The 144179-nt window shown below is 44.3% G+C and overlaps 1 protein-coding gene and 1 long non-coding RNA gene across 4 annotated transcripts; both read right to left on the bottom strand.

Moving 5' to 3' along the window:
- Nucleotides 1-30442: 30442 nt before the first annotated feature.
- Nucleotides 30443-51225, bottom strand: aplnra (apelin receptor a). Of its 2 annotated transcripts, XR_011883677.1 has the most exons (7): nucleotides 50177-51225; nucleotides 49292-49395; nucleotides 41198-41867; nucleotides 40066-40286; nucleotides 36434-36570; nucleotides 31414-31663; nucleotides 30443-30957 (listed from the first exon to the last, which is right to left on the bottom strand). XR_011883677.1 is itself a non-coding variant. In XM_072247593.1 (2 exons), exons 1-2 carry the CDS (start codon nucleotides 51172-51174, stop codon nucleotides 49365-49367), a joined length of 1029 nt encoding a protein of 342 aa, XP_072103694.1. In that variant the 5' UTR covers nucleotides 51175-51225; the 3' UTR covers nucleotides 47243-49364. The 2 variants fall into 2 exon arrangements, 1 of the variants encoding a protein (XP_072103694.1); XM_072247593.1 differs by lacking the exons at nucleotides 30443-30957; nucleotides 31414-31663; nucleotides 36434-36570; nucleotides 40066-40286; nucleotides 41198-41867 and having other exon boundaries at nucleotides 47243-49395.
- A 4964-nt stretch (nucleotides 51226-56189) lies between these two features.
- On the bottom strand, nucleotides 56190-133045 carry LOC140190761 (uncharacterized). Of its 2 annotated transcripts, XR_011883678.1 has the most exons (5): nucleotides 132889-133045; nucleotides 89192-89343; nucleotides 86527-86717; nucleotides 58762-59000; nucleotides 56190-58561 (listed from the first exon to the last, which is right to left on the bottom strand). It is a non-coding gene; the product is annotated as an uncharacterized lncRNA (long non-coding RNA). The 2 variants fall into 2 exon arrangements; XR_011883679.1 differs by lacking the exons at nucleotides 89192-89343; nucleotides 132889-133045 and adding an exon at nucleotides 132175-132356.
- Nucleotides 133046-144179: the final 11134 nt, after the last annotated feature.

Below are 144179 nucleotides of genomic sequence, written 5' to 3'. Positions count from 1 at the left end.
ATGAATCTAAAGAACATGTTTAAAAGTCATCTCAGTTTCAATGAATTCTCAGCTAAACTCAAGCAAGCCCCGCTGTAGTCTATCAATCCTGCTCCCAATTCAAAGTTCATCATGGAACTTGGGTCTGTGGACGGATTCTCTTTGTGGACTTCAGTTCAGAATGCGCTTCGCTTACATTTATTGTTAGCATGACTTGTTTTTTTTCTCTGAACATTGGGTGCTTGACAGCCTTTTTTTAAAAAATGGGTTATTTTGGGTTTCTTTGTTTTGTGGTTGCCTGTAAAAAGATGAAACTCAAAGTTGTATAACGTATACATATTTTGATAATAAGTATACTGAGACCTTTGAAATCTCAACTTTCATACTGTGTGCAGTCTTCCTTGAGCTCCTCCTGCTTCCTTCCAGTAAGAAATGTGGGGAACCCATGGCTTTCTTTATCAGTCAGATAAAGATCTCCAGTCAGCTTCCTCTACCGCCCACCCACTCTACTAACCCCAGCCCATCCAGTCAGACTTGTAAGATTCCAGCTGCGGTGCCAGACTTGTGTCTTTTTCTAATTTCATCTCCCCTTTTATCCTCCCCAAGAGCCTTGCCCACAAACCCCATCTTTATGTAGTTTTGTTCCTATTCCGGCTAAACCTTTCCGACTTCCTATTCTGACCTCCAGGTGAACTAACTTTGTTCATGGACCCGATCCTTTCAAATCTTCCATTATCAATCCACTCCCCAAAGGACCCAACCCTTCACTCTTTCCTCCACTCTCCTAGACCAACATAGGGAGGCTCCCCTGGATGGATGGATGGATGGATAGACAGATAGACTTTATTAATCCCGAGGGAAATTTGGTTTCGTTACAGCCGCACCAACCAAGAATAGAGAGTAAATATAGCAATACAAAAAAAAAACCTAACAATCAAACTCCAAAACGCAAACTATGCCAGATGGAGAATTAGTCCAGGACCAGTCTATTGGCTCAGGGTGTCTGACCCTGCACGGAAGGAGCTGCGCGTTCGATGGCCACAGGCAGGAACGACCTCCCGTGCCGCCAGTGTTGTATCACGGTGGAATGTAGCCGAGGTCCAACAGTAAGAAGTTCAGTGTCCAGTCTGCAAACACGTTCCTCGATCGTAATATACTCCGGATTACACCGTCCTTTGTTAACCAGATCAGTAAGCACGAAACTCCTTTACGCTTACCGCTCTCGGTGCACTGCCGGTCAGCCGGAACGGTATTACCCACCGAACTCATGTTCTCCAAAAGTCTCTGTTGTCTCGACCCGGTCCTCTTTCCCCGGCTTTGTGATTTCCCCCTCTGTGTGTTTTCCTCCGGATTTCAGCAGGGGTGTCCACCGCTCTGCTCGCTAAGCCGGCCGGTATTTGCTGGTCCGTGAAATACACAATGTGACCTTGCTTCTGTCCCGCGTGTCGGGATGTATCCATTTCCAGCGCTAAAGAAAACCTAAATAAAAAAAACTCATCTTACCAAGCGTTCCTTGTCTTTTTCCCCCAGTCATTTTTCTACCCTGCTCTTTTCCCAGAGTCAGGAATAACACGCTCCCAGAAGAAAAGTAAGAAGCACAGGATTTAGACGAGGGCGTGGTTATAATGTAATTAATTAATTTAGAGATAAAGCACAGTACCTACTAATGAGGCAATTTGCACCCCTGTGACCAATAAACCTACCAATCCATACGTTTTAGGAATGTGGAAGAAAACCAGAGTGTATTGAATGTCACGAACCCCGTGGTGGGTTGAAAAGGACCAGCAGAAATGGAACACACCTGGAGTCTGGTTTACTATAAATTGAGACTATATTTATTACTACTACGAATTAATACCATTAAACCGGATAATACGATACAGGTTATAAACTATTACATATATATATATCCGTAAATGTGTGTGTGGATACAAAAAGTAATAGTCCAGGAGGTAGATATCAGTCTTACGGTGTCAGGTAAGTTTTAGCAGTTCAGTTCACTTTGTGATGCGTCGAGTTGAATTGATGGAGAGAGAGAAAGTGTTAATTGAGTTGATGTTCAAGTTGGCAGCTTTAGTTGTTCTTACTTCCGAAGTCTTCAGAGTCACTTGGTGTGACCCCCACACAGACACAGATGGACAGAGCCCCTACTAGGAAACGGTCTACTAACCCACGGCATAGGTTCACCACCAGCAGACCCCCACAGGCAAGCTCTTACCCGCACTAGTAATCACGGGTCGAAATTAATCGGTCCGTCGCCCCCACCCTCATGGTGGTCTTAAACTCCACCAGTGGTTTCTCGGGTAGCTTCCCCAGTTCTCCCGTGTCGTGTCTCCTCTGCCGTTATCAGACCGAAGGATGAACTTTTTATAATCCATCCAAAATTCCAGCGTCCGTTAGCTCAACCGCTCTGAGCTGTTACCATGGTGACCTCCCAGCTCGCACCGCCCTCTCTCTCTCTTTTAATTGCCTCCTTGTTCATTAGACTGCTGAACTTCCTAGCAGTTTCTCACCTGCGTGACATGAGTGCCTGTATCACAGCCTGGTATGAAATGAAGAGTCCTGGAAGGTGAGCCCATACGTTGTGGGAACAATTCAATGATGGAGCAAGTGAAGTCATCTCCTTTGGTTCACGACCCAGGTTAATTAAACCCAGGGATGTGATGTTGCAAAGCTCCATCTGCATTGACTGAATTTTTTAAAAAAGAGACCCCGGAAAAAAAAAAGCTGTGCGAGAACGAGGCGTGGACAAGCGAGAGAAGCACAGCAGACTATCAGAAACTAACTAACGATATCTTGGGTGTATAAGATGATGAGAGGCATTGATCGCGTGGATAGTCAAAGGCTTTTTCCCAGGTTTGAAATGACTAACACGAGAGGGCACAGTTTTAAGGTGCTTGGAAATGGATACAGAGGAGAAGTCGGGGGTGAGTTTTTTTTTACGCAGAGAGTGGTGTGTGGAATGGGCTGCCGGCCACCCTAGGTAATTTCTGAAGTAAGTACATGTTCAGCACAGCATTGTGGGCCGAAGGGCCTGTATTGTGCTGTAGGTTTTCTATGTTTTGATATAAACTGTTCAAAGTGGAAATAGTAGTGATTATCTCTACCCTACTTACTTGAAAACCCCTGGAGGAGAGAGGATATTGATAAAAGGTTTGTTGAAGCTACGGCTATAACAAGCATGTTATTTATTATAAATTGCATGTTGCACATTTAGATTGAGACATAACGAGAAGATTCTTACTCCTCATGTATATAAGTATGTAAGAAATAAAGTCAATTCAATAATATTGGCAGAGACATGTGTCTAAGATCTCTTCTGTGTAAACCGGAATTAGTTCTGTTACATCATACCAAAGCATTTGGTCAGGTTTTTTTTGTGTCAGTATTGTGAATTGACTTTCCGTGGATGACCCACTATTTCATCCAATGAACCAAGAAACAGGAAACAATATCCGAGATCGAAGAACCAGCGTGGGAACGAATTGTTTCACGACGTAGAGGATTTAATACCTTTGGATGGATAAGTTTTGTTTCTCATTTGAAGGATCAGAATTTGATTTTCCGCAAGAACCGATTATCTTTGCAAAGACTTTGATAAGTTATTGAATGAAATTTACTTTGTTTAAAAGTTGTGACGTTGGAGAATTTGTCATGAAAGGAGTTGAGTTGTATATGATCTTGGATATTTTTTTGGGGTTGAATTTGAATCTGTAGACATACTGACCTGGAGCTGAAGCTGAAGTTAACCATAATAGTTAAGAATAGTAATTCAATTAGTTTTCTAACTAACTAGGGACAAATAGAAAGGTAATTGATAGTCTGTAAACCTTTAAATAGAGAATAACACTAGATCTAATTAGTTTGAGAAATTGGAGTAACAAAGGTTATTCTAATGAATATCACTGATTCTAACTGAACAGGAATTTGGCTTTTGTTGATATCTAAGATTTGGAATTTAAACAGAATTTTGAATTGTTCTTGCACATGTAAATATTTTGTATGTATTGTTTTTCTTATATAAAAAACACCAGAGGTTTGTGGTCTCGATTCAGTGCCTCCTTCCGATACCTAGAACCTCCTGATGGCCTGTTAGCACCTAGTGAAAATGGATTTTCTCAGAGAGAGCGGTGACCAGTCACACGTGATAGGACCAGTACCACATTGGTGTTACACAGTGCATTAGATAACCAGTAACACACTGATTAACATACAAAGCACTAAAGGAATCCAAGTCACTTGTTCAATTCAGGCCTAGGTCAAAGAAAATAAAAGTCATAGATGAAAAGGGTGTCAAAATCCCAAAGGCTGTTTTAGTCTGTGACATAACAGGAACAGAAAAAGACGAGGAAGTATGAGACTTTCCAGAAGAATATGGCTCAGTTGCCAGAGTTATTCCTCTAACTGACCCCGTTGCAGAATTTCCCAAGTCCCTCATAGCAGAGTACAATTTTGACTCTGCGGTACAAGATCTCCAGCCCTTGCCACCGTACACTCAACAGGCAAACGGTGACCAAAGTGTTTCCTAATATGTAGTTACTTTAGCTCAGAAAGTTGGAAAAGACACCACTCAAATTTGCCTAGGTGAGTTGAAAACCTTAGCGTAGTGCAGTGGGAAAGATTATAATGAAATCTTGAGAGAGATGTTAACCCAGATGAGTGAAACCCTTACTATCAAGAGTAGGGAAACAGTCACCGTTCAAACTGCTGAAGATGTACGTGACAAGACGACAACTCTTCCATTCAGAGCCGACTCCTCTGATACTAATCAGCCAGAAGCAGCTCGATGCAGAATAACTCAGTCCCTGTAATACAGACTAATGGAGTTGCAGTAAATCCATCCCTCTTTCCCAGTGATCTAAACCCTCCAGGTATTCAGAGTCGTAGAACAATATACATTGTGCACAGTAATGACTTGATGGCTCATGGCAATCCACCAGTAAGGCTCCGAAATTTATCTGGTAAATTTTGTTTGTTCAGAGTAGAGAGAATGCCAGGCAGGATGTTGGAATGCTCCTCTTGCAGGATGTGGAAAGTCAGGGAGACCTCTGGTGTCCCTGACAACAACACCTGCAAGAAGTTCATCCAGCTGCAGCTCCTAACAAACCGCGTTAGGGAACTGGAGCAGGAGCTGGATGACCTCCAGATCATTCGGGAGGATGGGGAGATTATAGATAGTAGCTTCAGGGAGGTAGTTAGGCCAAAGAAGCAGCCCACAGGTAATTGGGTTACTGTCAGGCGAGGGAAAAGGAAAGGGCAGGCAGAGCAGGGTTCCCCATGGCCATTCCCCTCATCAAGTATACCGCATTGGATACTGTTGGGGTGGGGGGTGGAGATGACTTACTTGGGACAAGCTGCGGCAGCTGGATCTCTGGCACTGAGTCTGGTTCTGCAGTGCAGAAGGGAGGGTGGAAGAAGAGGAGAGCGGTAGTGATAGGGGACTCGATAGTTAGAGGTACAGACAGGAAGTTCTGTGGTTGTGACAGAGACTCCCAGATGGTTTGTTGCCTCCTGGGTGCCAGGGTCAGGGATGTCTCTGATCGCGTGCACAGCATTCTGAAGTGGGAGGGTGATCAGCCGGATGTCATGGTACACATCGGTACCAATGATGTAGGAAGAAAGAGTGAGGAGGTCCTGAAGAGGGAGTTTAGAGAGCTTGGTAGGAAGTTAAAAAGCAGAACCTCTAGGATGGTAACCTCAGGATTGTTACCTGTGTGATGTGCCAGTGAGGATAAGAATAGGATGCTCTGGCGGATGAACACGTGGCTGGGGAACTGGTGTAGGGGACAGGGTTTCAGAATTCAGGATCATTGGGACCTCTTCTAGGGCAGGTGGGACAAGAGAGACGGGTTACACCTGAACTACAAGGGGACCAATATCCTTGCAGGGAGGTTTGTTAGTGCTATTGGGGAGGGTTTAAACTAGATTTGCAGGGGAATGGGAACCAGAGTGCCAGAGCAGATAGTGGAGCGGAGGTGAAAATAAATGATGTTAAAAGTTCATGCAAAGTCACAAATAGAAGGGTTGTGTGTGATGGTAATAATCTTCTGAGGTGTGTCTATTTCAATGCAAGGAGTATTGTGGGGAAGGCTAGCAAGCTGAGGGCGTGGATTGACACATGGAATTATGACATTATAGCCATTAGTGAAACTTGGCTACAGGAGGGGCAGGACTGACAGCTTAATATTCCAGGGTTCCGATGTTTCAGACATGATAGAGGCAGAGGAATGAAGGGTGGGGGGTGGCATTGCTAGTCAGGGAAAATGTTACAACAGTGCTCAAGCACGACAGATTAAAGAGTTTGTCTGCTGAAGCCATATGGGCGGAGCTGAGAAACAGGACAGGTATGACCACATTAATGGGGTTGTATTATAGACCACCCAATAGTCAGTGAGAATTGGAGGTGACGGAAGTGTGTGTAGGGCAACACTTTGGTTCCAGTGATCATAACACCATTAGTTTTAACTTGATCATGGACAAGGATAGATCTGGTCCTAGGGTTGAGGTTCTTAACTGGAAGAAGGCCAGATTTGAAGAAATGAGGAAGGATCTAAAAAGCGTGGATTGAGACAGGTTGTTCTCTGGTAAGGATGTGATCGGTAGGTGGGAAGCCTTCAAAGGAGAAATTTTGAGGGTGCAGAGTTTGTATGTTCCTGTCAGGATTAAAGGCAAAGTGAATAAGAATAAGGAACTTTGGTTCTCAAGGGATATTGGAATTCTGATAAAGAAGAAGAGAGAGATGTATGACATGTATAGGAAACAGGGAGCAAATAAGTTGCTTGAGGAGTATAAAAAGTGCAAAAAAAACTTCAGAAAGAAATCAGGAGGGCTAAAAGAAGACATGAGGTTGCTTTGGCAGTCAAGGTGAAGAATAATTTAAAGAGCTTCTACAAGTATATTAAGAGCAAAAGGATAGTAAGGGATAAAATTGGTCCTCTTGAAGATTAGAGTGATCGGCTATGTATGGAACCAAAAGAAATGGGGGAGATCTTAAATGGGTTTTTTGCAACACACATCAAAGTTGCTGGTGAACGCAGCAGGCCAGGCAGCATCTCTAGGAAGAGGTGCAGTCGACGTTTCAGGCCGAGACCCTTCGTCAGGACTAACTGAAGGAAGAGTGAGTAAGGGATTTGAAAGTTGGAGGGGGAGGGGGAGATCCAAAATGATAGGAGAAGACAGGAGGGGGAGGGATGGAGCCAAGAGCTGGACAGGTGATAGGCAAAAGGGATACGAGAGGGTTTTTTGCATCTGTATTTACTAAGGAAACTGGCATGGAGTCTATGGAAATAAGGCAAACAAGCAGTGAGGTCATGGAACCAATACAGATTGAAAAAGAGGAGGTGCTTGCTGTCTTGAGGCAAATCAGAGTAGATAAATCCCCAGGACCTGACAGGGTATTCCCTCGGATCTTGAAGGAGACTAGTGTTGAAATTGCAGGGTTTCTACAGGTGAGGTGCCGGAGGATTGGAGAGTGGCTCATGTTGTTCCATTATTTAAAAAAGGATCAAAAAGTAATCCGGGAAATTATAGGCCAGTAAGTTTGATGTCGGTAGTAGGTAAATTATTGGCAGGAGTACTAAGAGATAAGATCTACAAGTATTTGGATAGACAGGGACTTATTAGGGAGAGTCAACATGGCTTTGTGCGTGGTAGGTCATGTTTAACCAATCTATTAGAGTTTTTCGAGGAGGTTACCAGGAAAGTGGATGAAGGGAAGGCAGTGCATGTTGTCTGCATGGACTTCAGTAAGGCCTTTGACAAGATCCCACATGGGAGGTTAGTTAGGAAGATTCAGTCGCTAGGTATACTTGGAGAGGTAGTAAATTGAGTTAGACATTGGCTCAATGGAAGAAGCCAAAGAGTGGTAGTAGAGAATTGCTTCTCTGAGTGGAGGCCTGTGACTAGTGGTGTGCCACAGGGATCAGTGCTGGGTCCATTGTTATTTGTCATCTATATCAATGATCTGGATGATAATGTGGTAAATTGGATCAGCAAATTTGCTGAAGATACAAAAATTGGAGGTATAGTGGACAGTGAGGAAGGTTTTCAAAGCTGGCAGAGGGATTTGGACCAGCTGGAAAAATGGGCTGAAAAATAGCAGTTGGAGTTTAATACAGACAAGTGTGAGGTATTGCACTTTGGAAGGACAAACCAAGGTAGAACATACAGGGTTAATGGTAAGGCACTGAGGAGTGCAGTGGAACAGAGGGATCTGGAAATACAGATACAAAATTCCCTAAAAGTGGCATCACAGGTAAATAGGGCCGTAAAGAGAGCTTTTGGTACATTGGCCTTTATAAATCAAAGTATTGAGTATAAGAGTTGGAATGTTATGATGAGGTTGTATAAGGCATTGGTGAGGCTGAATTTGGAGTACTGTGTGCAGTTTTGGTCACCAACTTACAGGAAGGATATTACGAAGGTTGAAAGAGTGCAGAGAAGGTTTACAAGGATGTTGCCGGGACTTGAGAAACTGAGTTACATAGTCATAGTCATAGTCATAGTCATACTTTTTTGATCCCGGGGGAACAGAGAAAGGTTGAATAGGTTAGGACTTTATTCCCTGGAGCGTAGAAAAATGAGGGGAGATTTGATAGAGGTATATAAAATTATGATGGGTATAGATAGAGTGAATGCAAGCAGGCTTTTTCCACTGAGGCTAGGGGAGAGAAAAAAAAAACAGAGGACATGGGTTAAGGGTGAGGGGGGAAAAGTTTAAAGGGAACATTCGGGGGGGGGGCTTCTTCACACACAGAGTGGCGGGAGTGTGGAGTGAGCTTCCAGGTGAAATGGTAAATGCGGGTAAATGGTAAATGCACTTTTAACATTTAAGAAAAACTTGGACAGGTATATGGATGAGAGGTGTATGGAGGGATATGGTCCAGGTGCAGGTCAGTGGGACTAGGCAGAAAAATGGTTCGGCACAGCCAAGAAGGGCCAAAAGGCCTGTTTCTGTGCTGTAATGTTCTATGGTTCTATGGTAGAACCCCTCGTTCCATCTAATAAGGCGGATTATGAGACGGCATGTTAGTGTTGAACTGCTCTTGCAAGACCCAAGTGAATCTGATCTTCATAGAACATGGAAAATATATGAAAGTGTTCTCCAGCTTCTGACATCATCATCGTCTCCCATCTAGCCACTGCTGAATCCATTTTACTACTTCCATATTAATGCCTAACAATTGAACCTTCCTAACTAACCTTCCGTGTAGAACCTTGTCAAAGGCTATACTGAAGTCCATATAGACAACATCCACCGCTTTACCCTCGTCAACTTTCTTAGTAACCTCATCAAAAAATTCAATAAGATTTGTCAAACATGACCTTCCATGCACAAATCCATGTTGACTGTTCCTAATCAGACCCTGTCTATCCAGATAATTATATATACCATCTCTAAGAATACTTTCCATCAATTTATCCACCACTGACTTCAAGCTCACAGGCCGACAATTGCCAGGTTTACCCTTAGAACCCTTTTTAAACAATGGAACCATATGAGCAATACACCAATCCTCCGGCACCATCCCCGTTTCTAATGACATTTGAAATATTTCTTTCAGAGCCCCTGCTATTTCCACACTAACTTCCCTTAAGATCCTAGGGAATATCTTGTCCGGACCCAGAGACTTATCCACTTTTATATTCCTTAAAAGCGCCAGTACTTCCTCTTCTTTAATTGTCATACTTTCCATAACTACCCTTCTTGTTTCCTTTACCTTACACAATTCAATATCCTTCTCCTTAGTGAATACCGAAGAAAAGAAATTGTTCAAAATCTCCCCCATCTCTTTTGGCTCCACACATAGCCCTCCACTCTGATTCTCCAAGGGACCAATTTTATCCCTCACTATCCTTTTGCTATTAATATTACTGTAGAAACCCTTTGGATTTATTTTCACCTTACTTGCCAAAGCAGCCTCGTATTTTCTTTTAGCTTTTCTAATTTCTTTCTTAAGATCCTTTTTACATTCTTTATATTCCTCGAGCACCTCATTAACTCCAAGCTGCCTATATTTATTGATCCCTCTCTTTTTCCGAACCAAGTTTCCATTATCTCTTGAAAACCATGGCTGTCTCAAACTTTTAACCTTTCCTTTCAACCTAACAGGAACGTAAAGATTCTGAACCCTCAAAATTTCACCTTTAAATGACCTCCATTTCACTGTTACATCCTTGCCATAGAACAAATTGTCCCAATCCACTCCTTTTACATCCTTTCAAAGTTAGCCTTTCTCCAATCAAAACTCTCAATCCTAGGTCCAGTCCTATCCTTCCCCATAATTACACTGAAACTAATGGTGCTGTATATGGTTATATCAAGTCCATAAGCCCTGGAGATTCACCCGCTAATGACATACAACTCCTAGATTCTGCTTTTGCCAGCATGGAAGATGGCGATGAATTATTTGCCAAATTCAGGAACACCGTACAGACCACAGGTGAAAAACCATCCGACTACCTACAACGGCTACAGGTAGCATTGACACTGACTGCAAAGTGGCTGAAGTTAAGGGTAACAAGCAACTCTTAAAGCAGTTTTGTAGGGGATGTTGGGACCGCTCCCCTATGTTAGAGCAGCAACTGGAACAGGAAAACAAAACCCTCCATCGTTTACCGAGCTAGTCACATTTCTACCAGAACCGCACACATGAAACAGCATTTAGGAACAGTCAAACAACGTGCCGTTATACAGTCTCAGACCTCAGGTGCCTGTAAAGAAGATGTAGCACAGCCAACTACAATTACTTCTCAACTTACTAAACAAATCGCTGAGCTTCAAAGTCAACTAGCTACACCAACCACAAAACAGCAGAAGGTAAAAGCGAGCTCTAAGGTAGCAAGTGATAAGCCATTAAAAGGAAAGGCTGACACAAAAGATAAAGAAGAGTCCACTGACAAAACAAAACCTTGGTACTGTTTTAAATGTGGCAAAGATGGGCTCATAGCCAACTCTTGCTGGTATGAACCCAACCCTGCATCAGCGGCAGAAAAGAGAAGACAGTTTGAAAAGAGACGGAGTGAGAGGGAGTCGCGTTATGGTACTCTTAAACCTCATTTTTAAACTAAAGTAGCTACTGATGCTGGACAACCGGGGGCTGATGTTGACAAAGCATATCCCAAAATCCCCAAGAATTTGCTTGGTGAAACAAAGTTCCCAGAAAGAGCGAAAACACATCTTGAAGTTTACTGTAAGTCACCTGGTGAACTCAGGTGTTGTGGTTGAAGTTAGCGCTGACGTTGGGCAAGCTGTATATGAGAGTCGTCCTGTCCAACAGACAGACCCTGCCACAGATGTCGCCATTGCATATGTTCAATCTTTAAGGATGCATTCGAATGCTATACCTGACAGTTACGTGTAAGGAGCTCACTGTGGGGGATTACCAGCCATTTCTCATCGCTGATGCTGAGGTTACAGATTCCCAGTTAGCAGATCCTTGTGTTAGGGAAGTCATCAAGCAGAAACATCCGCTTCCGTGAGAAACGCAATCCCTAAACAACCCTATCTTCTCGGAGAATGGGACCGTCTATAGCTAAAAGATAGAATTCTTTACAGGAAAATAATTAACCACAGGTAAAACAATATACCAGCTTATTTTACCTGAAAAGTTCCAATCTGATGACTTTGGTCACATGGATATTGACTGTACCCTGGATTTAGTCAGCAGCCGATTCTATTGATCCAAGATGGCTGCTGAGGAGGATCACAAGATTAAAACATGCGGTCGATGCGTAAGAAGAAAGACCTTGCCTGAGAAAGCTGCTGCTAGTGCATACTGTGACTACTTGATCCTTGCAGCATGTATGTATGGACTTTCTGGATGTGTTAGTAATGACTGATCATTTCGCTACGCCTAACCAAAAAGCCAGGATGGTTGTGAAGTGCCAGTGGGAGCATTTCATCCCGCATTATAGTTATCCCGAGCGCCTACACAGCGATAGAGGGCCCGACTTCGAATCCCATTTGATTAAAGGATTGGGTGAGATAGCTGGAATTCAAAAAGTCAGAACTACGCCATATCATCCCAGAAGAAACCCTGTTGAACAGTTTAACAGGACCCTCCTAAAGGAGGAGGGGAGGAGAAGATGGCGCGTGACGCAGTGCGCGCGGCCGCTCCGAAATGATACCGTATTTGTTAAGTAGGTTCTGTGCACAATCCTGATTTGATGGAGACAGACATGAGAAGCACGGAGGAACACCTGGAGAAAATTCTGAAATGCCTGCTTCGCTGCCGCTGCTACTGTGCGATCGAGAATCTCCGGAGGGGAAGGCCCCAAATCCTCGGCTTTGCCTATCGCCTGTTGCCGGGGCCCGGGTCGAAGTGCTCGGCAGAGATGGTGCTCAGTGTCAGAGGGCTGGTTGGAGGCTCGAAGTTTTCGGACAGACTCGGAGTCGGACTGTGGTCGGGTTTTTCTAGGATGCTGCATCGGCAAGTTTGCGGCGCTGGAGGCTCACGGCAGGGAGAGTTTTTTTTTCTTCCTTCTCCCGTCTGCGTGAAATGATGGGACTTTTGAGAGACTTTGAGACTTTTTTTTTTACCATGCCCATGGTCTGTTCTTAATCAAATTACAGTATTGCTTTGCACTGTTGTAACTATATGCTATAATTATGTGGTTTTTGTCAGTTTTTTTAGTCTTGGTTTGTCTTCTGTTTCTGTGATATCATTCTGGAGGAACATTGTATCATTTCTTAATGCATGCATTACTAAATGACAATAAAAGAGGACTGCATGTCCTCATAATCTAATCTAATGACGTGTTGGGAACCCTGGAGACCCTGGCGAGAATTTGTGAAACCCCTAGTCCATGCTTATAATTGTACTAGGAATGAGAGGACTGACTTTAGTTGGTATGAACTGATGTTCGGATGCTAAACCAGACTTCCTGTTGACTTAGCTTTCAGACTACCCTTGAAAGACAAAACATGGTACATCACGCTCTCAGTATGTACGAAATTTGAAATCTCATCTTGAAGAAAGCTTCAAGATAGCCATGGGGAGCTCACAGAAAATGGCAGACCGAAACAAGACCAGGTATGACAAACATATGACAGCTTCAGAGTTCAAAGGAGGAGACGAGTGCTCGTAAGGAATCCACGCCTATGAAGTGAAAACAAACTTACCGATAAATGGGAAGAAATAGTCTCTGTAGTGGCGAGCCAAGCTGGTGTTCTGCTGGTCTGCAAGCTACGTCCTGAGAATCAGTCTGGGCCAATAAGAACATTACTAAGGGATCTATTCCTCCCTTGTGGATTTCTTCCTTATCAAGATGAACAACTTTCGTCCGTCCCTGTTCCCAAGTACACAACTGGCAGGAGTACTAAGAATGAAATGTCGGTTGAAGAGGAAGAAACTCCAATTGACTCTGAAGAGGACGAGGATGAGGTTTATTACCTCAGACCAAAACTTGACATTGTAGAAGAACCTTCTAAGGGTCAAGAAACCCGTGGACAGTCACACAAAGGAATAGTGGGCTCCAAAGCAGCCATTTACAACCACTCCAGTTGCAGACCCAGTGCTGGAACCCCAAAGAAATGCAAGTTACTCCCCTGAGGTAGAGGAATCTACAGTAGAAAGTAACTGACCTGCCAGTGCTGAAGAAAACCCTGTGGAAGAAACAACAAATGGAGAAATGCATAATCAGTGTATCCCACCTGACAACAGAAGCCTGGAAATGTACTCAATCGCAAGTGAGTCTGAGCTTCGACAAGAAAAAGGGACATGATGAAGTGTTGACTAGAAGAGACAGGACAAATGAGAATTCTCACAAAGTGAAGCCGGAACTCAGGAGGTCTTCTAGACACAGAAAAACCTAGAAGTCTAGCATATCCCGAGCTAGGAAACCTTATAGTGACAATAGCTCAGTCCCTTTTCCAGGCTCTGAGCTCAGTATCGTAGAGACTCTTCCAGATTTCGCAAATGAAGAACACCCCAAGCCCATTACTGTGGAACCTGTGGCCATATGCAAAGGGACTTGAATAAATTGAAAGGGAGACTGTGTAATCTGGGGTTAATTAAACCCAAAGATGTAATATTAGAAAGCTCCACCTGTGGAGAGATGAAAACAAAGTTTACTGAATTTATAAAAAAGAGCTTGGAGAGAAAAAACTACGCGAGAACAAGGCGTGGATGACGCATGTGTGGACAAGCCAGAGAAACGCAGCTAACTGTTAGAAACTAACTAAAGATATAAACTGCTAAAAGTGGAATTAGTAGTGAGTATCTTTACCCTACTTACTTGGAAACCTCAGGGCAAAACCCCTGGAGGAGAGACAATATTGATTAAAGGTTTATTGAAGTTATGTCTATAACAAGCAGCAGCTATAGCGAGACAATATCGGCAGAGACAAGGGTCCAAGATCTCTTCTGTGTCACCAGGAATTAGATTGTTAAATCATACCAACGGATTTGGTCAAGTTTTTTTTTGTATAAGTTTTGTGAATCGTCTTTCTGTAGATGACCCACTATTTCATCCAATGAACCAAAAACAAAGATGGTGAACCACACGACTGAAGAACCATCATGAGAACGAATTGTTTCAAGATGTAGGGGATTTAATACCATTGGGTGGTTAAGTTTATTTCTCATTTGAAGGATCTGAATTTGATTTTCCGCCAGAACTGATTATTTTTGCAAAGACTTTAATGGTTATTGAATGAGATTTACTTTGTTTAAAAGTTGTGATGTAGGAGAATTTGTCGTGAAAGGATTTGAGTTGTATATATGGCCTTATAGCCTTATATATATTTTTTGGGGTTAAATTTAAACTTGTAGACCTACTGATCCTGAAATGAAGCTGAAGTTAACCGTAATACTCAAGAATAGGAATTCAATTAGTGTTCTAGCTAACTAGGGATAAATAGAAAGGCAATTGTTGGTCTGTAAACCTTTAAATAGGGAATAACACTAGATCTAATTAGGGAAATTGGAGTAACAAAGGTCATTCTAATAAAACTCCCTGATTCTAACTGAAAAGGAGCCTGGTTTTTGTTTGATATCTGACATTTGGAATCTAAGCAGAATGTTGGAATTTTGAATTGTTCTTACTCATGTAAGTATTTTGTATATATTGCTATTTTTTATAAACAAACTTGCCTCCAGATGTGTGTTTTCTATTCACTGCTTCCCTTTGATTCCAAGAGTTTCTGATCTAGTGCACTACTACGCAATTTGATTTTCTCATAAAGACCGCACCGACCAGTCACACGTGATAAAGACAAGCGCTACACAGATGTTACACTGATGGTTGAGGGCTAGTAACTGTTTCCTGAACCTGGTGGTGTGAGTCCTGAGGCTCCTGTACCCTCTTCCTGATGACAGCAGTGAGAAGAGATTTGACCAGTGGGCATACCTGATGATGGATGCTACTTTCCTGAATGGGAAATCCTATAAGAGGTAGTGGGTAATGCCCTCCCCACCATTCAGCACATCTACACAGAGTGCTGTCGCAGGAAAGCAGCTATCATGGAAAGCACTATCATGGATCCCCACCACACAGGTCATGCTCTCTTCTCGCTGCTGCCATCAGGAAGGAGGTACAGGAGCCTCAGGGCTCACACCACCAGGTTCAGGAACAGTTATTACCCCTCAACCATCAGGCTCTTGAACCAAAGGGGATAACTTCACTCAACTTTTCTTGCCCCATCATTGAAATGTACTCACAACCTATGGACTCACTTTCAAGGACTCTTCATCTCATGTTCTCGATATTAATTCTTAGTTATTTATTATTATTTCTTCCTTTTTATATTTGCACAGTGTTGTCTTTTGTACGCTAGCTGAACACCCAAGTTGGTGCAGTCTTTGATTGATTCTGTTATAGTTGTTATTCTATAGATTTATTGAGTACGCCCACAAGAAAATTAATCTCAGGGTTGTGGATGGAGACATATTTGTTCTTTGATAATAAAATTACTTTGAACATCTCAAGAGAGCTTAGGAGTTCGATGACGCCTAACGGCAACTCTTTTGCTTGCATCTTCAGAAACAGCTCTATTTCCATCTTTAATATCTCTATCTTGCCCTGATCTGGAGTTACACGCTGACTTCGGTTCTTTGTGGGAATGGGACCCGTTTTCGGGGTCTCGCCACTGGCTGCTATTCGACATGCCAAGGATGCAGCCCAGAAGACTAGCACACCTTCAGGGTTCCATGATTTTGTGGCTCTGGATGTGGGTTGACTCGAGGTTGGTGTCACCGCAGGAATCCGGTGTGTCATGGGAGATGGAAGATCGAAAGCAGCAAGCTGGCTGCTGGCTATATGCCCAGAGACCCCAGCTCTTTGGGCACAGAGCTCGGAAGGAGCAACACATCAGACTTTTAACATCATAAATCGGCGAGTTGTTTGTTATGTCTCACCTCTCGCTGTGAAATAGGGACACTTCTTTTTCCCTTATTAGAGAGAGAGAGCCTGTGGTATGTTGACTTCCGGGTGAATGAGTAGTCTTTGGGGTACTGCAAGTCTGTGTCTTTACTGATGCTTTGCTGCATGCTTGAGTGCTCGGTGGGGGGCACCGATGCTTTTTTGCTGGTGGGGGAAGGGGAGGGGTTGTTGCTTTGCTGCTGCTTGTGCGCGGGAGGGGGGAGCTGGGGGGGGCTTTGGGGTTCTAATGTTGAACTATCATTTATTCTTTGGGGCACTCTGTTTTCATGGATGTTTGCAAAGAAAAAGAACTTCAGGATGTATACTGTATACATTTCTCTGACAATAATTGTACCTTTGAAACCCTTTCAGTGTTGGCAGTAAAGAACCGGATGCCCACAAGCTCTGGACAACTAATCCAATAGAGTCTTGGCCAGCTTCCCTAACTCTACTCTCATCATTTAGGTCGTCCAGAACTGCTGCCTGTATTTCAGCTCACACATCTACATCAGCCCTATAAACCACGACCTACATTGGTTCCCAGTCAAGCAATAGCTCCATTTTGACATTCTCGAAGGCCTCTTCTGATCTCTGTATTCCCCTCCAGCCATACAACCTTCTCCTTGTATAATAACTCCTTTTAGTGGCCTGACATCAGCTATTGCTCCTGTGAGGTGCCTCAGAGACCTAACAGTGCCTTTACAAATCTATGGTTGAATTGAGCAAAGTTGAGACATCGGGACCAGACACTAGAGGGCGCTCCGAGACTGCGAGAACAGTGCGGATTTTGCATTGAATCTGAGGTGTTTAATTCTTCTACCTCATAATTCAGAGGCACTCTTTTGCTTCAGGAAATATAATTACCTGTTGATGTGCATGAAACAATTTTAATGAAACTAAATTTTAGGAGCAGACAAGGAGAACATACAGAGCCATTGCATCTGTGTGGGCACAGATTCAGTAACATCATTGAATCAGAGTCAGAATCAGGTTTATTATCACCGAGAAGATTAAACAGAATAAAGCACTTGGTCCAGACGACATACCAGCAGAACTACTGAAAGCAACAGGCACCTCAGTGGCCCACATTTTGCACCGCATTGTCCGCGCCATCTGGAAGACTGGCAAATGGCCAACAGACTGGTGCAAATTGTCTACATTCCAATTCCCAAGAAAGGAGACCTCCTGCAGTGCAGTAATTACAGAACAATTGCATTGATATCACACACCAGCAAGGTTCTTCTCATAATCATTCTGAGAGACTAAAGAACTATGTAGATAGAGAAATTGCACTCTAACAGGCTGGGTCAGGAGTGGCTGAGGCACCAGGGACCAGCTCTTCAACATGCGCCTAATAATGGAGAAAATGAGAGCGATCAATACCCCCCTGTGCATCTGCTTCATAGGCTACTCAAAGGCGTTTGACTGTGTCCGATACACCAAACTGTGGATGACAATGATTCAACTGGGCATGGCACCACACCTAATGGCTCTTCTAGAAACACTGTATGCTACGCAATCCTCCAGCCTTCGGACTACATCTGGCAAGACTGAATCATTCTGCAATGGGAAAGGAATCCGCCAAGGCTGCATCCTTTCTCCACACCTCTTTAACATCTACACTGAGATGATCATGAGACTGGCAATTCCAGACAACACTGGTATTAAAACAGGAGGAAGAACCACCAGTAACTTGAGATACGCAGGTGACACAGCCCAGCTAGCCACAACAGAAGAAGACCTACAAGCACTACTCAATAATGTTGCAAGAGTCTCCGCTGAATTTGGATTGCTGATAAATGGCAAAAAGACCAAAGTTATGGTGATAAGCAAAACTGCAAATCAAGCTGACATCTGCATCGGAAGTGACAAGATCGAACAAGAGTCCTCCTTTATATACCTTGGTGCAGAACTAAATGACACAAACAAATGCAGCAAGGAAATAAGGCGAAGGCTAGCAATGGCACGCACAAGCACTACCAAACTCTGGAACATTTGGAAAGATAGATCTGTGAGCACTGACACCAAGATACGCCTCCTCAGGAGTCTCGTCTGGCCAGTAACCCTATATGGCTGTGAAACATGGACCCTAAAAGCAGCTGATGAAGAGAAGTTGACAGCATTTGAGATGTGGACATACAGACGGATCCTCAGGGTAACATACATTGAAAGGAGATCCAACAATTTCATCCTAGTAAGACCATAAGACCATAAGACAAAGGAGCAGAAGTAGGCCATTCGGCCCATCGAGTCTGCTCCGCCATTTTATCACGAGCTGATCCATTTTATCCTATTTAGTCCCACTGCCCCGCCTTCTCACCATAACCTTTGATGCCCTGGCTACTCAGATACCTATCAATCTCTGCCTTAAACACACCCAATGACTTGGCCTCCACTGCTGCCCGTGGCAACAAATTCCATAGATTCACCACCCTCTGACTAAAAAATTTTTTTCGCATTTCTGTTCTGAAAGGGCGCCCTTCAATCCTGAAGTCATGCCCTCTCGTACTAGACTCCCCCATCATGTGAAACAACTTTGCCACATCCACTCTGTCCATGCCTTTTAACATTCAAAATGTTTCTATGAGGTCTCCCCTCACTCTTCTAAACTCCAAGGAATACAGTCCAAGAGCGGACAAACGTTCCTCATATGTTAACCCTCTCATTCCCAGAATCATTCTAGTGAATCTTCTCTGTACCCTCTCCAACATCAGCACATCCTTTCTTAAATAAGGAGACCAAAACTGCCCACAGTACTCCAAGTGAGGTCTCACCAGCGCCGGTATAGGACTGGCACAAAACCAATACTTCTGGAAACCATTATCCAAAGGAAACAGCGCTATTTTGGACACATCTTAAGAACTGATGACACACTGGAACGTACTTGTGTGCTTGAAGGCAGAGCAGAAGGAAGCCGCTCCCGAGGCAGACTGAGGACAACCTGGATCGACAACATCAAGAAGTGGACCAGCCTCACCGCCAAAGATACAAGAGGTTTGACTGCTGACAGACCGCAGTGGAAGAAAGCGGTCTCCGAGGCTCCGGTAGAGTATGGCACATGATGATAATGATGATCACCGGCATGTGACGTGAAATTTGTTAATTTAGCAGTGGCAGTTCAATGTAATCTAGCAGAGAGAGAGAAAATAATAACAAATAAAATAAAACATAATAATAAATAATTTATTTACTTGTTTATGTATATTTAATAGATTTTAAAATATGTGCAAAAACAGAAATACTGTATATTAAAAAAAGTGAGGTAGTGTCCAAAGCTTCAATGTCCATTTAGGAATCCAGATGGCAGAGAGGAAGAAGTTGTTCCTGAATCGCTGAGTGTGTGTCTTCAGGCTTCTGTATCTCCTCCCTGACGGTAACAGTGAGAAAAGGGCATGCCCTGGGTGCTGGAGGTCCTTAACAATGGACACTGCCTTTCTGAGACACCGCTCCCTGAAGATGTCCTGGGTACTTTGTAGGCTAGTACCCAAGATAGAGCTGACTAGATTTACAACCTTCTGCAGCTTCTTTCGGTCCTGTGCAGTAGCCTCTCCATACCAGACAGTGATGCAGCCTGTCAGAATGCTCTCCACAGTACATCTATAGAAGTTTTTGAGTGTATTTGTCGACATGCCAAATCTCTTCAAACTCCTTATAAAGTATAGCCGTTGTCTTGCCTTCTTTATGACTACATCAATATGTTGGGACCAGGTTAGATCCTCAGAGATCTTGACACCCAGGAACTTGAAACTGCTCACTCTCTCCACTTCTGATCCCTCTATGAGGATTGGTATGTGCTCCTTCATCTTACTCTTCCTGAAGTCCACAATCAGCCCTTTCATCTTACTGACGTTGAGTGCCAGGTTGTTGCTGTGGCACCACTCCACTAGTTGGCATATCTCACTCCTGTACGCCCTCTCATCACCACCTGAGATTCTACCAACAATTGTTGTATCGTCAGCAAATTTGTAGATGGTATTTGAGCTATGCCTAGCCATACAGTCATGTGTATATAGAGAGTAGAGCAGTGGGCTAAGTACACACCCCTGAGGTGCGCCAGTGTTGATCGTCAGCGAGCAGGATATGTTATCACCAATTTGCACAGACTGTAGTCTTCCGGTTAGGAAGCTGAGGATCCAATTGCAGAGGGAGGTACAGGGGTGCAGGTTCTGCAACTTCTCCATCAGGATTGTGGGAATGATGGTATTAAATGCTGAGCTATAGTCGATGAACAGCACCCTGACATAGGTGTTTGTGTTATCTAAAGCTGGGTGGAGAGCCATTGAGATTGTGTCTGCCGTTGACCTATTGTGGCAATAGGCAAATTGCAATGGGTCTAGGTCCTTGCTGAGGCAGGAGTTCAGTCTATTCATAACCAACTTCTCAAAGCATTTCATCACCGTCGATGTGAGTGCTACCGGGCGATAGTCATTAAGGCAGCCCACATTATTCTTCTTAGGCACTGGTATTATTGTTGCCTTTTGGAAGCAAGTGGGAACTTCTGCCCGTAGCAGTGAGAAGTTGAAAATGTCCTTGAATACTCCCCCTAGTTGGTTGACACAGGCTTTCAGAGCCTTACCAGCTACTCCATCAGGACCTTCCACCTTATGAGGGGAGCAGGTTGCTAAGCTTGACTGATCCATGTCAGCGTGTATGGCCCTTACAGGCCTCCTTTCACTCCTTGTACTTATACCCCATCCACGTAAATTGTTCTGCTTTGTCTTATGTGGAGAGGCTGCACAGCAATAGAAACTTTTGGTCTAAGGAGCTCACGCTGCCCAATTGCTTTTACTGCCAATAGATAGTTCTTTCATAATGATGAGATCAGTTTATCGACCCTGGTACTATCAAAAATGGATCTCAGGGTGGAGATTCGTCTCTACCAAAGGAGGTGTAAGGCACTCCTTCCCTCGGTGAGCCTGCAGGTCACCCTTGGGTGAGGTGGGGCACCTGCTTAGCCCCTGATCAGGGTCACATGAAGCCATGGGAGCAGGTGGTGGATGGTCGTACGAGCAGCTGGTGCATATCACAAGTCCTGGTTATGCGACCACTGACACCAGGCAGATAATCTCAGAAGAGTCTTGTGGTCAGGGCTCTGGGCTCACCCATCTTGTAAAGACACTGCCCAGAAGAAGACAATGGCAAACCACTTCTGTAGAAAAAAAACAATCATGGTCATGGAAAGGCCATGGTTGCTCATGTCATACAACATGGCACATAGTGATAATGATTGGTACCGAAAAATATCCTGGTGCTAGCCTAGGCTTTGGAGAAGTGTTCCTGCGATGTATGGCTGAATAAGCTTGAGGAATGGGGTACGAACATCTTGAGGGCGAGGCCAAAAACCAGTTCAAAATGAATGGGTATCATCCGTGACTTACAGCCTGGACTACCATTTGTTATTATGCTGACCGGTGGTGTAGCGGCATCAGCATTGGGTTTCAAGGCGAGTGGTCCCCGGTTCAAATCCAGCCAGATCCTTTCACACTTTCTATCTGTGCTGGATTGAGCGATCAATGCTGAAGAAATGGCAGAGATGTCACCAGCTGCGCCACAGGGCGCAGAGACAAATAACAAAACCTTTCATTAAGATAGTCACGAACATGAGAGATTCACCAGACGCTGGAGACCCAAAGCAACACGCACACAGACACACACACATAATGCTGGAGGAACTCAGCAGGTCAGGCAGCATCTATAGAAATGAATAAACAGTTGACATCTCGGGCTGAGACGCTTCTTCAGGACTTATGATAGTGCTGATTTTCTCACTCATGATTTCCAGCACAATCTCCACATCACTTAATGCCCCAGGATCTATCCGTCTCTATTCTGAGTGAACCAAACCGAGATTCACCACTCTCTAACTGACCCAACCCTGAGTTTTATATATATAAAAAACCTCCTCTTATTGTAAATGGCCTACCTTTATTCTTAAACAGTGCACTCTGGTCACAGACAACCCTGTCAGGGAATTCAGCTTAATGGTATCTAAACTGGTTGCCATGGTAACGTAGCGGTTAGTGCAACGCTATTACAGCTTGGGACATCGGAGTCCACGTTTAATTCTGGCACCGTCTGTAAGGAGTCTCTGTTCGTCCTCCCTGTGGAATGCATGGGTCCCCATCAAAAGACGTACTGGGTGGGTAAACGGGTCAGTGTAACTTGCCCTGTGATTAGTTTAGGCTTAACCAGGTCTGTCAAAGCCTGGCTCGAAGGGCTGGAAGGATGTGGATGCGACAGCTAGCATTCCAGTGACCCAGGTTCAATTTTGCTGCTGTTTATAAGGAGTCTGTCTGTTTGCCCGTGGCCTCTGGGTGCTCCAGTTTCCTGCCTCTATCCAGAGACGTGCGGGTTAGTAGGTTAATTGGCCACCTGAGTGTAATTGGGCAGTGCGGGCTCGTTAGGCTGGAAGGTCCTGTGCCGTGCTGTATCTCTAAATAAAAATAAAAACAATAAATAAACAGTCAAACCATCAGAATCGGGACGTTTCAATGAGACTCTGGTTGAAATTCCAACCTGGTGCAGATTTCCAATGATTTTGTTATGGTTATTATTCTATAGATTTATTGAGTATGCCTGAAAGAAAATGAATCTAGGATTGTATATGGTGGTGTATATGTACTCTGATAATATATTTACTTTGCACTTTTGAACTTCAAAACCTCTTCTCATTCATCTAAACTTGAGAGAACATAGTCCCAGTATATTCAATCTCTTCTGATACAACAAACCCACCTTCTCTAGAACTAGTCTAGTGAGCTGTTGCTGTCCTCTCTCAACAGCATGTCTCCTCTTTCCTAAGTAATGAGCTCTGAACTGTACACCAGGCTTCAGGTATGTAATTATCCAGACCCTATATAATTGCAATAAGAATTCCTCACACCTGATTTCAAACACTCTTTGTATAGTAACTGCGATCACATCCCAAACAGCTGCTAAATCAGTTGGTAATACTCTTTCCACAGCAGTTATTTAATCAAAGCATCATGAAGATTAGATGCAGAATATTCAAAGAATTTGGTGTTGCAGGAATATTTGCAGTAGCAACATTTTGTACCAATTATTTCAAAGGCTGTTTCATCAATCATACCCACATCAAGTTACTATTCCAGGCTCGAAACATCGACTGTTTACTCATTTCCATACACGCTGCCTGACCTGCTGTGTTCCTCCAGCATTTTATGTGTGCTGCTTTGAATTTCCAGCACCTGCAGCCTTCCTCATGCTAGTGAGACTGTTAGTCTTGTTCCTTGTTCTATTAGGCACCAGTTGTTTCATAAATGCCGAGTCCATTATCGCAACACATTTATGAGACTGGAATAATACCAGAAGAGATGAAAAAATCGGTATTTATCACTCTTCCTAAGAAAGCTGGGGCAATAGAATGTGAATTACATAGACCCATAAGTTTAATGAGTCATATCACCAAGATACTTCTAAGAATCTTGATGACAAGAGCTAAAAGTAAGATACAAGCTGAAATAGGTAAAGAACAATGTGGTTTTGTGAAAGACAAAGGTACAAGAAATGCGATACTGATGTTAAGGATACTATCAGAATGAGCTATTCAAGTGCAAAAAGATTTGTTTGTTTGTTTTATTGACTACACAAAAGCATTTGATAAAGTGAAGCACAATAAGTTATTTGACATATTACAGGAAACTCTAGATCTAGATTCGAAAGACCTCCGCCTAATCAGAAATCTGTACTGGGAACAAACTGCCGCTGTAAGAATAGATGAAGAAGTGAGTCAGCTTATGAAAATCAAGAGAGGAGTTAAAGGGTGTGTTTTCTCCCCTGATTTGTTTAATGTGTCAGGGAAACAATATTACAAAAAATAAGAGACATCTCGGGAATCAAAGTTGGTGGTGAAAGCATCAATAATTTCAGATATGTGGATGACACAGTGTTAATTGCAAGTACGGAGGAAGAACTACAAAACTTAATTGATACAGTTGTTGAAGAAAGTGCAAAAATCGGTCTATCTATCAATTGCAAACAGACAGAATGCATGGTGATATCCAAAAAGAAGGAGAATCCTAGCTGCAGGCTGAGAATAAACGGGGAAGACATACAACAAGTACAGAACTTTTTCTATTGGAAGCTGGGTGACATCAGGTGCGACATGGACATCAAAAGAAGAACAGAGATGGCAAAAGACACCTTTACAAGAATGAAGAGTATACTGACCAATACTAAACTAGGCATGACAACCCGCCTCAGAGTACTGAAATGTTACGTTTATCCAGTTGTGTTATATGGCTCAGAATGTTGGACAATATCTAGTAACATGAGGAAACAAATTGTAGCAGCAGAGATGTGGTTTTTGAGGAGGATGCAAAGAATATCATCGATGAAATGAATATCTAATGAGGATGTCATGAATAGAGTAAACACAAAAAGAGAAATAACGTTTGAGATCATGAAAAGGCAACGTAACTTCATTGGACATGTGATTAGGAAAGAGGAGTTAGAATGCACGGTAATTATGGGAAAGATTGAAGGGAAGAAAGCAAGATGAAGACAAAGACAAATGATGATGGAGACAGCAGCCAGAGAACTGGAAATGAATACCAATGAATTGATCCACTTGACCGGAAACAGGAGTGTGTGGGCCATGGCGGTCAAAGCTCAAACTGGGCACGGCACCTGATGATGATGATGATGATGCGTGGCTGAGGGATTGGAGCAGGGGGCAGGGATTCAAGTTTTTGGATCATTGGGACCTCTTTTGGTGCAGGTGTGACCTGTACAAAAAGGACGGGTTACACTTGAATCCTAGGGGGACCAATATCCTGGCAGGGAGATTAGCAAGGGCTACTGAGGTGATTTTAAACTAGAATGGTTGGGTGGTGGGAATCAAATTAAAGAGGCTAGGCGAGAGGAGGTTAGTTCACAACAGGGGGATGGGAACGAGTGCAGAGAGACAGAGGGGTGTAAAGTGAGGGTGGAAGCAAAAAGTACTAAGGAGGAAAGTAAAAGTGGCAGGCCGACAAATCCAGGGCAAGCATCAAAAAGGGCCACTTTTCAACATAATTGTATAAGGGCTAAGAGAGTTGTACAAGAGCGCCTGAAGGCTTTGTGTGTCAATGCAAGGAGCATTCGTAACAAGGTGGATGAATTGAAAGTGCAGATTGTTATTAATGATTATGATATAGTTGGGATCACAGAGACATGGCTCCAGGGTGACCAAGGATGGGAGCTAAACGTTCAGGGATATTCAATATTCAGGAGGGATAGACATGAAAGAAAAGGAGGTGGGGTGGCGTTGCTGGTTAAAGAGGAGATTAACGCAATAGAAAGGAAGGACATAAGCTGGGAAGATGTGGAATCGATATGGGTAGAGCTGCATAACACTAAGGGGCAGGAAACGCCTGTGGGAGTTGTGTATAGGCCACCTAACAGTAGTAGTGAGGTCGGAGATGGTATTAAAGAGGAAATTAGAAATGTGTGCAATAAAGGAACAGCAGTTATAATGGGTGACTTCAATCTACATGTAGATTGGGTGAACCAAATTGGTAAAGGTGCTGAGGAAGAGGATTTCTTGGAAAGTACGCGGGATGGTTTTTTGAACCAACATGTCGAGGAACCAACTAGAGAGCAGGCTATTCTGGACTGGGTTTTGAGCAATGAGGAAGGGTTAATTAGCAATCTTGTCGTGAGAGGCCCCTTGGGTAAGAGTGACCATAATATGGTGGAATTCTTCATTAAGATGGAGAGTGACATAGTTAATTCAGAAACAAAGGTTCTGAACTTAAAGAGGGGTAACATTGAAGGTATGAGATGTGAATTAGCTAAGATAGACTGGCAAATGACACTTAAAGGATTGACGGTGGATATGCAATGGCAAGCATTTAAAGATTGCATGGATGAACTACAACAATTGTTCATCCCAGTTTGGCAAAAGAATAAATCAAGGAAGGTAGTGCACCCGTGGCTGACAAGAGAAATTAGGGATAGTAACAATTCCAAAGAAGAAGCATACAAATTAGCTAGAAAAAATGGCTCACCTGAGGACTGGGAGAAATTCAGAGTTCAGCAGAGGAGGACAAAGGGCTTAATTAGGAAGGGGAAAAAAGATTATGAGAGAAAACTGGCAGGGAACATAAAAACTGACTGTAAAAGCTTTTATAGATATGTAAAAAGGAAAAGACTGGTAAAGACAAATGTAAGTCCCCTACAGACAGAAACAGGTGAATTGATTATGGGGAGCAAGGACATGGCAGACCAATTGAATAATTACTTTGGTTCTGTCTTCACTAAGGAGGACATAAATAATCTTCCAGAAATAGTAGGGGACAGAGGGTCCAGTGAGATGGAGGAACTGAGCGAAATACATGTTAGTAGGGAAGTGGTGTTAGGTAAATTGAAGGGATTAAAGACAGATAAATCCCCAGGGCCAGATGGTCTGCATCCCAGAGTGCTTAAGGAAGTAGCCCAAGAAATAGTGGATGCATTAGTGATAATTTTTCAAAACTCGTTAGATTCTGGACTAGTTCCTGAGGATTGGAGGGTGGCTAATGTAACCCCACTTTTTAAAAAAGGAGGGAGAGAGAAAGCGGGGAATTATAGACCGGTTAGCCTAACGTCGGTGGTGGGGAAACTGCTGGAGTCAATTATCAAAGATGTGATAACAGCACATTTGGAAAGTGGTGAAATCATCGGACAAAGTCAGCATGGATTTGTGAAAGGAAGATCATGTCTGACGGATCTCATAGAATTTTTTGAGGATGTAACTAGTAGAGTGGATAGGGGAGAACCAGTGGATGTGGTATATTTGGATTTTCAGAAGGCTTTTGACAAAGTCCCACACAGGAGATTAGTGTGCAAGCTTAAAGCACACTGTATTGGGGGTAAGGTATTGATGTGGATAGAGAATTGGTTAGCAGACAGGAAGCAAAGAGTGGGAATAAACGGGACCTTTTCAGAATGGCAGGCAGTGACTAGTGGGGTACCGCAAGGCTCAGTTCTGGGACCCCAGTTGTTTACAATATATATTAATGACTTGGATGAGGGAATTAAATGCAGCATCTCCAAGTTTGCGGATGACGCGAAGCTGGGTGGCAGTGTTAGCTGTGAGGAGGATGCTAAGAGGATGCAGAGTGACTTGGATAGGTTGGGTGAGTGGGCAAATTCATGGCAGATGCAATTTAATGTGGATAAATGTGAAGTTATCCACTTTGGTGGCAAAAATATGAAAACAGATTATTATCTGAATGGTGGCCGATTAGGAAAAGGGGAGGTGCAACGAGACCTGGGTGTCATTATACACCAGTCATTGAAAGTGAGCATGCAGGTACAGCAGGCGGTGAAAAAGGCGAATGGTATGCTGGCATTTATAGCGAGAGGATTCGAGTACAGGAGCAGGGAGGTACTACTGCAGTTGTACAAGGCCTTGGTGAGACCACACCTGGAGTATTGTGTGCAGTTTTGGTCCCCTAATCTGAGGAAAGACATCCTTGCCATAGAGGGAGTACAAAGAAGGTTCACCAGATTGATTCCTGGGATGGCAGGACTTTCATATGAAGAAAGACTGGATCGACTAGGCTTATACTCTCTGGAATTTAGAAGATTGAGGGAGGATCTTATTGAAACGTATAAAATCCTAAAGGGATTGGACAGGGTAGATGTGGGAGGATTGTTCCCGATGTTGGGGAAGTCCAGAACGAGGGGTCACAGTTTGAGGATAAAGGGGAAGCCTTTTAGGACCGAGATGAGGAAAAACTTCTTCACACAGAGAGTGGTGAATCTGTGGAATTCTCTGCGACAGGAAACAGTTGAGGCCAGTTCATTGGCTATATTTAAGAGGGAGTTAGATATGGCCCTTGTGGCTACGGGGATCAGGGGGTATGGAGGGAAGGTTGGGGCAGGGTTCTGAGTTGGATGATCAGCCATGATCATAATAAATGGCGGTGCAGGCTCGAAGGGCCGAATGGCCTACTCCTGCACCTATTTTCTATGTTTCTATGATGACTATCACAACAATAATTCCTCATCACACACAGAATGCTGGAGGAGCTCCTCAGGTCGGGCAGCATCTATGGAAACGGGTAAAGAGTCGAGGTTTCAGACCAAGGCCCTTCTTCAGGACTTCAAAGGAAGGGGAAAGACACCGGAATAAAAAGGTGGGGGGGGGGAAGGAGGATAGCTGGAAGGTGATGGGTGAAGCTGGGTGGCTGGGAAAGGTGAGGGGCTGGAGAGGAAGGTATCTGAGAGGAGATGAGAGTGGACCATAGGAGAAAGGGAAGGAGGAGGGCAACAGGGGAGGTGATAGGCAGATACGAAAAGATAAGTAGAAGACGGGAGGGGGAGGGATATTTTTATCGGAAGGAGAAATCGATGTTCATGCCATCAGGTTGGAGGCTAACCAGACGGAATATAAGGTGTTGTTCCTCCACCTTGATGGTGACCTCATCCTTTTTTTAAACATAAAATGCCCTGAACTTCAGCAAGAACAATTCAACAAATCTCAGAACAAAGGCCATCTTTAAATGGACTTTATTCTTTAATAACCTAACAAAACAAAGGAAATCATATTAAAATAGATGATGACACCCCTAGATGTCCACTAAGATCTCAACACCTGGCACCGAAGCCCCAGACCATTACAAGGGAGAGCATGTGCTCTGTTTCCTGGGCAGAGAGAAGTTAGCAGAAGAGAGGGAGATGGAGAGATGGCAGCACCAAACAAGGTCACCCTCCACCATCAAACACAATCCCAGTATGTCTGTCCTGTGGCTCTGGCTCCTGTTTCAAACATCACACTGAAACAAGGCTTAACACGAAGTGCTGGATGTGCCCTGTGATATCTATGCCTGGTCCAATCAAAACAAGGACATTTAAAAAAAACCTATATTTGTGATTCCAATATATTGTAATCCATATATATCATATATCCTACTGTAGTCTGTATTCTTTTATGTAAGAAATCAATAAAAATATTGAAAAAGAAAGCAAAAAAAACCTCCATCCCTTCATCTATGTTAGAACTTGTCTAGTTCAGGAGAAAACTATCAGGAGGCCCCTGGTTTACATACACCACCGTGTCCAATGAACGTAGGGTATGTCAGATGCCCCTGAGTTGCAGGTTAAAAAGAGCAGAAAAGGCAGGGAACAGTCCTGGGCGTTCAGTCTCCTGAGTACAGATTCAGAGAGAGGACAGTGGAAAGAGAAAGGTCAAAGGTAATTTATTATCAAAGTTAATTTATGTTATACAACTGTGAGATTCGTCTCCTTACAGGCAGCCACTGAACAAAGAAACCAGGTAGAACTCATTAAAAACAGAAGACCAATGAACAGGGGGAGAAAAAACAAACAAACCATGCAGACGACAGAAGTAAGCCAATAACTGAAGTTGAGTTCGGAGCCGCGGAGCCTTGGGAGAAAGGAAAGTGTAGGCACAAGAGATTCTGCAGATGCTGGAAATCCAGAGCAACAAAATGCCGGAGGAACTCAGCAGGTCAGACGGCATCTGTGGAGGGGAGTCAGAACGGGTGAGGTTTCGGGCTGAGACCCCTCGTGTGTGTGGAGGACTGTAGAAAGCAGTGTAAGCTTGTGATCAGATGGTGGAGAACTGCAGTCAGCACGTCTGAAACGAGCAGCCATCCGTGCCTGCTCCCACACATAGAAAGTACGTGACACACCTTTTACTTCAGCTTCACCTCCCTTTTAACAGTTGATTCCTTTGATATCCAAAGACTTATTAATCTCTGCCCTGCATGAGTCAGTAAGTGAGTTGAATCCCCTGTGTAAAGGAATTTTTCTCCTTCTCTGTCCTGTGTGGCCTTTCCCTGTGTTTTGAGAATGTGACCCCTGGTTCGAGCCTCCCCATCCAGGGTCGACATCGTCCTCCCCATGTCTGTGGAAGGTGTGAATATGAAGTTTGCTGTTAGGCTGCCAAAGGTTGGTATTTTGAGTCACACTCACCAGCGTCCGCCAGCCAGCTGCTGAACCCCTCTGCCAATAAAACAGGGAGGAAGGGAAGGATTTCTGTATTCATTACAGGATGGAGAGAGAAAATCAGGTAAAGCTAAACAGAGTCTCAGTTTACATGGAGAGCATGAGCAAACTTAGACATTACTTCACCTACATGGCAACTCTGAATATTTTTACCTGGCTGCGTTTCAAAGATTCAAAGACTCAATGTACATTTATTGTCAATGTGTGCATGCAGTATACAACCCTGAGATTCATTTTCCTGCAGACGGCCGTGGGAACAAAGAAACACCATGGACCCCGTTCAAAGAAAACATCAAACACCCAACGTGCAAAAAAAAAGAACAAATCGCGCAAATGACAAAAAATGACAAATAACGCACGGAATATTAAACATCAAACTGCAGAGTCCTTGCAACAGTCTGGGAATGGTCAGCTTAGTTCAGTTCAGTTAGATTTAGCGCTGCGTCGTTAGTTGACTGCAGGACCAGAGCCCGTCCGCCCTGTTCGATGTCACGTAAAATAGCAACAAATAACAGAGTAACCAAAAACCAGAAACACACATAGCATCAGGTGTTTGCTTGAGTGGTTTATTTTCCACCGGCTGAGAGCAGAGATTGGTCCAAAGAATTGGATCAGACTGAGCTGGATGTAGGTTGCTGATAGGTCTGCTTGGATCATCTAGAAAACAATGGATGTACAGTTAGATCTTGGTAAGTGCTAGAAACAATCAAAGAGACAGATAGAATTCTCTTTGGTTTGCTGACATCACTTACGTTTCCCTCTTCTGAAGCCACTTAAATAATGGCTAGGATGCATTACATATACCTCACTATGAAAATACTGTACTAAAATAATTTATACCAAACACAATAAAAATATGGTGGGAAAGAGAGAATTACTTGAACCAGCAGATCAATAATTTAGTTAATAGACACCTCCCCAGATTAATGAAGAGATTATATTTCTAAAGAACCTTTATCATATGAAAATTTGTTAGGCAGGAGGTCACTTTCCATTATGGAAAAAGTTTAGTTAGGTGCCTGATGCTAAGATGGTTATGGTGGTGGGGTGGAGAAGAAGATAGAGGCAGGTTACTGGCTAGCCAGCGCAGAGAGGACCCAGTTCGTGACTCACAACAGCTGGTCGGATCTGTTCTGCCTTTCTGTGTGGGTGAGAGTTTGCTGACTGCTCCGCTGGCGTTCTTCTCTGCCAGCTGATTGCTCATACCCTGGCGGTGGCATGGGTACTTGACGAAGATGGTGGCTTGGTGGCATAGTGCATGGCAGCTCATTCCCCTGGCCGCATGGTGCCTCATGACCTTATGGGGTCTCGTTGTACTCCAGAAAGGTGAAATGAATTCCTCCGCATTTGACAGGCATCTTCACTAAAAAAGAAATCAGATTAAATTTTTTAAAATTAAGATATATTCTGAATGATTTAGATTCAGAGATACAACACAGTAATAGGCCCTTCCGGTCTAACATGCCTGTGCTGCCTAATTACACCCATGTGACTAATTAAACTACTAACCAGTATGTCTTTGGACTTTGGGAGGAAACCAGAGCACCCGGAGGAAACTACATGGTCATGGGGAGAACGTACAAACTCCTTACAGACAGCTTTGGAATTGAACCAGGGTGACTGGCACTCAAATAGTGTCATGTAAACGGCTATGCTACCCTGCTATTTGTTACACAGAGATCTGAGCAAGGGTTTTTTTTTAATTTCAAAAATAAATTTTATTCATAAAAAGCTATTTGTAAGAAATACAAAATCAGTGCATGCCTTTCTTTACATTCAGGACGTCCCCCAGTATACGCATTCACAATGTTATCGGGGCGATACGTTTGTACTGTTAGTGCAAGGTGCCACTGGTCAGCAAGTACTTGTCACCAGAGTAGCTCCTTCCTGCAGGCCGGGCAGCATCTGTGGAAAAAAGTACAGTCGACATTTCGTGCTGAGACCTTTCGGCAGGACTGGACTTCCTCCAGCGTTCTGTGTGTGTCACTCATTAACCGGAGGTGATCTGCACCGAGTCCTAATGCAAAGGCATGACGAAGATCACACTGCGAGAGGACACCTTGATCTGATTGTAAACATTTGCTCCAAAATATTTCAGTTTCGCAACTTCCTCACCGAAATATGTGTAACACTTCCTAGGCACAGCTAAGTTTGGCTTCAAAGGCAGTTTTAAAAACTCCAAAAGACCGAATGATGCACAGACAATAGACTTAAATGATCAACATTTTTAATTATCTTCAAAGTAACTGACTCGACAGTTTGTTGTCATAACCACTACTGGTAATTCTAGGACCTAGAATGGTATTTCAAACAATGGCAGCCTCTATGATACAAAAGTGATACATTTTGCCAGGAAAACCTGATCTTTCAATTGATCATTGTTCATGAAAACAATATGTAAATACTGACACTATTCAGATCAATGGATGAATCTTCTGATAGAGGTTATGAACGGTCAATTTTCACTCAGAAACTTCCATTCGAGGATTTCCCAGTTGCAGCCATTCAGGTTGCTCGGGAAACGCAGCAAAATGCACCACAGAAGTGAATCTACAGACACACTTTGAGAGAATGGTCCAGTCTGGGCAAGAGTCCAGATGAAAGTTTATTGCCTTTCCAAGCAGAATGTTTGGATTGTCAGATGACCAGTGCAGCTTAAAAACATGGACCAAGAGCATTTATGCCAAGGATTCTTCGAAATGCAGTCTAGCCAGGCGACAAACAGAATTGGCAGCATCTGGCCAAAGCTGAAAGACGTGAAAATATGCAGGCAACAGTGGAAATCAGCAACTTGACCCCTCATACCGGTGCGGGTCCATCTTCACCAAGCAGAGAATAACAATTCTCTTGTTCTCAAAATGGACAGACATCAAACCACACTTGAAAGCTAACAGGACACGCCACTGAAGAACTCAGTTGGGTATTTGCTATACATGGTACACTGGCAGAATTTGTGTCTAGCAACAGATCATTGTTTACCACATTTATCAGATAATGGAATGGCATCAAATATTTATTCATCCTGCATTCATTGCTGCTAAGAACTCATGAGTCACCTCCTCCTCCAGGCAGAGCGAGGCCAAATTTACTCTCAGGAGTCAGACAGGATTTGGGATCTTTCAAACTTCTGTGAAGCTGCAGAGCAAAGCACACGAGTCTCTCGGGGGGATATAACCTTTCAGGGAATTCAAACCTATCCCCATCTCCACCAGCCAGGCAAGTATTCCAGAACGGCCATTGGCTGGGCACCTGTCTGCTTTGTGTCTACTGGCTTGGACTCACTAAATGCTGTAAGGATTCTGTAGCCTCTGTCCGATGGTAGTCGTGAGAAGAAGGCATGGTCCAGATGGTGGGAGGCTTTGATGATGGATGCTGCTTCCAAAGTTCAAAGTCAATTTATTATCAAAGCCCATATATGTCACCATATACAACTCACAGATTCATTTTCTTGCAGGCATACTCAATAAATCCATAGAATAATAACCATAACAGAATCAATGAAAGACCACACCAAATTAGACGTTCAAGCGGTGTGCAAAAGACAACAAACTGCAAATCCAAAAAGAAAGAAATAATAATAATAAATAAATAAGCAATAAATATCAAGAAATGAAGAGTCCTTGAAAGTGAGTCTATAGGTTGTGGGAACATTTACTTACTTTACTTTATTGTTGCCAAACAATTGATACTAGAGCATATAATCATCACAGCGATATTTGATTCTGCGCTTCACACTCCCTGGATTACAAATCGATAGTAAATATTAAAAATTTAAATTATAAATCATAAATAGAAAATAGAAAAGGGAAAGTAAGGTAGTGCAAAAATAACTGAGAGGCAAGTCCGGATATTTGGAGGGTACAGCCCAGATCTGGCTCAGGATCCATTCAGCAGTCTAATCACAGTTGGAAAGAAGCTGTTCCCAAATCTGGCCATATGAGTCTTCAAGCTCCTGAGCCTTCTCCCGAAGGGAAGAGGGACAAAAAGTGTGTTGGCTGGGTGGGTCTTGTCCTTGATTATCCTGGCAGCTCTGCTCCGACAGCGTGTGGTGTAAAGTGAGTCCAAGGACAGAAGATTGGTTTGTGTGATGTGCTGCGCTGTGTTCAGTGATGGGGCAAGTGAAGTTATCCCCTTTGGTTCAAGAGCCTGATGGTTGAGGGGTAGTAACTGTTCCTGAATCTGGTGGTGCGAGTCCTGAGGCTCCTGTACCTTCCACCTGATGGCAGCAGTGAGAAGAGAGCATGTCCTGGGTGGTGGGGGTCCCTGATGAGGGATGCTGTTTTCCTGTGACAGTGCCCCTGCAGATGTGCTCAGTGATGGGGAGGGCTTTTCCTGTGATGGACTGGGCGCTCATGCGCTCGAGTTTTCTCTCACATCCCAAAGGTAAGCCGAAGTGATTGAGTGGAGTAGTTGGGTAGCAGCAGAATTGAGAAGAGTCGGTGAACAAACAAGAGAACAGGTTGCACAGAACTGCTGTGGAATTCATTATCACAGGCTCCTGTGGAGACCAGGGCACTGTGTGTGTTTAGGGAGGAGGTTGACAGGTTCTTGATTAGTCAGGGTGTGAAAGGTTACAGGGAGAAGGCAGGAGAAAGGAGTTGGGAGGGAAATGGATCTGCCATGATGAAATGGCAGAGCAGACTCGATAGGCTGAATGGCCTAATTCTGCTCCTATTTCTTATGGTCTAATTGAATATGTCCCTGTTGATTTCATTATCACTGTTCGAGAAATATCTGGAGGTACTGGAATGATATGTGTGAAGATGAATCTTTTCCAGATGTCGAGGTGGGTGTCAGCTGCTGTTGAACAAACATTCTGTTTGGTTTTGTGGCTTCCGTGACCTGCAGATATTTTTCTTTACATTTAGAGCAGGGGGTTACCAATCTTTTTTGATGCCATGGCCTCCTTCCATTAACCGAGGGGTCTGTCGATCTTAAGCTGGGAACCCATGGAGTAGAGACTGCCTTAGGTCAGATTGGGAACAAGAATTGGGTTCTATTATTTCCGTGGATGACTGGGGGCAGATTTTACAATTAGTCAATACTTCCTCTATCTGTGCTAAACATTCCCTAATTCAATTTAAAGTTGTTCATAGAGCACATATGTCCAAAGATAAATTAGCTCATTTTTATTCTCACATTGATCCTTTTTGTGATAGATGTCCGGGGCAGATAGCCTCTTTAACTCATATGTTTTGGTCTTGTCCTACTCTTGAAACTTTTTGGAGAGACATTTTTAATATTATCTCAAAGGTATTGAATATAGATATCTCTCCTCATCCTATTGCTGCTATCTTTGGATTACCTAAAATTTCCAGTAATCTTTCCCCTTCAGCCCGTAGAATGATTGCATTTCTTACTTTAATGGCGAAAAGATGTATCTTACAACATTGGAAAGAGCCTAATGCTCCAACTACCTTTTTTTGGTTTTCCCAGACGATATTATGCTTAAATTTGGAGAAAATTAGAAGCAATCTTTATGATTCCTCACTTAAATTTGAACAGACCTGGAGATCTTTTATTCAATATTTTCATTTAATGTAATTTTTTTTCTCTTTTGTTCCATATTTATATTCCCTTCTTGCTTTTTTTTTTTAACTGTTTTTAATGGAGGTCGGGTTTGAGGACGTGATTTTAAGTTCTTTAACTCTACCTGTTTCCAAGTTAGCCCATTGCTTTGCTTTGCTTTTAGTTTAGTTGCATGGTGGGTTTTTTTTGGGGTCTTTTTTTGGGTTTTTTTCCCTTTTCTCTATTGATATATATATATATAAAAATTAGTATACTATTATTTTACCATATTATTTTATGTTTAAATTGCACTGTTTGTATCAATTTTTTCTTCTGTATTAATATCTCCTGTAATTTCTAACAGTGTATTAGTGCCTTTATGGTTTACCCTTTGTATACTTATTCAATAAAAAGATTTAAAAAGAAAGAAAGAAAGAGACTGCCAGCTCTCCTGCCATAATCCAAACTTCACTCAAAACAGTCCACGGCCATCATCACTCTCATCCCAATCACCTCTCTCCTTTCACGGGATAAGGTAGTTAAAAATAAGGGCTGTTGGAGCCAAAAAAAAGCCTCTTTATTGATGCTGTGGGTATAATAAGCAACTATGAATTCTGAATCTTACCATCATTTAGGCTTTGGAACATTGGTGAAGTGCTGCAGTTTATCAGATAATCCCACTCACAGTTTAACGTCAGTGGCCAGTCACCTGAATGTGAATCGAGAGACTGCCCAGCCACTGGAAAGAGTGGGCTCCAATCTCTATGGAAACAAGGTGAAAAACAATCAAAATGGGGTCTGAGGATAGAGGTCAGAAACAAAAACCTGTGCCGAACATGTACTTACTTTAGGAATTACCTCGGATTACCAATGGCCCTCTATTTTTCTAAGCTCCTTGTACCTATCCAGGAGTCACTTAAAAGACCCCATTGTATTCGCCACCACCACCATTGCTGGCAACCCATTCCATGCACTCATCACTCTCTGCATAAAAAATTCACTGTTGACATCTCCTCTGTACCTGCTTCCAAGCACCTTAAAACTGTGCCCTCTCAGGCTAGCCATTTCAGCCCTGGGAAAAAGCCTCTCACTATCCACATGATCATTGCATCTCATTATCTTATACATAATAATAAAAAACCTGTAATTACAGTAAGAAGTGTATATATTCATCATCATTATGTGCCGTGTCATGTGACGTGGGTGATCATGGTCTTTCCATGACCACGATTGTTCCTGGGAAACTTTTCTACAGAAGTGTTTGCCATTGCCTCCTTCTGGGCAGTGTCTTTACAAGACGGGTGACCCTAGCCATTATCAATACCCCTCAGAGATTGTCTGCCTGGTGTCAGTGGTCGCATAACCAGGACTTGTGATGTGCACCGGCTGCTCATACGACCATCCACCACCTGCTCCCATGGCTTCATGTGACCATGATCGGGGGTGGAGGGGTGTCTAGGCAGGGGCTACACCTTGCCCGAGGATGAGCTGCAGGCTAGTGGAAGGAAGGAGCACCTTACACCTCCATTGGTGAAGACGCATCTCCACGCCACCACCTGATATATATATATATATACATAAAGAAAGTTAAATTAAGTAACTAGTGTCAAAAGAGAGAAAAAAGTAGAGAGGTGGTGTTCATGGGTTCAATGTCCATTCAGAATTCTGATGGCAGAGGGGAAGAAGCTATTCCTGAATCATTGAGCGTGTGCTTTACCTCCTTCCTAATGGTAGCAATGAGAAGAAGGCATGTCGTGGGTGATGGGGATCCTTAACGATGGATGTCGACTTTCTGAGGCATCGCTCCTTGGGGGTGCTGGGGAAGCTAGTCCCATGATGGAGCCAACTGAGTTTACAATTTTCTGCAGCTTACCACGATCCTGTGCAGTAGCCCCCTCCACCCATACCAGACGGTGGTTCAGCCAGTCAGAATGCTCTCCACAGAACATCTGTAGAAATTTGCGAGTATCTTTGGTGACGTACCAAATCTCCTCAAACTCCTAATGAAATATGTTGTGCCTTCTTTAAAGCTGCATCGATATGTTGGGCCCAGGATAGATCCTCAGAGATGTTGACACCCAGGAACTTAAAATTCCTCACCCTTTCCACTTCTGATTGTTTGATGAGGACTGGTGTACTGGATGCAGGAGAGGCTAGTGCCCATGATAGAGCTAACTGAACTTACAGCTTACTTTGATCTTGTGCAGTTTTCCAGATGAAATGCTGAAGCAAAGTCCGAACTACTCTCAGAGTTGGATATAAAAGATCTCATGGCATGATATCAAATAGTACCACTGGATCTATCCCAAGTGTTCGAGTCCGTATTAATCCCTCCTCAACATCAATGGAAAAGATCATCTGATTATCATCAAACAGTTGTTTAGGGGACAATGAAAACTCTGCTGGAGGAAGTCAGCAGGTCGAACAGCGTCGACCCAAAACGTGGGCCTTCCCTTCCCCCCACTCCCCCACAGATGCTGCTCGACCTGCTGAGCTTGTCCAGCACTTTGTCTGTTGCTCCGGATTCCAGCATCTGCAGTCGCTTGCGTCTCCAGCCTTTTGTGGGAGCATGCTTTGTGTAAATTAGCTGTGGTGTTTCCTGCCTTAACAGTAACTACACGTAATTATAAAATACTTTGTGATGTGATGAAAGACATTTTATAAACACAAGTCTTTCTTTGCCTGGCTCCTCTAATGAGGCCTTTCAGATCTCTGGCTCCCTCCACCCTCTTTTCCCTTTGGAAAGTTTTCCAAGCCTTCCCTTATGAGCAGTGTTATATGTTTGAAAATGATGGCTGGGATTGTTTTCAGGCCTGGTAATGTGTTGCATTATGGGTTTAACATTTCCCTACCCCTCCCCCTTTCCACAATTTACACTCTTTAATAAATCTGAGCCCATTTACTAAAGCAAATGTTGGTTCTTTCAGGAACAGCTTCTGACAGGAGTGTGTTCAAACCCTTTGAAAGAAGCCTCCTTGAATAAGTCAACATTGTGTGTTTTTCCCTTCCAAAGCCAAAATAAACGAATGAAGCAGGGCCTAAAACCGTGTCTCCAAGGATACGCGGTTCTCAGGAAATCCCTGACAGCTGGCTCGCTTTGGAATAAAAGTCTTTATCTTTGAGCGGTGAGACTGGCCATTTTTTTTTCAAATCTCGCTCCATTCTGTTTAGATTCCAGTCCCTTCCTGAGGACAAGGAGGAAAGTGGCAGAGGGCCGAGTTCTAGGCGCAGAGACAACCCAATGCACACAGGTCCCTTTTATGAGGGGAAATCAACAAGCACAAGTCAGAAATAGTGGCTCAGGGGAAGAGGAAGCCACTTGTCAACGCAGACCAGATATCCCTGATTTTCTTTTTGTAGGAGTCAGCAGATTTCCAAACAAACTTTGCTGAGCTTTTGTCAGTGATTATTCCCACTTCAATGAGCCAGAGGTAGAATGTGAAGGGCCTGTTTGAAGGCGTGTGATGGTGAAAGGAGCTAAAAACAGACTCTGTTTGCAATAAACTGAGTGTTTCGCAGCCAAATTCTTTACCATCTGTCTCTGGAAAGGAAATGGCCTGATTTTATGTTGTTGCCATTTTTTTAAAGCACTAGTGATTATTTGGGACTCTGCACAGGGAAAGCCCCACGCAATTTAGATTCAGAATCAGAATCAGGTTTAATATCATCCGCATGTGTCGTGAAATTCGTTGTTATGTGGCAGCAGTACGTTGTAATACATAATAATAAAACTGTAAATTAGAGCAAAACTGTGAATTATATATATATGTTAAATTAATTAAGTAGTGCGAAAAAAAAGTAGTGAGGTAGTATTCATGGGTTCAATGTTCATTCAGAAATCAGATGGCAGAGGGCAAGAAGCTGTTCCTGAATCACTTCAGGCTCCTGTACCTCCTCCCTGATGGTAGCAATGAGAAGAGGGCATGTCCTGGGTGATGGGGGTCCTTAATGATGGACGCCACCTTTTTGAGGCCTCACTCCTTAGAGGTGTCCTGGTTGCTGGAGAGGCTACTGCCCACGATGGAGCTGACTGAGCTTTCAACTCTCTGCAGCTTATTTTGATCCTGTGCGGGATTCTCTACGCAAATAATTTTGAAATCATTTTTAATATCCTCTCTCCTTTGGGGTTGAAGATGACTTGCCCCCACTCCAGCTTTATGGATTCTAGTGAGACTGATCTCGTCTATTTCGCACACCCCCACTTTCACCCCTTCCTCCTCCTGGACACAACAGGATCAGATTTGCCCAGGTCCTTACCTTCCTCCCGATCATCCTCGTGGACCGTCTTCACAACTTCTGCCAGCTCCAACAGGATTCCAGCACCGGACGTCTCACATACTCTTAGCATTGCAATCTGTATACTATGTTCAATGTCTCCTCTGCACTGGAGAAGCCAAACACACGTGGGGCAATCGCTCTGCAGAACACCTGTGCTCAGTCCGTGGGAGTGACCCTGAGCTTCCACTTAAAGATTCAAACTGATTAAAGAAGAAAGATTAGCTTTATTTGTAGTTTTATCTGCAGATATGGAACTAGACTGAACTGAATATGCCCGGACTCTTGTAAATTTTTGAGTTTTATATTGTGTGTTTTACTCTCTTTTTTCATTGCTATTTATGCATTTCTGTGTTTTTTTTGTGCAGGGGGAGGGTTGACGTTCATCTTTGAATGGTTTCCATGGTTTTTTTGTTTTATGGCTGTCTATGGGGAATCTCAGGGTCATATACCGAGTACGTACTTTGAATCTTTGAACGTACGTTGTAACATTGGGTGGTGGGGTGGAGATAAGTCTCTCTCTTTACCAAAGGAGGTGTAAGGTGCTCCTTCCCTCCGCTAGCCTGCAGGACACCCTGGGCAAGGCGTAGCACCTGCTCAGCACCCCCCCCACCCCCTGATCAGGGTCAGGTGAAGCCATGGGAGCAGGCCTTCTCAAAGGCAACCGTGTCTCCAACTGAGCTCCCAAAAGAAGGACTCTTGTTATTGAAATTCAGTTAATTTCTCTTTCTTGATGCTCCAAAACACTAAATACTTTGAAATGTGGTACCCGCTAAAGTGTGGGAAATACAATAATCAGCAAGCCAACTCCCACAAATCAACAAAATGTTCATGACCTGAGGGCCTTTACTTTAAACAATGCTTACTGAGTGATAAATAATGGGTGAGACACCAGGGATAACTCCCATCCTTCCCTGCAAACTCTGGAATGGGACATTTTACATCCACCTGTGGGAGCAGATAGGGTTTCATTTGATGGTCCCAACCAAAACGACTTGACTGCTTCTTGGACAAGAAGCAACTAGTTGTTCAGTGAAAGGTCAAGAGTATAAAATTCTATATTTAACAACAGGAGACAGTTGGTGAGCAGTTTATTGCTGCAGGTTTTACCCACTTGGACACAAGTGACATAGCTTTCCTTTTTTTCTCCTCCATCCAGTCTTCATATTCAGTCCTTAAGCCCGCATGAATATTTCTTCCATGTGCTCATCTCTATCCTTCAGTCCTCAACCAAGGGTCTCTTAGTCAATGGCCATTTGGTCTTTCATTTCGTGAGCTTTGTTGTTGTTCCTTTCCGTGCCTTATGGCACGTCCGGCAGCAACGTTACTGTTTCTTTAGCATTTATCTGAAGTGCTCGCTCGATGCTCAATCCCAGCGTGCAAGGAGTCGGCCGTATTCGAACCTGGGGCCATTTACCTCGAAGGGCCGGAGCTGATCCCACTACACCACCGGCTGGCTTCAGTTTCATTAGCTTCAGTGGACAAAGGAGCCGTCCCGGGTCAGACCTCATGGTGGACGGGGCACGAGCTACCACTCCACCCTCACAGAGATCATTTACACAGGCTCCTAGGCTGTTCTTCCTGCGGACCTCTGAGCTTGTACACGGGACTTCAAATACCCTTCTCTCTGCCAGCTCAATGGCAGTGGAAGTTTCATCTGGGTTGGCTTTGTTAGCGATGTTTGTAAGCAACAAGCTGGCAGCTGGTATTCATCGAACGTCACTGCACGGAGAGGCCATCTCAACAAAGGAGTATTTACAACGGGTCCAGGTCTGCTGCGTCTCCTTGGGTAATAACAAAAACAAAGAAGCTTATCACAGATAGCAGTAACACCAGCACAGAAATGGTTTACACATTAACTTCTGTTTTTAGCCCTTCGCATCATGCCTCAGAAAGGCATTGTCCATCATTAAGGACCCCACAACCCTGGACATGCCTTGTTCTCACTGTTACCATCAGGGAGCAGGTACAAAATCTGAAGGCACACACTCAGTGATTCAGGAACAGTTTCTTTCCCTCTGCCATCTGATCTCTGAATAGACATTGAACCCATGAACACCACCTCACTACTTTTTTTAATTTATGATTTTGCACTAACTTAATTTAACTATTTGATATACATATATATTCTTACTGTAACTAACAGTTTTTCCCTCTCTATTATCATGTATTGCTGCAAAGTTAATAAATTTCACAACATTAAACCTGATTCTGATTTTGATTCTATCAATCATAATTATATGACTAATCACAAATAGGAGATCAAGGGATGTGTTGAATACTAATGGTAGAATTCCCTCAATTCAGCAGAGACATATGTTTACGGTCAGATTTGTAGAATAAGATTAGGAACTTTCCAAAGCAGACAAACCCAATCACCGAGATCAAGAAGGGATTGCTGGATTTTAAAAATTCCAGTGATAATGATGTCAGAAGGTGAGCAGGATTTGCTAAGGATTATTTATGAGCAATGCCTGAATGCATGTGGTATTAATGCTATTTGTTACTTATCTAATGATGCTGTCTCAGGCAGAGGCTGTTTTGTGACTTGATGAATTGTAAATTGAACGGACACTGTGCAGGTAAAAGCGAGAAGCTCATTAGTAAAGTTAACTTGGAGGGAATGTTGTAGGTGTGGAAGTTTAATCCCGGTCCTAGACTGAGATCATTACCCTTCAACAAGCACAACCATGTTTCTTTGAGCCAGAAGTGACTTCAGCAACTGGAATTGCTTTGTCCTGTGACCTCCGCTAACATCAGACGTATTTCAGTGCTGCTTTCATCTCAATGACAGTCACTCTTACGTCAGCATGGAAACCAACTATTCCAGCACTGATTGCACCAAGGCTTAATACAGTCCAGACGAGTTGTCATGGTGAAATCACATCTTTCCCCTTCCTGTCCAGTCCTGAAGAAGTGTCTTGGTCCAAAACGTCGACTGTTTATTCATTTCCATAGTTGCTGCCTGACCTTCTGAGTTCCTCCAGCACTTCGTGTGTGTTGCCCTAAGAAGTGTTGTGCTTATCATTGGTTAGAACACACTTTATGAGAAATGCTTGAAATACCTAGATGGAGTGGACATGAAGAAGATGTCTTCCAATAGTGCGGGAGTCTGCGACCAATGGGCACACCTCAGAATTCAAGGTCATCTCTTTAGAACAGAGGTGAGGGTGAATTTCTTTACAGAGGATGGTGAATCTGTGGAATTCATTTCCACAGATATATGTGGAAGTAAAATCATTGGCTATATTTAAAATGGAGGTTGATAGGTTCTTGATTAGTTGAAGGTTATAGGAGAAGGTAGGGAAAATAACTCATTGATGATCCAGTGCAGAGCAGACTCACTGGGTTGAGTGGTCTCATTCTGCTCCTATATCTTATGGAGAACATTTCTGATAACTCCATCTGTCACGTTGCTGATAATTGAAAACAGATTGATGTCCGGTGACCTTCTCTAACATCAGCAGCGGTAACTGACAGAGCGCAAATCAGTTTCATTTTTATAGCCAGGAGCTTGGAAACCAGGAGAGGATCCGGTTACTCAAGTCTTCAGCAGTACAACTCCACATGCTTTCAGAACTAGCAAGTACAGTTACGTGTTCTCCTGATGACTGAATGACAAGAGAGCAAACATTAGCTGAAGACATTTATGAAAGTGAGGATCTCAAAAGGATTTTCATGAGATCTTAATCAATCAACACTAAGGGCTGAAAGATTGAGTTTTGAATGCAAGTTCTGCAAAGACCCATTTCTGACAATAGGCTCATTGTTGCAGTAAGATGCAGTGCAGGTTGAAAGTTCACAGCCTTATCTATTGAAAGTTATTTTAAGTATTTGCCTGCATGTAGACCTGTGCTGTGGTTTCACCATGTTAACAATTAATGATGATGATTTCCAAAAAAAACCTTCAGCTTTCCTCTCAGAACCAGAGTTGTTAAATGTTCTAAGCAAATTAACTAAAACTTTCAGTGACCGAGGGATCTAATAGGAGAAATGTACTTGGGTGTCTTAAAAATAGTAGAAGTGCACCTTACTGGAAAGCGTTAGCATACAAATGGCTAACAGAAAGTTATATTTTTTATCAATATTGAGCATGGAATAGGGCCTTCGAGCCACACTGCCCAGCAATCCCCCGATTTAATCCGAGCCTAATCACAAGACAATCTACAATAACCAATTTAATCTGCCAACCGGTACGTCTTTGGACTGTGGGAGGAAACCAGAGCACCCAGAGGAAACTCATGTGGTCACAGGGAGAACGTACAAACTCCTTACAGGCAGCAGCGGGAATTGAATCTGGTTTGCTGCTACTGCTACTGTCTCAAATCCTTTGTTAAACCAAAGTTCTTCATCTTGACACATAAAGCTGGTTTTGTTAGAAACCACGTCCTGCTGAAGGGCACATAAAAGTTGCTGGTGAACGCAGCAGGCCAGGCAGCATCTCTAGGGAGAGGTACAGTTGAAGTTTCAGGCTGAGACCCTTCATCAGGACTAACTGAAGGAAGAGCTAGTAAGAGATTTGAAAGTGGGAGGGAGAGGGGGAGATCCAAAATGATAGGAGAAGACAGGAGGGGAGGGATGGAGCCAAGAGCTGGACAGGTGATTGGCAAAAGGGATATGAGAGGATCATGGGACAGGAGGCCCAGGGAGAAGGAAAGGGGGGGGAAGCCCAGGGGATGGGCAAGGGGTATAGTGAGAGGGACAGAGGGAGAAAAAGGACAGAGAGAAAAAGAACGTGTGTATATAAATAAATAAGGATGGGGTATGAGGGGGAGGTGGGGCATTAACGGAAGTTTGAGAAGTCAATGTTCATGCCATCAGGTTGGAGGCTACCCAGACGGAATATAAGGTGTTGTTCCTCCAACCTGAGTGTGGCTTCATCTTGACAGTAGAGGAGGCCGTGGATAGACATATCAGAATGGGAATGGGACGTGGAATTAAAACGCGTGGCCACTGGGAGATCCTGTTTTCTCTGGAGGACAGAGCGTAGGTGTTCAGTGAAACGATCTCCCAGTCTGCGTCGGGTCTCGCCAATATAAAGAAGGCCGCATCGGGAGCACTGGACACAGTATATCACCCCAGTCGACTCACAGGTGAAGTGTTGCCTCACCTGGAAGGACTGTCTGGGGCCCTGAATGGTTGTGAGGGAGGAAGTGTAAGGGCATGTGTAGCACTTGTTCCGCTTACAAGGATAAGTGTCAGGAGGGAGATCGGTTGGGAGGGATGGGGGTATGAATGGAAAAGAGAGTCGCGTAGGGAACGATCCCTGCGGAAAGCGGGGGTGGGGGAGGGAAAGATGTGCTTAGTGGTGGGATCTCGTTGGAGGTGACGGAAGTTATGGAGAATAATATGTTGGACCCGGAGGCTGGTGGGGTGGTAGGTGAGGACAAGGGGAACCCTATTCCTAGTGGGGTGGCGGGAGGATGGAGAGCAGATGTGCGTGAAATGGGGGAGATGCATTTGAGAGCTGGAAAGTTGATCAGAATGTGAATGAGATGTGGAATTAAAATGTGTGGCCACTGGGAGACCCTGCTTTCTCTGGCGGACTGAGCGTAGGTGTTCAGCGAAACGGTCTCCCATCCTGCGTCGGGTCTCGGGTCTCCCAGTGGCCACACATTTTAATTCCACATCCCATTCCCATTCTGACATGTCTATCCACAGCCTCCTCTACTGTCAAGATGAAGTCACACTCAGGTTGGAGGAACAACACCTTATATTCCGTCTGGGTAGCCTCCAACCTGATGGCATGGACATTGACTTCTTTAACTTCCGTTAATACCCCGCCTCCCCGACGTCCCCCCCATCCGTTATTCATTTATTTATTATATATATAATTTTATTTATTTTTATTTTTTTCTCTCTCCTTTTTCTCCCTGTCTCTCTCACTATACTCCTTGCCCATCCTCTGGGCTTCCCCCCTCTCCCTTTCTTTCTCCTTAGGCCTCCCATCCCATGATCCTCTCATATCCATTTTGCCAATCAACTCTTAGCTCCATCCCTCTCCCTCCCACTTTCAAATCGCTTACTAACTCTTCTTTCAATTAGTCCTGACGAAGGATCTCGGCCCGAAACATCGACTGTACCTCTTCCTATAGATGCTGCCTGGCCTGCTGCATTCACCAGCAATTTTTATGTGTTCTGTTTAAAATTATCATTCTATTCAGATAGGCTTTTTCCATTGAGAGTGGGGGAGATTCAAACAAGAGGACATGAGTTGAGAGTTAAAGGGCAAAAGTTTAGGGGTAACATGAGGGGGAACTTCTTTACTCAGAGAGTGGTAGCTGTGTGGAATGAGCTTCCAGCAGAAGTGGTAGAGGCAGGTTTGATATTGTCATTTAAAGTAAAATTGGATAGGTTTATGGACAGGAAAGGAATGGAGGGTTATCGGCTGAGTGCAGGTCGGTGGGACTAGGTGAGAGTAAGAGTTTGACTAGAAGGGCCGAGATGGCCGAGAAGCTGTAATTGTTATATGGTTATATCAATGTGAACTGCTTTGGGGCTGCTGGTCTCCACTCTCGTTGCTGCAGAGGAGCGACCTCTCTCTTTCTCACTGAGAGACAGCTTGTCTGAGATACTGAAGTGCAAGGTCATGGTCTGTAGTTTTTGATGGACTCTAGATCTTTGGGGGCTTTTGCTATGGTGGGCATGGTGGGGTTGGGGTGGCGGTGATTTGGCTGCTGCAAATGGGGGAAGGGGGCTTCAGGGTTCATTCATTCTATGAGGTTTCTTGTTTTGTGGATGTCTGCAAAGAGTAAGAATTTCAGGTTGTGTACAGTATACAGTCTCTGATATTAGATTAAACCATTTGAACCATTCGATGCCAAGTTTCAGAGGTGCTATGTCATGCGTGTTCTTTGTTAAAACCGTACCAGACTGCTTCTGTAAAACACTACAGAAAGAGAGGGAGAGTAAAAATATTCCAGAAACTTGGTGAAACAAATCATAATTTAGACACTAGCAAATGTGTGTGATGGAGGATTGCTGAAAAATGGAACATACTTTCACAAATGTAATTAGCATGTAATTAAGAATTAGCAAATGAATGACGTGTGAGAAGTAGGCATGGTCTGGGGAAGTGTAAGAAACAAACTATAAAATGCAGATTACATTTCAAATATCAATATTATAAATCACAATAAAAAGCATACACCATAGCATGTTTGAAGCTTTATTCTCCAATTGGAGAGCTTTATTTTGTAGGAAGACACAGATGCGCATTATACAATAATAAGACACACTGTTGTAAATGTAACAAGATGTCAAACTGATCCACAGTCAGACAGTGATATAAAAGTCCAGAAATAATTGATATTAAACAAATATAAAGCAAAATGTAGCCATATCAAATATTATGGCAAATGAAATCTCCAGTTTCTTACTGGTTCTTATAAACGATCACACCAACTCATACAATCACAACACTTGCAGTTGGTACACAATTCAAAAATTCTGCTGTGCTCATAATTAAGCCAAACGTGAAAGGTTCTTTCCGTAGAACTCAGCAGTAACAAAACATTTTGGCAACAACAAAAGCTCTAGAAGGCACTACAAAATGAAAATAGTTCATCTTCTCATTAAAATAATGAACCCCATTATAACTCTGACCAAAATATGCAAATAGAGTATCACAAGCAGGCAGTTAATTGTGTACTTTGTCCTCGTTAGTAGGGTCTCCAATGAAAGCACTTGCAATTGTTAAAGTACAAATGTTTACCTTTGGGTGTGCATTCTCTCCGGCCAGGTATACAAGACCACAAGATATAGGAGCAGAATTGGGCTATTCGGCCCATCGTGTCTGCTCCTATATACCTGGTCCAGCAAAGCTGGCAACAGATAAGCTGCTTTTATTTTACCTGAGAACTATGCTGTTGTCTTTAACTCTCAAAGTTTAAGTACGAGGCAGATTAAGAGAAAAAAAACATTTACAAGATACAGATCCATTAACAATCTGTTGCATTTTTAAAATTTATTATTTTATTTTATTTTATTGAGATATAGTGTGGAACAGGCCCTTCCGGCTCTTCGAACCACACTGCCCAGTGACCCCCGATTTAACCCTGGCCTGATCACGGGACAAGTTACAATGACCATTACATTCAGAGCACCCGGAGGAAACTCACTTAGGTCGTGGAGAGAAGCTCCAAATTCCTTACAGACTATGGCAGGAATCGAACCCGGGTTACTGGAATAGTAAAGCGTTGTCCCACTTGAGTGGAACTTAATCAATTTAAAAGATGCTCAAGGCGCATTGATTAAATATTATGCTGCTGTAAGGAATTAGCTGCCTCTTTGTAACACAGGAGCATACAAGAGTGATCAGAGATTCCTCACTCTTTCAGCTATTCCTACAAAGGAGTTTGCTTTTCAGTCTCCACCAAAATTATTAAAACAGTTTTTTCCCCCCTTATTTTACTAGGCTCACGTTTCCAGCATTTGTTTTTAATTCAGGTTACAACTTGAAGCAAGGGTGAGGTACTAAGTGGGTTGCAGAGCACCAGTGAAACTCTGTCGAGGCGAGAGTCGCAATTTTGTGTGCTCGGTGAGGCTGTTCGGCCCGTCGCGTTCCCGGCAGAGCAAGATAAAATGGAGCTATTCAGGACGCTTGGGATGACAGCTGGTTATACAGATGCTAACATTAAAGCTGTAGCTCTCTCCTTTGTTAGGTTTGACTGCATAATTTGCTTTACAGGAGCAGCATGTGTGGTCACCCAGCCCAGACTGGCATCTGCCGTCAGGAACACAGAGCGCTTTGTGCGTACTGTTTCCACGCGTCCAGTCAAATAGACGGCACACTGTCTGAAGCCAGCCTCCAGAAAACTGAGAACCCAGATTAATTTTAAGTCACTTGTATGTCCCTGATAATCTATCTCGGGTATCATTGGTTAGTCGTGTCGACAGGCAAAGATGACGAACAGTGTAAGTACAAGGACTCGAGGTTACATGAACAGAGCCACGGCGAGGAATTTGTCACAAAATATTAATAAGCAGGAACGATATATTTTTTTAAAAGTCACTGGTCGATTTAACGCTTAGATCCCTGATTTATCATGAGTGAAAAATACACAGTGAAGGTTTCATGTGTTTCTGTCAGCCATTATTAAATTGTAAACCAGCAAAAGCAGGCTATATTTATAAAATATATCTCAGCTTTCCATCTGGGTTTTCAGCACAAGCTGTAGCCAAAAGCAAAATAAATATACATGTTTACCCAAACAGTCGCTTCTTCAGGCAAGGGCACAGTTCTGCATTCACTCCCCACCCTCAGATACCGCCGCTCGGGGCTACCAGCCGGGTGGGATCCACTTGGGAGCGCTGTGGGAAAGCCAGAGAGCAAACGTTCAGAGCTCCCGCCACCGCTCGCACGTATCAGGGCGGAGCGGCAAGTTCACGCCGACATCGCAACTACCGTCCGGGGGTGAGGCGGGGTGCGGGGGGGGGGACGTCCTTGCAGCGCGCCCGACTGTGCCGGGGGGACCGAAGGGGGTGATGGGGGGGAGAGGAATAAAAGGGGAGCTGAAATGTTGGGGTAGGGGGTGCAGCGGAGAGGGTGAGGGAGCATCCCGCAAAGAGAGAGAGAGAGAGAACATCTTTCAGAAGAAACCGGCTTCTGTCTCAGGAGCACATAACCCCACCTCCCCATTCCAACCCCAACCCCCAGTTATCAAACAGACGTAAGCATCAGGACAAGTCATTTCTTTAACCATCTCCTAGAATGAGGCTACCGACAGCATTATTTCCAGGGGCGTGGGAGATCATTGATTAACCCGCGGCTGGAGAACTGGCCGTACCTAAAACGGCGGCCCCCACGCCCCGAACTGCCTCACTTCACTCGGTGTAGTGGACAGAGCCGGGAGGCGGGTAGGGTTGGGGGAGCTGCTGCAGGTTCCAGGCCAAGAAGTTGTCCCGGTTTGGGTGGGGAGATCGGAGTCACCGAGTGGAAGCAGTGAATGGGCAGAGTACTTGGGAGTAGTCTGGACTCCCAAATCCCGCAGGGCGCTACACCTTAGTGGCGGAGGAGGGAGCCTCGCTTTTGGTCGGGTTGCTCATGCTGGTGGAGATGGAGGTGATGGAGACGTGCAGAGCTTTCTTTAACCTGGAGCAGCGCAGCACGGACAGACACTGGGATCGGAAACGCTGGTCGAAGAAGGCGTAGAGAAACGGGTTGAGGCAGCTGTTGATGTAGGCAAGGCAAGTGGCGTAAGGGTGGGCCACCTGGAGGAAGACATCTAACGAGCAGTGGTTGGAGATGACATCCAGCCAGAACAGGGCATCGAGGGTCTTGATAACGTGGAAGGGAAGCCAGCAGATGGCAAAAACCAACACCAGGGCGCTGATGATCTTCAGCAGACGCTTCTTCTTCTGCTCTTCTTTCTTGACGTTCTGGAAGTGCCTGGTGACGGTGTTGGCGATGGCGCAGTAGAAGGTGGACATCAGTAGGAAGGGTAGGATGAAGCCCAAGAAGCTAGCGAAAAGGCTGAGCCCCCCGATCCAAAGATGCTCGGTGTCTTCGCTCGCCACCCAGGTATAGTCCATGGCGCACAAGGTTATGTTCTCCTTTTCCTCTGTTTTCCGCAGGAGTAAGGCAGGGAGGGCCAGCAGCCCGGCCAGGACCCAGATGGCAGCCAAGCAGAGTAGTGTAGTGCGGCTGGAACGCAGCTTGTTGCTGGACAGGGAGTGCACGATGGCCAGGTACCGGTCAAAGCTGAGACAGGTCAGGCAGAAGACGCTGGCGTACATGTTGATCATCACAACGTAGCTGCTGACTTTACAGAGCAACCAGCCGAAGGGCCAGTGATAGTCTAGAGCGGCGTACACAGCCCACAGAGGTAGGGTCACCACAAAGGCCAAGTCCGCCAGCGCCAGGTTCCCGATGTAGGTGTCAGCCGATCTCCTCTTGGTGCGAGATCTCCACACCGTGCAGATGACCACTCCATTTCCCGACAGTCCGAAGACAAAAACCAGCATGTAGAGCACCGGAACCACCGAGGTAGAGTGCTCCCAGTCGGTGTAATTGCACACCTCACTCTCGTTTGCGCAGGGACCGTCCACCAGGTAACTGCCGTTCTCCATCTCAATCATACAGTCAACCATCGTGAAGTCTCTCCAAAAAATCGCCGCGCTTTTGGGCTTGCTGTGAGAGTTGATATACCCCAGGTTCCGCCCCCACCGGTGGACCCCCCCTCCCAGGATAACGCCAATCAGCAATTCCGAAGGGGGCAGATTCGATTACGCAGTACTCACCAACGCCAATCCTTAAAGAGACATTCACGAGGCTTGTTTACAAACAGCCTCACAGTAGAACTCCCTCCTAAATGATGCTCCTTCAGCATTGAGAATGTTTGTGTCGGGTTCGGAATGTGGAACTGACAATGGAGTGGGGGGCTGTGCGGAATAATTAGAACTACCTCCGTTCCTCAATAAGAAAATGAAATTCTTTAAAATGGTCAATTCAGTTTGCATTTAGTGAATTAGCGGGCAGAAGCCCTGAGATCACAAGCGGTACTGAGATTACACTGCAAGAACCAGGCAGTAACAAATTAACCGCGAAGGGCAGGCGACACCTAACCCAAGGCTGCACCCAAAGCATTGAAACACTTTTAAATCGCAGAATTAGAGTCAAGGCAGTATCCAAAGCACAGAAACATTTTTAAATCGCAGAATTAAAGTCAAGGCAGCATCCGAAGCACTAAGCCTCTTTTAAAGCGCAGATTTAATACAGGCCCCTGCACAGTTGTGAGTTTAGAGGGAGACGGGAGGGACAGTCAACTGTGAAAATGCTGCCCTATCAAATAGAAAACTAACCGGTGATAACGTGGAATAACAGACTGGGATCTAGATAGTAAAATAAAACAAAAACATTGACTGGAGTTTGACTGGATCTCAGGGGGTGCGAAATACTTTGGGTCCGAGAAATTAAGCGTGAAAAGTCACCGAGAGAGAACATATTTGTATTACATCAGCGACCTTTCATAGAACAAATTTGAGGGACCTTGTTACTGACGCACTAAAAGAGGCTTCAAAGATCAAAACACACAAAAAATTCTGTCAATGGTACCAAGTCTCCTTCAAGAACTGCCTCGTTGTGCAAAAGTTTTTGCAATCAATGAAAGTTGTAAGTGATCAGTGGCGATTACTTCTACCGACACTGGCCACTACATCGCTTCACCATGTTCACAGTTGATGGGCTTTTGTTCCATTTTCTGCAATAGTATGGACCACGAGCTGGGAAGTCCGGCGAACTGAAAGCGGATCTGCGGGTGGTATGGAGACGATGGCCCGAATGGCCTCCTCCTGCGCTGTAAATGTGTAGGTGTGTAACGCGGGTGTAACCGATGGATGTGACCGTGAACCTCGTCACAGCTGAGCTTCTGTGAAGCGTAGCATTCACAAAACACACGCAAAGCGCAATTTTTTCAAATCTCAGGGGTATTAAAGTTATTATCATTAAACACATACAAAAAAAATAGAAAGACAGCATGTATATCCATCAACAAGTATTGTTTTCAGACATGCAACATCGACACCAGTTCCCAGTATTTTCGCAATTGGTCGTACTTCTGCAGTGTTGGTAGCAGCCCCGAGACTCAGAACTTGGAGAATTGATTGATCTCATTGGAGCGGAAAGTGGGAATGATTTGCAAGCAACAGCTTGGACATCTCCGTCAGATGTCATGCTTACAATGGTTATCTAGCCATTACTGGTCCAGATTCCATGTCAATAATGTCAGCCAAACCGCATCGGCTTTCCTTGTCAACACACCACGAAACTGGCAGCAACTGCGATTTAGTAGAGATGCGAAAATTGCCGTGAATGCTTCAATTTTTCTCCGCTGGCCGCTCTGTTTTCAGCCTTTGCCAGTGGGATTAGGAGAAATCATCTACACTGACCTTTACAACAAAACTTTAATTGGTGAATTATTTAGTGTATGTTCTGAACGTTGCAGTGTTAAAGGGAAAGGAGAAAGTTTAAGAGAGAAGTGCTCGGGCGATTAGTCTTACCCAAACAGGCGCACACAGAATGGGAGGTGTCTGAGGCGATGGGAGCAGATACGATGGTGGCGTTTCAGAGGCCTTTAGACAAACACCTGAAGATGAAAGGAATGGGGTGGAGGTTGGGGGGGGGGGGCGGGATATGGATCCTGAGCAGGCCGATGGGATCAGTTTTTCCGTCGGTATCCCGGCCGGCGCAGACATCGTGTGCCGAAAGGCCTTCTCCGCTCCACGCTTCCAGCTTCTAATAGGTGGCACTTGTCGGAGATTCAGTGGCTCGATAGCTTCACAATTTTCACCGGCAGGTTTCGAGGCAGTTCTTAGAGTCATCAGGTCATAGAAATAAACGTACAGCACAGAAACAGGCCCATCGGCCCATCTAGTCCGTGCCGAACCATTTTTAAACTGCCTCCGCCCGTCGACCTCCACCGGGACCACACAGCCCTCCGTACCCCTACCATCCATGTACCTACCCAAACTTCCCTTAAATCCAGCTCGCATGCACCCCTTGTGCCGGCAGCTCATTCTCAGGACACTCTGAGTGAAGAATATTCCCCTTAAACTTCTCACCTTTCACCCTTAACCCATGACCTCTAGTCGTGGTCCCACCCAGCTCAGTGGGAAAGCCTGCTTGCATTTATCCTATCTGCACCCTTCATAATGTAGTATATCTGTATCAAGTCTCCTGTCAATCTTATACGTTCCAAGGAATACAGTCCTATTCTATTCAATCTTACCTTATAACTCAGGTCCTCCAGATCCAGCAACATCCTTGTACACTTTCACTTGTTTCATTTTCTGCAGCCGTGTGGACCAAGAACCCGGAAGTCCGTCTAAGCCTGAAAGCGGATCTGCGGGCCGTACAGACATGATAGCCCGAATGGCCTCCTCCGGTGTTATAAGTGTCTAGGTGTGTTACGGTGTGTCCAGGATGCAGCAGGCCATAATACGTGGCATAAATATTGGGTTTTAAAATTTAAAAAGTGGGATTTATAACATTCCAGCCTCTACCTTTATTATAAGTGCATGATCCTATATTGTTCAGAGTTCTGTAATTTGTAATGTAATTAAATATGGTTTTTATTCCCTCTGGGTTTGCTGCTGGGTAGGAATTCTTTCACATAATTGGCTACTTAGCCAGCTTGATTGACATCACAGCTGATGAATACCACAGAGCCCTTTGAACTGATACCTCACAATAACCAATGCTGGGAAAAATATTCTCAGCACAGATTCCTAAATCTTTGTGGGAACTGCCTTAGAGATCAGTTGTAAATGTTCCTTCATCTCTGACTTTAAGTTCCAGCCCATCGCTAAAAGAGCATGAAGTGTGGGCTGTGGCATGTCTGCAGAGGTAAATTTGCCATCTGGTGAGGTCAGTAAAAGAGATTGTTGCCACCTAGTCATTCATTTTCATGAACACCTACATGGGCCTCCGAGCAGTGGGAGGCAAGGTAGTGTGGTGGCTAGCACAACGCTTTTCAGTACCAGCAGTCCGGGTTCAGTTCACACTGCTGTCTGTAAGGAGTTTGTACATTCTTCCTGTGACCACTTGGGTTTTCTCCTCATGCTCCAATTTCCTCCCACAATCCAAAATTGTAAGCATGCTACGTTAGTGCCAGAAGCACGGAGACACTTGTGCACTGGCTGTTCCGGAATATCCTCAAACTGTGCTGCTCGTTGATGTAAACGATGCATTTCACTGTACGTTTCGATGTACACCTGGTGTGGAAAGCCAGTATTAATGATCATGGAACCGTCACCAGACATGGAGAGTTTGGAGAGCTGATGTATAAACGCAACCCAAACTTTGTCTCTACAGTTTGTGAGATCAGCAAACCCTGAGGGAAAATATTCGCACTAATTCAGGTAAATCAGTTCATATCTGAGAATTATATTGACAATGCACTTCCCGCCACTTCTGTAAGGAGTTACATTCTCCCCATGACTGTGTAGGTTTCCTCCGGGTGCTCTGGTTTCCTCCCACAGTCCAAAGATGTACCAGTTGGTAGATCAATTGGTCATTGTAAATTGTCCCGTGATTAGACTAGAATTACATCGGGGGTTGTTGGGCAGCGCAACTCAAAGGACTGGAATCCTTGCTGTATCTCAATTAAGAGAGTCATATGGTCATAGAAAAGTACAGCACCAAAACAGCCCTTCAGATCATCTACTCCATGCCAAACCATTTACAGTAAGCTGCCTACTCCCATTGAACTACACTGGGACCACAGTCTCTATACCCCTACCGTGAATGTACCTAACCAAACTTCTCTTAAATGTTGAAATCAAGTTCACATGAACCATTTGCGCTGGCAGCTCGTTCCACTCTCGTGACCCTCAGAGTGAAGAACCTGTTCCCCTTAAACTTTTCACCTTTCACCCTTAACTCATGACCTCTAGTTGTAGTCCCACCCAGCCTCGGTGGGAAGAGTCTGCTTGTATTTACCTTATCTATGCCCATCATAATTTTCTATTTCTCTTTCAAATCTCCTCTCATTCTTCTACGTTCCAAGGAATCAGGAAGTCCTAACCTATTCAAACCTTTCCTTCTAACTCAGGTCTTCTAGACATGGAAACATCCTTGTAAATTTTCTCTGTGCTCCTTCAGTCTTGTTGACATTTTTCCTACAGTAGGTGACCAAAACTGTACACAATACTCCAAATTAGACCTCACCAACATCTTATACAACTTCAGCATAGCATCTCAATGCCTGTACTCAATACTTTGATTTATGGGATAATAAATAAATAAAATAATGTAAGAGTAGAGAAGACAAAAGAACTCTACAAATATAGGAATGTGCAGATTGAAAATCTACACTTGATAAGAATGAGTGCATTCAATTATGTTTTAACCATTGAATCAGCAAGGGAGATCTTTGTTCCAATATGGCACCATCTTGTTTTGCCACCATTGGCTCAGTCGAAAAGGCAGAGGGACTGGTGAGTTATTACAGGCTTGGTGGGGATCACCAGTCCATCTCTAGCTGCAAAAATGGCACCAATTTGATCCATGTAGTGTGTTTCCATAGTATGCAATCAGTTACTGCTAAAGCCTTCCAAGAGTCTAATCTGTGTGTTCAAAATTCAAATTTATTATCAAAGTCACCATATACTGTACTACCCTGAGGTTCATTTCCTTGCAGGCATTCACAGTAAACACAAAGAAGTACAACAGAATCAACAATAAACTACACACAAACAACAAATGGAAGGGTAATGACGGTTCCTGAACCTGGTGGTGTAGGACCTGAGGCTCCTGCACCTCCTTCCCGACGGCAACAGATGGTGGAAAGACTTACGGTCCCAGTGCAGATTGATGGGAGTAGGCAGCTTAAATGGTTCAGCATGGACTAGATGGGCTGAAGGGTTTGTTTCAATGCTGTACTTTTCTATGGACGTATGACATTTTTCTCTAAGCACATGGGTGTCCCTTGTGTTTGAACAGGTAGTCCAAAAGACCACTTGAGCCTCATAAAACCTCGGGAAAGTGGATCTGTTGGCATAGCTAAGTATGGGACAGGAAGGGAGAGGGCACTTGGTGGGGAAGAGGGCAGGAAATATACAAGAGGATGTGTCAACTGAGTACCAGTTCAGCTCTGTATAGATTAGTTATTCTGACTACAGAGGACAGGTGCTGTTAGTATGGTGGCAGACTAATTCTGCAGCCCCAAAGGTGGCAAGACCCTTGCTAGTTACACGCAAAGACCCAAGTCATTCTTCGGGTGTGAGTCCTGAAATCCTATGACTCAGGTTTTGGTAATTTGTTCGTGGTGCCTTCCTGGTGCAGAGTTGAACAGACTGTCTGCCATGTTGGATCTTTAGACATATATTTGAGCATGAACAAATTGGTCATATGGGTGTCATGGGCCAGCATGGGCTCGATGGACCAGAAGGGCCTGTTACTGTGCTGTATCTCTAAATAAAGTTCCTACGCCACATAGATTGGGATTCCAAATCGATCTTTGCTTGATACGCCTTTCAGGGTTTGGGGTCCTCGTCCCAGCTCATAGTGCTCGTGTGAGAATGTGAGAAGTAAAAACTTGTGAGCAGTTTGCACAAATTAATGGCTGAGAATTTATTCAGGATGATGCAAGGCTGCCATTATCTATAAACATTGCAGAAAGAAGTTTTCAAAAAAAAACTAACAATTTCATTAACTGAGGCCAAACAGGTAAAAATAAAAAAGACAGAAAGGTGAAAATAGGCAAAAATAAAAGGAAACGGGAAATCCATTGGTCTGAGATTTCTATGATATTACAGTGAAGCCTAATGTAAGCTTAAGGGACAGATCATCTTCTGACTGGACACATTACAGTATTCTGGACTTGTAGAAGCCTGTGGTCCCACAGCACCAGATTCAGGAACAGTTATTACCTTATAACAGGGGCTCCTATCCTTTTCTTTATGCCATGGACCCAAGCTAGTAACAGAGGGGTCTGTGGGCACTCAGCTGGGCACTCCTGATCTGCAACTATCAGGCTCCTGAACCATCATGGTTAACTTCACTCACCACTACTCTGAACTGATCCTATGACATACAGACTCGCTATCAAGGACTCGTCGCAACTCATGTGTTGGTTTTATTTGCACAGTTTCCCTTCTTTTGCACATTGGCTGTTTGTCAGTCTTTATGTAACATTTGAGTTCCTCCAGTGTTTTGTTCCTGTTGCTCAAGATATCCAAAACCTCAGAATCAGGTTTAATATCACTGGCATATGTCATGAAATTTGTTGTCTTTGTGGCAGCAGCACAATAATAAAGAGAAAAAAGCTCTGAATTACAGTAAGTATATATATAGTTAAATAAGTAGCCATTTTAAATTTAAAAAGTAGAGAGGTAGTGTCCATTGTTGCAATGAGCAAATGAAACAAACCCAAGTGCAGGACACAGGCACGGAGATTGAGTTAGGATGCTTACGCGGACGTGAACGTTGAACAGCAAACAGGAGGGATCTTGACACGGAGCCTTGACACAGAGAGACCAAATTTCATAGGTAAATCTTGAAACTGGAGCAAAACTTGGAACACAGGGTCCTAAGCGGCTGGGAAACGTTAATCACCACACAAGCAAAACCAACGATCTGGCGACTAGTGGTTGTAACGCCGGGGTTCTTATGTCGCAGGTCTTGATGGAAACCAGGTGTGCCATCATCAAAGAGAATTAGAAGCAACTGGGAAATTAACGTTCGGAACCGTGGCACAATCAAAGGAAATTGGGAGAAAGACAGGGAATTAGCGATCGGGACCGTGACATCCATTGTCAATGTCCATTCAGAAAACTGAAGGCAGGGTGGGGGGTGGAAAAAGCTGTTCCTGAATCATTGAGTGTGAGTCTTCAGGCTCCTGTACTTCCCTAATGGTAGCAGTGAGAAGAGGGCATGTCCTGGATGGTGGGGGTCCTTGATGATGGATGCAGAATCTCCTGCAATCTTTTTCTGTATATACTTAGTTTTTCATAAAATTCTGTTTTTCTCTGTCAATTCCTGGAAGAGAATAAATCTCAAGGTAGAGTATGGTACTTTGTAAATTGATCTGTACTTACTGTCTCAATGTTGCCATTCACACTTTGATCACCTTTACAGCTTATCCATGTAGTCACTCTGGTGTTACCCTTTCAGAGACCATTCTTGCCTCAACCCCCTCCCCACCCAACATCCCAGCAGCTCAATGAGCTCCAATTCACCTGAAAACGTTAACTTTCCTCTTCCCAAAGGTGTGTTCTGACCCCCTATTACTTTTTTTTTAACATTTTCTGTTTTTAAACCTTTCAAATAAATGATCGGGGGTGGGGAGCAAAACCCCTAAATTGAGTTCTGACGTAGCAATCGAAAGTCAAAGCGGACAACAAGAGATTCTGCAGGTGCTGGAAATCCAGAGCAACACACGCAAAATGCCGGGAGAACTCAGCGGGTCAGGCAGCGTCTATGGAAAAGAACAAACCGTCAATGTTTCAGCTTGAGACCCTTCATCAAAGCAGGTCAAATGAAAGTAAAATTGTTTCCTATGTATACGTCATCGTATTTATTTATTGAGATACAGTCCTTTCCAAACCAAGGAACCACACCGTCCAGCAAATCCCGATTTAACCCCAAATGACCAATTAACTACTAACAGGTGGGTCTTTGGACTGTGTGAGGAAACCCAGCGGAAACCCCCGCGGTCCCGGGGAGAAGGTACATCCTTCAGGGCAGAGGCGGGAATTGAACCCAGGTCATCTGCTCTGTAATACATCGTGCTAACCACGATGCCACTGTCCCGTCCGTAGACCGCACCGAAAATCATTTCCTTGCAGGTATTTACAGGAAAATGAAGGGATATAATAGAATTTATGGAAAAAAAAGACCTCCACATCAACAAAATCACAAGTGATTCTGCAGATGCTGGAAATCCAGGGCAACACAGACAAAATGCTGGAGGAATTCAGCAGGTCAGGCGGCATCTATGAAAATAAATGAACAATCGGCATTTCGGGCCGAGGCCCTTCATCATTATAAAATATCTTAAAAAAACTAATGTGCAAAGGATAAATTGTGCAAACTTTTTTAAAAAAAGCAGAGAACGTGAATTGTAGGATCCATGAACGTGAGCCTGAATCACCCAGATTGTGTCGAAGGCTCTTTCTTTCTCTGGGGCATTTCGAATGTGTTTATTTCTCGCTTGTAGCTACCCCTGGATCCGAGCAAAGAAAATCTTTTATCCAGCTTGTGTGATTGATAGCCCTGGAAGGTGCTGACGGACTGAAGCAACGCGGCAGCGCTCCCGGAGTTAAAGGGCTGCTCGCCCTGTGATAATACTTCGCCGAGACCTTTAAGGTCACTTCCTACAGGGGGTCCATCTCACATTATCAGGGGGGGGCATCTAGGGGAGGGGTTGTTGTTGGGGATAAGTAAACCTTATTAAAGGAAGATAGGCAGCAAGCTGCTTCCTCTGCTGTCCGAAGCTGGATTTCCCCAGGAGATTTATGTATTAGAAAAAACAGACTCGTTTAAATGGCATTTTCTATTTTCGCCCAACTTGTTTTTGCAAGAAAAACAAACAGCGTGAATAAAAGTTCCGCCTTTCTTGCTTTCTTAAAATTTAATCTAAAACTGCCTGCAATTACTGTTTGATATTTTAAGGCAGCGTTTGAAGTATGGCGATAATTAAACTTGTGGAAAGATTGCAAAGCGATCCCGCCTTGGGGAATTATTAGATACTTGGATGCCATGATCGATTTAAGAGGAAGCCGGTTCGCATTTGAACGCTGAAAATAATGGTGGGCACGGATAGGGCCAGCTTGTTATTTGACTGCTAAAATGCTTTGCTGGCCTGATTATCTCCCTTATCCCGCTGACCCACATTACAATGCAAGATCCGGGAAATGCTAGAAAAGCACGCAAGCATTGTCGCAGGTTGGATCGAATAACACTGCCCAAATAAATAACCTCCACTAAGCCTGCAGAATCGATCTGTCGTGAATTTCCCTTCATGCCTACTAGAGGCATACCGTTTTTTCCCCCTTGAGTATGTTTGTTAGAAATATATAAAATAAAACTGGTACACGGAACAGCCGCAAAGGTCGTCGAGAGAAACCGCCCCGAGCGGCCAGATAAGGAGAAGATAGATTGGCTTAAGGACGGGGAGAAGATGGGGACACTGGGGCTGGGACGCTTTTAATGTCGAGAGAATGTCTTTGATGTTGGCATTTGAACAGCAGGTGATGATATTGACAGGAACCAGTTGTTGTGACAAGGGGCTGACATCTTCTAATGGGTTGGTGCTAGTCCAAGCAACTGTTAGAGAGTATACTGACATTAAAGTTTCTGACGTAAGGCCACATACCATAAGACCACAAGATACAGGAGCAGAATTAGACCATTTGGCCTATAGAGACTTCTCCTCCATTTCATCACAGCTAATCCATTTCCCTCTCAGCCCCAGTCTCCTGCCTTCTCCCCGTATCCCTTCATGCCCTGACTAATCAGAATCAAAATCAGAATCAGGTTGATCGTCACCGGCATGAGTCGTGAAATTAACCCAGCAGCGGCAGTTTAATGCATTACATAACATAGAAGAAAAAAATAAGTAAATCAGTCTATGTATGTTGAATAGATTAAAAATTGTGCAAAAACAGAAATAATATATATTTAAAACGTGAGGTAGTGTTCATGTGCTCAACGTCCATTTAGGGATTGGATGGCAGAGGGAAAGAAGCTGTTCCTGAGTCGCTGAGTGTGTGCCTTCAGGCTTCTGTATCTCCTACCTGATGGTAGCAGTGAGAAAAGGGCATGTCCTGGGTGCTGAGGGATTTATCAACCGCTGCCTTAAATATACCCAATGACCTGGCCTCCACAGCCACCTGTGACAATGAAACATATAAGATTATTAAGGGATTGGAAACACTGCAGGCAGGAAGCATGTTCCTGCTGATGGGTGAGTCTAGAACCAAAGGCCACAGTTTAAGAATAAGGGGTAGGCCATTTAGAATGGAGTTGAGGAAAAACTTTTTCACCCAGAGAGTGGTGGATGTATGGAATGCTTTGCCCCAGAAGGCTGTGGAGGCCAAGTCTCTGGATGCTTTCAAGAAAGAGATGGATAGAGCCCTTAAAGATAGTGGAATCAAAGGTTATGGGGATAAGGCAGGAACTGGATACTGATTGTGGATGATCAGCCATGATCACAGTGAATGGCGGTGCTGGCTTGAAGGGCTGAGTGGCCTACTCCTGCACCTATTGTCTATTGAATTCCACAGATTTACCACGCTCTGGCTAACCACTCACCACTCACCTTCGTTCTAAAAGAAGAACACTACAACACAGGTACAGGCCTTTTGGCCCATAACGTTGTGCCAAACCAATTAAATTAATAAACAAGTGTCCAAATCTCTCCTGCTAACACAATGTTCGTATACTTCAATTTTCCTCACAGTCATGTGCCTATCTAAAATGCTGTGCTATTCTGGAGCCCAAACAGTCCTTCCAAGTGAGGCAACATTTCACCTGTGAATCTGCTAGGGTCGCCTGTTGTGTCCAGTGCTCCCAATGCGGCCTCCCCTATGCTATTGAGACCAGTAGAACCCCACCTTTTTATTCTGGTATCCTTTTTATCCTTTTTCAGTCCTGACGGCCAGAAACGTTGACCATTTGTTCATTTCCACAGATGTTGCCCAACCTGCTGAGTTCCTCCAGCATTTTGTGTGTGTTGCTGAACATTAAGAATTGGAGCCCACACAATAAATTGAAATATCAATGGAAATACCTCGAAGCTAAGTATCTTTCTGTTGGTCAGTTGATAACAAGACAAAATATTGCAATAATGCAGCATTTTAAAGATTATGAAAAAATGTGTTCCAAGGCAATTTTCAGTCAGAACTAGAGGAGTGATGAGAGACTGCAGATGTTGGAAACCTGGAACAACACACAAGGGAGCTGAAGGAACTCAGCAGGTCAGAAGTCCCGACGAAAGGTCTTGACCTGAAATATGAACCGTCAATTTCCCTCCATGGATGCTGCCCGACCCACTAAGTTCCTTCAGCTCCTCTGAGTGATGATTGGAACTTGGGGGTTGATTAAAAGGTGATTTTTAAAATGGTTCTTAGAAGAAAGAGCAGGAGAGTTGAAGAGGTTGAGTAAAGGATTTCTAGAGCTTATGGCTTAGACAGCATCAGTGGAGGGCTACAAAAGCACAGGAGATCAGAGTTGGAGGAGTATGGATTTTCAAAGGGTTGTAGAAACAGTGTGGCAGATTGGAGATACGTCTCCACCAAAGGAGGTGTAAGGTGCTCCTTCCCTCCACTAGCTTGCAGGTCACCCTTGGGCAAGGCGTAGCAATTGCTTAGCCCACCCACCCTCCCCGATCAGGGTCACATGAAGCCATGGAAGCAGGTGGTGGACGGTCGTATGAGCAGCTGGTGCATATCACAAGTCCTGATTATGTGACCACTGACGCCAGGCAGACAATCTCTGAAGAGTATTGATAATGGTTGGGGTCACCTGTCTTGTAAAGACACTGCCCAGAAGAAAGCAATGGCAAACCACTTCAGTAGAAAAATTTGCCAAGACCAATCAAGGCCACGTTTGCCCATGTCATATGACACGACGGAGACAGAGAGGGCCAAGGCCATGGAAGGATTTGAACACAAGGATGAGAATTTTATTTTCGAACAGCTGGTGGAACTTCTACTTACAGATTATTTACAAATTTGCAGTTCCATCATGGTTACTTGCCTCCGTAGAGTCCAAGACATCTTCAAGGAGCGGTGCCTCAGGAAGGCGGCGTCCATCATTAAGGACCCCCACCACTGAGGACATTCCCCTTTCCCATTCTTCCATCAGAAAGGAGGTAAGCCAAGATTGGACTCATAAGTCACTAGAGAGCCCATAAGTAGATCAACAGAACGAAAACCATCATCCTCGACCTCGAGGGATAGCCACAACAACAGAAGCCTGAAGGCACACACTCAACGATTCAGGAACAGCTTCTTCCTCTCTGCAGTCTGATTTTTACATTGATACTGAACCTATGAACACTACCTTACTACTTTGTTTTTCTGTCTTTGCACCTCTTATTTTAGCTTAACTATTTAATATAGATATAGACACCCACTGTAATTCAGTTTTCCCCATATTTATCATGTATTGTATTTTATTGCTGCTGCAAAGTTATCAAATTTCAGGGCACATGCCGGTAATGTTAAAACTGATTCTGATTCTGATGATCTATGAATCGGGGCAGAGAATTTATTACTAATTACAACATATATGTAATCTTATCTTGTTCATTGAAATTGCTGAAATCCAGTGCTGAGGTATTCACTGAATGTGTAAAATCATTGAACTATATGGTAAATTATTCAGGAACAAACTTGTTACCACACATTAACACATGTAAACAAGAAGAAAAGCTCATTATTAATTGTATCTCATTCTCAATGCATTGGTGAGGATGTTTTCAAAGACTTGATTACTTTAAATTGGAACGAAACTGTGCGGGGGAGGGAGAGCTTTAAATCTATTCACAGTAAGTCTATTAGAAAAGATGATGAAGAGTGAATTTGCAATTGGTTAAAAGTTAAATGTGAACTTTCTACCATCTTCCCTTAAAATTTCTTCTGTTTTACCTTTCTGATAACTTTGTCATCAGAATTTGGTTGAGGTTCCATTGAGAAAACTCTGGTACTTGACTGAAATAGTCAACTTTCATATGGCGGTCTGAACTGTCAATGGGCTTTGACCTTGTAAGAGTTTCAAAGGAATCAAAGTACATTTATTATTGAAGTATGTATGCAATATATAATTGAATTCATCATCCCACAGACAGCTATGAAACAAAGAAGAACAATGTTCAAAGAAATAAATCAACCCCCCCACACGTGAATCGCACAAACGGCAACAGAAACAAGTGAAAACACAGAATATAAAATACAAAATCGAAAGGCCCGTTCAGTTCAGCTCGGTGTTTGTTATCTGCATGCTGCTCTGATTCAAAAATCGCCCAAACTAGCAAAAAAGGAGCAACTGGAACAACTAGAAACACATCATAAACCTGAATTAGAGTCCCAATCCAGAAACTGTGTCGATCAAACCTCGCTCTGGCACTGGGTTCGGATAGCACCGGGGGGCGGGGGGCGGGTTGGGAGGGTTGGGGGTGAGAGAGAGAGAGAAAGGATGTTGGGATTGGTGAGGCTGGAGTGCCAAGTGTGGGGAGTGGGACAGGTGGCAGAGAAGGAGTGCCAGGTGGGGGGTGGTACAGGTACAGACACACCCAGCCCTGAGCCACCAGGCAAGGTCATTTGATTCCAAACAATTAGTTTATCAATCATTATAGAACATCTCTCCGATGCTTCCTGCTCACTCCCCTTCTCCCAACCAGGATTTCCCCTCTCCCTGCCCCCTTCACACTCTCTGTCCACAATAGAGACCCATATCAGAATCAGGTTTATCATCACTCACATATGTCATGAATTTTTTTGGGGGGCAGTAGTACAGTGCAATACATAAAATTAAGTCAGTACTGTACAAAGTTTTAGGCACCTAGCTGTATATATATATACACCCAAGACTCTACCTATCAAAATGCAAGTCAATTGCACATGGATAGATTTCCAGGGGGATTAAATATGAAAGAAGTGCTGAAGTCTTTGTAAGGGTTCTTAAGTCTCATTTCAAATTGGCATTCCTTCCAGTTCTTGGCTGGAAATCCAAGGCTATTTCCCTGAAATAGATTTAGTAGGCCACAAGTAGTTCAAAGGGCCTTAGTACCAAGTAGTATCAGGAAAACAGCCCCTCATGAATTTCCTTTAAAATAGAGACTATATTCGGTGCATGTGGATAAGTTAAAGACATTAGATATGTGCATATCTGGACACTGAGAGGTAAATCTTCTAATCAAACTGTTCAGTTTCTGAAAGTTACAACTTTTATAGTTCCTACACATTCTTAAATGTTTGCTGGGCAAGTTTAAGATGTGACTGCAGTTTCTGATGAGACATTTCCTTTAGGGTTTGTAAGTCATGGGCATGTTATGTTGATATCAGAAGCATGGTGACCCTTGTGGGCTGCTCCCAGCACGTCTTTGGACTGCTCCCAGCACGTCTTTGGACTGCGTCTGTCGTTCACATAAACAACGCATTTCACATTATGTTTCAACTTACATATGACAAATAAAGCTGATTAAAAAACATCTTTAATCTTTCTACGTGGCAGAAACAATTAGAAGCTTGCTTAATCACCTCTGTGGGGCAGGATAGAGAGAAATCTAGCCAGATATTGTCTTTAAATTCGCCAGTTCATACAGAGGTGAATGGAACAGGAGGAGGTTACACGTGGGATACTCAGTTTGCAGAAGTCACACCAAGACTGGAGATAGAACAGGGGCGCCACATTAACGTAGCCGTTACTGCGACAGTATTGCAGCTCAGGGTGGAGTTCAGAGTTCAGAGTTCAGCTCTGGTGCTGCTGTCTGCAAGGAGTTTGTACGTTCTCCCTGTGTCTGCGTGGGTTTCCTCCGGGTGCCACAGTTTCCTCCCACAGTCCAAAGATGTACCGGTTGTTAGGTTAATTGATCATTGTAAGTTTAGGCTAATGTTACATAGGGTGGGTTGCTGGCTCTGTGGGTCAGAAGAGCCTGTTCCACGCTGTGTTTCAAATAAAATTGATAAATAAAAGAATGGGACTTCTGCAGTTGTCCTGGACATTCTTTGGAGAGGAAACAGAAATTTGCCCTCCTAAACCCAACGTCGACTGGAAGCAAACGTGTGCACACGCTGAATGAAAAGGGGTCACATTTTGTTTTAATCAAATCTAATCTTCCCTATTTATTTAGTGATACAGCACAGTATAGGCCATTCAGCCCTTCGAGCCATGTTGCCCCAGCCAACCCCCCCCCACCCCCCCGACAAACCCGATTAATCCTAACCTAATCACAGGACAATTTACAATCACCAGTTAAGCTGTCTGGTACGTCTCCAGTGGGAGGAAACTGGAGGACCCGGAGCAAACCCATGCATTCCACGGATGGGGGGGCGGGGGGGGAGACGGGACACAAACACAGAGTCCTTACAGGACGGCGCCAGAATTGAACTGCGAACTCGGGAGAACCCTGCGCTGTAACTCTGCAGTACCACCTATCCTGCAGCCGAATAGCTGATTGGGATTTTGCTGTTAAGAGCAACATATGATTAAGGCACCAATTCCAACAGCGTAGTTTCTTTATTTTCCTGTGAATGCCTGCAAGAAAATGAATCTCAGGGCTGCAAACGGTGACATAAACGTACTTTGATAATAAATTTACCTTGACCCCGACAGCACTGCACCGGAGCCCTCATTAGCCTCTTCAACAAGTAAAGTGGGAGAATATTTCTTGTTGAAGGGATGTAGTTTGTGCTGGTGGAGTTTGGAAAGGCAGGCGCAGCCCGATCACGTCTGATTCCAAAGGCTGCACGGTTAAAATCCTCGGCCGGTCGTGTGAAGAGCACTGTCACTTACAAATCTCCTCTACCCTGAATCTCAGTTTGGCCACTGGATCTTCATCTCCACTGTTATTACTGGTCCCCTCCACACCGCCCCCCAGCATCAGTGACAAGACCAGATCACATTTTCCACGTTTCCCATGCTCCCCCTCATCGCTCTGCCTGGATGGGAAGGTGCAACCCGGAGTGGGAGAAGCCCTGAGATGAAAGGATGAAATTTAGTTTGAGTAAGGGGACTCCCTACCAACAAGCCTACCTCCGTAAGAAAGAGGGTGACTCCCAGTATAGATCATCTCATTCCTAAACTGAGGATTTATAGTAAGAGTCTTCGTGCATAAACATGATGTAATATACACAACTGCAGAGGATTTTAGTTAAAAGGTGAGAATGGCTCCTTCTGGTGGGGTTTGTACATTGTTGTTAAATAATTATGGAAGATAATGGTATACAGGTAACTAACAGACTTTCTCTGACTTGAATGACAGTAAAATTAAAGATACACCACAGAATCATACTGCCTCACTGTTGAACTAGTCACAGCAACATTAGGACATCGGAAGTCCTGGTCCAAACTGAAACCCATCGAACGTTGAAAGGCCTTGGTAGAGTGAATGTGGAGAGGATGGTTCCTGTGGTGGGGGAGTCTAAGACCAGAGGACCCTGCCTCGGAATAGAGGGACGTCCTTTTGGAACAGAGGTGAGGAGGAGTTTCCTTAGCCAGGGAGTGGTGAACCTGTGGAATTCATTGCTGCTGGTGGCTGTAAAGGCCAAGTCATTGGGTGCATTTAAGGTTGATAGATTTTTGATTTGTCAAGGCATGAAGGGATATGGGGGAAGGTAGGGAATTGGGGCTGAGAGGGAAAATGGATCAGCCATGATGGAATAGACTCGAATGGCCAAATGGCCTAATTCTACTCCTGTATCCTACAATCTAAATCACTATTCTGAGGCTTCCATTGGAATCAAATGTTTCACGAGATCTGATAGTGGCTGCACTTAACCTACTTTGGCAAAATCATAAACTTCTGACCATTGAAGAAAGAAGCTTCTGGAATGAAGACACAAGAGGATGCAGATATCGAAAAAACTGAATGTTGACAACTAAAATTTTGACAAACTTCTAAAGATGTGTCATGGAGAGTATATTGACTGGCTGCATCACAGCCTGGTATAGAAACACCAATTCCTTTGAACAGAAAATCCTACAAAAAAGTAGTGGATACGACCCAGTCCTTCACGGGTCAAACCCTCCCTTCCATTGAGCACATCTACACAGAGTGTTGTCACAGGAAAGCAGCATCTATCATCAGGGACCCCCACCACCCAGGACATGCTCTCTTTTCACTGCTGCCATTAGGAAGAAGGTACAGGAGCCTCCGGACTCACACCACCAGGTTCAGGAGCAGTTATTACCCCTCAAATATCAGGCTCTTGAAGCAAAGGGGATAACTTCACTCAACTTATGGCAGGAGGTAGTACGTGGCACAATTTCCATCTGCTGGTGATGTTCCTGTGCCGAACGTGTTCAGCTTTTTTGTGATTGTAACTGCTGTATTGATGGTAACACATTTTGCTGCATAACTTATTTGTTAGTTTACACTAGAAACATTCTTCAACTCAAATTCCTCACAAAGAATACAGATAAGAAGTTGTTGAAAAACGCCTGTCTAATCTGTTTTGCCAGCTGTAACATTCCTCTCTGACAGTAATCCCCCCTGTAGCAACAGCAGAGCTTCAGTTATCTGGAGATACAGCACAGTAACAGGCCCTTCCGGCCTACGAGCCTCTGCCACCCTTTCTGACAGCAATCCCCTCTGTAGCAACAGCAGAGCTTTAGTTACCTGGAGTTACAGCACGGTAACAGGCCTTTCAGGCCTACGAGCCTCTGCCACCCAATTCCACCCACGTGACCAGTTACCCTACTTGCGCCTTTGGAATGTGGGAGGAAACCGGAGCAGCTGAAGGAAACTCATGTGGTGACGGGGAGAGCGTACAACCTCCTTGCAGACAGCGGTGGAGTTGAACCTGGATCACTGGCTCTGTAATAGTGTTACACTGAACACCACTCCACCGTGCTGCCCCAGGGACTGCTTACTAACACCGGAGAAAGCAGGAGTTTGCATTTAGATCATTAAAACACTGTAATGACATTATAAAATCAATTACTAAGTTAACATTGCTCATTAAAACTGGGAATTGATGTATCCAAACAGCTTGGTTAATCTTTAGTCATGGGTGGTGGGATGGAGATACATTTCACAACTGCTTTGGAAATAGGCCTCTGCCAAAGGAGGTGTAAGGCGCTCCTTCCCTCCACTAGCCTGCAGGTCACCCTTGGGCAAGGTGCTACTGCTTAGCCCCCTGATCAGGGTCACATGAAGCCATGAGAGGAGGTGGTTGATGGTTGTATGAGCAGCTGGTGCATATCACAAGTCCTGGTTTTGTGACCACTGATGCCAGGCAGACAACCTCCGAGGAGTATTGATAACGGCTGGGGTCACCCATCTTGTAAAGGCCCTGCCCAGAAGAAGACACTGACACACTACTTCTGTAGAAAAAAATTGCCAAGAGCAATCATGGTCGTGGAAAGGTGATGTTTAGTCAAGTTATAGGACACGACACATAATGAACGAGTGAGTCTTTAAGTAGGGAACTGCAAAGGTCAGGTACAGGTCGAATCGAGGGGGTGGGGCTCAGGCCTGAGAGAGGAATGAGCCGATGTTGGGTCATTGGTAGAGCAGACTTGGGATCGAATTGAAGTGGCAGACCCAGGTTCAAGAGTGGGGAATAAGGCGATGTTTGGCCAATTTTACTGCCAGGCCAGATTGAAAAGTTCATGGTGTCGGGCCCCAAGGTGAGGGATGGACTGGTGTGCAACTCGCTTCTCCGCGAGGTTTACTCGTCTCTGTGCTGAAATGAGGCAACTAACGGGCTCCTGGATCCGCTGCAGCGATGAACTGGCTTCGGGGCTGTGGTGAACTTTAGGTCTGCGTGATATTTGTTTACGTTTGATTGTTTGCACGATTTGTTCTTTTATTTCACACATTGGGTGTTTGATGGTCTTTTTTAATGGGTTCTATTGGGTTTCTTTGTTTTGTGGCTGCCTGTAAGAAGACAAATCTCAAGGTTGTATAAAGCATAAATCTCAAAGGTTGTATAAAACATAAATCATTTGAGAATAAATCTACTTCAAACAACACACAAAGCTGAACAATTTCTTGGTTTGAAGTGATGATGGGAAATGCTTGTGTTTTGGATTGGATTACAAAATGGTTAACAGAAATCTATTGTGATATCGAAAATTTACTGTGGTCTAGTGCAGTGAGGGATTTCTAGAATTAACTCCTGCCTGAACAAGGGCATTGACCCATTGAAATTTGCCAACTGGCACTACAGGTCTTCAGCGGGCAATCTCACTGGCTCTTGGCTCCGTTTTGGAGCACCTAAACAACGGTAAAGCATACAGCACATCAAGCTGCTGTTTATCTATTACACCTCAGTGTTCAGCACCATCATTGCCGCAGTATTAATCAATAAGCTTCAAAACCTGGGCCTCTGTACTTCCCTCTGCAACTGGATCCACATCTTCCTTATCAAGAGACGGCAGTCTGTGTGGACCAGAAATAACATCTCCTCCTCGCTGGCAATCAACACCGACACATCAAGGGCATCTGGAGAGCCCCCTGATCTATTCTGACTACGTTCGTTGCTGTATGGCTAAGCGAGCTCAAATGCCATCTGTACATTTACAGATATCATCACTGTTGGTAAAATTTCAGGTGGCAATGAGGAGGCACTCAGGTAGGCAGATTGCCTGAGTGGCATCAGATCAGAAAGCTCACGCTCAGTGTTATCAAGTCTAAGGAAGTGATTGTAGACTTCAGTAAGGGGAAGTCAGAAGAACTCAATCCAGTCAGCACTGGAAAGCATCTGAAGGTCAAGTTTATGTCGGGCCCAGGGTAGATCCTCCAACATGCTGATGTCCAGGGACTTGAAACTGCTAATGCAGTTAATTCTAGCAGTCTCTCAATGCACTACACCACAGTAAGTTTTTGATTACACAATATGAGGGGTGATTGATAAGTTTGTGGCCTAAGGTAGAAGGAGTCAATTTTAGAAAACCCAGCACATTTATTTTCCCTATGTTTACACACTTAGCGGTCGTGGAACATACAGATCTCTTCTTTGTAGAAGTCAGCATCTTGGACCTCCAGAAAGTGGTCCACAGCAGGGGCGATTGATACGTTCGTGGCCTAAGGTAGAAGGAGATGAGGAGAAACTTCAAGCTTTCTGCATTTTCACTCAAAGAGTTGAACTGCATGTGCACGTAACGAGAGCTATATGACTCGTCTCTTTCTACCCCAGGCCACGAACTTATCAATCACTCCTGCTGTGGACCTCTTCTACAAAGAAGGGATCCGTAAACTCCACGCCTGCTGGACTAAGTGTGTAAATGTAGGAGGGGACTATGTTGAAAAATAAATGTGCCAGGTTTTCTAAAATTGACTCCTTCTATCTTAGGCCATGAACTTATCAATCACCCCGCGTAGATTTCTGATTCTCTGTGGCTCTATTCCTTTAGGAGTTTGAGGAGGCTCTGTAGATATGTGGTGGAGAGCACTCAGAGTGGTTGTGTGCTTGGTAGGGAGGCTCTGACACACAGCATCACGAGACTACAAAGGGCTGGAGACTCAACCAGCTCCATCACAGTCACAACCCTCTCCACCAGTGAGGACGTCCTCAAGAGGAGGGATCCGTCACTAAGGACCCTCACCAACTGGGATATGCCCTTTTCTTGTTCGCACTAATGGCGAGGAGGTACAGGAGCCTGGATACCCATTGTTCAATGGTTTAGGAAAAGCTCCTTCCCCTCTGTGATCAGATTTCCGAACGCTCCATGAACAGTACTTTGTTACTCTTTGTTTTTGTACTGCTTATCAATTTTGTAATGTATACATTTTTTTAAACTCACAGTACTGCTGGAATAAACAACGAAGTTCATGAAATCTACCAGATGAAGCTGATTCTGATTTTATACCCTACCCAATTCTGAAGCTACTGATGTTGTTATCAACACTATTCATTTTGTTTAACTTTGAGGTACAGCGGGTGAGCAGGTCTTTCCGTCTCAATAAACGGCACTGCCCAGAAACACATCGATTTAACCCCAGCCTAGTCACCGGACAATTCACAATGACCAATCAACTCACCAACCGGTACGTCTTTGGACTGTGGGAGGAAACCCACGCGGTCACGGGGAGAACGTACAAACTCCTTACAGATAGAGCCAGAACTGAACTCTGAACTCTGACACCCCAAGCTGTAATAACATTGTGCTAACTGTTACGCTACTGTGGCACCCAAGTAGGAAAGTGGATGGATTTACTTTCACCCATTCAGATTCCCATTCCCAGAAGGATATCGGATCCAACATCCACAATCCATATTTATAGTCCATCTCGCTGAGGCCCTCAAACTCATAGTACATCTATCCTGTGTATCAATCCAAATACATCATTTTCTTCTTAAGCCTATCACCCTTCACTGGGCACAGTCCGCTGACAGCAGCTCGCCAGAGTTCCCTCTGTACTGGGCCACTGGAAGGCTGATCGGCCCTGAGGCTTCTGCTTTTGTTAGTCTTGATGAAGGGTCTCGGCCTGAAACATCGACTGCACCTCTTCCTAGAGATGCTGCCTGGCCTGCTGCGTTCACCAGCAACTTTGATGTGTGTTGCTTGAATTTCCAGCATCTGCAGAATTCCTGTTGTTTGCTAGACAAAGATCTTTCTTGTCCCAGGGATGATGTCTTTGGAGCTTCTGTTGGTGTTTCTGCTGCTCTGGGTTTTTACAGGATGGGATTGTTAGCCCCGTGTCTGATCTTTCTCCTTTCACAGCGGGGCTTGTGGCCACCCGTGGCGGAGTCAATCCCAATACATCCAAGTCATACATCTACCTAGTCCCTCACTCAGACATCTATCAGCACATCCACCAAACCCCCAAATGCCTCTCCAATCCATTCACCTCGACAAAAGACAGTTTAACGGGCCATGAGCTTCCCTCCCCCATCCTCACAGGTGTATCTAGCATACACACCACGTCCCCTGATATGCATCAGTAATAACAATACATATAAATATGCATCAGTAATAACAATATATTCATATAATAATCAGTATACGGGGCAGTACATCATGGATAAAACCCTCCCAACTATTGAGCACATCTATATGAAACATTGTCACAGGAAAGCAGCATGCATCATCAGAGACCCCACCACCCAGACCATGCTGTCTTCTCACAGCTGCCAACAGGTGGAAGGTACAAGAGCCTCAGGACTCACATCACCAAGTTCAAGAACAGTAACTACCCTTCAACCATCAGGCTCTTGAACAAAGGGGGATAACTACACTCACTTGCCCATCCATTGAGATATCCCCACAACCAATGATCTCAATTTAAGGACTCTTTGGCTCATGTTCTTGTTACTTATTACTATTTATTTATATTTGTATCTGCACAGTTTGCTGTCTTCTACACTCTGGCTGATCTTTCGTTGATCCTGTTACAGTTACTATTCTACATATTTGCTGAGTATGCCCACAGGGAAATGAATCTCAGGGTTGTGTATGGTGACATATACAGTATGTACTCCGATAATGAGATTTACTTTGAACTTTGTACTTTGTAAATTCATAGTGGGTTAAGTTCCCAGAGGAACTTTTGGCACCATGGAAATGTATCGCAGTTAAAATCAGCAGAATAAGGAAAGAAAATTGGAGAAGGAAAAGACATTATCCCCTAATCTAGACAAACAACAAAGATGTCTGCATGTAGCACATTTTGTGAGAGGTGAGCTTTAAACCTCATATGAGAGTAAGTGTATGCACCCTAACTAATTAAAGCAGAATCTTAACAAGATTGGGATCTGGATAGCAAATATTACAAATTCTCGCAGTCCTGCTTTTCCAGACTTTTTCTCTCCTGTGTCCAATTTTGATAATCTTTTGTTTCAACACAACACCACAAGCAGCAAACAGAAGGCAGGAAGTTTGGGGAAAAAAGTGAAGAGAAAACACAGCCCAGTGTAATTACCTCGAGATAGCAGCTGAGACAATCTGCTTTAGATTCCCTCCTTACCCCCAGCTCAACATTAAAGACACAGTAACTATAAAATGTCCCTGGAATAAAAGGTATCAGTGAGAGACGTGGTCAAATACACAATGTAAGTACAACTCCATTCACCAGCTGTACAGTGCAAAGCCTCAGCTGACACAAATTAACAGAGTGAAACTGTGGACTGAAACTGATAAATTTGTTGTTTACTTCATAATTACATATGATATCTCGATCCTTTGACTGTGGTTAAATGATATGCTGGTGTAAACAACAGAAAGCAAATAGTTTAAGCCTTAGGTCTGAGTTGAGATTGCTAACCTCAGAGTGGCGGCTGGCGCGCAAATTGGCCTTAGCTTTTTTTTTAAACAAAATGAACTTTATTCACAATAACACACATAAAAGTTGCTGGTGAACCCAGCACAATAAAAGATTATTTACAAGAATAAACCATTCCGTGACTTTCTATTCTTTTCCTACAAGGCCAATGTTTTCCATACTGTTCTCGCACTGCTGACACTCATGTAGTCCTCTAGGTTTTTGTACAGTAACGGGGGGGGGGGGGGGCGCTTCCTTCCCCATCCGGGCCCCCCCCCCACTCCAGCAGAAGAACCCTAAACCATAGTCCTTCCCCACCGAGCCTTTGCAGTGGCCTTAGCTTTAAAATAGAAAAGAGAAAGAAGTAATTATTAATGGCTTTTTTTGTTGTCCTGTTTCCACTACAATATGATGGATCAGCACAGTAGTGTAGTGGTTAGCACAACGCTCTGCAGTACAGTCAACCAGGGTTCAAATCCCGGCGCTGTCCCGTAAGGAGGTTGTATGTTCTTACCATGACCATGGTCTCTGGTTTCCTCCCACAGTTTAAAGACCTACTGGCTGGTAGGTTAATTGGGCATTATAAATTGTCCCAGTGATTCAGCTAGTATTAAGGACGCAAACACGAGGAAATCCAGCAGATCAAGCAACACACATAAAAAATTTTACTCTTCCTCTAGGAAGAGGAACAGTTGACATTTCGGTCCTGACGAAGGGTCTGGGCCCGAAACATCGACTGTGTACACCTCTTCCTATAGATGCTGCCTGGCCTGCTGCGTCCACCAGCATCTTTTATGTGTGCGGCTAGTATTAAATCAGGGGACTGCGAAGTGGTGCGGCTCGAAGGGCTATTCTGTGCTGTATCTCTATAAAGTAAAAAAATACAAAGCCATGTTTAGTATGGTGCCTTCCTGCGTCGAATTGCATGTTCATAATGACCATGAATTCCGAAAATGATAGCCCACTGGATAAGCTGCAGGCTAGCTCTGTTCTGAAAGCATTGCAGTGAGTAGGGGAAGAGAGAAAGGAAGGTGTGACAAGCTAAGAACCACTACAATGATAACATTCAATTTCCTATTTTAATTTGTTTTCTCTTTGGATATTACAAACACAGCAACTGAAATGCACTTTCCTCTGCAAGGCGTGAACTATCCTGACCCAGGGCAACAATACAATAGTAGGAAGGAGAGGCCTGGATGTGGTGGGAGGCTGCTTCCACCATTTTATTTTTAATTCATTTTATTTTTAAAAGAATATTTTAAAAAAAACACATCATCTTTGCACTTCTCACTCACCTCCCAAACCACATTCTAACATCTGTGCTTTCTGCTAATGGTGGTTTGCTAGTGATGAAGTATTAAGAATGAAATTGACCCGAGTGGCTTTCTTTACTTTCTCTCCTTGTTGGTATGGAGAAGGAGGAATACCAGGTGCCCTCGAGTTCCAGGAGGAATCCAATACCGATGACTGGATATTGAATGGGCCAACAAAAATTCAAATTTCAAGTAAATTTTATTATCAAAGTTCATATATGTCACCATATACAACACTAAGATTCACTTTCTTGAGGGCATTCTCACTAAATCTATAGAATAATACTGAATCAATGAAAAAAACGCCCAACTAGGGTGTTCGACTGGAGTGCAGAAGACAACAAATTGTTGAAATACGCAAATAAAGAAATAATGGTAATAATAAATAAATAAGCAGTAAATATTGAGAACATGAGATGAAGAGTCCTTGACAGTGAGTCCATTGGTTGTGGAAACATCTCAATGATGGGGCAAGTTGAGCGAAGTTATCCCCTTTTGTTCAACAGCCTGATGGTTGAGGGGTAACAACTCTACCTGAACCTGGTGGTGTGAGTCCTGAGGCTCTTGGCACCTGATGATGGATTCTGCTCTCCTGTGATAGCGTTTCATGTAGATGTGCTCAATAGTTGAGGGGCCAACGGACTGGTCTGAATCCACTACTTTTTGTAGGATTTTCTGTTCAAAGGCATTCTGTTCAAAATCGTACCGGGCTGTGATGCAGTCAGTCAATACACACACACACACCATTTATGAGTATTCCTGCAATTTGTGCACTGGTGCCACAATGTCTTCTTTCAACCTCGGATTCCTACTTTTATAAACAGGTTGTTCAATTTGCATAAAGATAACACCTTCAAGGTATAGAGTCATAGAGTCGTAGAGATGTGCAACCCTTCCTGAGCTATTTAAACTGCCTACTCCCATCAACCTGCATTGGGGCCAAAGCCCTCCATACCTCTGCCATCCATGTACCTATCCAAACTTCCCTTAAACGTTGAAATTGAGCTCTGATGCACCTCTCGTGCTGGCAGCTCGTCCTACACTCCCACAACCCTCTGAGTGAAGAAGTTTCCATTCATGTTTCTGTTAAACTTCTCACCTTTCACCCTTCACCTATGACCTCTGGTTGTACTCCCATCCAACCTCAGTGGAAAACGCCTGCTTGCATTTACCCTATCTACACCCCTTATAATTTTGTATACCTCTGTCAAATCTCACCTCAATCTTCTATGTGCTAAAGAATACAGCCCTAACCTATTCAATATTTCCTTATAACTCAGGTACCCCAGACCCAGCAACATCCTTGTAAATTTTCCCTGCACTCTTTCAAACTTACACCTTTCCTTCAGGTAGGTGACCAAAACTGCACACAATAGCCCTATCGCTTAAATCTTTTTTTCCTCAGCCAAGCTTGCCTTTCTCCAGGGGTGTTCTGGATTGAAGATTTATCTCCTGAATACTAGTTTATTCATTCGGAAAATCCATAACAAACATTAAGTTTTTTTTCTCTCGCATTTTCATAGAGCACTTCTGTTCAGTAGTTTTAATAACAAGATATAAGGAGTGAAACTGATCAGCGGTCAAGAATTATGCACTTGAGCAATAGAAGGTTTATTTATGTTTGGTTATGGGTGCAGGAGTGTGGTACCCTGGTGCCTGGTGATCATTGCTAGAACTGTGCCAATACTAGGAGGAGTGCAGTGGTTACAATTCCCGCCTCTGTCTGTAAGGAGTTTGTACGTTCTCCCCGTGGCCGCGTGGGTTTCCTCTGGGTGCTCCAGTTTCCTCCCACAGTCCAAAGACGTACTGGTTCGTAGGTTAATTGCTCATTGTAAATTGTCCTGTGATTAGGCTAGTGTTAAATTGGGGTGTAGCTGGGTGGTGAGGCTCGAAGAACTGAAAGGACTATCTGTGCTGTATCTCAATAAATACTTAAATAAATAAAACAACTAACCAAGGTTGTTAACCACACATTGATCAATCCGGTTTAGTTCTATATTAATATATTATCTTTCCACAAGTGCTGTCCGATCGGCTGAGCGTTTGCCGCTGTTTGCGATTTTTTAAAAACAGGTTTCCTGGTATGTCAGAATCAGGTTGATTAAAAAGAGACCAAAAAATCAGGTTTATTTAAAAAAACTGAACTCTGCTACCCCCCCCCCTTCACCATTCCCCAATCCTATTTCTCTCTCTCACCTTATCTCCTTACCTACCCATCAACTCCCTCTTCCCTTTCTTCCACGGTCTTCTGTCCTCTCCTATCAGATTCCCCCTCCTCCAGCCCTTTATCTCTGTCACCAATCGACTTCCCAGCTCTTTACTTCACACCCTCCCCCCTCTCCTGGTTTCACCCATCACCCAGCGTTTCTTCCTTCCCTCCCTCCACCTTTTCACTCTGACTGCTCTTCCTTTACAGTCCTGCCGAAGGGTCTCGGCCCAAAACATCGACTGTACTTTTTCCCACAGACGCTGCCTGGCCTGCTGAGTTCCTCCAGCATTTTCTGTGTGTTGCTTGGATTTCCAGCATCTGCAGATATTCTCTTGGTTGTAACTTTTTAATTGATAACTTTTCCAAACCAGTGTGGCCTCAACTGAAAGAATGCAGTGGACTCAAATACACTGCTTGTATTTTTTCTGATGTTTAGATTCAATTTGATCTTTATATTTATTTATTTATTGAGAAAAAGTGAGGATTAGGCCATTCAGCCCTTCAAGCCCTGCCACCCAGCAATGCCCCAATTTAATCCTGGCCTAATCACAAGATAATTTACAATGACTTAACCTAACCATCTGGTATGTCTTTGGAATGTGGGAGGAAACCACATGGTCACAGGGAGAGGCAGGAATCAAACCCAGGTCACTGGTACCATCCATGGCTTTAATCAGAAATGCAACCTGCTGGGGCCTAGAAATTTTGCATGATATTTTCCTGATTTTCTGTTGTGTATATAGATCAGAAGAGAGCAGAAGCAATAAAATGCAAGTATAAAGCCTGTTTTTAGATGATTTTTGGGAGGGGATGGGTCCACTGATCTGTAATTACAGAAAACCTATGGTCCATAATTAGACCATTTACCTTTAAGAATTGGTTATATATCCTTTTTAAAAAGAACCTCTTCTCAATGTAATGAAACTTTGACTGCTGATTCATCAATGCTCTCTCCTCCACCCCTCCCCGATAATTCCTCCATTTGGCTTGGTTTGAGCCTCACTATAAATATTCCTCACTCGAATCGCGGCAAGAAAGTTCTGATCACATTTCGAATAATCCACTTCCTCTTAGCTCTGATGTCATTAGTATCCCAATTTATACTTGGATCATCAAAGCCTCCTCTTTATTACTGTACCGTGGCTTTAGCATATCTTTGCAATTTCTCTGCAAATGTCTTCCTCTATATCTTTTTCTCGAGTTGATGGCCTCCAGTTTCTTTAACTGATTGGCCACTGCAGGACATTGTCTCTCACGGGAACTGCAACATTCTCCTTTATCAGCACTGTTACCCGCCCCACCTAACTACTTTCTTCCCTTCCCTTTTTGAGCTTTTGCTCAGCCAAACCACTGATGTTCTTTTGGAATTATTATGAGTAAACTCTCATCACTGTCTCTACATTAGAGTCTATCCAAGAGTCGTTACTCCTCAAACCTGCCTTTATTTTGCTTGGCTTCTGTTATTGACATGACAACAGTCCCACATGGGTAATTCTTCCCCCACTTTTCAATCCTTGCCAACATCTCTGCGGATCTATCCCGGACCCAACCTATCAATGCAGCTACAAAGGACAGTGGTTATATTCCATTAGGAGTTTGAGGAGATTTGGTATGTCACCTAAGACACTCCAAAAATCTCCACAGTTGTGCTGAGGAGAGCATTCTAACTGGCTGCATCATCGTCTGGTACGGAGGGGCTGCGGCGCAGGATCGAAGAGAGATGCAGAGAGTTGTGACTCAGTCAGCTCCAGCATGGGCACTGGCCTCCGTTGTATCCAGGACATCTTCAGGGAGCGATAGCTCAAGGAAGTCCAACATTGAGGATTCCTAACACCCAGGTCTTGCCTTGTTGTCATTGCTACCATCAGGGACGAGGTACAGAAGCCTGAAGGCACACACTCAGCGTTTCAGGAACAGCTTCTTCTCCTCTGCCATCAGATTTCTGAATGAACACTGAACCCATGAACACTACCTCACTACACTTATATTTCCATTTTTGCACTACTTATTTAATTTAACTATTTTATATTATACTGAATATATATTTACCGTAATTCATGTATTTTCTCTATTATTATGTATCGCAGTGTACTGCTGCCGCAGGGTCAAACAAATTCCATGACATATGTGGTGATATTAAACCAGATTCTGAATATGCTTCAGACATTCACATCCCCTTGCCAAATTAGGTTTTAATCACCCATCCTGTATCCCTGCCCCAACAAACCCACATAACTAGCAATTCTCTCCACCAATTCACTGGTCCTAGATGCAGTGTACTCAGACTGCAGTCTAGATGCAATCTATTCAGATAGTACCAGTTTTAGTTCTCCTAGAAATGGACACAATGCCCCAGAATTCTAAGTCCTGCATCTACTTTCCAACCACACATTCATCACACATTTAATAAGAGTCGCAAATCGTTTAGATTTCCTTTTTTAAAAAAACTCTTTGTAATCCAGTCTCCTGGTACCTACTGCTTAGGTTTATTTTGATAGGCTCAGGGATTCCATATTACTTGCATTATTTAAGTGGATGCCTGATTAGCACTAATCACAGGGTCCTAGTTTTGAGAATGTTACTTCTCAAGCTTTTGCTTGGCCAAACCACTGATGTTCTTTTGGAATTATTATGAATATGGGGAGATAGCTTCCTTAACTCATATGTTTTGGTCCTGTCCTACTTCGGAAACTTTTTGGAAAGACATTTTTAATATTATGTTAAAGCTATTGAATATAGATATCTCTCCTCATCCCATTACTGCTATCTTTGGATTACCTAAAATTTCCAGTAATCTTTCCTCTTCAGCCCGTAGAATTTCTTAAAGCATTTCTTACTTTAATGGTGAAAAGATGTATTTTACAACATTGGAAGGAGATTAATGCTCCAACTACGTTCTTTTGGTTTTCCCAGACGATACTATGTTTAAATTTGGAGAAAATTAGAAGTAATCTTTATGATTCTTCAGTTAAATTTGAACAGACCTGGAGATCTTTTATTCAACATTTTCATTTAATGTAACTTTTTTTCTCTCTCTGTCCATGTCTACATTCCCTTCTTGCTTTTTAACTGTTTTTAATGGAGGTCGGGTTTGAGGACGTGATTGTTTTAACTTGTTTAACTCTACTTGATACCTAGTTAGCCCATTGCTTTGCTTTGCTTTTTAGATTAGTTGCACGGTGGGTTTTTTTTGGGGGGGGGGGTTGGGTTTTTTTTCTTTTCCTTATTGATATGTATGAAAATTAGTATACTACTATATTACCTTGTTATTTTATATCTAAACTGCACTGTCTGTACTAACTTCTTTTTGTGTATTAATATCTCTTGTAAAGTTATATTGCAACAGTGTATTAGTGCCTACATGGTTTACCTTTTGTGTACTAATTCAATAAAAAGATTTAAAAAGAAAAGAAAGGTATTATTATGAATAAACTCTCATCACTGTCTCTACATTGGAGTCTGTCTTTCCTCTAGACTTGGATTCCAATATATTGTCAGGGCACATCATGATTGCTAAGGCCTCCACAGAGCCCTGATCTCGCCATCATTGAGGCGGTCTGGGATTACCTGGAGAGACAGAAGCAAGCGAGACAGCCATAGCCTGCAGAAGAACTGTGGCAAGTTCTCCAAGATGCTTGGAACAACCTACCCGCCGATTTTCTTATAAAACTGCATGACAGTGTACCTCAGAGAACTGATGCAGTTTTAAAGACAAAGGGTGTTTACACCAAATATTGATTTGATCTAGTTTTTTTTAGTTTACTGCTCTTCATAGTCAATATTTTGATATTTAGAAACTATTTATTATTTTTTAAAGCATTTTCACTTTACAATTTTTTTTACATGTGCCTAAGACCTTTGCACAGGACTGAATATATCAGCAAGTATCTCAGAAATAATCCTGAGATTACTACTTTTGGATTATTACTTATTTCTAACTTCTTTCTGATCTCCTTAAAATCAGTTTGGAAGACCTTATCACCTTCTGTACTACATTTGTACCAACCAGTATCACAACTTCTGACTTGCTCCCTTCCACCCTGAGAACACACAGGTTCACCTTAGCATATCACATGTTCCAGCACCAAGGATGGGGTACACCATATTGCATTCAGAATCAGGTTTATTGTCACCTGTATGTGTCATGAAATTTGTTAATTTAGCAGCAGCAGTTCAATGCTATACATAATATAGAAGAAGAATGAATGAATGAATAATAAATAAATAAATAAATAAATAAAGATAAGGGTGATGCAGTGGATGTTGTATTTGAGTATATATATATATATAATATACGAGAGGATTTGAGTACAGAAGCAGGGAGGTACTACTGCAGTTGTACAAGGCCTTGGTGAGACCACACCTGGAGTATTGTGTGCAGTTTTGGTCCCCTAATCTGAGGAAAGACATCCTTGCCATAGAGGGAGTACAAAGAAGGTTCACCAGATTGCTTCCTGGGATGGCAGGACTTTCATATGAAGAAAGACTGGATGAACTGGGCTTGTACTCGTTGGAATTTAGAAGATTGAGGGGGGATCTGATTGAAACGTATAAAATCTTAAAGGGATTGGACAGGCTAGATGCAGGAAGATTGTTCCCGATGTTGGGGAAGTCCAGAACAAGGGGTCACAGTTTGAGGATAAAGGGGAAGCCTTTTAGGACCGAGATTAGGAAAAACTTCTTCACTCAGAGAGTGGTGAATCTGTGGAATTCTCTGCCACAGGAAGCAGTTGAGGCCAGTACATTGGCTATATTTAAGAGGGAGTTAGATATGGCCCTTGTGGCTACGGGGATCAGGGGGTATGGAGGGAAGGCTGGGGCAGGGTTCTGAGTTGGATGATCAGCCATGATCATAATAAATGGCGGTGCAGGCTCGAAGGGCCGAATGGCCTACTCCTGCACCTATTTTCTATGTTTCTATGTTTCTATGTATATTTGGACTTTCAGAAAGCCTTTGACTAAGTGCCACACATGAAGCTGCTTACCAAGTTAAGAGCCCATGGAATTACAGGAAAGTTACTAACATGGTTAAAGCAATGGCTGATTGGTAGGAGGCAGCAAGTGGGAATAAAAAGATCCTTTCCTTGTTAGCTGCTAGTGACTAGTGGTGTGCCGCAGGGGTCGGTGTTGGGGCCAATTCTCTTTATGCTGTATATAAATGACTTAGATGATGAAATAGATGGCTTTGTTGCCAAGTTTGCAGATGATACAAAGATTGGTGGAGGGGCAGGCAGTGTTGAGGAAACAGGTGGGATGCAGAAGGACTTAGATAGATTAGGAGAATGGGCAAGAAAGTGGCAAATGAAATATAATGTTGGAAAATGTATGGTCATGCACTTTGATAGCAGAAATAAATGTGTAGACTATTTTCTAAATGGGGAGAAAATCCAGGAATCTGAGATGCAGAGGGACTTGGGAGTCCTTGTGCAGAACACCCTGAAGGTTAACTTGCAGGCTGAGTTGGTGGTGAGGAAGGCAAATGCTATGTTACCATCAATTTCAAGAGGTCTAGAATACAAGAGCAAGGATATGATACTGCGGCTTTATAAGGCACTGGTGAGGCCTCACCTTGAGTATTGTGAACAATTTTGGGTCCCTTATCATAGAAAAGATGTGTTGGCTTTGGAGAGGGTTCAGAGGAGGTTTACAAGGATGATTCCAGGAATGAAAGGGTTATCATATGAGGAATGTTTGATGGCTTTGGGTCTGTAGTCACTGGAATTTAGAAGGATGAGGAGGAGATCTCATTGAAAGCTTTCGAATGTTGAAAGGCCCAGACAGAGTAGGTGTGGAAAGGATGTTTCCCATGGTGGGAGAGTCTAGGACAAGAGGGCATAACCTCAGGATAGGAGGGGGCGCCCTTTCAAAACAGAGATGTGGAAATTTCTTTAGCCAAAGGGTGGTGAATTTGTGGAATTTATTACCACATGCAGCTGTGGAGGCCAGGTCGTTGGATGTATTTAAGGCAGAGATTGATAGGTTATTGAATGGACATGGCATCAAAGGTTACAGGGAGAAGGCCGGGAGCTGAGATTGAGGAGGAAATAGGAAAAAGGGTCAGCCATGATTGAATAGTGGAGCAGACTCGATGGGCCAGATGGCCTAATTCTGCTCCTATGTCTTATGGTAAATCAATTACAGTATACGTATAATGAATAGATTAAAAATCATGCAAGAACAGAAATAATATATATTAAAAAGTGATCACAGGATCAATGTCCATTTAGGAATCGGATGGCAGAGGGGAAGAAGCTGTTCCTGAATCGCTGAGTGTGTGCCTTCAGGGTTCTGTTCCTCCTACCAGATGGTAACAGTGAGGAAAGGGCATGCCCTGGGTGCTGGAGGTCTTTAATATTGGATGCTGCCTTTCTGAGACACTGCTCCTTGAAGATGTCCTGGGTACTTTGTAGGCTAGTACCCAAGATGGAGCTGACTAGATTTACAACCTTCTGCAGCTTCTCTCAGTCCTGTGCAGTAGCCACACCCGCCCCCCCCCCCACCACCCATCCATACTGGACAGTGATGCAGCCTGTCAGAATGCTCTCCATGGTACATTTATAGAAGTTTTTAAGTGTTTTTGTTGACATACCAAATCTCTTTAAACTCCTGATGAAGTATAGATGCTGTCTTGCTTTCCTTATAACTGCATCGATATGTTGGGACAAGGTTAGATCCTCAGAGATCTTGACACCCAGGAACTTGAAACTGCTCACCCTCTCCACTTCTGATCCCTCTGTGAGGATTGGTATGTTTTCCTTCGTCTTACCCTTCCTGAAGTTAACAATCAGGTCTTTCATCTTACTGATGTTGGGTGCCAGGTTGTTGCTGCGACACCATTCCACTAGTTGGTAGATCTTGCTCCTGTACGCCCCCTCATCGCCACCTGAGATTCTACCAACAATGGTTGTATCATCAGCAAATTTATAGATGGTATTTGAGCTATGCCTATCCACACAGTCATGGGTATAGAGAGAGTTCTTACTGTTACCATCAGGTAGGAGGTATAGAAGCCTAAAGGCACACACTCAGCAATTCAGGAACAGCTTCCTCCCCTCCGCCATCCGATTCCTCAATGGACATTGAAGTTTTGGACACTACCTCACTTTTTTTTAATATACAGTATTTCTGTTCTTTGCAGATTTTTAAAAATCTATTCAACACACGTAATTGATTTACTTGTTTATTTATCATTATGTTTTATTTTATTCATTATTATTATTTTTCTCTCTTTGCTAGATTATGAATTGCATTGAACTGCTGCTGTTAAGTTAACAAATTTCATGTCACATGCCGGTGATAATAAACCTGATTCTGATTCTGTTTCTGAGTAGAGCAGTGGGCTGAGCACACACCCCTGAGGCGCACAAGAGAGGAGGAGGTGTTATCACTAATCGGCACAGATTGTGGTATTCCGCTTAGGAGGTCGAGGATCCAGTTTAGAGGGAGGTACAGAGGCCCAGGTTCTGTACCTTCTCAGTCAGGACTGTGGGAGTGATGGTGTTAAACGCTGAGCTCTAGTCGATAAACAGCAGCCTGACACAGGTGTTTGTGTTGTCCAGGTGGTCTGTGTGAAGAGCCATTGAGATTGTGTCTGCCGTTGACCTATTGTGGTGATAGGCAATGGGTCCAGGTCCTTACTGAGGCAGGAGTTCAGTCTAGTCATGACCAACCTCTCAAACCATTTCATCACTATCGATGTGAGTGCTACCGGGCGAGTCATTAAAGGCAGCTCACGTTATTCTTCTTAAACACTAGTATGATTGTTGCCTTTTTGAAGCAAGTGGGAACTTCCGCCCGTAGCAGAGAGAGGTTGAAAATGTCCCTGAGTGCTCCCGCTAGTTGGATGACACAGGCCTTCAGAGCCTTACCAGGTACTCCATCAGGATTTTCTGCCTTGCGAGGGTTCACTCTCTTTAAAGACAGCCTAACATCGGCCTCCAAGACAGAGATCACAGGGTCACTGGGTGCAGCCCCTAGGGATCTTCACAGCTGTAGCTATATTCTCCCTTTCAAAGTGGGCATAGAAGGTGTTGAGTTCATCTGGTAGTGAAGCATTGCTGCCATTCATGCTATTGGGTTTTGCTTTGTTGGAAGTAATGTCTTGCAAACCCTATCAGAGTTGTTGCACTTCTGATGTCGCCTCCAACCTCATTAGAAAATTGTCTCTTTGTCCTTGAAATAGCCCTCCGCAAGTCATACCTGGTTTTCTGGTACAGGCCTGGGTCGTCAGACTTGAATGCCACAGATCTAGCCTTCAGCAGATGACGTACCTCTTGGTTCATCCATGGCTTTTGATTTCAGAATGTACAGCAAGAATTCACATTGATGTTAGTAGAAATACCTGTTTCACCCCTCCCTTCAACTACACTCACCCTCACCATCATCATCGTTATATGCTGTGTCCATGACGTGGGTAATCACCGTCTGTCTTTAATCTGAGAAGTTCTAATGAGCTCTTCAAAACTTTTACCTGTCCATCCCTTGATGCTGCTGAGCATGACTTGTTCCTCCATCATCTATTCCTGTAAGATGTTCGAGTTTCTCTTACCTCAGTACATGTCCCAGAAGTTCCAGCTGCCATTTCCTGATTGATGATTTCAGCTCTCTTCTTACTCCGGCTTTTCGTCACACTTCCTGATTTATAGCTCTGTCCTTCCACAATATTTTCATCATTCTTCTCAAAACCTACATTCCTGCAGCTTCGAGTCTTCCCTTGTTTTCTCCACACTCACCCTGCCCCTGCAAAAAAAAAAAACAACTGGGCAACACCTAACGTCTGCTTGAGTTCAGGGCACTGAGGCCAGTAAGTGTCCGCACTGAGTGTTAATTCCATCCCGTGAACAAATAAAGCAAAACTTATTAATGGATTATGACCACTGTGTTCCTGTGCCTTGTTGTCCCCAAGCTGGGTCCATGGGGACATGATCTGTAAATTGCAGCTCAGATTAAGGATTCCATGTAGCGTCAGGGCGAGTCCCCACAGTACCAACCCATCTTGACTGCTAAATAATGCATGGCAAATATCTTGCCTTTACGTCTCTATCTTTACTTTGATATACGTCAAGAATTACATGTACCCACCAGTTCAGATCTGGTGTAGAGCAGGGGTTCCCAACCTTTTTATACCATTAACTGAGGGATCTATGGACCCAAGGTTGGGAACCCCTGGATGGAGGGACAGGGAGAATCTTTTCCCTCCCTCAGATTCAGATTTGTACGTTGGGACTTACAATGAAATGCATTGTCTGCATTAACAACCTCCCCACCCAAGGGTGTGCTGGGAGCAGTCCGTCGCACATTCCAGCACCAGTGGGCCAGGCCTGCAACGTTCAGCAGAGCAACACCAAGCAACAACAACAACAACAGGACATAACAAGGACAGCAACAGCAAAGCCAGTCCCCTTCCCACTTCCCACCAAGACAGGCCTCCGAAGCCAGGACAGGCCGCCCGTGGGCCTCCAGTCTTTAGCTGGGGAAGAGTATATTGGCTGGTTTGGAAAGAGCACAGCCTGGTTTGGGAACACCGGTGCCCTTGAATGGAAAATCCTACGAAAAGTGGTGGTTACAGCCCACTACCATTGAGCACATCTACATGAAACATGTCACAGGAAAGCAGCATCCATCATCAGGGATCCCCACTACAGGCTCTCTTCTCACCACTGCCCTCAGGACTCACACCACCAGGTTCAGGAACAGCTGTAACCTCTCAACTATCAGGCTCTTGAACCAAAGGGGATAACTTCACCCAACTTCACTTGCTCCATCATTGAAATGTTCCCACAACCAAAGGGCTCACTTTCATGGACTCTTCATCTCATGTTCTCGATATCTATTGCTTTTTTATTATTTTTTTCTCTTTGTATTTGCACAGTTTGTTGCCTGCTGCACACTGGTTGAATGCCCAAGTTGGGTGGTCTTCCACTGATTTTATTGTGGTTATTATTTTAAAGCTTTATTGAGTATGCCCACAAGAAAATGAATCTCAGTGTTGTATATGGTGACATATCTGATAATAAATTTACTTTGAACTTTATTTAGGGACTTTGTTTCCTCACTACTCCACTGGTCTACAGGTGTCCTCACATCACAATTTAGACCTCTGCTGAAATCCTGATCTCTCACCCATGAGCTCTCTTCTCTGGCCCACTCGTTCTGTGATTAGCCTCCCAAATTACCATTATCAAACAGTAATGTTTTCCCCACTTTGATCAGCTCCCGTTGCATTGTACTCAGCATTGCCCCAGCATGATGAACACCCTCAAAATTCTCACACTGGCTATTTATATTTTGAAAATGTTGAAAGAGGTCAGGGTTCAGCTCGCCGGCTTCCTCCACCTCTTGCTTCTATGATCTCTGATGTACTGGCACATCTCCCAGATTCTCAGTCTGGTTTGGCAACAGCATCTCCTCCACAATCTCCAACAGCACAGGTGCACCACAAAGATGTGTGCTCTGCCCTCTGCTCCGTTCACTTCACACATGCACACCTGCAAGCCATATTTAACCCACCACCCAGGACATGCTCTCTTCTCACTGCTACCATCAGGAAGGTGGTACAGGAGCCTCAGGACTCACACTACCAGGTTCAAGAACAGTTATTACCCCTCAGCCATTAGGCTCTTAAACCAGAGGTGATAACTTCACTTGCCCCATCACTGGACTGTTCCCAATATTTATTGCTTATTGTCTTGTTCTCAATATTTATTGATTTATTTATTTATTATTATAAGTTCTTTTTGTATTTGCACAATTTTTTTTGTCTTTTGCACACTGGTTGTTCACCCTGTTGGTGAGGTCTTTCATTGATTCGGTTATAGTCGAGTATAAAACCAGAGGACACAGCCTCAGAATAGAGGGGCGTCCTTTTAGAATGGTGACAAGAAATTTCTTCAGCCAGGGACTGGTGAATCTGTGGAATTACTTGCCACAGGCAGCTGTGGAGGCCAAATCTTTATGGGTAATAAAGGCAGAAATTGATAGATTCTTGATTAGTCAGGGCATGAAGAGATATGGGGAGAAGGCAGGAGATTGGTGCTGAGAGGAAAATTGGATCGGCCATGATGAAGTGGCAGAGCAGATGATGGGCCAAATGGCCTATTTTTGCTTCTATATCTTATAGTCTTATAGTCATTGGATTTATTGAGTATGCCCACAAGAAAATGTACTTCAGTGTTGTATATGGTGTCAAATATGGACTTTGGTCATAAACTTACTCTGAACTTTAAACCTTCATTAGATCTCATCCTGAATGCATCTGTTAGAATTCCAGTTCATTGTAGGGACATCAAAGGTACCCTCTCCCCTCTGGATAGCCACAATTTCTGGTGGGATTCTGGGTGTTGAGGACTCTCGTGGGGTGCAGTGCCTGTAAGGGTGAGAGAAGTAAATTTGCAAGGGTATTGGACTCCCATTTACAAAGGGGAAATTTGAGTGTTTTTTTTTGAGACAAGCTAGACAGGAAAACTATTGGGATAGCTGTTTTCAATGAACTATCTCAGGAATATTAGGAGGAGATTGGGAGGATTACGGCTTGCATCTTTGGAAACAGCTCTATTCCCATCTTTAATATTTCTATTTTTCCCTTTCAAGGTTCTTTTGAAGACCCTGACCTGGAGTTGCACGCTGACTGCAGTTCTTTGCGGGAATGGGACCCACTCTCGGGATTTCATGACTGGCCATTATTCGACATGCCAAGGATGTGGCCCAAGAACTTAGCTCACCTTCGGAGGGCCAAGATCTCGTGGCTCTGGAGACGGGCGATCGAAAGTCAGTGTCTGGGCAGGATATCAGTGTGTCGTGGGAGATGGAAGATCTCCGGCTATGTGCCCAGAAACCCAAGATCTTTGGGCACAGAGCTCGGAAAAAGCGACACAATGGACTTTTAACATCATAAACCAATGAGTTGTTTGTTATGTCTCCCCTCTCGCTGTGAAATGGAGACACCTCTTTCTCCCTTATTAGGGAGAGAGAGAGCCTGTGGTATGTTGAATACTGGGTGAACAAGTAGTCTTTGGGGTAACTGTAAGCCTTTGCTGTTGCTTTGCTCAGGCTTGAGTGCTTGGTGGCGGGTGCCGATGTTTCTTTTTTGACGGTGGGGTGAGGGGGATCATTGCTTGCTGCTGCTTACGTGTGGGAGGGAGGGGAGCTGATGGGGAGGAGACTTTGGGGTTCTAACATTGAATTGCCATTCACTGTTTGGGGGCACTCCTCTATTTTTGTGGATGGTTGTACCTTTGAACATTGTGCCAAGTGGTGTTCTACGACGCATCATGGTTTATTTATGTCTCCAGAAGGGGCAATTTGATAAAAAATTTAATGTTCAACATCTTTCCTTATCCAGTCATTTCACAATGCAAGTGAGAATCAATAGGATTGGTACATCTCCGTTCTCCAACCCCTATTTTCTCACATCTATTTCTGTGGACACCAGCCCTCGTCAGTGACAACTTCAGTGCATTTGTAGTCATTCATTATTTCACTCAAGTGGCCACCTTCTTAAATAGAGCTAGAACAGGGGTTCCCAACCCACCTTTGTGCCATGGACCCCTACCATTAACCCATGAATGCCAGATTTGGAACCCTTCATTTAGAGGAATATCAATGCACTTAACAACCAAGGAGGCAGTTAAACTGAATTCTGACCTACTATCAAATCTACAGAAGTCACCAAACAACAATTAGCAAGTGGACTTCTGGCTGATTTACTTTCCCTCCTTGGCCAATTGGTTGAGGTCAATTGGTCCCCGCACAGAATTCAAGCTTGGTTGCTGGTGGACTGAATAGTTGGAACAAGCATTACTTTACTTAATGGTAGAATTATCACCTTTTAACTACATAATTTTAAGCTGATCACGTAATCTGGATCAACTATTGCCAGATATTGCAATATTGCAACTGCAACATTGCCAGATGTAATTTAATAGATGTTCAAGAAAATGGAAATGGTCCATTGGCAGCTCATAGCTTAGGAATTCTCCTAAGCAAGCGTATTCACCTGGTACCATTACCAGATTAGCCAGTACTGGAGTTTTTGGTACCAAGGTGCTTGGCTGGAATTTATTCTAATTCCTCATCAAACACCCAGCACCAATTTATTGGGCAATGACACTCAGAATGATCAATAACTTCCAGTCTGTCATAATGTTGTTTATCAAGCAACATTGGGAAGTATTAATAGTTCAAGATTCATCTTCATTTAAAAGTACTGAATATTCCTAATTATAAACACACAGAGATCTACTCTAATTCAGAAATTCAGCTGCATTGAAGCACTGGAACCAAATCTTGTAATGAAGGAGAATGCAGACCTGTTGTAATATACAGTTGTGTTTTTCATAGTACTGACTGGAGTGGATTTCTGATCAACTCTATCTTTCCTGTTAATGAAGTACACACTTTCACCTACAGCAATGTCTACACCTTAGTACAGAGTTTCCCAATCTTTTTTATGCCGTGGACACCCACCAATATCAGAGGAGTCCGTGGAACCCTGTCTGGGAACCCCATGCCTTAGTAGCTCAAGAGGTGTCGGAATATTTACTATTTATCTGTACACCACTTCTTCAGAAGACTACATGTTTGTCAATTTAGACATTTTCCATCGTTTGAAAAGTTCTCTGTACCTTCCGCTTACCATTATTTGAGTTACCTACAGAGTTTCAAAAACCTGTTATCACAATAGCCTCAGTCTATCGAATTTTATCAATGGAAGTGATCTAATTAATATTGTCAACTCATGGCATCAGTTTCTTAGAGTCATAGAAAAGTAGAGTACAGAAACAGCCTCTTTGGCCCATGACGAACCTACTCCCATCGACCTGCACCAGGACCACAGCCCTCCATACCCCTACCATCTGTGTACCTATCCAAACTTCTCTTAAATGTTGAAATTGAGCTCCACTTCTGTCGGTAGCTTGTTCCACACTCTCACGTCTCTCTAAGTGAAGAAGTTTCCTCCCACGTTCCCCTTATACTTCTCACCTTTCACTCCTAACCCATGACCTCTGGTTGTACTCCCATCCAACCTCAGTGGAAAAAGCCTGCTTGCAATTACCCTATCTATATATACCCCTCATAATTTTGTATATCTCTAGCAAATCTTCTCTCAATCTTCTACGTTCCAAAGAATAAAGTCCTGACCTATTCAATCGTTCCTTATAACTCAGGGATGACCTCATTGAAGTGTATTGAACATTGAAAGGTCTCTACAGAGTGGATGTGGAGAGGATGTCGTGGGGGAATCTAAGACCAGAGGGGACAGCCTGAGAGTAGAGGAATGTCCATTTAGAACGGAGATGAGGAAGAATTTCTTCAGCCAAAGGGTGGTGAATCTTTGGAATTGGTTGTCACAGGTGGCTGTGGAGGCCAACTCTTTATGTATATTTAAGGCAGAGGATGATTAGTCAAGATATGAAAGGATACGAGGAAACGGCAGGAGATTGGGGCTGAGAGGGAAAATGGATTGACCATGATGAAATGCTGCAGCAGACTTGATGGGCCAAGTGGCATCTTCTGGCCTAAGTTTCTGTGAATTGATAACTAAGTGCATTTTATATGCATCAAAATGAACGCATTTAAAAAGCTTGTCCAAAGAAGGTAACCATCACAATTTTTACGTGCGAATATGTCTAAATCAAGGGTTCCCAACTTTTTTAAAGCTGTAGACCAATTCCATTAAGCAAGGGGTCCGTGGACCCCAAGTTGGGAACCCCTGGCCTAGATTATTCTCGGCATATACTCAAAAATTGCTGATTTCTTGTTCTGGCCAGCGACTCAGGAACAGCTCCTTCCCTTTTGCCATCCGATTTCTAAATTAACGTTGAACCAATGAACACTGCCTCACTACATCTTTATCTCTCTTTTTGCACTACTGAACTATTTAATAGGTATATATTATAAATATTTATGCATACACTTAATGTAATTCAGCCTCTTCCCTCTATATTTATTATGCATTTCATTGTACAGCTGCCGTAATGTTAACAAATTCCACGACATATGCCAGTGATATTAAACCTGATTCTGATTCTGGCTCACAATCATGGTTGTAATAGTGGTATAAACAAGTACAAATTCGACTCCAATGTGTAGGTCACCTGCTGGAGTCTATCTTACTCCAGACTAGCCAGTCCCCTCTTGATCACTGATAGAAAAACAGAGATTGAACATCCGGATCCACATGTGGCTTGCAAAGTAATTGATTCACTGACTATGTGACTAAAATAAGTATTTCCCTTCATCGACATGATGCCAAACCTCATAGCCAAATTGAAATATTTATAGGACAGTGAATATCCTGGTAACAGCACAGAAAAACAACTATCTTACTTTCCTGTCTCGTGTGTAGGATAAATATCCTGCTTATATTAAGGAAACCATTACAATCAAAACCTTAAGGGAACTCTGTCCCTTACTTCCTTCTCAAGTGAAAATACTCTGGCTTGAAAATTCTACGATGAACTGATTGCTCTCTAAAGCACCATGCAATTGAAAAGCTTATTAAATGCTCACAAAATGGCGCCGCAGTAGCTTAGCGGTTATTGCGACGCTATTACAGCACAGGGCATTCCGGCGTTTGGAGTTCAATTCCGGCGCCGTCCGTAAGAAGTCCTTGTACATCCTCCCCGTAGAGTGCGCGAGATTTTATTTATTTGTTGAGATACAGTGCGGGAGTAGGCTCTTCCGGTCCCTCAAGCCACACCGCCCAGCAATCTCCGGATTAAATACTAGCCTAATCACAGGACAACTATCCTACCAACCGGTAGGTTTTTGGACTGTGGGAGGAAACCAGAGCACCCGGAGGAAACCCACGTGGTCACCACCTCCTTATGGGCAGTGGCAGGAATTGAACCCGGGTTGCCTTTTCACTGAAGCATTGCGCTAACCTCTATGCTACAGTTTTCTCCGGGTGCTCCAGTTTCCTCCCACAGTCTAAAGAGCTACAGGGAAGGTTAATTGGTCATTGTAAGTTGTCCTGTGATGAGGTTAGGGTTAATCGGGTTTCTCGGGGGTTGGTGGGCCGGAAGGGCTGTATCGCTCGATAAAATTTAAAAAATAAAATACAACATATCTAAAAGAAACAGCAATCAGAATTCTAACTGGCACTTTGTCCAAGCGATGTGCAAGCACATGGATCATGTGATTCATGTTTGGTTGACCACCAATTTACCATGCAATGGTCATCCCGAATCGTCAGCTGAAATTCCACTGCATTCTTTCCGAATCCGGAAAACCGTCAATAACAAGGTTTCAGCATGGACTTCACACACGACATTTCAGATGATTGCCACACACACTAAGTGCTGGAGGAACTCAGCAGGTCAGGCAGCATCTATGGAAGTGAATAGATAGTCGATGTTTCGGGCCGAGATCCTTCTTCAGGACTGAGGAGGAAGGGGGAATATGCCAGAATAAAAAGGTGGGAGGAGGGGAAGGAGCATAGCTGGAAGGTGATAGGTGAAGTCAGGTGGGTGGGAAAGGTCAAGGCCTGGAAAAGAAGGAATCTGAAGGGAGAGGAGACTGGACAATAGGAGAAAGGTTAGGAATATTTTCTGCGTGTTACTTAGGATTTCCAGCATCTGCAGATTTTCTTGTGTTTATATTAACTAATTAAAAGCAGGTGCTAATGACCTATGCTTACTTTTATAGGTAGAGCAGTAACTGAATTCAGAATTGTCAAGGGGTACAGAATATTATTTTTTGGTTATAACTCTGCCAAGGATCTTTCAGCTATAGTCCCACTGGGTACAGTCATGGAATCGGGAGCAAAAGGGAAGACAAGGCAGACCTTCCTTGAAGACAAGATGGATTTGTTGCAGATGCTCGTAATAGGAAGGGCAAAGGTTTTGTTTTGCCTCTGTGAAAATATTGATTGAAGGAGACAGGATTCCGGCAGACGTTATGGGGAATTGGATCTGTGAGAACTGAAGGCTTCTGGAAGGCTCTGAGACAGTATGTAGTACTCCCGGCTCCCCATACAACTTAAAGGACTATCAGTCCTGGGATCACCAAATGAACTTGTGGAACTTAGATTAATCCTTTATCCTTGGGCAGTCAGCAATGTCTGCCTCTTCAGGTTGATAGGGCAGCATATGGCATGTTCACCTTCATAGTCTGGGGCAGAGAATACAGTAGTTGGAACGTTACTGTTATGTTTTGTAATTTCAAACATTGAACTAATTCAAATGAAGACACAGGAGTCCGAAATCTGGGTCTAGCTTTGAGCTTACTTTAAGTGAGGTGCACACATATCACATGGTAGTGTGGGGATGTATGTAATTCACGTAGTTGTACATGTAAACCATAATGAATTATTTAAATGAGCAAGAATGCTTGATGATGTTTATACAAGATTGCTCACTGAAATACTAAATACACAACAGCTACATTGAAAATCTACAAAACACTAGTTAGGTCACACTGGAATATTCTGTGCTGTTCAGTTCACTGCGCTATAGGTTGTGTTTGTGCTGGAGAGAGTGTCCCAGACATTCACAAGGATATTGGTTGGATTGGAGGTCTTCAGCTATGGGGAGAGATTGGGTAGGCTGGTATTCAGGAGACTGAAGAGTGATCTGATGCGAGTATGATATGCATAGATTGGGTAGAGAGTCAAAATCGTTTTTCCTTGATAGGAGTAACAACAGGAGGGCTTAGGGTTAAGATCAGAGGAATGAAGTTTAACATGGACTTGAATGGTATTAGTCTTTCTTTACACAGAGAGGATGACATCTAAACTGACTGCTTTTATTGAGCAGGGGATCAGAGAGAGACAGTTAGAGACAGTTCCTTGTGGGTGTATTTAAAGCAGAGGTTGAGAGGTGCGTGATCAGTCAGGGTGCCAAAGGTTATGGGAAGAAGACAGGACAAAGACCTTGAAAGGAAAAGCGAGGAGGTCCTGAAGAGAGAATATTGAGAGATAAGTAGAAATCTGAAAAGCAGGACCTCCAGGGTAGTAATGTCTGGATTACTAGCTGTGCCACGCAAGAATATCACGACACGGAAGATGAAAGTATGGCTGAAGAATTGATGCAGGGGACAGAGGTTCAGATTTCTGGATCATTGGGATCTCTTCTGGGGAAGGCACAATCGTACAAAAAGGATGGGTTACATCTGAACTCACGGGGGACGAATATCCTTGCGGGCAGGTTTTCTAGATCTGTTGGGGAGGGTTTAAACTAATTTGGCAGGGGGGTGGGAACCAGACATAGAGCTGAGGGTGGGGCAGTTGGTATACAACGAGAGGCAGTGTGTAGTGAGACCATGAGGAAGGACAGGCAGGTGACAAAGCAAAATTCCAGTCAGTGGGATGAGCTGCAGCGTAACATGGAGGTAAAATCGAAAAGGGTGGTAGATACAATACTGAAGATTCTGAACATTCACAGTATACGGAATAAGGTAGTTGATCTTGTAGCATGGTTAGAGATCGGCAGGTCTGATGTTGTGGACATCATAGAATTGTGTCTGAAATAAGATCATAGTTGGGAGCTTAACATCCAAGGATACTCATTGTATCAAAAGGACAGGCAGGTAGGGAGAGGGGATGGCATGGCTCTATTGGTAAAAAAATGAAACTAAATCCTTAGAAAGGGATGACATAGGATCAGAAGCTGTAGAATCCTTGTGGGTAGAGTAAGAAACTGCAAGGGTAAATAGACCCTGATGAGAGTTATATACAAATCTCTGAACAGTAGTCAGGTTGTGGATTACAAATTACTATGGAAGATAGAAAAGGCAAGTAAAAGGGGCAATGTTATAATTGTTATGGGGGATTTCAATATGCAGTGGATGAGGAAAATCAGGTTGGTGCTGGATCCCAAGAGAAGGAACTGGTAGAATGTCTATGACATGATTTTTTAAAGCAGCTTGTGGCTGAGCCCACTCAGGGAAAGGCAAAGCTGAACTGTCTGAAGATAGACACGTCGCCTGGACCAAATTGTCTCCACCCCAGAATTATGAAAGAAGTAGCTGAAGAGGTTGTGGCGGCGTTAATAGTGATCTTTCAAAAATCACTAGATTCTGGAATGGTTTCAGAGGATTCTAAATTTTCAGCTGTTACTCCACTCAAAAAAGGGAGAGAGGCAAAAGGGAGGAAATTATAGGCCATTTAGCCTAACTTCAGTAACTGGGAAGATGTTGGAGTCCATTACTAAAGAAGAGGTTTCAGGGTATTTGGAGGTACATGACAATATAGGTCAAAGTCAGCATGGTTTCCTTGAGAGGAAATGTTGCTTGTCAACTTTGTTGGATTCTTTGAGGCAATAGCAGGCAAGATAGACGAAGGAGAGTCAGTGGATGTTGTTTAATTGGATTTTCAGAAGGCCTCTGACAAGGTGGCACGCATGAGGATGCTTAACAAGATAAGAGCTCATGGTGTTACATGAAAGATACTAGTATGGGTAGAAGATTGACTGACTGGCAGGAGGCAAGGAGTGGAAATAAATGGGGCCTTTTCTGGTTGGTTGCCAGTGACTAGTGCTGTCCACGGGGGTCTGTTGGGACAGCTTCTTTTCACATTATATGGATGACAGAATTGATGGCTTTGTGGCCAGTTTTGCAGATAATATAAAGATAGGTGAAGGAGGATGCAGGGAGTCTGCAGAAGGACTTGGACAGATTGGAAAAATGGAAAAATGGGGAAAGAAGTGTTAGGTGGAGTACTGTATCAGAATCAGAATCAGGTTTATTGTCACCGGCATGTGACGTGAAATTTGTTAACTTAGCAGCAACAGTTCAATGCAAAACATAACATAGGAAAGGAAAGGTACATAGTTTCGTACATAGTTTCTCCAGTTAGCAGATGACTCTTACTGACATTGCCTCTCTGACATAGTGGGGAACCGCGTACGAGGCAAGTTACAGCAGTAGTTTGCCATTGCCTTCTGCCGGGTGAGTTTCCAAAGAGATCACCAGCTCGTAACCCAGCACGGATGGAAAGCGTGCAGGGGAGCCGGCTGGATTCGAACTCAGGATCTTTCCTTCCGAAGTCTGGCACTGATGCCACTAAGCCACCAGCTGGATCACATAACATAGAAAAGAAAAAATAAGATTTTTTAAATAAATAAATAAATAAATAATAAGTATGCGTATATTGAATAGATTAAAAAACGTGCAAAAAACAGAAATACTGTATATTAAAAAGAAATGAGGTAGTGTCCAAAGGTTCAGTGTCCATTTAAGAATGAGATGACAGAGGGGAAGAAGCTGTTCCTGAATCGCTGAATGTGTGGCTTCAGGCTTCTGTACCTGTATTGGGAGTGTATGGTCATGCACTTTTGGTAGATGGAATAAAGATGTACAGTATTTTCTATATGGAGAGAAAATTCAAAAATCAAAAAGTTGCAAAGGGACTTGGGAGTCCTTGTGCAGAATTCCCCGAAGAATAACTTGCGGGTTGAGTCAGTGATAAGGAAGGCAAATGAAATATTAATATTCATTTTGAAATGACTAGAAGATAAGAGCAAGGATGCAGTGCTGAGGCTTTGTAAGGCAATGGTCAAATCACACTTGGAGTATTGTGAGCAGCTTTGGGCTCCTTACCTAAGGAAAGATATGCTGGCGTTGGAGAGGGTTCGGAGGAGGTTCATGAGAATGACTCCAGGCATGAAAGGGTTAATGTATGAACAACATTTGATGGCTCTGGGCTTGAACTCACTGGAGTTAAGAAGAATGAGGGAGGACCTTATTGAAACTTCTCAAATATTGAAGAGTGAAGATAAAGTGAATGTGGAGAGAATGTTTCTTGTAATGGGGGAGTCTAGGACCAGAGGGCATAGCATCAGAATAGGGTGACACAACTTAGAACAGAGATGAGGAAGAATTTCTTCAGCCAGAGGGTGGTGAGCCTATGGAATTCGATGCCACAGACAGCTGTGGAGGCCTTGCCGTTGGGTATATTTAAAGCAGAAGTAGATAGGTTCTTGATTAGTAAGGGCACCAAAGGTTATGGGGAGAAAGCAGGAGACTGGTGTTGAGATGCACCCCAACCACAATCTATTCCAGCTGCTACCGTCCGGGAAGTGGTACCGCAGCATTAAAGCCAGGACCAACAGGCTCCGGGACAGCTTCTTCCACCAGGCCACCAGACTGATGAATTCACGCTGATTTGAGTGTACATTGACTGTTCTATTTGTTATATTATTATAAATTACTATGATTGCACATTGCACATTTAGATGGAGACGTAACATAAAGATGTTTACTCCTCATGTATGTGAAGGATGTAAGTAAATTCAATAATATATCGCCCATAATGGAATGGTAGAGCAGGGTTGAAGGCCTGGATGAACTAATTCTGTTTCTATGTCTTATAGTATTACTGCCAAATTCGGTGGTGGCCCCTCCATACCAGATGGTGATGCAACCAGTTAGAATGCTCTCCATGGTACATCTGTAGAAATTTGCGAGTCTTTGGTGACGTACCAAGTCTGCTCAAGCTCCAGATGAAATATAGCCACTGTCATATGTTCTTTGCAATTGCACCAATGTATTGGGCCCAGGATAGATCTGCAGAGATACTGACATCCAGAAACTTGGAACTGCTCAACCTTTCCACTGCTGATCCTTCGATGAGGCCTCTTGTGTGTTCCCTTGACTTCCCCTTCCTGCAGTCCACAATTAATTCATTGCTCTTACTGACATTGAGTGCCAGGTCATTGTTACGACACCGCTCAACCAGTTGATCTATCTTGTTCTTTTACTCCTCCTCGTCACCGTCCGAAATTCTGCCAACAACAGTTGTGCCATCAGCAAATTTATAGATGGAATTTCAGCTGGATCTAGCCATGCAATCGTGGGTGTAGAGAGAGTAGAGCTGTGGGCTAAGCACACACCCTTGAGGTGTGCCAGTGTTCATTGTCAGTGAGGAGGAGATGTTACTTCCGATCTGCACTGATTGTGTTTTCCCAGTGAGGAAGTCCAGGATCCAGTTGCAGAGGAAGGAACAGAGGCCCAGGTTTTCAAGCTTGTTGATTAGAACCAAGTGTATGATAGTGTTGAACCCAATAAACAGCAGCCTGAGGAAGGCACACAAAGATGATTCCTGATGAAGGGTCTTGGCCTGAAATGTCAACTCGTTTACTCTTTTCCATAGATGCTGCCTGGCTGAGTTCCTTCAGCATTTTGTGTGTGTTGCCTGAAGTAGGTGCTGGTATAGTTCAGCTGATCCCCGGCTGAGTGGAGACCCAGTGACAATGCATAGCTATAGACCTATTGTGGAGATTGGCAAATTGCAGCAAGTCCAAGTTCCCACTGAGGCAGGAGCTGAGTCTGGCCATGACCAACCTCTCAAAGCATTTCATCACCGCAGACGTGAGCACAACTGGGCAATAGTCATTGTGGCTGCTCACCTTGCTCTTCTTGGGCACTGGTATGCTTGGTATGACGTCAGTAATCGTAAGAAAAAATAAAGAGGAGTTTTCTTTTGTGTGTGTGACGCACTCTTGCCAGCCTAGTTCCAAACATGGAACGAAAGGCTGAATTCCAAAAGTGAGACTAGAGTGAGCCGTAACCTAGGCAACCTGCTAAAATCAAGTCAATGAATAGAGGGCAAAACTCCAGTGATTGGAGTCATGAGTTGGCTGTGCTTGCCAAAGGCCAGTCACCACAGCAGGAGTTCCTCAGTATCGACAATCATTATGATTTCATTCCATCAGAAGGGATTTTTGCTGATGTGTGCACAATATTGAATTCCATTTCAGACCCTCAGCAACCAGGCAGCAAGCATAGAGGCACAACGGACAGAACTGCTCCCTCCCAGCTATGGCAACCTGCGTTCATGTTCATTCAATAACACTTGCAGTTTAGTCAAGTGACCTCAAATTATCCTGACATTAACCCTAACTTCACTCTATCACAAATATCCACTTTCTCCCCTCCTCCCCTCCCGCACCTTCTTCACAACGTCACATTAACTCTTTCCCCGTTCTTACAAAGGAATTTTGACCTGAAGCATTAACTCTATCTTTGCACAGATGCTGCCTGGTCTGAGTATAACAGTGATCTACTGAGACAGTTTCACAGAGGGGTAAAAAAGTACAATACACAAACAGATCCTTCAAGCAACCCCAGTCCATGGTGAACCGCTTAAACTGCCTACTCCCACCAACCTGCACCGGGACCATAGCCCTCCACACCTCTACCATCCATGTACCTACCCAGACCTCACTTATATGTTGAAATTGAGCTCGCATGCACCACTTGTTCTGGCAGCTTGTTCTGAGCAAAGAAGTTTCCCCTCAACTTCCCCTTAGACTTTTCACCTTTCAACCTTAACCCATGACCTCTAGTTGTGGTCCCACCTGACTTCCGTGGAAAAAGCCTGCTTGCATTTACCCTATCTATACCCCTCATAATTTTATGTACCTCTATCAAATCTCCCTTTAATCTTCTACGTTGCAAGGATTCTCATGATATGGACAACAAGGATCCAGTTAGGACATACTAATTGACAAGAAAAGATAGCAGAATGTTTGGAAAAGAAAGCTGAATTGACAAAGTATTAGTCACGGTAATACTTGGACCGAGTTCTTCTTTTAAAACCGGTGTGTTAGAGAGGCTCAGTAATCTGTCTGTAAATGTTCTGGAAACAAACGCTTGCTCACTGCTCCTGGAGCAAGTGTCTGCGTATGGACGGTGTCTCTCTCCCTCTTGCTCGATGCTGTCGGAGGATGGTGCCGGGGTCCTGGGTGGTGGGCAATGTTTAATCGACGCGGTTTGTCGCTTGGACTTTAGTTCACGTCATGACGTTTCTATGGTCGCTCTTTTATTGTTGCTATTGCTTGAGGTTTTGATCGGTGTGGCCTGGAAATGCAGAATGCAGATAATGAAGACACAGCGCTGGGTTAGGTTGAACTGAATATGCCTGGATCGTTTGATAACTTTGTTGGTAGGTGTTTTCTGTGCTTTTTGCTCGTTTTTTTTTTCATTGTTTGTACGGTTTGTTCATTTTTATGCATTGGGGTTTGATGTTTCTCTTTGAACCGTTTCCATGGTTTTCTTTGTTTTGTGGCTGTCTGTGTAGAAGATGAATCTCAGGTTTGTATACTGCATATGATAAACGTACATTGAATCTAGGAGTGAAGGGCTTATTCCTTGGTACCAAGGCCGTATCTTTCCTATCACACAACTGCTTTTGTTAATTTTTTTCACATTTTGTTCCTGCACATTGGATCATCTTGGATTGGGGCAGATCCAGCAAGCAGGAAATTGTACCCATGATGGGCAAACATTCAGGACCCCTTCAGCAAGACAGAGGAGCTAAGTGCTTTTCTTGCCCACATCAGACCTGCATTTGCTGTCAAAAGGAATGACTTATTAATGGATTTTGAGATATCTCTCTACTTCTGGTCTTTCATATTTTAGCAAACACATCCTTCATGTCAAAGGTATAGAATTCCACTCAGTAGGGAACATTTTTTTTGTTGGCAAATTACTTGGTATTTTTCTGCAGAGGTTCCATTCTCTGAACAGGCCTGCAGACTGAAGTAGGTGCTGGTACGGTTGAGGTGATGCACGGCTGAGTGGAGAGCCAGTGAGCATGCATAGCTATAGACCTATTGTGGAGATTGGCAAATTGCAGCAAGTCGAAGTTCCTGCTGAGGCAGGAGCTGAGTCTGGCCGTGACCAACATTTCAAAGCACTTCATCACCGTAGACGTGAGTACAACTGGGCAATAGTCATTGTGGCTGCTCATCTTGCTCTTCTTGGGCACTGGTATGCTTGGTATGACGTCAGTAATCGTAAGAAAAAATAAAGAGGAGTTTTCTTTTGTGTGTGTGACGCACTCTTGCCAGCCTAGGTCCAAACATGGAACGGAAGGCTGAATTCCAAAAGTGAGACTAGAGTGAGCCGTAACCCAGACAACCTGATAAAATCAAGTCAGTGAATAGAGGGCAAAACTCCAGTGATTGGAGTCATGAGTTGGCTGTGCTTGCCAAAGGCCAGTCACCACAGCAGGAGTTCCTCAGTATCGACAATCATTATGATTTCATTCCATCAGAAGGGATTTTTGCTGATGTGTGCACAATATTGAATTCCATTTCAGACTCTCAGCAACCAGGCAGCAAGCATAGTGGCACAGTGGACACTACTGCTCCCTCCCAGCTGTGGCAACCTGGGTTCATTCAATAACACTTGCAGTTTAGTCAATGCTTCTATCAGGTGTAGAGCAAACCCGTATAGTGGGGCCTGAAGGTTGAAGACTGAAGTCTGAGAGTTTGGAAGCAGAGGCCTGATAGACTCGACTAGGCCCAATATCTGTGGGGTTTGGAGTGTGTGCATGGGCAGGTGGGTGAGGGAGGGAGGAAAGGGGGTTGTTTTGCCGTTGTTGCCTGTGGTGTTTTGCTGAACATAATGGCCATGTTTTATTGGCACAGGAATGTGTGGCAACATTTGTGGGCTGCCTCCTCAGTTTAGATTGTGTTGGTTGATAAATGCAAGCACTCTGTTTCGATGCACATGTGATAAACCAATGTCTGAATCTAACGGGTTCAAGTAATCAGCTTAACTGACTTTCAATGAAACTTCTGAAAGCGGTGAAATGAAATTATGGAGATTCCTCCAAGATGCATTACTAACTCAATGGGATGAGTGGCTACCTTCTATGTGTGGGGTGGGTCTGAGGGGAGGGTGATCAGAAATGGAACTGGTCCAACCACTGGAAAAGGTCAGAAAGAGGGTATCCTGCAGTAATTAAGTCGTAAGTTATTCCACCATCTACAAGACTCAAGTGAGGAGCTCAGAGGAATCTTCTCCACTTGCCTGGATGATTTCAACATCAAGAATTCTCAAGAAGTTCAAAGCAGTTACCTTGAATGGCAGCTCATCTACCACTCAGGGTTCATCCCCGTGATCAGTGGCCGCAAAGTGTACCGTCGTCTATTTCTACTCATCGAGACGGCTCCAACAGCATCTCTCCAAACCTCTCAACTCCTTGAATTTGGAAGTCATCAGGCTTCTGCTAGGCATGTCATTGAGCCTTGAATTTTGCACCTTTCACATTGGTTTTCATTTTCTAATTGCCGTTATTTCACAGGTTGTGTTCATTTTCTCTGATTTTGCCTATCGATTGGATGACCTCAACTTATCCTGACATTAACACTAGCTTCACTCTATCACAAATATCCATTTTCTCCCCTCCTCCCCTCCCGCACCTTTTTCACAACGTCACATTAACTCTTTCCCCGTTCTTACAAAGGAATTTCAACCTGAAACATTAACCCTATCTTTGCACAGATGCTGCCTGGTCTGGGTATAACAGTGATCTACGGAGACAGTTTCATAGAGAGATAGAAAATTACAGCACACAAACAGGTCCTTCAAGCCACCCCAGTCCATGGTGAACCATTTAAACTGCCTACTCCCACCAACCTGCTCCGGGACCATAGCCCTCCACACCTCTACCATCCATGTACTGACCCAGACCTCACTTACATGTTGAAATTGAGCTCGCATGCACCACTTGTTCTGGCGGCTTGTTCCTCACACTCACGTCCCTTTGAGCAAGGAAGTTTCCCCTCAACTTCCCCTTAGACTTTTCACCTTTCAACCTTAACCCATGACCTCTAGTTGTGGTCCCACCTGACTTCCGTGGAAAAAGCCTGCTTGCATTTACCCTATCTATACCCCTCATAATTTTATGTACCTCTATCAAATCTCCCTTTAATCTTCTACGTTGCAAGGATTCTCATGATATGGACAACAAGGATCCAGTTAGGACGTACTAATTGACAAGAAAAGATAGCAGAATGTTTGGAAAAGAAAGCTGAATTGACAAAGTATTAGTCACGATAATACTTGGACCGAGTTCTTCTTTTAAAACCGGTGTGTTAGAGAGGCTCAGTAATCTGTCTGTAAATGTTCTGGAAACAAACACTTGCTCACTGCTCCTGGAGCAAGTGTCTGCGTATGGACGGTGTCTCTCTCCCTCTTGCTCGATGCTGTCGGAGGATGGTGCCCGGGTCCTGGGTGGTGGGCAATGTTTAATCGACGCGGTTTGTCGCTTGGACTTTAGTTCACGTTATGATGTTTCTATGGTCGCTCTTTTATTGTTGCTATTGCTTGAGGTTTTGATCGGTGTGGCCTGGAAATGCAGAATGCAGATAATGAAGACACGGTGCTGGGTTAGGCTGAACTGAATATGCCTGGACTCGTTTGATAACTTTGTTGGTAGGTGTTTTCTGTGCTTTTTGCTCGTTTTTTTTCATTGTTTGTACGGTTTGTTCATTTTTATGCATTGGGGTTTGATGTTTCTCTTTGAACCGTTTCCATGGTTTTCTTTGTTTCGTGGCTGTCTGTGTAGAAGATGAATCTCAGGTTTGTATACTGCATATGATAAACGTACATTGAATCTAGGAGTGAAGGGCTTATTGCTTGGTACCAAGGCCGTATCTTTCCTATCACACAACTGCTTTTGTTAATTTTTTTCACATTTTGTTCCTGCACATTGGATCATCTTGGATTGGGGCAGATCCAGCAAGCAGGAAATTGTACCCATGATGGGCAAACATTCAGGACCCCTTCAGCAAGACAGAGGAGCTAAGTGCTTTTCTTGCCCACATCAGACCTGCATTTGCTGTCAAAAGGAATGACTTATTAATGGATTTTGTGATATCTCTCTACTTCTGGACTTTCATATTTTAGTAAACACATTCTTCATGTCAAAGGTGTAAAATTCCATTCAGCAGGGAACATTTTTTTGTTGGCAAATTACTTGGTATTTTTCTACAGTGTTTCCATTCTCTGAACAGGCCCACAGTCAGGCAAATTTGACCCTTCACCAATGTCTTGCTGAGTCTTAAATCTCAACCCTTCTGAGCCTCACAACTCCCTGCAGTCCATTACAGGAAACATGGTTAAAGCTGCAAATGCCAGCTCAGATTGTGCAAAGTACCTTATTGATTTTAAATGCATTTACCAATTTTGCTTTCAAATTTTCTCAATCCTTCCCTCGTAGTGCTCTGTTGAGATTTACAGGCACTTTGCGCCTTGTAATACGTCAGTGCAATTCTTATTCCTGTTTGCAAGTCATCAGAGGCAAGTCAGAACATGCCCTTGCTCAATGCCCAAACATGCACACCATCCAAAGGAATGACTGGATTGGTAACAAGTGTAGGATGTTTAGGGGAGGCTGAGGAGAATGTAAAGTCATTCACTGGGAGGAACTCAGTGGGTTGAGCAGTATCGGGGGGTGGGGGGGGGTAGTTTGTGAGGGGAGTGGTGAGGGAGGAGTTGTCAACATTTTGGGTTTAGTGTTTCAAATTCAAATTCCTTCCACTGTCCCTTGGCCAGCTGAGCTCCCCCCCTCAGGATACCAAAAGTTTTTTTCAGTTTTGTAAAGAGTAAAAGGGAGGTGAGAATTGATGTTGGACCACTGGAAAATGATGCTGGTGAGGTAGTAATGGGGGACAAAGAAATGGCAGATGAACTTAATGGGTACTTTGCATCTCTCTTCACTGTGGAAGATACTAGCAGTGTGCCAGAGGTCCATGAATGTCAGGGAGCAGGAGTGAGCGCCATTGCTATTACAAAACAAATAGTGCTAGGCAAACTCAAAGGTCTTAAGGTGGATGGGTCACCTGGACCAGATGGACTACATCCCAGAGTCCTGAGAGAGGTTGCTGAAGAGATACAGGTCATGATCTTTCAAGAATCACTTGATTCTGGCTTCGTCTCTGGGGACTGGAAGATTGCAAATATCACTCCACTCTTTAAGAACGAAGGAAGGCAAAAGAAAGGAAATTATAGGCCAGGTAGCCTCACCTCAGTGGTTGGGAAAGTGTTGGAGTCTGTTATTAAGGATGAAGTTTCAGAGTACTTGAGACTTGTAAAATAAGTCAAGGTCACCATGGTTTCTGTAAAGGGAAATATTGCCTGACAAATCTGTTAGAGCTCTTTCAGGAAGAAACAAACAGGGTGTACCAAGGAGAGTTAGTGGATGGCTGCTTAACAAGATAAAATTCTATGGCGTTACAGGAAAGATACCGGCATGGGTAGGGGAATGAATGATAGGTAGGAGGCAGCAAGTGGGAATAAAGGGGGCCTTTTCTGGCTGGCTGGTGTTCCTCAGGGGTCAGTATTGGGACCGCTGTCTTTCACATTGTTGGTTAGTGATTTAGATAGTGGATTTGATGGCTTTGTGGCAAAGTTTACAGATGATACATAAACAGGTGGAGGGGTAGGGAGTGCTGAGGAAGCAATGTGAGTGCAGCACGACTTAGACAAATTGGAAAAACTGGCAAAAAAAGTGGCAGATGGAATACAGTGTTTGGAAATGTATGATAATGCATCTTGGCAAAAGGAGCAATAGTGCTGACAATTATCTAAATGGGGAGAAGGTTTAAACATCAGAGGTGCAGAGTACACTTATTATCAAAGGCAGTGTACAACCCTGAGATCCATCTTCCCCACACACAGCCATGAAATGAAGAAATCCATGGAACTCGTTTAAAGAAAAACAGCAAACCCCCAACGCTCAAAAAAAAGACGAAATCATGCAAACACAAGAAAACAAGTGAAGAACACGAAATATAAAACACCAAATTGCAAAGACTTTGAAAGAGTCCAGGCATATTCAGTTCACATCTCCAACCACACTCTACTCCTTCAGTGTCACCAAGAAGCCACAATCATCACGAGGAAACGTTGGAGACGGATTGGCCACGTGATGGGAAGAGAGGCCAACTCCACCGAGACAGCACTTCACTGGACCGCTGAAGGTGGAGGAAACACAGGAAACCAAAGGCAACTTGGCGCAATACCGTGGAGGCAGAAATAAGGACCCTGGACCACAGTAGAAAAGATTGGCAAGGGCGGACAGAGATGGAGGACTTTCATTGCTGCCCTAATCGCCGGCGGTGTAACAGGCAGTAAGTCAGTGCAGTTCAATCCAGCACCACATCTCTCACTATCTGCAGAATGATCTCTCTAAAATCATTCTGTTTATTAGCCCACAGACACAGAAACCATGTGTAATGTCCCTAACGCGGCCACGGTTAAAATTAACTATCAGTGCTCAAGACTGAATGGAGACATTGTATGAGCTCCGAGCCCAGTTCGCATCAGAGTAGCTCCACGTTCTTCTGACCAAACAAAAAGTAATTCTGGGAACATTTCTGGGAGTTGCATTTATCTTTTTAATAGCCTTTTATCAAGTAGCCACTGCCGCAGAAGTAATGCTGTAATACCAATTTATTTCCACATTCTTTTCAAACTGCTGGCTCATTCTTGCCCCAGGGTCAACTCTGGATTCCTTTTCACATTCTTAAACTAATGACTTGCTTGGCCTCCTACCCTTTTGCAATTGTACTTAAAGTATGAGTAGTTTTCACTGAAATCTCATCCTTTTTTTAATTGAAAAAGTCTGCTGAAATTATTTACCGCCCACCACAACTCGCCGACGTGGTGATTCATAGTGAAGAATGATGGCATACGAATAGTGCTGGGGCAAACTGGTTGCAGAGAACTCCTTGCTGACTGAAGGCCAGTTCATAATGTTTGCTTTGGCTGCAGTGTTGGATTGAGAAGTGCAGAACTGGCCTCCAGTCAGCAAAACATCTGCTAGAAAACAAGTCCTTACTTAGACCTGGTGCTCTGTCCCTGCTGCGCACACTTGCTGACAGGAGTGGGGATAGGAACAGTCACAAGACATTTTCTCCAGATTTAAAAATATCGAAGCACTATAGCCTACCTACCAACCAGTTTCCAAAACAAAAAGACATAGCTTGCTGTAGCTCTTCTGGCCCTTGGTTCCTGTTCCAGGCAGATTTATCCTATTTGGGAAACTTCACGACTTGCTCATTCAGTTTCGGGTTAAAATAGCAGATCAGGCTCTGAGGGTTCGATGTGTTTGCCACCTGCAGTCTAGAATAACATTCAGCTAGACTGGGTGGGAAAGAAAGGATTAGTCCCACTCGATGCACTACGTCAAAATCTTTTCCGTTGACGCTAGCGCGGATAGCTGGTGTCTGTTTCCTGTGGCGGGGGTGTCTACAACTAGAAGGCATAGATTGAAGGTCAGAGGGAGATTGTTTAAAGGAGATCTGAAGGGTAAAGCAGTTATTGGATCTGGAATGAGCTGTTGTAGCCAGTGGTGGGGCCAGGAATTGTAGTGAAGGGGGAACAAATAAGGGAAGTTCAAATACTGAATGCAGACACATCAATAAAATAAGAACACGTGCCTTGAGTGAAGTCTGGTGGAGAGGAGTGAGGGTCAAAGAGCATCAACTCCAATATTGACATTCCGTAAGACCATGAGACATAGGAGCAGAATTAGGCCATTTGACCCATTGGGTCTGCTCCGCCATTTCATCATGGCCCATCCATTTCCTTCTCAGCCCTAATCCCCTGCCTTCTCCCCGTATCCCTTCATGCCCTGACTAATCAAGAATCTATCAACCTCTGCCTTAAATATACCCAATGACTTGGCCTCCACAGCCACCTGTGGCAACAAATTCCACAGATTGGGCACTCTCTGGTGAAAGTAAATTCCTCCTCATCTCTGTTCTAATAGACGTCTCTCTATTCTGAGGCTGTGACTTCTGGTCTTAGACTCTCCCACCATAGGAAACATTCTCTCCACATCCATTTTATTGAAGCCTTTCACCGAGGTCACCTCTCATTCTTCTGAATTCCAGAGAGTAGAGTGGTTTAACCAAATATTCCCTCAGAGAGTCGCTCCACAATGAAAAGTTAGCATTATTGGCTCCTAAATGACTGAATAACTAAGAGGAGCCAAAGTTTAGCTCATGTGCTTGGTCTTTCTGGATTTGTTACTCTTGTTTAAATGAATTGTGTTCAAATTTTAATTAAATATCCAATACTATTTAAATCTACTTTTTTTAATAACAGGATATAAACAGCTTTCATGGTCAAGTGCGTAGCAATAAAAAGAGTTAGGTTAACATTTTAATTAACATAGTAGACTATGAAATGCAAGATCCTTTCTAATTAATCCAAGGTATAACCTGACTCCTTTATGTTTCCTCCTGAAGTTGCCAATATATTCTGGGGATACACTGAACAAGCATTAGTAATCCACTGACTTCTTGCTTAAATGGTTATTCAAAATGGGTGAACTTTTATCTTGAGGCTCAGAGTGTCAGAGCCAAGCTAGACGTCCTCATCATCCAACTGCTGTGGTTCTGTTTGCTCATGGTCTTTTCCTACCTGGTTCAACACAGACTGCGTTTCACCCCAGCCAGACGTGACCAAGCAGCTATCATTAGAGGCTCTTCTAGGAAACAGAAGGCCAGTTGCATTTGCCTCCGGCACCACCACTGGCAATATGTTCCAGATACTCACACTCTCCTCTGAACCTACTCCCTCTATATCAGGGGTTCCCAACCTGGGTCAGCAGGCCTCTCGGTTAATGATAGGGGCTCATGGCATTAAAAAGATTGGGAACCCCTGCTCTAAATGCATTCCCACGGTATTAGACACTTCAACCCTGGGATAGAGATACCAGCTCTATCTGTGCTAAATATTGCAAGATCATAGGACACAGGAGCAGAATTAGGCCATTTGGCTCCATTCTATCATGGCCAATTATTTTCCCCCTCAATCCCAATCTCCTGTTTTCTTCCCATAACCTTTGACCCCCCTCACTAATCAAGAACCTAAAAGCCTCTGCTTTAAATATACCCAATGACTTGGCCTCCACAATGAATTCCACCAATTCACCACTTAAGATATTCCTCCTCATCTCTGTTTTAAAGGAACATCCTTCTATTCTGAGACTGTGCCTTCTGGTCCTGGACTCCCCCACAATAGGAAACATCCTCTCCAGATCCACTCTATCCAAGCCAGCGGTTTCCAACCTTTTTCATGCCATGGACCCTCCACCGTTAACCGAGGGGGTCTGTGAGTCCCAGGTTGGGAATCCCTTCTCTAAGCCTTTCAATATTTTCAGCGAGTACAGGCCCAGAGCCATCAAATGCTCCTCAAAGTTCTTCTGGATTCTCTCCAATGCCAGCACATCCAGGGCCCCAAGTCTGCTCCCAGTACTCCAAGCAATGATTCTATTGGTCTGTTCTGGCTTTGCCTAGAATGTCCTGTGCAGGTACGAGATCGGTTTCTAATTATTAGAGAATTGCTAGTTTGTGTACCCATACTGAAATTACACCGCACTTTCTCAGGAGTTTTTACACTTTGTTCTTGCATTCCTTGTTCCACCTGATGCTCCGTGTAACGCGTTGGTCTGTCTACAACAAACTTTTCACAGCATTTTGTTACCGGTGACAGTAATAAACCCATACCCATACCGATTGGTTTCTCGAGAAGCTCTCTCACTTAGCTCCCAGAACACTCAACACCCCAGGACAGGCTGAAGATAGTTCCAGTCTTGCATAATGGAACAGCCTGTTAGCCATCACGTCCAATACACACATTTGTAAAGTATTAGAAGACTGGCAGCCCTAGTGGAATTTCATGTGCCAAAAGAAAGAGAAACACTGTCAGTTTGGAACGTTTTTATGCAAACATCTTGGGTGGTTCCACTTTCAGACTTCAATCCTGTGCTGCGTGGGCACGCATCTCACCCAGTGTGTCAGCCTGTACTAAATCAGATTCGGTGTGTAACATATCTGTGCTAAAACCAGATCATGATGATAAAAGGGAGCCGAGGTATTATTGTAGACAACAATCAGCCAGAGGAACTCAGTGGATCGAGCAGCATCTGGAGGTTGAAATGAATTGCTGACGTTTTGGGTTGAAACTGATACAGGCTTTCGATGTAAAATGGACCCGAGGATGCTTCTAAACCTGCTCATCTCCTCCAGCTATGTTGCTCTAGGTTTCAGCATTTGCAGTTTCTTTGTGTTCCTATTATCCTCGACAACCCTCTGGTAACTTATTAAAGTATTTCAAAAAGTGTATAAAACTGGATTTTGTTCAACTTTTAATATGAGAAATAGACAAGTCCTGACACAAAATGTCAAAGCAAAATGCTTATTCATTTCCATAGATGCTGCCTGACCTGCTGAGTTCCTCCAGGATTTCGTGGGTGTTGCTTTGGATTTCCAGCGTCTGCAGATTTTCTCGTGTTTATTTCTGCATCTAATGCTGGACTTAAGTTATTTTCTAATACAATTCTTTTACAAAGATTTGCACAATCCCAGCAGCAAACTGAAAAAAAAACATGAGTCAAATCATCCTGCACTCAGTCCATTGCACAGACTTGCCAGCCCCCAGTCTCAGCCCATTTCCTGGCTTTTTTTTTCCGAATGTCCAGGCCAAAGTAAACTGACCTCCTCACTTGATAGGTATCCAATGAGAAGGGACAGTATCCAAGAAGTGCTTAGCTTGACGTCCTAGCACCAGAACACACCGACGGCCTCTGGAAACTTTCTGGCTTCCACCTTACACGTCGAGAGATGCAGCAGGTGATGAAGCACAAAGAGTTCCCTGCAGAACCGCTTGTTGACATGATTAAGCCAATAAGTGGTTCAGAGCAAGTCATACAATTAGATATCCAAAGATGGCCGGATAATTAATGGAGGGCGTGCTGGTTCAGAGTTCGACTTTATTTATTGAGATACAGCGTGGAACAGACTCTTTGAGCCACACTGCCCAGCAAGCTCCCGATTTAATCCTAGACTAACCTCGGGACAGTTTACAATGACCTATTAACCTACCAACCGGTGCATCTTTGGACTGTGGGAGGAAACTGTAGCACCTGGAGGAAACCCACACGGTTATGGGGAGAACATACAAACTTCTTACAGGCAGTGGTGTGGATCGAACCCATGTTGCCCCAGCTTCAGCCAGGACACCAAAAAGATCCTTAGCGTTTTACTTAGAGTCCTTGTGAGATCTTTTGTATTTGTCTAAAAGTAGATTGTGCCTCGGTGCAAAACTCCCTCAATAGCACAAAGGAAATTTACCTTTGATTTTTGTACTCGGATTGGATCTGAATTCGCTTCATCTTGCCCCATGGACAGAGTGACACTACTGAGGGCAAATTTGATTCACATTTGGTTTTAGCTGACTTCCTAAGCGACAATGCACAGAGAAACTCGCCTTGTAATTCCTGGCCCTGGATACATTCTGTCAGAGGACCAAACCTCCAGCTATTGGCAGATAATAAAGGAAACCAGGGGCCGTATTCCCTGCCTCCTTTGATCTGTCCATCTATCCGTCTGTCTCTCAAGGTCTCTTGCTTCCCAGAGGAGCAGCTAGAAAGCTTCCTCGACTCACCTTCTCCCTCTCTCCTCCCACCTCTCTTTCTTTGACCCAGGCCAGAGACTCTTGCTGCCCAATAACTCAAGGTAACCAAAAGAGGGACAAATGGATCACCGTCAGTCGATTTGAGGGCCACCCTGGTTTAATCGATTAGTGAGACGGACTTAAAGAATGGAACAGCTCATTCCTGTTCCCAAGTAACTTCAATGGACAAAGAACAGAATGATTACACTACCATGAACTAAAAAGTATTATTAGATGGGAAATACATAAAGGTATTTTTTCTTTGATAAAATTTAATGAAGAAATTCAGTGTGTTATGTTAATTGAGGTCGATTGAATAGTTAACAGTCACTTACACACTTTGTGGCACAGGAAAGATAGAGCAGGTTGGACAGATTTATACAACAGTAACAATAACCTCAAAAAAGTTAGAGAGTGTATAGACTCTGTACACTCTCTTAACTTTTTCTAAGTTATTGTTACTGTTGTATACTATTCTATAGAGGGATGAGAGTCGGTGAGGTTGCTGGGGGTGGGGGAGGGCAAGAGAAGGAGAAACAAAATACTTGATTTGGTTAGAAGTAGTTCCCACTGTGAAAACCAGCTGCAGCCATTTTTGAAATATCTGTGGTGGTTTAGCGGCATCCGCACCTGGACTACAGGGCAAGAGGTGTCAGGTTCGAATCCGGCCAGCTTCGTGCTGGGCTGAGAGTTGAGTTATCCACACCTGGGCTACAGGGCAAGAGGTGTCGGGTTCTGAGAGTTGAGTTATCCACACCTGGGCTACAGGGCAAGAGGTGTCGGGTTCTGAGAGTTGAGTTATCCACACCTGGGCTACAGGGCAAGAGGTGTCGGGTTCGAATCCGGCCAGTTTCGTGCTGGGCTGAGAGTTGAGTTATCCACACCTGGGCTACAGGGCAAGAGGTGTCGGGTTCGAATCCGGCCAGCTTCGTGCTGGGCTGAGAGTTGAGTTATCCGCACCTGGGCTACAGGGCAAGAGGTGTCAGGTTCGAATCCGGCCAGCTTCGTGCTGGGCTGAGAGTTGAGTTACCCGCACCTGGGCTACAGGGCAAGAGGTGTCAGGTTCGAATCCGGCCAGCTTCGTGCTGGGCTGAGAGTTGAGTTACCCGCACCTGGGCTACAGGGCAAGAGGTGTCAGGTTCAAATCCGGCCAGCTTCGTGCTGGGCTGAGAGTTGAGTTACCCGCACCTGGGCTACAGGGCAAGAGGTGTCAGGTTCGAATCCGGCCAGCTTCGTGCTGGGCTGAGAGTTGAATTATCCGCACCTGGACTACAGGGCAAGAGGTGTCAGGTTCGAATCCGGTCAGCAACTCGGCCTCATAAAGAAGAAACGCAAAAGAAATATCAAGGTCCCCGCCTGCTGTGCCAAATGAGGCGCAGGGAGGAACTTTACCTTTTTACATGTTTAAAAATTACACAAAACATTCAGTAACGGGTAAGTGAATTTATTTGGAATAACACTGGACAACAAAGTTTTTCGAAAGTGTTGCTTCCTCAGAAACTTATTTTTTTTGCTTATGATAGATCAGAGGGGTTCCAGTTGTCCTGATACCGTTTCTCAATGACTGCAATGTCCTGGTGAAAACTTTCACCATGCTCGTCACTGACAGCGCCATGATTTGCAAAGAAGTCTAAATGGGAATGCAGAAAATGATTCTTTAGTGACATAAACACGAGGAAATCTGCAGATGCTAGAATTTCAAGGAACGCACATAAAACTTTCGTCAGCGTCTCGGCCCAAAACGTCGACGGTACCTCTTCCTATAGATGCTGCCTGGCCTGCTGCGTTCACCAGCAATTTTTATGTGTGTTTCTTTAGCGACGTGTTGCATTTCATGGTTTTGTATGCTTGAAGCATGTTGTCAACCAGCTGCACAGTTTGGTGCTCGGTAGTTGCCAAGAAAATTTAACAACATGCTTGAATGCTTTCCATGCGATTTTCTCTGGTCCCACTAGAAGTTCTTTGAATTGCCTGTCATTGACGACCTGTTTGATTTGTGGACCAACAAAAATTTCTTCCTTAATCTTGGCATCAGTTATTCTGATTTGAATTATGAATTGAAATAACAAATATAGTCAATTTTTAAAATATGGTGCGTGATTGGGAAATTTCATGGTGATTTTCATGATCAGCAGACCAAGATTAATAACATACACCCAGAAGTATTCAGGAAGCAAAATTTTTTTTGTCCATTGTTAATAATTCTAGAATGTGCAAATGTTCAGAAAATAATCTCTTCAGCCTCTTGGCTTTAGCAGTCCTAAATATTATGGCAGACACGAGAATGTCTGCAGATGCTAGAAATCCAAAGCAACACACACAAAATGCGGGCGACACACAGCAGGCTGGGCAGCACGTATGGAAAAGAGTAAATAGTCGATGTTTCATCAGGACGGGAAAGGCCTGCTGAGTTCCTCCAGCATTTTGAGTGTGTTGCCTAAATATTATGAATTTGGCAGCCACAAACAGTAATTTAATAATTCAGATTAAGGTGATAACCTTGATTAAAGATTGTCTGATGGTCACAATAGGGGAAAGTACTTTGATTCCAGAGATGAGGGTGTAGACTATGAGGAAAGGTTGAGTTGCCTGGACTGTACTTGCTGGAATTCAGAAGAATGGGAGATCTTACAGAAACATATAAAATTATGAAAGGGATAGATAAGATAGAGGCAGGAAAGTTGTTTCCGCTGGTACATGATGATGATGATGATGACGTCGACTCAGACCTGAGAGGCCAGCATCGGGCATTTTCACGCCTTACAAGGCGCAGTTCGAAAGGCTGTGTGGGGCGCCACTCCTCGCACAGACATTTCGCAGTATTATTTTTATGAGGCCGAGCTGCGAGCTCGACATCAGCCCGGCACAGATGGAGAGCGCGCACGGGGGTGGTCTGTCACCGGATCGAACTCGGGAACCTCTGTTCTTGAGCCCGGCGCTGATCTCACTGCGCCACCGGCCGACCAAACTAGAACTAGACCACCAGACTAGAACTAGGGGACGTAGCCTCAAGATTCAGAGGAGTAGGTTTAGGCTGGAGATGAGGAGGAACTGCTTTTCCCAGAGGGTGGTGAATTTGTGGAATTCTCTGTGCAATGAATCAGTGGAGGCTACCTCAGTAAATATATTTAAGACAAGATTGGATAGATTTTTGCATAGCAGAGGAGATAAGGGTTATGGGGAAAAGGCAGGTAGGTGGAGAAGAGTCCATGGCCAGATCAGCCATGATCTTATTGAATGGCGGAGCAGCTCGACGGGCCAGATGGCCGACTCCTGCTCCTATTTCTTATGTTCTTATGTCCTTATGAAAGTACTGTTCTGCTGCAGCTGAGATAAAGACATTCCTTCCCCTCCCCCCCATTCACAGAATGAAGAAAATGCTCTTTAGGGCTGTGTAATCTCTAAAAATGGGTGGTGCTGCGGTCCATGCAGTGAAGATACTCACACAGTACTGTTAGGTGATGAGATTAAGGACTCGACATCAATTAAAGAATGGTCAGAATCAGAATCCGGTTTAATATCACTGGCATATGTCGTGAAATTTGTGATTATGTGGCAGCAGTATAATACAATACATAATAATAACATCTGTAAATTACAGCAAGTATATATAAAAGTTAACTAGTGCAAAAAGAGAGGGAAAAAGGTAGTGAGGTAGTGTTCATGGGTTCAATGTCCATTCAGAAATCTGGCGGCAGAGGAAAAGACACTGTTCCTGGATCGTTGAAGGTGTGTCTTCAGGCTCCTGTACCTCCTCCCTGATGGTAGCAATGAGAAGAGGGCATGTCCTGGGTGATGGGGGTCCTTAATGATGGACGCCACCTTTTTGAGGCCTCACTCCTTAGAGGTGTCCTGGATGCTGGGGAGGCTACTGCCCACAATGGAGCTGACTGAGTTCACAACTTTCTCGGTCAGGATGAAAGTGGCAGTGATCCTATACTTTTCCCACGTTTGTCATTCTAGCCGAGAGAAATCATGTGTTGGATGGTACTGCTCGAAAAAGCCCTATAGTGTTACTGTAATTTATACAGATGCTTGAAGCCGTGGGGTGCTGCTGGCAGGGAAGACAATGTGGGGAGCACTTTGGTGATGAACGTTTTGAGTGTGGCTGAGAATGTATTTATTCAGAGTTCATTTTCATTCCACGCCATGATGAGGCTAAACTCAGGTTGGAGGAGCAACACCTCATATACTGTCTAGGTAGTCTCCAGCCCCTTGGTATGAACATAGAATTCTCCAACTTCCGGTAATTCCCTCCCCCTCCCTTCCCCTATCCCTATCACCCCCTCCCCCATCACCTCTGTCATGGTTCCGCCTCCTTCTACTACCCCTATTCCTTCTTCACCTTTCCTGCCTATCCCCTCCCTGCCTCTCCTCCCTCACCCCTTTATCTTTCCCCTTACTGGTTTTTCACCTGGAACCTACCGGCCTTCTCCTTCCCCCCCTCCCCCCACCTTCTTTATAGGGACTCTGCCCCTTCCCTCTACAGTACTGATGAAGGGTTCCGGCCCGAAGCGTTGACTGATCGTTTCCACGGATGCTGCCCGACCTGCTGAGTTCCTCCAGCGGGTTGTGAGTGTTGCTTTGAGAAATGCAGAGTAAGGTCATCTACTACATATTATTAAACTACGAGTCTATTCAACATTTTTGTCCTAATTCAGTTAAGTTCAACAATTCAGAAATAGCTCCTTCCCCTCTGCCATCTGATTCTAAGTATCAGGCCACTGTTGAAGTTGGGGGTAAATTTGCTGATGTTAATGCAATAGAAGTTAGTTTCATTTGATAGAGTTGGAGGTTGTCATTGCCTGGAATTCATGTGGCATTAATTGTCTTTATCTTCTATTAGCCCAAACCTGAAAGTTTAGTTGAGAATGGAGAGATGATCTGCAGATGCTGGAAATCCAAGCAACAGACACAAAATGCTGGAGGAACTCGGCAGGTCAGGCAGCATCTATGGAAAGGAGTAAACAGTCGATGTTTCAGATCGAGACCCTTCGGCAGGACTGGAGAAAAAAAGATGAGGAGTATGAGGACTAGAGTTAAAAGGTGGAGGGAGGGGAGGGAGAAACACAAGGTGATAGATGAAATTGGGAGGGGCAGGGATGAAGTAAAGAGCTGGGAAGTTGGTGAAAGAGATGCAGGGCTGGAGAAGGGTGAGGCTGACAGGAGAAGACAGAAAGCCATGGAAGAGGGGAAACTGGGGGGAGGAGCACCAGAGGGAGGTGATGGGCATGCAAGGAGATAAGGTGAGAGAGGGAAAAGGGAATGGGGAATGGTGAAGCGGGGGAGGGGAGGCATTACTGGGTTAGAGAAGTCGATATTCATGCCATCAGGTTGGAGGCTACCCAGACGGAATATAAGGTGTTGTTCCTCCAAGGTGAGTGTGGCCTCATTGTGACAGTAGAGAAGGCCGTGGATAGACATATCAGAATGGGAATGGGAATGGGAAGTGGAATTAAAATGGGTGGCCACTGGATAACTGGCTAAACTGGATCGGTCATGTGCGATCTAGATAAGATGTACCTGGACGTCAGAAAGAGTAAGATGAGGGAACACAAACCAATCCTCATAGAGGGATCAAAAGTGGAGAGAGTGAGCATTCTCAAGCTTCTGGGTGTCAATATCTTTGAGGACCAAACCTGGTCAGGAGTTTGAGGGGATTTTGGTTTGTCATCTAAAACATTCAAAAACATTTACAGATGGACCGTGGAGAGCATTCTGACTGGCTGCATCACTGTCTGGTATGGGGGGGTGGGGGCCACTGCACACATCTGTAGCAAGCTGCAGAGAGCTGTAAAATTAGTCAGCTCTATCATGGGTACTAGCCTCCACAGTATCCAAAATATTTCCAGGAACAGTGCCTCAGAAAAGTGGCTTCCTTCATTCAGGACTCCCACCACCCAGGACATGCCCTCAGGGAGGAGGTACAGGACCCTGAAAGCACACACTCAGTGATTCAAGAACAGCTTCTTCCCCTCTGCCATCTGATTTCTGAATGGACATTGAACCCATGAACACTATTGCGCTACTTAAACATTTATTGCCCATCCCTAGTTGCCCTTGAGAAGGTGGTGATGAGCTGCCTTCTTGAACCGCTGCAGTCCCTGAGGTGTAGGGACACCCACAGTGCTGTTAGGGAGAGAATTCCATGATTTTGACCCAGCGACAATGAAGGAACTGCGATGTTTCCAAGTCGGGAAGGTGAGTGATTTGGAGGGGGATTTCCAAGTGGTGGTCTTCCCAGGTATCTGCTACTCTCGTCCTTCTAGATGGTAGTGGTTGTGGGTCTGGAAGGTGTTGCCTTTGGAACTTTGGTGTGTTGTTGCAGTGCATCTTGTAGATAGTACACACTGCTGTGACTGTTCGTCGATGGTGGTGGGGTTGGATGCTTGTGGAAGGGGTACCAATCAAGTGCACTGCCTTGTACTGGATGGTATCGAGCTTCTTGAGTGTTGATGGAGCTGCACTCACCCAGGCGAGTGGCGAATATTCCATACACTCCTGACCTGAGCCTTGTAGATGGTGGACAGGCTTTGCGGAGTCAGGAGTTACATGCTGCAGGATTTCCAACCTTGGACCTGCTCTGGTAGCCACAGTGTTTATATGACCAGTTCAGTCGGTTTCCTGTCAATGGTAACCCCCAGGATGTTGACAGTTGGGGATTCAGTGATGGTGATGCCACTGAATGTCAAGGGACGATGGTTAGGGCCTCTCTTGTTGGAGATGGTCATTGCCCGGCACTTGCGTGGCTCAAATGTTACTTGTCAGCCCAAGCCTGGATGTTGTCCAGGTCCTGCTGCATTTGGGTATGAACTGCTTCACTATCTGAGGAGTCACGAATGGTGCAGAAGATTGTGCAGTCATCTGCGAACGTCCCCACTTCTGACCTTGGGAAAGTGTCCTGGGACACTTCCCCAAGGAACTCCTGCAATGATGTCCTGAGGATGACATGATTGACCTCCAACCACCACAACCATCTTCCTTTTTTAGCATTGCTTACCTTAAATAAACTTTGATATACATATATACTTACTGTTACTCATTTTTTTGTTTATTCATCATATATGCATGTAGTGCTGCCGCAAAGTTAAATTTCACGACTTATGCCGGTGATATTAAATCTGATTCTGACACTGAAATTTTCCGTGTTAGGCAAATAAGTTTCCATTTAGCAGTTAGCAAATGCTATTCCTGACCTTTATTCTCTGCTCCTGTCCTGTACTCAAAAAGTTGATAAAAATTCTTTAGCTTCTTGGCACCAACTTCATTCAAAGATCCAAAGTACATTCATGACCAGAGTAGGTTTGTCCTCCCGCAGACAGCCACAAAACAAAGAAACACCATGGAACTTGTTCAAGAAAACATCAAACACCTGACGCATGAAAAAAGGACAAATTGCTCAAAAGGCAAAAAGCAGACAAATTTCAAACCAGGAGTCCAGTAGTATTCAATTTAGTTCGGTTCAGCATCGTGCCGCTAGCTCACTGCAAGCCACAGGGCAAAGCATTCTTCGATGAAGCGTCCCAGACCGCTTCGATTGACCCGATCAAACCACACTATAGCTAGAGGTAAAAAGGGTGATCAGAATCCAGCAGTATATGCAACATGAACCCCAATATCCCCCAGAATGAGTCCTCAGCCTCTCTGATCAATCCTTGCAATGTGGATCCCAGGATTCCTGCACTCTCCTCTGACAGCAGCTAGCGAGAGGGAGGGGAAAACTGGTCAAACACAGGCAGACTGCGCCGAACACCTGCCCATCCTCCGCCCTCATCCTTGTCGACTTCAGCCTTGCTCGAAGCCTCAAGCGGAGAAAGGCGACGGAGCCGATTATGTTCTCCAGACCGCACACTCCGCTCCAAACCTCACTGGACTCCCTTGGAGATCATAGAGCGCTGGATCGCTCAATCAGTCCAAAATCTCGTACATACAACCCCATATTGTGTGTGGCAGAGTGCTACTGCTGATAGAGCCTTTGCCTTACCAGAGCACTCAGCTCAGTGTTGTCTGTGTGGACTTTGAACTGTCTCCTTGTGATCATTGTGATCATATTACAAATACCCGGGGATACGAATTGACAATAAACTGGACTGGTCAAGAAACACTGAGGCTGTCTACAAGAAGGGTCAGAGCTGTCTCTATTTCCTGAGGAGACTGAGGTCCTTTAACATCTGCCGGACGATGCTGAGGATGTTCTACCAGTCTGTGGTGGCCAGTGCGATCATGTTTGCTGTTGTGTGCTGGAGCAGCAGGCTGAGGGTAGCAGACACCAACAGAATCAACAAACTCATTCATAAGGCCAGTGATGTTGTGGGGATGGAACTGGACTCTCTGACGGTGGTGTCTGAAAAGAGGATGCTGTTTAAGTTGCATGCCATCTTGGACAATGTCTCCCATTCACTACATAATATACTGGGTGGGCACAGGAGTACATTCAGCCAGAGACTCATTCCACTGAGATGCAACACAGAGCGTCATAGGAAGTCATTCCTGCCTGTGGCCATCAAACTTTACAACTCCTCCCTTGGAGGGTCAGACACCCTGAGCCAATAGGCTGGTCCTGGACTTATTTCCTGGCATAATTTACATATTACTATTTAACTATTTATGATTTTATTACTATTTAATTATTTATGGTGTAACTGTAACGAAAACGAATTTCCCCCAGGATCAATAAAGTATGAATATGACTATGACTGTTGCCCACTGTAAATTGCCCCTAGTGTGTGGCTGGGTGGCATAATCTGGAGGGAGCTGACAGGAAAGTAGGGAAGATAGAGCCAGGATTAGTGCAGGATGATGGTAAATTGGTGGCTGCTGGTTGACGTGGACTTGCTGTGCCAATGCAGTCATCGTACCACACATCCTCTCAACAGCAGTGTCCTTCCTACTCAGTAGTATCCTTGTATGACTAATGCTGCTGAAGATCTGTGGGAACAAGTGTACCGGGGCCAATAACTTGGATCCGAGAGTATGCTTTGTGTGAACAGCATTCCCAACTTCCTACGGATTTAAATCGACTCCAAGAGTAGCTCCACCGGGCAGACTCTGTGATGATTCATAGGCCATGTGTGCTGGAACTCAGCTTGAACAAAATTGAATGGGAAGTGTGTCACAGATAAGGAACCTGAAAGGAAACCGGGTGGAGTTTGGTTTAAAGACAAGAATAACCAAGGATCAATTACCTGAGGACTTTTGGGAAACCTAAGTTACTTAGGTTTGGCTCTGAATCCCAACTTTTAATTATGGGTTAAGGTCAAATATTTAGAAGGTGCAACATCTGGAGAAGTATTATGTATTTCTCCTGATCTAAAATCCACATTAACAAACAAGACTTTTTTCCCCCAAATGTTATCAATTACAGCAAATTAAAGACTTGCTCTTTGAGTATTCTGGCAATGAGTAACGAGTCTGATCAGCTTCCCCTTCATTCAGTTTGTCATATTTACACTACTACTGTAATTCATTGGTATGAAAGTCGAGAAAAATGGCCCAAAACACTTGTGTTGAGTGATCACACACATTTATCTTAATAACGAGGGAACGTCAATGTAGATTAAAACAGGAAAAACATATCACCAAGGGTGCCTTATCAATTATATCCTAAAAAGCTATTTAGGTTGGAATTATTCCACCTACAAATAATAGGGGCTTCCATTCAATAAAGCAATTCTAATCCTCAGCCAAGATCTTCTCTGGTAAACTCGTGTGGTTTTTTTTTGTGTCACAGAAGCTGATTTCTATCCCCACTTTTCTCCAGTTCCTCCCTTCATCCACAATCTCTCAAAAAGCTCCAGATATGTAATACTATATCTATTCAAGCAAAGACCAAATTTCTTTTACTTTTCCATCTCAAAGTTTTCCGGGAATTTAAGACCCATCATCTATTTTAGGATCAAACTTATAGGGATTTAAAAGTGCAAACACGAGGAAATCTGCAGATGCTGGAATTTCAAGCAACACACAATAAAAGTTGCTGGTGAACGCAGCAGGCCAGGCAGCATCTCTAGGAAGAGGTACAGTCAAAGTTTCGGGCCGAGACCCTTCGTCAGGACTAACTGAAGGAAGAGCTAGTAAGAGATTTGAAAGTGGGAGGGGGAGGGGAGATCCAAAATGATAGGAGAAGACAGGAGGGGGAGGGATGGAGCCAAGAGCTGGACAGGTGATTGGCAAAAGGGATATGAGAGGATCATGGGACAGGAGGCCTAGGGAGAAAGAAAAGGGGGAAGGGGGAGAAAACCAGAGGGCAAGGGGTATAGTGAGGGGGACAGAGGGAGAAAAAGGAGAGAGAGAAAAAAGAATGTGTGTATACTAGCTCTTCTTTCAGTTAGTCCTGACGAAGGGTCTCGGTCCGAAACGTTGACTGTACCTCTTCCTAGAGATGCTGCCTGGCCTGCTGCGTTCACCAGCAACTTTTATGTGTGTTGCAGGGATTTAAGAGGTTATCTTGTGATTGCCAAAGAAGTATTTGATCCATCTCAGTCTTCCAAAGTTTCATGAAGTGTTTTAGGGATCCCTCAATGTTATCCCAAATCCTCCTTCTTCTCATAAAGGTTAATGGCCGTTGGCAGGCCAACAGGAGGTACATTAGCGCCACCTACTGCATTGGAGTGTGGAGCAAAGACAGGAAGTATACCCACCCAATTCGCCCCCAAAAATAACTTAAATAATATCAAAAAGTCTAATTCTTTCCAGAAAATCAAATACACCCTTATAAATATTATGAGGGCAGTGATACCCGAACGAAATTTCCATGTTAAATTGTATCTCAAATTAGGTTCAAAGGCTGATTTATTATCAAGGCATGTATCCATATACAACTCTGAATTTGTCTTCTCCAAATAGCCACGACATAAAGAAAGAACCTGAAAGTCGTTCAAGCGAAACATCAACCCTCCCACCCAACACACATGCGCGCACACACACACACACAGACACACACACACACACACACACACACACACACACACACAAAAGAATGGTATTCCAATAATCAACCTCCAACCCATCCCCTCCCCGCACAAAACAGAACATGAACATCAGCCGGCCGCAAAAAAACAATCCCTTCCCCTGTTCAAAATGGACCAGGAACATCGTTTCCCAAAAAACAACCCCTCCCCTACACAAAAAACTAACAGAACATCAACCCTCAAACACCCTCCCCCCACACAACAAAACGGAAAAGGAACGGGCGATAAAGAACACAGAATGTAAAAACCACAAGTCTGAAAAGGTCCACAGTCCATAAACTCAATAGTCCGATCCATAAGCACAGAACCACAATGCCATCGTACGACATCACCGACACTCATCGAAAGAGGGGGACACCACACGAGGCAGAGAGGCCTACCCACCTGCCACAGTGAGCCACGCAGCAATAGGCCGCTCACAGGCTCCTCAGCAGTGATCAAAATGAAGGCAGTTTGCACTGAACTCTCACTTGCCTTCCACATTGGCCTCAATGTCCCAGTCTTTCTCTACACTTTAGTTGGCAAAATGGAGTCAAATATCGGTCTTGAAGCCTCTTTGCGTTGAGGCCATCTGAGCATCAGCTCGCTTCCTGGGATCTTCTCGGAGACAGCAAGCGCTGGGTCACTCAAATGATCTCCAAATTGTGAATCACAGGCTCTAACGGTCCTAGAAACTGCTCTGTTTATCAGTTAGATGTCTCCTTTGCACCTCATAGGAACTGCATTCATACAAAATCTGCTGCACCATTTGACAAGTGTGCTCCCTGCAAATGCTCATATCATGCATATTAATGATGACACCAGGGTCTTAACAGACTTTATTAAAACAGCTGTGGATGAGTGTCCCCACGAAATCATTCAGGGTTTTCCCCAATCAGAAGCCCTGGATGAACAACGAAATCTGGAACCTGCTGAGAGCCAGATCAGAGACATTCAAGTCTGGAGATCAAGAATGCTACAATGCATCAATCCTGATTTGATGGGGACAGCCGTGAAGCACGGAGGAACATCTGGAGAAACTTCTGAAATGCCTGCTTCGCTGCCGCTGCTACAGTGCGATCGAGAATCTCGGGAGACAAAGGCCCCAAATCCTCGGCTTTGCGTATCGCCTGTTGTCGGGGCCGGGGTCGAAAAGCTCGGCAGAGAAGGTGCTCGGTGCATCGGCGTTGGAGAGCTGGTCGGAGGCTCAGAGTTTTTCGGACGGACTCAGAGTCGGACTGTGCTCGGATGCTTCCAGGATGCTGAATCAGCAAGTTTGCGGCGCTGGAGGTTCACCGTCTGCGTGAGATGATGGGACTTTCGAGAGACTCTGAGATTTTTACTGTGCCATGGTCTGTTGTTTATCAAATTACGGTATTGCTTTGCACTGTTGCAACTATATGTTATAATAATGTGGTTTTTGTTAGTTTTTAAGTCAGTTTGTCATGTGTTTTCGTGATATCATTCTGGAAAAACATTTTTTTATTTCTTAATGCATGCATTACTGAATGACAATAAAAGGGGACTGCGTGTCCTCATAATCATAATCATAATAATGCAGGTATGATCTGAGGAAAGCTATCTCACACGCGAAGTGGAGATTCCAGAGTAGACTGGCTTTGATCACCAGGACAGGGAGGAACCTTTGTGCATCTCCCATGCCTCCCGATGATCCTTTGAAGGTGACGTGCCGGCTGCCTTCAAGAGACTGAATCCAAGTGTAAGGGGGTTTCGACTTTTATGTTACTGCGGAGGCTAATTAAAATGGCGTCTTTGTTATGTTAATCTGGGGAATGCGGCTTTGTTGTGTTAAACGCTGAGAAAGTTTGCACTAACAGTTTGTTTTTGCTTTAGTGTGTGATAAAAGAGTGCTATTAACCAATTGGGATAGTTGTTATGGTTTTGGTGTATTTGAAGATACTATATGCGCGGGGTTTTGGGGGAGAAGGCGGGAGAGCGAGACAGAGGATGGTCGAGGTGCTGTGAGTCCGCTAACAGGGTTGGACCCGGAGCGGGACGTTCGGCAAGAAAACGGAGACTGACTCGTGTGGAGCGTCTGGTCGACCACCGTTGTTGGTCCCAGGTGGCCGGTCGAGGTGGTCCAAGGGGGTCGCAGGGTGAAGAAGAAGGTCCTTGAGCTCCAACGGTTTTTGTGCACGAAGAGATTGAACTTTGATAAGTGTGGCGCCTTTTATTTTCCTTTTATATTTTATTCTCTTTTAATTATATAGTTCCAGTAATATCTATAAACTGTAAATCATTTAATTGCATCTGGTGTATTGTCTGTTATTTGGGCGGGGTGGGGTACCTCACACAGCATCCACACAAACGAATTATCCAGTTTGACGGGGCCGAGGCTGTTTCCCTAGACGACAGCGAGCCGAGCGACCCTGAGGGTGGCCGGGGGGGCTACACAAGGAAAGCATCCGGTCTGGACAGAGTGCCTGGCCGATACTGAAGACTTGTGCTGGCCAGCTAGCTGGTGTATTCTCGGATATCCTCAACCTCTCACTCTGGCAGTGTGTAGTACCCACCCGCTTCAAGCAGGCTTCAATCGTACCGGTGCCCAACAAGACCGTGGTAACCTGTTTAAAATAATTATCGCCCAGTGGCACTTACATCCACAGTGATGAAGTGTTTTGAGAGGTTGATGATGAAACACATCAGCTCCTGCCTGAGCGGCAACTTGGATCTGCTCCAATTTACCTACCTAAGCAAGGGGTCTACTGCAAATGCTATCTCATGGGCTCTTCATACCACTCTGGAACATCTGGACAGCAAAGGTGCATACGTCAGGATGCTCTATCAATTACAGCTCAGCATTTAACACCATCAACCCCTCAAAACTAATCAGCAAACTCCAAGATTTGGGCCTATATAACCCCTTGTGCAATTGAACCCTGGATTTCCTCACTCGTAGACCCCAGTCAGTTCGGATTGGCAAAAGCATCTCCTCCACAATCTCCATCAGCACAGGAGCACTGCAGGGATGTGTACCTAGACCCTTGTTCTACTTGCTTTACATCTATGACTGCGTGGCTAAGTACAGCTCCAACACCATATACAAGTTTGCTGATGACACCACTGTTGTGGGCTGTATCAAAGTTGGTGATGAATCAGCGTACAGAAGGGAAATCGAGAACTTGGCTGAATGGTGTAATAACAACAGCCTCTCTCAATGTCAATAAGACCATGGAACGGATTGTAGACTTCAGGAGAGGGGAACCAGAGGTCCATGAGCCAGTAATCATCGGAGGAGAGGGTCAGTAAATTTATGTTCCTGGGTGTCACTATCTCAGAGGACCTGTCCTGGACCTCATCATATAAATGTAATTGGAAAGAAAGCACAACAACACCTCTACTTCCTCAGGAGCCTGCGAAAATTCGGCATGTCATCAAAAACTTGGCAAGCGGTGGAAAGTGTGCTGACTGGCTGCATTACGGACTGATATGGGAACACCAATGCCTTTGAGTGGGAAATCCAACTAAAGGCAGTGGATTCAGCCCAGTACATCACAAGGAAAAACCTCCCAACCATTAAGCACGTCTACATGAAACATTGCCCTAGAAAAGCAGCATCCATCATCAAAGATTCTCACCACCCAGGCCATGCTCTTCTCTGACTGCTGCCATCAGGTAGAAGATACAAGAGGCTCAGGACTCGCACCACCACATTCAAGAACAGTTACAACCCCTCAACCGCCAGGCTCTTGAACAAAAGGGAATAACTATACTCATTTAAAGACTCTTTCATGCTCGTTATTTATTCCTATTTATTTATATCTGCATTTGTACCATTTGTTGTTCATAGATCCTGTTTACAGTTCTATAGATTTGCTAAGTATGCCTGCAGAAAAAGAATCTCAGGCTTGAACGTGGTGACATGTATGTACTCTGATAATAAATTTTACTTTGAACTTTCAACTTTATTAATTCTGAACAAGGAATGTATTCATCCTGGTATGTCTAATATGTAAACTTGTAAATATAACTTCTGATGAAGGGTCTCAGTCCAAAACATCGACTGTTTACTCTTTTCCATAGATGCTGCCTGCCGTCAGCATTTTGTGTGTGTTGCTTGAAATATAACTCCTTGCCTCCTTTTATACCTATTTCCCAGTTAAGTTTCCACCGTCCACTGAATTTTATATAAATGCCATCTTTTCATTATCGCAGCTTTGTTGCCACAGTGATTGAATAGACTTTTAAATAATGGCTTTCACCTCTCCCTTGTGCAAAGGAACCATTACATTTTGATCCTTAATTTTAAGTGATTACTTGGATAGGATGTCTGCCACCTCGTTTCCTTCAACACCAACATTGGCAGGGACCCATTAGAACTGGATATGCAAGCCCAGACCCTGCAGCCTCATCAGATATTGTCCAAATTCAAGAGGAATGTCTGGTCTACACCTCGAAGTACCTGTTTTAATAGCTGTCAAGACCGAGAACAAATCATAGCACAGAAGTACATCATCAGGGCATATTTCTTCGACCCATTCCAAAGCTAAAATGATCGCAACCACCTCAGACGTGAATACTGATACTTTGATAATCTTTTTCTTAATAGTCATCTGAAACTTTGGAACGTAAACAGAAACACCTGTATGATTGGTCACATAATATATGCCGTGCATATATTGCTAAACTTCCTGTGCCACTGATACACCATCACTCCTCATCTTGATCTGTTCCTGAAGGCCCAAATTAGCCATTGGCAATGGGGAAAGCCATGGAGGAGTGACAGAAAGGAGTATAATCTACATTAAATAACTCAAGATTTTGTGCCCATTCATTTCCTATGCCCCCCCCCCCACCAAACCGAAGACTGCACGAATACAAAGCTCCCAACACTCTACTAATGTTGGCAATATTGGATGACCAACTTTACAGTATGCCCTCTTACCTCCACCCAATAAACCATCGCTAACTGTAACCTGCGTAGATGTAAAGGCACTTCACCCATTTCTACCTGTAATGCTAAAACTGGGGATGATTTAATAGCACCACAGCATAATCTCACTGTTTGAGCTTGGACTTTATCTGGGGGCTTTAAGACCGCTGGTGAGGCTGACCCATAAGCAACACGTCCATAATCAAAGACAAATCCGATTAAAGCAAAATAATTTAAGTGACCTCCTACCCACACCCCAATCACACCCAACTTATCCCCTGAGCACACTAAGAGTTTTTTCACACTTTGTTAAAGAATTTTATTCACATTCCCCTTGTGCTTTTCCACATACCCAGAAACTTTACCATTGACTCTCGTTCAAGCGATTTACTGTATAACTTAAGATCAATGGTGGGGGGGGTAATGTTCCTTTTAGCAAAACAAATAACTTGGGTCATTGCAACAGAATATGTAAACGTCATTGATGTCCCCATTCCTCTTCTTTGTTAATAGCTGCTGGCATTTCCCTAACTATATAATTTATACTCCTGCCTCACTTCCACACTGTACCTACATCAGTATATAGCGATTTGAAAATGTCTGGGCCAATTTTAAAGAAAATATAATTAATCATAATCTTAAAAAGGAGTGGGTTGCTCACAGTCCCTGCGGAATTCCATTCTCTGTCTCATACTCCTTAGAGAATGTTAGCCCCAAGTCCTTCACCAAGCTCCTCAATCTAAAGAGAGCATTTAGAACAAAATAAAATCTTTTGTACAGCATAGCTGTGGAATGCAGACACGGAGGCCTTAATCACTCTGGAGAAGTAGAGGCTTTGGAGTACTTTGGCAAGAAGCCTGAACATTGTTGGAAAATAATTGATTGATCATTAAGGGGGATTTGTTGCCGAATTTGATTGGGAATTGGGACAGCTGGAGTCAAACAATTACAGAAAATGAAGGCAGCTACTGAGTTAAGCAAGTTGCCATTTAGAGATTGCAAACCAGCAGCCCGAGGTCAGGGGCTAAATGTGTATAATTGGAGGGGCAGTGGATTTATCTGTTAAAGCTGGTATCAACAGAGATAACCCTGCTTACTGAGGCAATGTTGGAAGGTAACTGAAGAACTACCATTGAATCCGAGATCCAACAGTTTCTCTGGTGCCTGAAGAAATTATAAATCAAAGGCAGGAATATCAATTAAAGGCAATCATTACCTCTTGTCTTTCTACAGGTGGTCTGAGGGGCCCAGCTCATTGAGGCAAAACAATTGTTTATTTTTCACTCTTCAACCACGAAGAGAGTAGCAACAGCAAGAAGCTTCTCCTTTTAAAATTGCCCTAGGAAATGCTCGGCTCTTGGTGGCTACACAAGAGCATGCATTCTAAATATTCCCCGCCGTGGATGCCTGAGATATCATATTAAAGAGACATTTTGGTTTAGCATTAGTTAATCTTTATTAAAATTTCTCTCAAGCTACTCAAAGATGAAAGTGAGAGTGCCATTAAAAGGGACTAAATATGAAAACAAGAACCAGGGTGAACGGATTGGGTGGCCAGCGTGGAATGAAAACTGGAATGATTCCAATGCTCACAACAAGATCCTGCTTCAAGATGATTTATGCAGAGACTCTGACCACGTATTGTCATGCTCTCTCTCCAGTAACACACTTAGGCAGCACGTAGCCCAGTCAAACAATACTTCTGTGAATTAGACTTTGAAACATTAATATCTATTCAGAAAGACACACAACTAAGGGGAATTTTACTCTTGTCAAACGGCAGTGCAGTCATATGACTTTTAAACTTTTTGGCTGTCATGAAGTATTGGACTGTTAAAGTTGTTTTTGTTGGATAATTTGAAGAGGTGTGTACTAGATATTTACTTATTGAGATACAGTGTGGAATGAGCTACGCCACTCAACAATCCCCTGATTTAATCCCAGCCTAATCACGAGACAATTTACAATACCTAACTAATCTACCAGAGGGTACATCTTTGGACTGTGGGAGGAAACCAGAGCACCCGGAGGAAACCCAGATGGGCACGGGCAGAACTTACAAGCTCCTTAAAGACAGCGGCAGGAATTGAACACGGGTTGCTGGTACTGTGAACAACCACACCACCGTGCTGCCCTTAAACAACACGCTCAAAAGTTAGGAAAGACTGATCATCTAGCGAATCCAGTTCTGCTTCTTGTTCTTTTCATGCAGGGCTGAGGGATTGATGTCTTACTTTCAACTACTTCTATGGTTTCTGTATACTATGGCTATCTGGAGAAGATAAATTTCAGAGTTGTATTCTGCATACATACTTTGATAATAAAATGAACCTTTGTACCTTTGACTGAAGAAATAAAGTCTGTTTTCCACCAGATCCAACGGGATCCCGCCACCAAGCACATCTTTCCCTACCCCCACTTTCTGCTTTCCACAGGGATCGCTCCCTACGTGACTCCCTTGTCCATTCATCCCTCCCCACCGATCTCCCTCCTGGCACTTATCCTTGCAAGCAGACCAAGTGCTACACCTGCCTCTACACCTGCTCCCTCACTACCATTCAGGGTCCCAAACAGTCCTCCCAGGTGAGGTGACACTTCACCTGTGGGTCTGTTGGAGTCATCTACTGTATCTGGTGCCCCTGGTGTGGCCTTCTGTATATGGGTGAGACCTGACGCAGATTGGGAGATCACTTTGCTGAGCACCTACACTCCATCCTCCAGAAAAAGCAGGATCTCCCAGCAGCCACCCATGTTAATTCCACTTCCCATTCCCATTCAACATGTCAGTCCACGGCCTCCTCTACTGTTGTTACACACCAGCAGAGTCGGGTTTTTATAAATAAACAATGAAATTGATTAACCTCTACTCAAAAACATAGAAAAGTAAACAAGCGACTAACTGAAACTGAAGTTAACAGTGTTATGTGCCTATAGTTAGCAAACAGTTGAACTTAAAGACAATACTTAACAGATCTTACTCAAACACAGTCTTCAGGTGGTAGTTCAAAGAGTTCAAGTGATTTATGAAATAAGTGAGAAGAGAGACTTCCCCAACCAGCGATGAAGAAAAGGCAAAACTGCTGACACAGATCCCAGCCAAGAAATGCCTTGTCCGAAGAGATCACAAAGAATAAGATTTCTCACAGTGACTGACCTTTCACCGGAGGTGGTCACCTCACAGCACCCGAGACCATGCAGGGGTTAACCAAAAGTGTGTGCCACAATACCCATATGGACCATACCAAATGTCAATCACAGAACGCCGTTGATTTCTTGGGTTCGTACGAAGCTGACAATTCTTCACTCTCTCTCTCTCCTTCCACAATTACGTAACCACCGACTGTGACTCCCCAACAAAAACAACTACGCAACAAACTGCGGTCTCCCCTTTTATACCAGTTGGAACATGCCATCACGTGACATCACATCACCTCAATATCACGAGACAATTACATCATGCCAATATCACGAGACAACTACGTCATGCTCACGAGATACTCACGGGACAGGTAACACTCTCGCAATGAGGCCATACTCAGGTTGGAAGAGCAACACCTTATATTCCGTCTGGGCAGCCTCCCTGATGGCATGAACATCGATTTCGTAAACTTCAAGTAATGCCCCCCCCACCTTCACCATTCCCCATTCCCTTTTCCCTCTCTCACCTCATCTCCTTGCCTGCCAACCACCTTCCTCTGGTGCTCCTCCCTCTTTCCTTTCTTCCATGGTCTCCTGTCCTCTCCTACCAGATTTCCCCTTCTCCAACCCTGTATCTCTTTCACAAATCTTCCCAGCTCTTCACTTCAACCCTCCCCCTGCTCAGTTTCACTTGTCACCTTGTGTTTCTTGCTCTCCTCCTCCCTCTCACCTTCTTATCCTGACTCCTCATCTTCTTTGTTCTCCGCTCCTGATGAAGGGTCTCGGCCTGAAACGTCGACTGTTTACTCTTTTCCATAGATGCTGCCTGGCCTGCTGAGTTCCTCCAGCACTTTGTGTCTGTTGTTCTGATTTCCAGCACCTGCAGATTTTTTCTTGTTTGTGTTAATTCTGTTTTTCATACTTCTCTATAAAGTAATTAGTACTTCCTCAAAGTGAGTCATTCTGAACCAGAAGATGGAAGGAATTTGGCCAAGATTTGATCTGAGCATTTACAATCACAGATCAGAATTCTGGTAAAGCTACTATATATATAATTTTGTGCTCCCTCTGGAGTTGCTCTTTACACAGTTTGCACCTCAGGAATCACATGTGCAACCATTCTTTCAACAAAATACGAGGAAGACCAAAATAACTGTCTCTGTTCCTCAAAACCAAATCCACTTGACATCTGAAACTAAACTGAAGTGTGCCGTTCACAACTTGAATATTATAATGACAAGTAAAACAAACTTTAGGTTATATATATTTCTTCATTATCTTTGGTCTTACACTTCTGATGCATTCTAGTTGCCATTCCTTATTCTATGCCTTAAGGTCATCCAAAACTCTTCTGCCCTTGTTGAGGAATAGAATATAAAAGCAAGACTATAGTGTTGAGGCTCTATCAGGCACTGGTGAGGCCTCACTTGGAGTCTTGTGAGCTGTTTTGGGCCCCTTATCTTAAGAAGGATGTTCTGACATTAGAGAGAGTTCAAAGGAGGTTCATGAAAATGATTACAGGATTGAAAAGCTTGTCATATGAGAAGTGTTTGATAGTTCTGTGTCTGTACTCACTGGAATTCAGAAGAATGAGGGGGTGACCTCACTGAAACCTATTGAGTGTTGACAGGCCTCGATAGAATGGATGTGGAGAGGATGCTTCCTATGGTGGGGGAGTCTAAGACCAGAGGGCACAACCTCAGAATAGGGGGATGTCCTTTTAGAATGGAGCTGTGGAGGAAATTCTTTAGCCAGTGAGTGGTGAGTCTGTGGAATTCATCAGGTCATTGGGTGTATTTAAGATGGAGGCCGATAGCTTCTTGCTTAGACTGGGCATGAAAGGTTACGTGCAGAAGGCAGGAGATTGGGGTTGAGAGGGAATTGGATGAGTCATGATGAAACGGCAGGGCAGACTCGATGCGCTGAACGGCCCAATTCTGCCCCTGAAAAAGGAACGGCATGGAGAACGGAACGACTCCAGAACATCCATGCCCCATGTCATCCCTTTTTTATGATATTTCATAAAACTGCCCTTTATTTATCTAAGGGTTCGCTCATCTGTTTTAATATCTACTTGTGACTTAACTTGGTAATACTTCTTTGATACTTTGTTGTGTTTTAAAAGACGCTATAAATATTACAACCAAATACAATATTATGCCTCTGAGCTATGGTTCTGCATCAAGAACTAGACTGAAACTTCTAATTTCATCTTGTGTACCATGTCTGCCGATAATGGACAAAGGCCATTTTCATCCCCAACAGACTGGGTTTAATTTAAGCTGAAATCCCAGAAGACAGTACTATGCCAACCAGTGCAACAGGCAGTGACATGTGAACTTATTTAGTAATAGCTCAAGTCTGAGACTTACACTCAGTGGCCATTTTATTAGATAGCTCCTGTACCCAATAAAATGGCCACTGAGCGATTCTTCGTGGTCTTCCGCTGCTGTGGCCCATCTACCTCAAGGTTCAACATGTTATGCTCTACTGCACACCGCTGTTGAAGCGTGTCGTAAATCGAGTTACTGTTATTTTCCTGTCAGCTTGAACCAGTCTGGTGAATCTCCTCTGACTTCTCTCATTAACAGGGCAATTTTGCTCATAGGACTGCCACCCTCTGGATGTTTTCTTTTATTTTATGCACCATCCTAGAGACTGTTGTGTGTGAAAATCCCAGGAGATCAGCAGTTTCTGAGATACTCAAACCACCCCGTCTGGCACCAACAATCATTCCATGGTCAAAGTCACTTAGATCACATTTCTTCCCCCATTCTGATGTTTGGTCTGAACAACAACTGAACCTCTTGACCGTGTCTGCATGATTTTATGCATTGAGTCGCTCCCATGTGATTGGCTGATTAGATATTTGCATGAACAGGCAGGTGTACCTAATAAAGTGGCCAGTGAGTTTGTGCCTTTGTTTGAAAGAACTTCTGTGATCCTCATGCATTCCATATGAATTACAGAGCTGCCCCCTTTCCAAGTCTGGAAAATGTTGTGAACATATCTTATGAATAAACTGTAGACTCCGTAGGCCCCTGTTCGTTTTACACACAATTGGCACAGTATTGTTGAACTTGTGGGAAGTGTAAAGTTATTTTGTTTCCCTGGGTAATCTTCCCTATTGCTTCAACTATGCTTTGTAGATTTCAACTGTAATTCATCGTCAATGAAAACTCAAGAGTTCTCAGTGCCTTCCATACTTTATAACTCAGCTCCCACTCCTTGTTAACTCATGGGCTGTGCTCTTACTGAGGGGGGAGATTGCATCCGTTGCTTGCCAATCTGTCCACCTGTGAGGAGCAAAGCATGTGCAGTGGTAATGTACAGTAAATGAAAAGAACCAGACCAAAAACTAAAATAGTTTGAATATTTCCTGTTTATGAATCTCGTTGAGTCTGATGTCACACCACTATAATAAATCAGTTTTCTGCAAAACCTGAAAAAATTGGCAGAGTTACATCCTTCCTTCCACTAGCATAAGAAAAAGTGTTCCTTGTTTACACGAGAGAAACAGTATTTTTCCAGACACCACACACCCTTTTGTGCGCCTTTGATCAGAGCGGCTGGCTCTGCGGCCGTCAGTCAACAACGCAGCACTGGGTTGAACCGAACTGAGCTGAAACTGAACTTTCCTGGACTCTTCAGTTGACTTTGTGGTTTGATGTTTTATATTCTTGTTATGAGGCACTCCAAACCGTGCCAGCTTCCAGGATTTAGATGCTCAAACTCTCTGGAGTGTAGGTAGCTGGCAGGCCCCTTTAAGGGTGCAGGACAGTCCGGCTAATTGGCAATCATGATTTGGACACCAACAATTGAGTATCTGAAGGGCACCTGAACTGAGGTTCAGTGTTTGGTTGTATACCCTACTAGTGACACCGTCTAGCGTTCGTTTGTGCTCGGATCCATTCTGATAACGTGTCTCAATTCTTGCTTCAGATACCCCGACATTTGGATCCAACCACCCTCGTCAAGGACTCTTGTCACAGTACGATTGAGCCAACGTGGACCCAGTGGGATTTCTGAATCTTTCGTCCACTGTGGCCAGACATGGTAAAGGGATTTCCAGACAAGGCCTGGAGGTTCGCAACCTCCAGATAGCCGTTCACCAACTTTCCCAAGGAGAAAGCCAAGGTCGCTCGAGAGAGCTAGTCAGTCGTTACGTGGAGGCAGCACATCTTCCACCCCTGGAGAGATTCGGCAGTGACCCAGGTTCTTGCCGTGACTTCCTCACCTAAAGTTCATCAGTGTTTGAACTCCAGCTGTCCTGTTTCCTTTGGAGCCCGGAAAAGTGCCTTCATTATCATTCTCCTGACTGGAAGAGCCCTGGCCTAGACCACAACACCTTGGGGATAGATGTCAGAGATATGCTTGGATTTGGAGGAATTCATGGCCACCGTGAGGAAGGTGTTTCAAGAGAGTCAAGCCTCGGCCTCCCAAGAGAGTGGTTGGAATGGGGAGACCTTGGCCACTCTATACTGTGATGGACTCCAAGATGAACTTGGGAGAGCCAGCAGGGAACTTAGGGATTCTGATCAACCATTCCGTCCGTCTCGATAATCGTCTGGCATGACCAGCCCGTCAACTGTGCAAGATCCAATCGAACCCATGCAGGTCTGTTGCACTAAACTCCCCACTGATGAGAGGTCCTGTTGTCGGAGTCAAGGTCCCTGCTTTTTCTGCGGGGAAGCAGGTCACCTGTGGGCCGAATGTCCCAGACAGCAATCTTCGGGAAAACTGTGAAAGACCAGTCCAGTGTCAGAAGGACTGTGACAGTATCAGCCACTGTGCTCGATCTTACGGATTCTGGTTTCATGCTGAAGGAGGAGTTCACCTGGGGTAAGAACTTCAGGCAGGTGAAGGCTTTTGTGGACTCTGAGGCAACAGCTCATTTTCTGGATTTAAGAACCACCCGTCGCTGCGAGAGTTGAGCCACTCCATGCTTGCAACAGTCCTGGACAGGGATCCAGCAACCTACAGTCCTGGCAGATCCAGCAATAAACAGTGGGGTTGCAGGTGAGGTTAGGGGATCATGTGGAAGACATTAGTTTCTACATCATTGACTCTTCCACGCGTACCTCTGATCCTTGGGTACCCTTGGCTGTCTCAGCATAACTCATTCGTGGACTGAAGGGAGGGGAGAATCATTGCTTGGTCCAGTCATTGTAAGAGGCTTTGTTTGTGGCATGGTGTTCTGACACCCAGACTCTCCCGTGACCACAGACCAATAAGGCGGCAGCCCTCAGTGTGAGGAAATCTGAGACCTTCTGGAGACCTAGTCCTACCCTCAAGGACAGACAAGCCAGTTTCGGCCAACGGGACTGTGCAAGTCCGGGCACTACCTAGTCAGGACCGCATGGGAACGAGAGAGAGAGGGAACCTCCAGTTCAGGAGAGGACTAAGGAGATGGCTGAGCAGTCTGGAAAACTTGCAGCTACCCCAAGGAATCCAGCTGCCAGGTCTTGAGGAAAGGAAGGTCTTTTACGCCGATCCTTGAAGCCTATTCCCAGTGGGGCAAGGACCATCTGCAACACTTCACTGTCATCACCTGAGCTTACAGACGGGGATTCGGACTCTGATTGGGCCACTGTTTCTAAGAGTGAACTTTCTGAGCTCAGGGAGGGGACTCCGAGGTCTGTCAAATTACCCCTGTCTCCTCAGGAGTCATCCTTGAAGGAAGGTTCGGTGGAGATAGCAACATCCAAACCCTTCCATCTACAAGGATCTGGAGGAGGTCTTCAACAAGGGAAAGGCCTCGATTCCTCCACCTCACCGAGCCTACGACTGTGCTGCAGACCTGCTGCCCGGTACTTGTCCCCTGCGGGATCACTTGTACACACTCTCAGGTCCAGAGGAATGGAGGAGTCTATAAAGGAAGCTCTTTCGGCCCTCCACCTCACCCGCCGGTGCAGGCGTCTTCTTCATACAAAAGAAGGGTGGGAGCCTGCAGCTGTGCATTGATTACAGGGGATAAACGTATAATGGGCAGGAATTGCTACCCGCTTCCACTCATGAATACAGTCTTTGAGATGCTAAAGGAGTGAGGGTAGTCACATAACTAGACCTACAGAGTGCGTACGATCTGGTCCGTATCAGGGAAGGCAATGAGTGGAAGACTGCATTCAATATACCACTGGGCTATTACGAGTACCTGGTCATGCACCATAGCTCTGTGAAAGCTCCAGCCACGTTCCAGGCCTTTATAAATGAAATTCTCTGGGATACTCTCCATAAGTATGCCCTCGTCTACTTGGATGCTATCTTAATCTTCTGGAAGTCCATGGAGGAGCACGTCGCTCATGTCAGGGTCATTTTAAAGAGGCCTCTAGACCATGGACTTTACGTCAGGTTGGAAAAGTCTAAGTTTCATGTGACGGCGGTTTCATTTTTGAGTTTCATCATTGGCAATCTCAAGACGTAACTTACGATGACCCAGGGAGTAGAAGACTGGCCACTACCATCCAGTCTGAAACTAGTCCAGCAGTTCCTGGAGTTTGTAAACATCTACCGGAAGTTCATCAGGAACTTCAGCTCGGTGGCAGCTCTGCTGACGGCGCTAACTAAGAAATCCATGGGCCCTATTGTCTGGACGATTGAAGCAGAGGCTGCTTTTGCACAACTTAAACAATGGTTCAGAACAGCTCCCATCTTGCTTCCTCCTAATCTGGACCTTCCCTTCACAGTGGAGGGTGGATGCCTTAGACATCAGAGTGGGTGCCGTCTTGTCTCAACGATCACCTTCGGACAGTAAACTGCACACTTGTGCATTTCTCTCCGGTCAGCTATCCCCGGCAGAGAGAAACTATGACTTTGAGAATTGGGAGCTTCTTACGATTAAGTCAGACTTGGAGGAGTGGTGTCGCTGGCCCGAGGGAGCCAAGAACCCTTTCATCATTTGAACTGACCACAAGAACGTGGCTTATACTCAGGAGGCCAAGAGGCTGAATTCCAGGCAAGCCAGGTGGGCTTTGTTCTTCAATTGCTTTGATTTCATCCTGTCCTATCAACCGGGGTCAAAAACCAGAAGCCGTCTGCCTTGTCCCATCAGTTTGACAAATGGGGACAAGAAGAGCAGCCCACCACCATCCTGCCCCAGGCCTGGGTGGTAGTGCTCTTGTTCACAAGGCCCAAACGCACAGGGAGATTCCCGAGAATAGTCCTCCGGGTAGGCTGTTCGACTGGTCCCAGGTACTCCATGGGACATTCATTGAGAATGACTGCACAGCCAGGGATTGCCAGGGCCCTCAGGTTTATCAGGAGGGGGTATTGGTGGCCTGGAATGATGAAAGAGGTTCGGCAGTACATGCAGGCATGCGAGGTGTGTGCCCGGAACAAGGAGCACCATACATGACCTCACATGACCTCAAGGGCTTCTCCACTCCTTACCTGTTCCAGAAAGACTTTGGGCACATTTCTCCATGGACTTTGTCACGGGTCTCCCGCCATCCAGGGGGAAGTGTGGTAATTGTCGATTGTTTTTCGAAAGCCTGCAAATTCATTGCCTCGGAGAACCTGCCGTCTACAGCCTAGATGGCCGAAATTGCCCTGGAACCAGGTACTTCAGGACCACGGATTCCCGGTGGACCGTAATCCACAATTCTCATCACATTTCTGGAGGGCATTCTGTAAGGTGATAGCGGCAACAGCAAGCCTTTCCTCTGGGTTTCACCTGCAGTCCAATGGCCAGACGGAGCAGATCAACCAGGATCTGGAACGTACACTGAGATGCCTGACCTCAGGAGGACCTGGTGAGTGGTGAGACCATTTGATGTGGGCAAAGGTTGCCCACAACACCACACAGCATTCAGTGCGTGATGTTACCGTTCGAGTGTCAGTTTGGTGACCCTCCACCTCTCTTTCTGGAACAAGAGGCCAAGGCTGGGGTCCCTGCAGCCGAAGATCTCACTCAACGCTGCAAGCAAAAATTGATTAGGGCAAGCGAGGTTTTTCCGGACTCTACCTGGAAGACAGAGACCAAGGTGAACTGAAGGAGAAGAGCAGGACCTGCTTTACAGCCTGGGCAACAGGTCTGGCTGCCCACTCATGATTTGCCTCTCCAGGTTGAATCTAGAAAGTTGGGGAGTGAAGTCTTGTTGCCACCTATGTTGGGTGGTTTCACTTTGAAGGAGATTATAGCGATCAAGCCCTGTCACAACTACTGAGCATCCTTCAGTGATTCAAGTCGGACCCATCCCTCCCCCTCCTGTCTTCTCCTATCATTTCAGATCTCCCCCTACCCCTCCCACTTCCAAATCTCTTACTATCTCTTCTTTCAGTTCGTCCTGACGAAGGGTCTCAGCCCGAAACGTCGACTGTACCTCTTCCTATAGATGCTGCCTGGCCTGCTGCGTTCACCAGCATTTTATGTGTGGGTTGCTTGAATTTCCAGCATCTGCAGACTTCGTTGTGTTTGACCTTGCCCATGAGATGGCTTTCTGGAGACTGTCCTAGATCTCTTGCATTTTACTTGGTTGCCAGACCTGAATGCCACAGATCTGGCCCTCCACAGAATACAGGTCTCATGGTCCATCCCGAGCTTCTGGTTGGGGGAAACTCTGAATGATTTTGTGGGGACACACTCATCTATGACTGTTCTCATATAAACTGTGACAACTGTGGTATATTCGTCCAGGTCCTCTGACGTGTCCTGGAACAGCACCCAGTCCACTGACTCAAAGCAATCTCGCGGCTGCACCTCTTTGTTGTCCTTATTTCTGGAGCCTTGTTCTTTAGTCTCTACCTGTATGCAGGTAGGAGGAGGACATCCAGATGATCAGATATCCTAAAATGCAGTCCAGGGCTTTTCTTATCGTAGAATTGCAGTCGTCGAGTGTGTTGGGACCCCTAGTGCTGCAGGTGATATGTTGATGATAACTGAGCAGGGATTTCTTCAAACAAGCCTGACTGAAATCCCCGGCAATGATTTGAAAGACATCAGGTTCAGCTGTTTCCTGCTTGCTGACGGCAGCACTCAGTGCCTGCTTAACATCGGCCCTTGGCGGTATGTGAACCGTGGTCAGGATCACAGAGGGGAACTCTCTTGGTAAGTAGAATGGGGAACAAGAGCGTATGATAAGACTGCCGTGGCCAAGCACCACAAAGAGCTTATCATGAAACGTAGAACCCCACCTTTTGCCTTCTCTGAATCAGAAGTCCAGTCCATTCTATGTATCTAGAAGCCCTCTGGTCTTGCAGGCATTTAATGTAGAACAAAGAAATGCAATAGAATCAATGAAAAACTATGCACAAACAACTGTGATACCATACAATAGAGAAAATAGTTTGATAGATAGATGAGCTTTATCTGGCATGCATATATTGAAAAGTGTTGCTTGCATCAAATCAAGTCAGCGAGATTGTGCTGGGGGCAGCCCGCAAATGTCAGCACACTTCCAGCTCTAACGTAGCATGAACACAAGAAACTCTACAGATGCTGGAAATCCAGATCAACACACACAAAATGCTGGAGGTTCTCCGCAGGTCAGATGGCATCTATGGAGATGAATAAATAGTCACCGTTTTGGGCCAAGGCCCTTCTTCAGGACGGGAAAAGAAGGGGGAAGACGCCGGAATAGAAAAGAAGGGGGAGGGGAAGGACGATATCTTGAAGGTGTCAGGTGAAACCAGGTGGGCGGGAAAGGTAAAGGGCTGGAGAGGAAGGGATCTGATAGGAGAGGAGAGTGGACCACAGGAGGAAGAGACCCAGGGGAAAGACATGGCATACCCACAAAGCATGTCCACAGTTCACTAATCCTAACTGTACGTCTTTGAAATGTGGGAGGAAATCAGGGAACACGGGGGAAACTCACTTAGTACTTACAGGCAGTGGTGGGAATTGAACCCTGGTCAGTGATCGCTGGCGCTGTGATAGTGTTATACTAACTGCTACACCTCCAGGCCTCCAGAAAGGACTATTTGTACTAGGAAGTCCTCACATCATTGACATCGTGCCACTGTAGTGGGAGGTGTCCAGCAGTCATGATCACAGTTTGCAACAGACTGCTCATGAGAAACCCACAAGGAGAGTCAACTCTTGGGCGCAGCAAGGAAAATAAGGGTGTGGAGTACATTAACGCAAAGTAAATAGACCCAGCAGAATAGGCTCTTACTGGAATGAATTAAAGGAAATGTAAGTTTCGGGACAGAGGCATGCTCTTAACAGATAGCTCCAAGGAAGGTACACAAATATTGCAAGGGAAGATGTTTGGGAGGGCAGTGTTCACTTCGTGCACTTCCTTCAGAGAGCTGTTCCCTCCGTGTGAATCCAGAGATCCAAGGAGCTGTTACTTAACTCCAATAGCAGGAAAGGAGTTGTTGGAAGTTAATAATGACCAATTCCTCTTAGAGCAACACACACAGAAAATGCTGGAGGAAATCAGCAGGCCAGGCAGCTTCTATGAAAGGAGTAAAGAACCGATGTTTCAGCCTGAAACGTCAACTGTTTATTCCTTTTGATAGATGCTGCTGAGCTCCTGTTGTATCTTGTGTACGTTACTCTGGATTTCCAGTGTCTGCGGACTCTCTTGTGTTTATGAATTCCTTTCAGATTTGTGTGGATTACTTGCTCGCTGCCCATACCTCGCTGGCGTTTAAGGCAGTCATGAGGGTCCTCCATCTCTGACGGGAGAAAATCTGCAGAGGCTGGAAATCCGAGCAACTCACACACAATGCTGGAGGAACTCGGCAGGCCAGGCAGCATCTACGGAAAAGAGTACAGTCGACGTTTCGGGCCGAGGCCCTTCAGCAGGACTGGAGAAAAAAAGTTGAGGAGTTGGAGTTAAAAGGTGGGGTGGGGGGGCAGATACACAAGGTGACGGGTGAAACCAAGAAGGGGGAGGGATGAAGAGCAGAGCTGGGAAGTTGATTGATGAAAGAAATACGGACCTGGAGAAGGGGGAATCTAATAGGAGAGGTCAGAAGTCCATGGAAGAAAGAAAAAGGGGGGGGCATCAGAGGGAGGCAATGGACAGGCAAGGAGATAAGGCGAGAGAGGGAAAAGGGGATGGGGAATGGTGAAGGTGGGGCATTACCGGAAGTTCGAGAAATCGATGTTCATGCCATCAGGTTGGAGGCTACCCAGGCAGAATGAAAGGTGTTGTTCCTCCATCTCTGACGGTGTTCGGGGCTTCCTTCATCATGTCCATAGCTTCCTCTAGGTTTTCACTACTGTCAGTCATGTAAGTCCCCGGTGGAGACTCAGGAATATCGTCGCACTCAGATGTAGAAGGATTCTTCATTGCTGTTTCTGTAACAATTTTGTTTTACTGGTCAGGGTTGTTAGCCCCTGGAACCTGAAGGACTGGGGGACCACTCTTGGTCTGGCCTCTACGCTTTGACCTGCTTATTAAGAGCCAAAGCATGAAACCCTGACTCCAGCCAACAGAGCTCTCCAGTCACTGAGGCACGCAGGTCTCCAGATCACGACCAGGTTGTGGTCCACTTGGAGGTCTTGTTGATTGGCCACATTACCGAAAGGATTAATGGAGGATGAATGACGTGGAGGCTTGGAGGATGGTTGATGTGAACTCAACTGGCTGGAAGCCTTGCTTCTGTGCTGTGTAATTCAATTCCGATGCAATTGTCATTCAACCATACACTGAATACTCATGAATACAGCCAAATAAAACAACGTTACAAGGTGCAGAACACAGTACCAACACTCACACACCGCACAAAGCACACACAAGATAGCAGGTACAAATGGTAACACAATCATGCAATAAAGGTCCAAAACTCGTGCCATCGGACACTGGGGAGGGGGGCAACACCAACTCCAGCCTGGATGCCACATCACACTGCCCCTGATGGAGCACTCTGAGCCCAATCACTTCCCACCCCAGGTGACATCACAAGGTGCCAAATTGTTGCTACACCACCCTACAAAACAGGTGAGAACAGATTGGTGGTATTCATTTAAGAAGAAACACCCCCAAAAAATTGCAGGTTTCAGGCCATAGATTAAAATCAATGCTAATTGCTTTATTGGGTTACTTGATTCTGGAGATTTCACAGCTGAGT

The sequence above is a fragment of the Mobula birostris genome, chromosome 31 (genome assembly GCF_030028105.1).
Source record: "Mobula birostris isolate sMobBir1 chromosome 31, sMobBir1.hap1, whole genome shotgun sequence".
NCBI classification, from domain to species: Eukaryota; Metazoa; Chordata; class Chondrichthyes; order Myliobatiformes; family Myliobatidae; genus Mobula; species Mobula birostris.
Note: the sequence above shows the minus strand (reverse complement) of the source record. Positions and strands in the feature narration are given on the sequence as shown.

Bases quoted from the DNA above. Each gene is read 5' to 3' on its own strand.
- aplnra (XM_072247593.1), bottom strand. From the start codon at position 51,174: ATGGTTGACTGTATGATTGAGATGGAGAACGGCAGTTACCTGGTGGAC. The intron at 49,396-50,176 runs GTTAAAGAAAGC...GCTTTCCCACAG, and splicing joins TCCGTGCTGCGCTGCTCCAG to CGCTCCCAAGTGGATCCCAC.